Source organism: Camelus dromedarius, chromosome 10 (genome assembly GCF_036321535.1).
Source record: "Camelus dromedarius isolate mCamDro1 chromosome 10, mCamDro1.pat, whole genome shotgun sequence".
Taxonomy (NCBI): domain Eukaryota; kingdom Metazoa; phylum Chordata; class Mammalia; order Artiodactyla; family Camelidae; genus Camelus; species Camelus dromedarius.
The window spans coordinates 73,140,649-73,251,241 of NC_087445.1; the positions used below are offsets into that span (position 1 = coordinate 73,140,649).

General features: G+C 50.6%; 5 protein-coding genes and 1 non-coding gene across 18 annotated transcripts; 2 read left to right on the forward strand and 4 right to left on the reverse strand.

The window, feature by feature from the left end:
* Positions 1 to 9,567: 9,567 nt before the first annotated feature.
* Positions 9,568 to 19,350, reverse strand: PTGES (prostaglandin E synthase). Its single transcript, XM_010984230.3, has 3 exons — positions 19,151 to 19,350; positions 15,774 to 15,856; positions 9,568 to 9,913 (listed from the first exon to the last, which is right to left on the reverse strand). Exons 1-3 carry the CDS (start codon positions 19,277 to 19,279, stop codon positions 9,664 to 9,666), a joined length of 462 nt encoding a protein of 153 aa, XP_010982532.1. The 5' UTR covers positions 19,280 to 19,350; the 3' UTR covers positions 9,568 to 9,663.
* A 10,759-nt stretch (positions 19,351 to 30,109) lies between these two features.
* Positions 30,110 to 58,174, reverse strand: TOR1A (torsin family 1 member A). 4 transcript variants are annotated; one of them, XM_031450672.2, is made up of 5 exons: positions 57,943 to 58,174; positions 57,062 to 57,327; positions 54,879 to 55,054; positions 54,654 to 54,781; positions 30,110 to 30,954 (listed from the first exon to the last, which is right to left on the reverse strand). In XM_031450672.2, exons 1-5 carry the CDS (start codon positions 58,121 to 58,123, stop codon positions 30,908 to 30,910), a joined length of 798 nt encoding a protein of 265 aa, XP_031306532.2. In that variant the 5' UTR covers positions 58,124 to 58,174; the 3' UTR covers positions 30,110 to 30,907. The 4 variants fall into 4 exon arrangements, with proteins under 4 accessions (XP_031306532.2, XP_064346679.1, XP_031306531.1 ...); XM_064490609.1 differs by lacking the exon at positions 30,110 to 30,954 and adding an exon at positions 50,012 to 50,532; XM_031450671.2 differs by lacking the exon at positions 30,110 to 30,954 and adding an exon at positions 50,012 to 50,629 and having other exon boundaries at positions 57,943 to 58,171.
* Positions 42,280 to 48,149, forward strand: LOC105092542 (torsin-1B). 2 transcript variants are annotated; one of them, XM_031450670.2, is made up of 5 exons: positions 42,284 to 42,537; positions 43,186 to 43,451; positions 44,732 to 44,907; positions 45,487 to 45,614; positions 46,243 to 48,149. In XM_031450670.2, the coding sequence occupies exons 1-5, from the start codon at positions 42,339 to 42,341 to the stop codon at positions 46,482 to 46,484; spliced, it is 1,011 nt and encodes a 336-aa protein (XP_031306530.1). In that variant the 5' UTR covers positions 42,284 to 42,338; the 3' UTR covers positions 46,485 to 48,149. The 2 variants fall into 2 exon arrangements, 1 of the variants encoding a protein (XP_031306530.1); XR_004136411.2 differs by lacking the exon at positions 44,732 to 44,907 and having other exon boundaries at positions 42,280 to 42,537; positions 46,243 to 46,380.
* Positions 58,175 to 59,331: 1,157 nt separating the features above from the next.
* Positions 59,332 to 66,849, reverse strand: C10H9orf78 (chromosome 10 C9orf78 homolog). 2 transcript variants are annotated; one of them, XM_010984226.3, is made up of 9 exons: positions 66,699 to 66,849; positions 66,314 to 66,373; positions 64,800 to 64,851; positions 64,591 to 64,661; positions 63,539 to 63,616; positions 62,544 to 62,741; positions 61,685 to 61,821; positions 61,481 to 61,579; positions 59,332 to 60,003 (listed from the first exon to the last, which is right to left on the reverse strand). In XM_010984226.3, exons 1-9 carry the CDS (start codon positions 66,779 to 66,781, stop codon positions 59,912 to 59,914), a joined length of 870 nt encoding a protein of 289 aa, XP_010982528.2. In that variant the 5' UTR covers positions 66,782 to 66,849; the 3' UTR covers positions 59,332 to 59,911. The 2 variants fall into 2 exon arrangements, with proteins under 2 accessions (XP_010982528.2, XP_031306533.1); XM_031450673.2 differs by having other exon boundaries at positions 66,704 to 66,848.
* Positions 66,850 to 67,006: 157 nt separating this feature from the next.
* USP20 (ubiquitin specific peptidase 20) lies at positions 67,007 to 110,015 on the forward strand. 8 transcript variants are annotated; one of them, XM_064490612.1, is made up of 27 exons: positions 67,065 to 67,082; positions 71,910 to 72,012; positions 79,864 to 79,975; positions 82,501 to 82,597; positions 86,830 to 86,883; positions 88,473 to 88,535; positions 88,893 to 89,024; positions 90,072 to 90,168; positions 90,505 to 90,574; positions 91,592 to 91,705; positions 92,626 to 92,704; positions 95,132 to 95,576; positions 95,963 to 96,103; positions 96,427 to 96,542; positions 96,806 to 96,978; positions 97,615 to 97,709; positions 102,075 to 102,108; positions 102,306 to 102,351; positions 103,177 to 103,357; positions 103,434 to 103,560; positions 103,952 to 104,121; positions 104,219 to 104,300; positions 105,440 to 105,548; positions 106,420 to 106,522; positions 107,778 to 107,849; positions 108,312 to 108,488; positions 108,627 to 110,015. In XM_064490612.1, exons 4-26 carry the CDS (start codon positions 82,517 to 82,519, stop codon positions 108,470 to 108,472), a joined length of 2,745 nt encoding a protein of 914 aa, XP_064346682.1. In that variant the 5' UTR covers positions 67,065 to 67,082; positions 71,910 to 72,012; positions 79,864 to 79,975; positions 82,501 to 82,516; the 3' UTR covers positions 108,473 to 108,488; positions 108,627 to 110,015. The 8 variants fall into 8 exon arrangements, 6 of the variants coding, with proteins under 6 accessions (XP_031306534.1, XP_064346682.1, XP_031306535.1 ...); XM_064490614.1 differs by lacking the exons at positions 67,065 to 67,082; positions 71,910 to 72,012 and adding exons at positions 67,089 to 67,205; positions 76,422 to 76,570; XM_031450674.2 differs by lacking the exon at positions 71,910 to 72,012 and having other exon boundaries at positions 67,007 to 67,082.
* LOC116152802 (U6 spliceosomal RNA) lies at positions 101,218 to 101,324 on the reverse strand. The gene has a single exon (XR_004136508.1). It is a non-coding gene; the product is annotated as a U6 spliceosomal RNA (small nuclear RNA).
* Positions 110,016 to 110,593: the final 578 nt, after the last annotated feature.

Here is a 110,593-nt window from a genome sequence, read left to right on the forward strand (position 1 = left end):
GGTCTGCAGAGAACTGTAGGGTGAGGGGAATGGTCTGAAACCAGCCCTCTCCGCCTGGCCCCCTGCCACCCGTCCTGATGGGCACACCCTCCAGGGAAGTTAAGAGATCATTTCTGCTGGAAGTAACCACAACCAGCCCCCAGGGAGTAGGATAGACCCCCCCAGAGGGCACAAAGAGGCTCGGCCCCTCGAGGGGGTGTCCCTCCCAGTAATACAGTGATCACACTGCTGGAATCCACAGATGGACCCCATTTCTCTAGTCTACCCTGCTCACCCAGCATCAAAGCACCCCCAGAGGGCCAGCCCCCACCCACAGGCTACGTCTTTCTATATGATCTTGAACAGGTCAAAACCACGTGACAATCCTCATGCGAGGAACAGTCCCCATTTTTGTTTTAGCAGGTGTGGCAACTATCCCCTGAGTGAGGCGAGGACCCTCCCCCTTCTCCCCCAGATCACCCCCGCCCTGAGATTCTTCCCCATCCTCCATTAGGAATCCCACAGTGGAAGCACAGTTCGTGTGGGACGAGCTTTGCCCCCTTCAGATGTGTCAACAGGCCTGGGAATGCTCACGTTGTGACTTCCTCTTGGCGGTCGGGACTCTGGTGGGCAGGAGAGCATGGAGCACCGATGCTGAAGGGGAGGGGGAACGCAGGCTCCGGCTGGAGGTGGGGGAGGGGGCATTCTGCTGATGTTTGGAGCTGGCTCTGCCTGCCTGACTGTGGAGGCCAGAGAAAAACAGAGGCCTGTGCCCTGGACTATGGGGGGTCAGGGGGAAGTGTGGAGGATGGGGTGCAGCCAGAGCCATGTTTTCTTGCTCAGTTTGGCCTCTGCCTTGAGTAAGTGATTTCTGGGACTCTACTTGCCATTCATTCACTGAACAAATATTTTGAAATACTTGATGTGTGCCAAGGCTCTGCCCTGGGCTCTGAGGAGAGAGCAGAGAATTGACACGGGGTCCCTGGCTGCAGAGGCCACAGCAAGCACAGCAAGCCTCAAACCTAGTCTAAGGCATCCAGGCAGACTTCCTGGAGGAAGTGTCCGAAAAATGAAGACTCCACGAAAGAGGGGAGGGGGAACCAGCATTTCTGGCTAAGGGAACAGCATATGTGAAGGCCCTGGGGTAGGCCAGAAGCTGTCTCTTTGGGCCAGTGGAGACAGTTCCCGGGCTGGACCTCCTGGTGCAGGATAAAGGTGGAGAGAAGCAGGGACCAGCTCACGTGGGGCTTGTGTCGCCAGATCTAGATGTTTGGACATCATCCTGGTAGTGAGGGAACCACGGAGGGGATTTTCTTATTGGGGGGACCTGCCCCTTGGGCTCTGTGTGGAGGCAGAGAGCCCTGCAGAGGCTGGAGCACATGTCCAGGCAAGAGGGGCAGCATCCTGGACCCTATGGGGACAGAGTGGGTGATCTGGGAGATGTCCCTGGCACAGCAGGATTAGGGGTTGATGACTAGATGATGGACTGAGGGAGAAGGGGGAGGCCAGGGGGCCAGGATTTGTCTTAGGCACATGGATGTGCCTGGGAAGAAGAGACCCTGGAAATAAGACTGGCTTGGTAGAGGTGTCGGGAAGATGCTGGCCTGTCCTTCCACCCAGAAGAGCCCTGGGTCCATCCTGCTCTGAGCAGGGTCTTCCCTCACAAGCAGCTTACCCGCCATCCCAGGGATTTGCACCAGTGAAGGGCCGGCCCACAGGGCCCAGAGCGACGATGCCCTTATGGGCAGCCAGGAAGAGCGGCCTCTCTCCCTGAGAAGCACGGACTGGTTGCGAACGAGTGGGCCAGCCCGCCCAGGCCCCCGGCAGCCTCCAGAGCTCAGATGGAGGCACGACGGTCTTTCTATTTTCAATCCAAAGGGAGCGGCCATGAAGCATCACCAGGTTGGGGCTGCCTGCAGCAGAGATGGGGTCACACCGGGCGGGGGGCTCCCACTAGGGCCTGAAAGGCGGGTCTCAAGAACACCAGCTCCAGAAAAAGCCATGAGCTGGGTCCCCACAGAGGCACTGGCCCTGCCATCCGGCCACAGGGATGTCAATGTCACTTCCTCCCGAGCACTCTAGAAAAAACAAACCGGCTTAATCGCTTACACATGCTGCTCTGCGGCGCTGAGGGAGGGGCCACGGTGGCCCTCCTTGTGAAAGAAAATATATTCAAACATTGCTGTCACTATTGTAGCCCTAATTGTAGGGCTGTGTGGGCACCCGTCCCAGGATGTAATTTTCCATGAGGAGAAGGTGCCCAAGGCCCCGCCCCCGGCTAGGAGACCTTGGAAGCCCCGTCTGTCTGCCTTCCTTTGTCCGTTTGGCCAAGCTTGTGGGAGGACATTGCGTGTCCCTGCTTCTGTCTTCTGTCTGAAACAAAGGAAGTTGAGTGAATGAGAGAGAAACTGAAGGAAAGGCAGTCTAACTCTTGCAAAACCCAAAACCGGAGAAATAAAGACCAGAATTTTACCTTGGGCAAGGCACTTCTCCGGGCCACAGTTTCCTCCTCTGTAAAATGCGGGTGATAACAGAAGCCACTTACCAGGGTTGTTGGCACAGAGTTACCGTCCATTAATGTGCACTTTGGTGTTTATGGTGGAAAAGCGCTGAGCAAAGGGGTAGTTTGAAGAAGTCGAAATACTCTCTGTCCTGGGGTGAAATCACACTTTCCCTGTGCAGAGAACACGGCTCTTCCCCTTGTGCCTTCCAAGCCTACATTTCTTGGGCGCCAGCAGGGCACCAAACCAAAATGGCGTCCCAGTTCCTGCACCTCTGCCGCCTGCCCCTGGAGGGCGCTGTGGGGTTACTGCCTCCCACAGAGCTGGGAGTATACTCGCCCTCTCCTGCAGGATCCCCGGCAGGCTCCTGACCCAAAGACAAAGAAACAGGCAAATCCCAAGCCACCAGCAGGGGTCAGAGCATAAGCATCAGCACAAAGCCTCCTGGAAAATGCACCAACAGCCATGAAAAACGTTTGCATGTCTTCACCCGGTAATTCCATCTCTGAGACCCACTTCAAGAAATAATACAAAATGGGGGGAGGGGGGAGGGGTGTGTGCCAAGATGTGTATCATATATTTTCATACATGAAATGTAAAAAATCTGGAAGATGCAAACCAAAATGTCAGTACTTTTCATTTTATAATGACTCACAATCCACTTGTCTCCGTGTTTTCTGTAATGTCATGAGGCTAGTAACCTCATAGGGAAACAAAACAAGCAGGCCAGTGAGATCGTCTTCACTACATAAAGAGCTCTTTGAAGCAAAAAAATGTGTTTCCTTCCCTTTTGTGTCCCCCTTGCTGGCTCCGTCAGAGCTGGACAGTCTTTTGCATACCTACTGGTAAGTGAGTGGCCCCTAGCCAAAGCTCTCTAGTCTACTCTGTTATTCCATCATTAGTCCTTCAAGTCTTGAAGCTTTGTGGCCTTCAAGAACTCCCTTCTGTATTGCAAGTGCTGGGAAGAGAGTGTTGGAGGGCTTCTTAACTCAGTTCACATCTTAGGAAAAATGGGACTGGATTGAGTTTGGGATATGAGGGGTCAGGAGTGGGCACCTTGAAATCAGAAGGTGCACTGGAAAAAGTGGTGTAGATGGCATAATTCTAAGATGGCCTCATGACTCCCACCCCAGGGAGACATACCTTCTGTAATCCCCTCTCTTGGGTAGGGGTAGAACCTCTGACTTTCTTCTAACCAACAGAAGATGGCGAAGATGAAAGGATTTAGCAGGTATGATTAAGGTCACCAATCAGCTGACTTTAATCAAAAGGGAGGTTATCCTGGGTTGGGTCGACCTAACCAGGTGAACTCTTTAAAACAGAGTCTCCATCTTCCCTGAAAGAAGAGATTCAGGGCAAAGAGATGCTCTCTTGTTGACCTTGAGAAACAAACACCTGTGCTGTGACCTGCCTGTGGAGGGGGCGTCTCTAACAGCCGAGGGCCTCACTCTTACAACCACAAGGAACTCAATTCTGCCAACAATCAGAATGAGCTCAGAAGAGGACACTGAGCTCCAGCTGAGACCTCAGCTGGGGTCTTGACTCAGCCTGTGACACCGTGAACAAAGGACCCAGTGAAGCCATGTCTGGACTCCTGACCTACAGAAGCTGTAAGATCATAAATGGGTGTTATTTTCAGCTGCTACATTTGTGGCAATTTGTTACACAGCATAGAAAACTAGTGCAGGTGAAGTCCACCTTGAGCTTGGCCTATCTCTGCCCTTGGCACATCCAAAGAACCCCCAGGCCCATGACAGAGAAGACTTGAAGCCTCTGCTCAAATTACCTGCTGTCTTATCATCTTCTGGGCCATTCTGCACAAGCTGACAGATTAACTGCCCCAAAGCACAGCCTTAATCAAGTTCCTCTCTTGCCTAAATCCTCCTGGGGTTCCCCAGGGCCCGCCCAACAAAATTCCATCACCCAGGCCAAGTGTTTGAGGCCCCAGCATCCAGCCCTGCCCTCCCTGTCTAGCTGTAAACCCCTTGTCCCGTACCCCAGGTTCTTCAGACAACGCTGACAACTCAGTCCCCTCTCCCCACTGTGCTCTGTCCTCTCACTGTCCCCCTGCGGCAACACCCTCCCCACCCAGCCCCCCTCTGCCAGCACCCGCTCTGCCAACGCAGGTTACAATGTAATGTCCGCTTTTGTTAAAAACAAGTTAAATTCTAGACAGTCAGCAGGCGCATCAGCATGTCTAGGGAGATGTATGTCGTTTTGAAAAAGAAAATAATTCGATGTTGTAATTTTATATTTGGAAAAATGGAAAGAAGAACCCTATTAGTTTCATAATTCAGACTTTAAAAAGTGAAGCTCCTCGTAGACTTCCTGGCTGGCACAGATCCCAAGAAGAGCAACCATTGTCTCACGGGTGGCCATGCGGAACTCCAGGGAGTGGAGGTGAAGAAACACAATCTTCCTCGGTCTCTCTCTCTGGGATATGTATACATATTAGAATATAAATATTATATATGTAATATGCATCGATATAAACATATTGTGTATATTACACACAATTTGCATATATATTTAATATGCATAGTAAAAAAATCTGGAAAATCGTAAATCATAGCGTGAACAGTGGTTTTCCCAGGGATGTGGGATTGTGGGTGGTCTCTGCCCTTTATATATACGCTTGTAAATTTCCCTTCTCGGCTACTAAAAATTGACAAGAGTTCTTTTTAGAACCCTATCCAAATTGGAACCATCTTTTTGGAGGACAATATATACCACAAACCTTAAAAACAGGCATGCCTTTTGGCTCAGTAATTTTACTTCTTGTAACATATCTGCAAGCAATGGATGTCCACAGAGATTTATGTACAGAGGTGCCCAGGAAAGCATTGTTTATGCTGATGCAGCCCGGAAAATTAATTATCCAACAATAAGGGCAGATTAAATAAATGATGAGGGTATCCAGAATGATGGAATGTCAGGGAGCTGTTAAAATTCATGATATTGACCATCGAAAAGCCTTGGGAGGACTTGCAGGTGTATTATTAAGGAAAGTCTCAAGTGATAACAAAAGAGCCAGTCCAAGGTCTTGCTGTGAGGCTGTGAGCCCCTGAGCACAGATGCCACCCACATCTGTGACACAGCAACGCTCCCCAGTGTCAAAACACCTCGATCAATGTTTTACACATCATTCCTCCATTTAATAGAAACGGCCTAGAAGGCAGGTGCTCTTCCAAGACCCAGGGACACCGGCATAGCCAGGGACAACACAGACCCAAGTCCCTGACCCTGGGGAGCGCACATTCAGAGGGAGAAGCAGACAACGGAGCAAATGAGGAAGATGGTGCGGGGCCTTGCTGGCTTCTGAGAAGGCAGCCCACTCCGAGCGGGGAGAAGCCGCTGGAGGGCTTGGCGCACAGCAGAAGCCTCTGGCCCTGGGTGGAAGGTGGACAGTGGGGGCCGAGGGTGGACACAGGGATAGGTTGGGAGGCTGTGGCAGCGATCCAGAGCGTGACTGGGACTGCCTCTGCGTGGTGGGAAGTATGAGAGGTTTTTATTTTCTTCTTTGAGCTTTTCTGTAGTTTCTGAAGCTTGGATATTGACTATTACTTGTGAGCACATATAATTAAGTTTTTGAAAATCCCATCCACCTTTCAGGTTCCAACTCAAACGATCTCTCTCCTGGGAAGCTGCCTGGATTCCCAGTAGCCCTGACAGACACCCTCCTCTGTGACTGCCCCAGGCCCAGCCCATCTGGAAGTAGAAGGGGCGGGTCTTTCTGCCCTAGCCAGCCTGGAAGCTCGTTCCTGAGGCCAGTGGCCTCCCTGGGACACACACACAGAGCCCCACGAGTCCTTCAGGCCGTGGGACTCAGGCTCTGCTTTCCCCAAGTTCTGGCCCCACCTCCAGGATTGAAAATCACACCCTTTGTTCCTCTCAGCTTGGTCAATTCCCCCAAGTCCCTCACATACCAGGGAAGCCCTTAGAGACAAGAAATCCATTCAATGAGGGATCCCCAATAATGATGAAACCCCAGGGGTGCTCCGGAGGGGCCCTCCTAGGAGGCTGGGGAGCCAAGATGGATGGGACACACCAGCCAACACCTGTCTCGGGCTTCTTCCTTAGAACATGTGTATACTGGGGTGGGGGTGAAAGGTTCTATAATGTTAAGCCAAATTGGCAACATTTTGAGGAGAGGGCCCCAATTCGCAGCCCAGCACCCTGACCCTGAGGTCTGCGTGACACCCCAGCCAGGCGCTGGCCTTTCCTGCTCACTCAGAGCCCAGGAGAAGATGCTCCCAGACACAAGGCCCCACCATGGGCAGCTCTGGCTTCCTAGGCCTGGGCGGGGGCCCTGAAGCCCTCGCCTGCCCTCAGAGCCGTTGTTCCTGAGCCTCCAGCTGCTGCCCAGCATCTAACCCCCAGCCAGGGTCAGAAGGAGGAGGCAGCCCTAGAGGGGACCCAAGTCTGGGTGGAGGGCAGGAGGAGCGTGTACTGCAGATGACAGGTGGAGGGGGAGAGGGGCGCTAGCTCTCCTGGGCCTGGGTGTTCAGTCACAGGGGCCACTGCTGCTGGCAGCCCGCTCCCAGCCATTCCCCATCCTGAGGGCTGGGTCTGCCCTGGGGCCTAGTTCTCCCCTGGAAAAATCACCCAGCTCCTGCCAGCTCTCCCAGACAGCACCCTGGGCTGGCCCCTTCCTGCCCTTCGCCAGCACCTGCTTCTCCCCTGGGCCCTCCAGCTTCTGGATGGGCAGTTGGGGCACCAGTTGTGCCTCTTGGAGAACAAGGGCGGCTGCCTGGCTGCCGACCCCTCCTTGCTGCTCTCCCCACAGCCTTCTTGGAGACTCTCTTAGGACACAGACTCAGCTGCACCAATCCGGATCCTGCTTGTCCTCACCCTGGCTCTGAACTCCCCAGCAAGGCCCCAAAGCCTCAGTCAGCCCCACTGCTGTTCACCCCTTTACCCTCGCTCCCCTCCACATCCACAGGCCCCCTCCTCCCTGCACACCCCCAACTTCCCTTCCCCTCTCCACTTTCAGCCACAAGACCCCAGGGGGCTGAGATCTGCTTGTCTTTTCACCTCAATTTCCTCAACCTGACTGGTCATGACCCCCCCAAATCAGTCTGACTTATCTCTCATCGAAGGTGAGTTGCCACCTCCCCCAGGAAGCCCCTCCCCAGCAGGGATTCCCTGTGCTCCCACTGCCCTTCCCCCCATTAGGGCACTGAGCACTTGGAGTTGTCACTGTTTGATGTCCTGCTGTCCTCGCTATGCTGCTATGGCTCCACACTGGGGAGGGAGTGACCCACCAGTGCACAAGGGGCTCGCTGTCCGCAGCTCCGAGGGGCTGCCCCATTCATCAGTCCCAGGTTCACATGGTCCCCGTGGTGTCAGATGCCCTCCTCACCCCAGTCTGAGCTGGGCACTTTTCACTCTCAGCCCCCTTTCCCCAGGAAGGAAAACATTAAAATACCAGCACACACAGACTCTGCTCCTTACCACATCCCAGCTCAGGGATGTTGGGCAAGTCACCGCTCCTTTCTGAGCCTTACTTTCCTCATCAAAAAGTAGAATACCTCCTTCCTGGGATGCGTTTAAGGATCAAGTGGGAAAAAATAATAAACTGCACCCAGCCAATGTTTAGTAAACAGCAGGCATCCAATATAGAACAGTGCCCTTCTTGTTCCCAGATATGCTGCTGCAGCCCCAGAACGGAGGCTCATCTCACCACCAGGGGGCAGTGTTACCCACACCCAGCTCCCAGCTAACTTGGCTTTCTAGTGAGGGAGGCGTGTGGTTCCCTGAGTCCCCAGTGGGGCCCTCACTCTGCAGGCCATCAGTCCGCAGGGGCAGAAATTCCGGGTTGCAAGGCAGTGGGAGGGAGCCGTGCCCAGGTGCTAGGGGGGCTTGCCCAGGTCCTGGAGGGAAGGGGCGGTGCTGGGAGGGGGCTTGGGGAAAGTGCGCCAGGAGTGCACAGTGGTTAGAGCAGGTTTGGGAGCCAGACAGGCCGGGTTCAGAGCTGATCCTGCACCTCCTGACCTGACTTGGTGGGGAATGTAACTCAATGGTAGAGCACATGCTGAGCATGCATGAGGTCCTGGGTTCAATCCCCAGTACCTCCACTAAAAAAAAAAAAAAAAAAAAGTTGACCATCTTACTTGCCCATGGCAGGAGGTAGGAGTTTCTGCAGTGATTTAACTCCCCAGCCAGGATGTGTTTGTCTCTTTGCCAGAGACTGTGTCCCATCAGTTTGGCCCCACCTACAAACTCTCTCAGGCGAGCTGGAGTCGTGCCAGCTTGGACAGTGGTGGATGCCAGGAACCAGCAGCCAAGGGCCTTCATGAAGCAGTGAGCCCAGCTGGCCAGATTTCCCACTAATGATTAAAGCCACAGAACATCTTAGCATAAGAGTCTAAGAGAGACACACGATTCCCCGCAGGGGTTCACATTTGTGACTGGCCCTTCAGAACTCATGGGCCTTGACTGACAGTCAGTCCTTCAGAGCAAGTGAAGCCTCAGGAAGAGAAGGCCAACCTTACTGTGGGCCTCTCCCACCAGCACCCGGGCCAAGGGGAGAAGGACCCAGCATAGGAATGAGGCCAGAGCACGGGGAGGTGTCAACCTACCCCCACCTCACCACACCCCCACCAGGAGAGAAGCTACGGAGTCACACGCTGCCGCTCCGGGCCCTGCTCTAGGGGGATCTGGCAGTGGCTCCCAGGCCCGGCCATCACTCGGACTCACGGGGAGAGCTCCTTAAAGACGCCCAGGCTCCCCCTAGACCAGCTGCACCAGAATCTCCAGGGTGGCTCTGAGACATCCTTGTTTATTACTGCCCTGGATTCGGACGGTCATTAGGTTCAGAAACCTGAACCGAGTGTCCGCTCACATTTCCCATTCTGAGGGACGAGAAGGGGTGGTGGTTTTGATGCTGTTATTTAAGTGGAAGGATTTTCGATCAGTCTTGACAACCGATCTCTGAACAGTTCCAACTGGCCACTTTGCCAAGGAATCCAAGGGGCACACGTGCACACACACCCCCCCAAACACACACAGGCCCACTGGGCCCAGGATCTCACGCTCAGCAGGTTGCCAGGTAACCAGGCTCTGAGGCCTATCACCACCTTGAAAGGGCGCCCAGTGCCCCAGGAACAGTCTTGTGGCCAGTGGTCTGGTGGCCGAGGTGGCTTGTGGCCGGTGGTCTGGCGGCCGAGGTGTCAATGGCTGGTCACAGGTGGCGGGCTGCTTCCCAGACGATCTGCAGGGCCATGGAGGCACAGGGGAGCTGAGCCAGGGTGTAGGCCAGGGAGCGGGTAGGTGCACGCAGCTTGCCCAGGTAGGCCACGGTGTGCACCATGCGGCCCAGGAAGACCACGAGGAAGTGCATCCGGGCGACGAAAGGGTCGGGCCCCAGGAAGGAGTAGACGAGGCCGAGGAACAGGAAGGGGTAGATGGTCTCCATGTCGTTCCGGTGGGCTCTGGGAAGGCAAGGGGTGTGGTCAGCCAGGCAGCAGCTTGGAGAGTGTCCAGGAAGCTGGGGCCCTCTGCCCCAAAGGGCCCCGCATCCCTGGGGATCATCTCAGGGTGCCAGCGTCATGTCCATCCTCAGGACAAAGAGATACCCAGAGGCAGAAGGGACAGTGACTCCAAGCTGGCACCTGTGAACAGCTGAGGAAGTGAAGCCTTGTTAATGGACTAGGAGCTGTGAAAGGCTTGTGGTTGGATTTTCTCACCAGCCCCGGGGCTCGCCAGGACCCGGCCCCTGCCACAGTCTCCCATCTTCCCCGCTGGCCTTGGATGTCAGGTGGGAAAAGTGGGGCTCAGCGGGGTTGAGTCAAGGCTGGGGTGGGGCCTCAGTCCACCTCCGGCCCGTGCTCTTTACCACCAAGAGCTTCTCCGAGGCAGCCCTCCTTCCGAATGCAGGTTCCTGGGCCCTCCCCAGTGGGACAGGCTAGAGCTTACGAGCATGTGTCTGAAGTCCCCGCCTGTTTTATTCTGCCCCTAAATATAAGTAAACCCCTACTCGTTTCAGAGATAATTATAACAAGAACATCTTCCACTCACGGGAGCCAGCCAATCGCTGAACTCAAGTGAAACTGTCTCATCCGTGCTAGCCTGCTTCTTCCTTTGTTTAAAATTATCGTGTGTGGGTATGTGTGGTGGTGGAGGGGTGGCTGGGTATAACCCCGCCATCAAAAAATGACCAAGAAAGAAAACTCATCACTTCGTCTAAGAGCCGGTTCACATTTTCCATGACTCCTGCTAAATGGGCAGCTTCCCCTGGGGAGGGTGGGGACGACGAGTCCCATAAATTAGAGGCTAAGCAAGTGACTGAAGCCATAGAGGGCATGCTGGAGGCGCAAATAAACTGGAACACAGTGCCCGGGCCATGACCTCCCCCAAGGATAGGCCGCACGTGTGAGACGTGGGGATGCTGCTGGAACTGAAGCCCATTCTCTGAGCCTTCCAGCTGGAGTGCATTTCACCAATGCTGTGCCAACAGGCCAGGCCCAGCCCAGCAGCCCCTGTGTGGGGACATGCCGCAGAGTCCTCCTCTTCCCTCCCAGGGCCATGGTATGTGGATGCTGAGGAATTGGTCTGGGCAGGGGGGTGGCCTGGAGCACTCAGCAACTCAGTGCTGAGGGTAGGGTGTCTGCCGAGTGACCTACACCGAGTGCAGGTGTAGTCAGAGAAGGAGACATCAGTGCTGAAGCCTGAATGAGGAGGGGCCATCTGCACAGGGGAAGAACTTTCCTGGGAGAGGGATTGACATGTGCAAAGGTCCTGAGGTGGGAATGAGCGTAGTGTGTTCAAGGCTCAGAAAAGTGACCCATGCAGCTGGAGTGTGGTATGCAAGAGGGACAGAGGCAGGACAAGAGGGGGAGAGGAGCCTTGTGAAGCAGGATAAGGGGTCTGGAATTCAAACTGTGTACAAAATCTCCCATAAACCCAGCAGGGCCTGGATCTTTCTTAGGTCAAACTCAGGACACATCAGTTGGTGTCTCCATCCCCATACTCTGGAGCCAACGTGTGACTTCCTTTTCCTTTTCTCCCAAATCTCGACCTTGGGACTCAGCCCCATTGAAAGCAAGCCTGAGGCAGGGCAGGGCAGGTCTCACCAGCTGAGAGAAATACTGCTGGATGCTGACGTCAGAAAGGCATGCCCTGGCCGGGTCCTGATCCCAGGGATGAAGAGGGGGAAACCGAAGACCAGGGCCACTCCAGTTTCCCGATGGAGCAAGGTTCCTAGCTGGGAGTTACATGGGAAGAAATGGCAACTGGTCCTCTAAAGTCGCACCACCCTATGGAGATGCAGCTGTGTATGCCAACATCCTCCCATGTGCTATTAGACACCTTAGAAAACCTATTTTATGTTAAGTCAATATGTCCCAGAATGTGGTCTGCCCACCACAGGTGACTCATGAGATGGTGTCACCTGGGAGTAATCTCGTCATGTTATACATTTCTCAGAAAGTTTCAGGAAGAGCATAACTAGCATACGAAACCCATTCATTCAGACATTTTTCCTTAAAGTGTGTATTTACACTTTAAGAATGAGTCAGGTTTTAGAAAGCTGTTAGGAGGATCGCTGGCTAAACCCCAAAGCACAGGTGATGGAAAGAAGTCAGGGGACACAGGGCGGAGAGGAGGGGTAAGGATGGGAGATGACCCAGAGGTGGGGAGGGGCAGCCCCACCTCCTGGCTCCAGACACCGGGACTAGAGGATTCAGAGGTCACCACTGAGGGAGGAGAGGTGTCTGGGAGCCGACAAAGCCCAGAAGCTCTGACTCTCAGCCCCGGGCTGCCCAATGCCCTCTACCCCTCCCCTCCCCTCCCCGGGTACATCTCAAACCACAGCCTGGCTCCCACGAAGCCACAAGTGGTGACAAGGACAGAGAGACATGGGGAAATCAGGGATGATGCAAGAAAACTCATTCCCCACTCTCCACCCCAGGATCTGAATCGAGAGGCATGGAGGGAGTCACGTACCAGAGATGCTTGGGCAAAACATGTCATTCCAATAATAACCCTCTTTTAAGGTGAAAGTCACTCAAAGCAAATTCTCACTAGACTGGACTTGCATGACCTCCCGTAGCATCAGGCCTGCCCCTCCCCCTCAACAGACATTGCAACACCGCAGCCTTTTACCACATCAGGTGAGACAGCCACGTGGAGAGAGAGTCCCACAGTCCCCCGCCCCCCCCCCCCGACAACCCTGGGGCCTCCAGGGCAGGGACAGCCGCCAGCAGCCACACCAGCTCCCTCCTCTTCCCTCGGCCGTGCTCTCCATCCGTACAGGTGATTTCCTAGAATTCAGGTTTGCTACAACACAAAGGCTGCTGAGTTTTAAAGGCAGGTAGAAAACAGAGCTAAATTATGTTCATGCAGGGGAGCAGTGCCCGAGTCTGACGGCCTGGGCCGGGTGGCAGCTTCGCCGTCAGAGCTTTGTGGCGTTGGGAACCCCACCTGCTCCTCTGTAGGTACGAGCGCCGTCCTCGGAAGGCTGTGGAGCAGGGTGAGTTGGTCCCTCGAAGTGCTTAGAACACTGCCTGTCACCGAGTAGGTGCCCAATTTGCCTGCCATCTTCTTTGTCATTGTTACCACCATCAGCAGCCCTGTCCTGGACACGACTGTTAAAACTTACTTTCACCTCTTGGTTTTTCCAGTCTCCCAACCACCTTCAGACCCCCAGGCCAAATTAATAAAAACCATTTTATGGTGCCGGGTAAACTGTCAGGCTAGGGGCCTGCAGATCCACTGTGGTGATCCTTAGACCCAGGGCCTCGGGCACGTCTCTCTCCCTCGCTGGGTCTCTGTTCATTACCCACAAAATGAATGTGCTGCCTGGCGTCTAAGGGACTTGCTAGGGCTGAGATCTGGAGACCCAATCTCCTGACAAACCTCGTCCCTCAGATTGTCTGCACACTGCAAAGAGTCAGAAATATCCCAAAGCTTCAGTCAAGTCTTCCTTCCCCAGGACCACTCAGAGACCCCCCGCACCACAGCTGCATTCACACAAACTCAGAATTTGGCCAAAACACCCATTGCTGGGAGGCTCAGACAGGCATCAGAAAGCAGGCATCTGGATTTCATCATTTTCCTTGATACCTGGTTCCTGACTCCTCCCAGAGCAGGGCTCACATTTTCGATCCCAGCAGATGCTAATCTGCAAGGCAGAGTTATGCACAAGAACCAAGACCTACATGCCTTCCTGTTTGTGCAGAAGGCAGCCCTGGTTGCACTAAAAACTCCGGTCTAATATTTAACTCACTCTGCTTCCAGGGCATTTCCCATCAGGTTCCAGCCAGTTCTCCGGTAGCGGATGGCAGGATGTGTGACTCTATGCATTCTATACCCACGAGGTTCCATGATGTTAGGTGAAGTCAGAAGGAGGAGCCCCAGGGGCCCAGGCACCCCACGTCTGGCATGGTAAGTCCCAGTAAATACCAGTAGGTGGAAGGTCCCCAGTCAATACTCACTGAACAGATATAAAACATTACTAGATAAGAGGTACTCAAGAAGTGCTGAATTGAATTTCAGCCACTTGAGCATCAGCACTGTAGATGCTGGGCGATTTTGCTCCTCATCATGTCCGTCTCCACCGCCCAGGAGAGTCAAACCAACCAGGTGGCATGAGGGTCACCAGGATGGATTTGTGTATGGGTGAAGCTTTTGTTCACTAAAGTACAATTAGTGCTGAGCACAGTATCCTGCACATAGTAAGTGCTCATTAAATGTTGGATGGCTGGCTGGGTCGTCCTCATATGAAGGACCATATACTGTAGTTATATTAAAAAGAGTGAAATAGCAAGGAATCTTACTTTCTACTTACCTGTTTCTGTAACTTCTAAAAAACTACAAGGATGTATGTTATTTTCAATAGCCAAGAAAAACATACAGGAGAAACCCCACAGACTTGCTTATAATAAAAGAACTTCTCTATTATTTTTCACTACACTGTCCCACCCATTTCTGCCTGTGACTCATGGGAACATGATAAAAACTATGTGAGGGTTTGTCTCCATCTCACCCCTGTCCAGAAACCCATCCCTACCGCGCCCCATCCCCTGAGAGCGCCTCCTCCAGCCCATTGGTGTGAAACAGCAGAGAGGAAGCCGCCAAAATCCCCACCTTTGAGTGGCTACGTGAAATTAACATTTAGTCTCTGATGGAATTTTACGCAGCCCTTTTGGAAGAATCACTTTTTGAGTAGTTATTTACTGACACAGAAAGTGCTCATGAAACAGTGTTAACTGAAAAAAAAAAAATCAGAACCCCAAACTGGGTATACAATGCACACCTAGGGTTATGAAAAATATTTAGACATAGAAGACGAATAAGAGATGGAAATGTTAACTGAGATTAGTGTTGTGACTGGTTTTCCCCTTTCTCCTCTATGTATCTTCAGCATTACCCAGATTGTAGGCAATGAGTGGCTCTGATTTTTATAATAAGAAAAATTGTTTTTGATTGACTGGGGGAGGCTAAGCATGTGAAAAGAGGTTCCACTTCACTCAGAACAAAAGAAATGCAAAGTGAAGCTGAAATGTGATGTCAATTTTCACCCATCGTGTTGGCAGGGATCCGTCCAAAAGTGGCTACACTGAGTTGGCAGGTCATAGAGACACACCTCCCGCACCAGTTGTGGGAGTAGATCTGGAGACCACTGGACAGTATTTCTTACCATTTGATGGCATCCTGCAGTTTTGCTCACACATACACACAAAGTGAAATGAAAGAGGTTTTGATGAGTTCTGTTCATAACAGAAAAAGACCAAGAGCCTAAATGCCATCGGAGGGGAAGTGACTGGATAAGCTATCTTCGATCATCCATTCAAGAGACTAATGGCATAAATACTGTAGCATGGATGTAATTAATGAGGCCCCTCTATGGGCTGATACGAAACAATTTCTGTTGTTATGTAAAAAAAGGACAGTATAAATCAATGGATGAAGTGTAATTCTTTGGGGATAGGAAGGAAAAAGCACAGCGCGAGTGTCGTAAATGCAGAAAGTCTGCCTCTGGGAAGAGGCGCAAGACGCCAGTAACAGCGTTTACCCCTGGAGAGGGGATCTGGGCAGGACCTGGAGGTCAGAGGTGGCAGAGAGATTGAATTTTCACTGAATACCCTTTTCTACCTTTATAATCCTGAGCCATGAGCATGTATTATTTTTCCACGATTAACTAGAAATCAAACCAATGAATAAATTAAAACAGCCTAAAAGGATCAAGAAAGCAGAAGACCTTAGCCCCCTGGGTATCCTCCCAGTCCCTGGTGTTTGGAAGAGGGTCTGAAAGGTCGGGCCGCATCCAGGTAGAGGGAAAATGGTACTTGCCTGAGGCAGCGTTCCACATCCGGGTCGCTCCGGCAATACTGGAGGCCTCCGTGTCTCTGAGCATCCTCGGGGTTGGCAAAAGCCTGGAATACATCAGCTGAGAATTACTGTTTGTGAGACGGGTGGTCCGGTCAGCTAGGCCTGCGGCGGTGCAGCCGCACATGCGTCTGTTCACCAGCATCCATGAACTCCTGCTGTGTGCTGGGCGCTGGGGACTCACCGTGAGCAGGACTGCTATGACTTAACGTCTGTGCCCCCGCAAACTTTCGATGTTGAGACCTAATCCCCAGTGTGATGGTGTTAGATGAGCCTGTAGGAGGCGATTAAGTCATAAGGGTGGAGCTCTCCTGAATGAGATTACTACTCTTTTGAGACCTCAGAGAGCTCTCTCTCCCCTTCTGCTATGTGAGGAAACAGCAAGACCGCCATCTATGAACCAGGAAGTGGGCCCTCACCAGACACGGACTGTGCCAGTGCCTTGATCTTGGACTTCCTGAGAAATAAATTTCTGTTCTTTATAAGCCACCCAGTCCCTGGTATTTTGTTACACAGCAGCCTGGAGAGACCAAGAAAAAGGCCCTCCTATGCCTGCTCTTGTGAAGCTCAGTGCAATGAGCCTATGACCCAGAGAAGACCAGATGGCGAGCGTTAAGAAAGAGAAGACAGGGTTAGCTTTGAAAAGATTCATAGGAGACCTGACCAAGTCTGGAATCAGAGAAGGCTTCAGTGACATTAAAGCTGAGGCTTGAAGGATGCATCAGCCTTAATCAGAAGGAGGGAGAGTTGTAGCATTCAAGGCATAAGGAACAGCATGTGCAAAGGCCTCGGGGTCAGAAGATGAGCACGGATGAGGAATGAAAAACCCACATACCCACATGGCTGGAGCATAGACAGCAAGGGACTGAGTTCCAGGATGAAGGTGCAGGGGTCAGCTGGGGCCCTGGAGGTACCCTATGAATCTAGATTTTGAATTAAGAGCAATGAGAGGGCCTCAACAGGCCCCGGTAGGAAACCCAGCTCCACACAGACTAACTGCAGGTTTCTGAACTTCCCTGAGTCTCAGCTTCCTCATCTGTGAACTCCGGATCAAATGGAGCTCATCTGCCACGTGAAGAGGGTGGGAGAGGACTGGAGACACCCCAGCACATCGCCTGGAGCCAGGCGGGTGCTGGAGGAACTGTCAGTCTACAGCAGGGACTTGAGATCATACTTAGGTCATCGAAGGCCCTGCTTTACACATGACAGTCACACCCACTGCTCAGGCTCCTCTGTTCCCCGCTGGCATCCAGCCCCACCAACCACACAGCAAACCTGAATGTCTACAGCACGGTTTCTAAATTGCTCATTCAGTGGCAAATCCTGCTGCCTCTGATTTACAAGCCCTTGTGACATCTGTCCCCAAGCACTGGTTTGTCCTGCCTGGTGGGTCTGCCCCTGCCTCACCCCAGAGGTGAATGCCACCCGGGTGTGATGGCTCTCACAATCAGGATCCCTCACAGCCAGAACTCCTCTTTGCTGGCCCTTAAGTCACCAATTCTGATGGCTCTGTACAGAGTCCCTGTGCCTGGGACACCCTTCAAAAGGTCTAGGCACTCAGCGGCAGTGGTCTTGGGTGTCCGCAGTCCATGGGATTGCTCACCTCTGAGAACAACTTGAATACAAGTCACCCTGGTGAGAACCAGCTGTAGTGCGGGCGGGAAAAGGCCGAGCATCACAGGCTGGAGCACGGCCGGGCCGGCCGCTTGGTGGGGCAAGGGGCGGGTCCCGGGATGCACTCCCGCCAACAGATCTGGGGCCATGCATGTTTCTTCCAGCTGTTATTAAGTTCTGAGGACTGACGTTGGTGGGACATTGGCTTCTGCGCCAGGAGCTAAGGTCTCCAGGCACTGCGGTGACTATCCCCAGTTTACAAATGAGGAAATCAAGCTCTCAGACTTGTCCAAGATCCCAAGGCTGCTGGGTGGAGGAGCCAGAGATGGCACCTCCCCTTCTCAGTGGAGCTCCCCAGTTCCTCCCAGGCTGACTGGCTGAATGCAGGGAGCAGAAATGAGAGGGAAATTCAGACAGTGGGGAGGACCTGCGACAGCCCGAGGGGGGCTTTCCTTCTGCCACTCCCTACTGACCAGGCAGGAAGGCACCCCAACGGGTTTGTCTCCTTCTCTAATCCACATTAAAAAGAAAGTTCTGGGCCCTGCACGGCCCTGGTGAGAACCCCGTCCCCCCATGGCAGGGCGTGAGCTCTGGAGCTGGGCACCTGGATTCAAACCCAGCTGTGTGGCCTTCACAAGTGACATCTCCTCTCTGAGCCCAGGTTCCTCACCTGGAAAACAAGCTGAATACGGTCCGCACTCCCTGCCCCCACCCCAAGGCCGTGGTGGGGATTAACCGCTCAGCTGCACGGAAGGAGTCAAAGGGTGGATGCGGCAGTCCCGCTGCGTGCCTGTATCCCGCATCCCAGCATGGGCCCAGGCAGGGCGAAGTCAGGATGCTCAAGGAGCCTCTGCTTGGGGAGTTATTTCATCTGGGGAGCTGCCCTGCCTGCTCCCCAGTGTCCACCCCCAACACTTCTGCCCCCAGATGCTGGGAGAAGCAGAGAGTGATGTCAGCCTCACCTTGTCTTTGAACTGGACAAAGGGTACAGTCGGAAACAACTCCTCTGCGATACCTGGAGGCTAATCTGCGGTACCTCCGGGCCTCTCAGTGCCTAACAGGACAGCCTGCGAGCTTGGCCAGCGATGTCTCTGCTAACAGTCACGCTGGAACCGGTTCTCCCGCCCACCCGCTCCCCCTGGCTTAGATCTGGGCCTCTTTGTTGTTGTTTTGGCTCCAGAACTCGGATTGGCGGATTGGTGGGGGAAATTCCTCAACCGAGATCTCCGGTGGAGTCTGGCTGGGACCCGGCTTCTGGAGGCTGCCATGTAAGCAAACTCGCAGGCAGGTTGGGAATTTCCACTTCAAGAATTCCCGGCTCCTGTTTCACCGGTTCCCACTCCACCCAAATATCAGATCCCCTGTCCGGGAAGCCGCCAGGTCAGATGGAGGCTGAAGGCTGCCTCACGCCACCCTCTGGGACCTGCTGCTCCTTGAGACGCTGACAGAGCTCAGTGGATCTTGTGGAATCTCCCGGTACCAAGAACTTACCTGGTGCCACAGCAAGTAAGTAAATGCTCTTAAAACAGAGGACAAGGAGGTACGCGTCTCACTGAAACTGAGGACCACATTGGAGCCATCCCAAAGGACAGGATAGGCACTTAGTCCCCAGCATACTCACTCACAGGCTGGCCCTGAAAACTTCTTGGCCAAGTGTCCCATCCCCAACCTTACTGGCAGGACAAGTGAGCGCACGCAGGGCTGGGGTCCCCGAGGGCGGCACGTACCTTCTTCCGAAGCCTCACTTGGCCGGTGATGATGGCCACCACATACATCTTGATGACCAGCAGAGTGCTGCAGAGCAGGAAGGCCGGGAGCACCTGGCCGCTCCCCATCTCCAGGCTGGGGGGAGGCATCTTAGCAGTGGCAGCAGCCGCAGCTCCGGGAAAACAGAGGCAGCGAGCTCGGGCGCGTGGCTGTCTCTGAAAGGAGGGAGGGGCGGGGAGAGCCGTGAAGGAGGCATGTCTGCACTCAGCTCCCGCCCACTCCCAGCAGCAGCAGTAGCTTCTGCCCTCAGATGCTGGGAGAAGCAGAGAACCTCAGATGCTTAGGTGTCCCCATCCGCCCTGGCCGCGCACCACATTTCTCCAGCAAATCCATAAACACTTTCTAATCTGTTTCCTCAGTCTGTGAAGTGGGGGGGGGGGTGGCAGTGCCTGCCTTCTGGGGGTGCAAAAAAGCCGGGCACTTGGCAGGACCTCCATGGATGGCAGATTCATTGATCTGTGCCCCCCTCCCTGAGGGTGAGGTGCTGGTGTGAGAACCAAGCCGTCTGCCCCCACATGCAGCCTGGACACTTGAACCAAGGCACTACCTACGTTAATGTGACTTTGCTGAATAGTGCTTCCTCCTACCGCCACCCCCCGCAAAATGATGTCCACATCCTAGTCCCCCGAGCCTGTGAATATGTTACTGCACACAGCAAAGGGACTTTGCAGACAGGACCAAGTAAGGATCTTAAAGTGGAGAGTTTATCCTGTTGGTGCGTGTGGAGCCAAAAGACAGAATCAAGTCAAAGATCAGAAGGAAGGATTTATTACTTGCAGCAAGCAGGGGGAGGGGGAGCGTATAGCTCAGTGGTAGAGCATGTGCTTAGCATGCATGAGGTTATGGGTTCGATCCCCGATACTTCTGTCAAAAAAAAAAAATAAAAGACAACTAACTACCTCCCCCACCAAAAAACAGGACTAGTTTTTTTTAAAAAGTAAGGAGAACACCAAGGATCTTTCCCAAAGCCGTGTCTCTGGAACAGCAGAACTGGGGAGGTTTTAGACTAAGGGTACCTGCATGTCCCTGGAGGGGCCTGAGCAGAGGAGAATTCAGCATAGAATTGGGGCAAAGGTCAACAGAGTCCAAGCTTCAGTTGATTGAAGTCACACGGGTCAGAAAATTTCAGCATCATCATCCCTTAGGTTCCAGTGGATCTGGTGGTCAGGCCCCCGGGGTTTAAATTCTATAAAACAGCTCAGTTCGGGAAAGTGCTTCAGGCTCATCTCATGTTTGCCACTGAAACAGAACTGGGAGTCTCTCCGACTGATTATCTTTGCTATTTTCACTTCTATTGCCTGATAACAGTTTGTTCTTTTGTTCCCTTAAGACACTAATTCAAAGACTGTTCAAGGACTAGTGACCAGGGTTAGATCACAAAATGGCTTAGGCCCCAGATGGCTTCTCTTATGCCAAAAAGCTGTATCTGGTTCTTTTCCTCCAGGGATGACCTATCTTATCTGCTTACAGTCTGACCTGTGCCCCAGCGCAGTAGAGACCAAGGGAGGGCCTGGCCAGAGAGCAGAGACACAGGCTATGAGCTCTGGAGCCAGACTCAGCTGGCATCCCGGCCCGGAGCCAGCCCTCAGTGGCAGCTGTGTGGCTTTGGGCAAACAGTTTCCCTCTCTGAACCTATTTCTTCACCAGGAGGGAGACTTGGAAACCCTTGATCTTGCTGTTAGGGGCAGTGGGGTGGGGAGAGGGGTGAGGATAGGGGTGGGGAGGTGAGGAGATAGCTTCCTGTCTATTTGTGTGTGCCAAGCCTTCCTTTATCTGGACAAAAAAAATCTGTTTGTAAACTAACACTTGTGTTTCTGAAGCATGAGGCTGCCAGACTGGGTTGTCCTAACCCCATGAGATAAATGGCAGGTCACAATGAGGGACAGACTTAAGAAAGCATTGGATGTCCCAAAACATGTTGTATCTCTGACAGTAGGTCCAGAGGAACTGTGCTAGCTTGCTCCTTGCTGGTGCTTCTGTCCGAGAACAGAGGATGCCCGCCTCTCTCGCCCCCAGCTCAGGGGAACCACTAGACGTGGCTGTCTTCTTGGTCAAAAAGCTCAGTTGGGGGGCTGGGGTCTCTGCACGTCCCCCAGAATCATGGACCAGAGACAGGCCAAGAGGTGACCCTTGTATCCATCCCTCCCTGGACTAGCGGACGTGCTCTGCCCTGTGTGGTCTTCTAAAACACCTCACCAGCAGAGGCTGGGAAAGCCAGTGTGGGAGAAGAGTGGATAATTACCTACTGTTACCTGCAGCCAAAAATAAGAGGGATTTTGTAGGGAAGCCCTTCTGGCCAGTGTGTGTGTCTTCATGGTCGGAAGCTTTTCCTCATCGTCTGCTGAAATGAACCAGCTAAGCCAGGGCCAGGCAAGGACAACAAACCCTTCTCTGATCTTTGGCCAAGAATTTCCCTAAAGCCTCCCTCAGTCAGTGAAAGTTTGCCGTTGTTGCTTTTGGAGGTGGTGGTGGTGATGGTGGCGTTACTTTTCACTGAGCTCCGGTTACGTTCTTTGCTTGTAAGACAGGATCGGTGCCCCTGGGGATTGGGCAGGGGCTGGTGGTGCTCATGGTGGGCCCGGCTCTGGGTCCTCCAGAAAGTACAGTGGTGCCTGCACAAAAATGAGGGCAAGAGAAGGCCCTGAGTCCACCCCGAGAGGAGGCCTCCGGGGCGTTGGAAATGTTTTGTATCTTAACCTGGGTGGTAGTTACACGAGTGGATGTGTACATAAAAATTCACTGAGCTGTATAGTCAAAATGTGTTACTTTGGAGTATCAAATAGAACCCATAAAAGTTCTCCCTTCCCAACTCTACAACCCTGAGCAGAGAGCAGCTGCTTGGTCTGAGCCGTCTTCCAGCTCACCCGCCCTGGCATTTCCTGAGGATCAGAGCCCCAGCTCTTCACGCTGTTTAATTGTCTGTGACTTCAGAGGAGACTTAGAAGAGGAAATGGCCCCACCTCGGCAGCTGGTTCCTGACCTCGGTGAATATCGCTGGGGCTTTCTCCAGCCAGGGATGGGGAAATGCAATGATTAAAAAGGAAAGAGAGACTGTCACTGAAGTGACCTTTTAAGTCAGGTTTGTGTTGTATTCATCACCGTGGCATCAACCCTCGTCAGAGAAGCAGTGTTTGTGAAATGTGGTCTGCGGTTTACGGGGGAGGCAAACGTAGATGAGTGAGTTTTCTGACGGCTCTGCAGCCCCTCCTGGGGCAGAGGCCCACCAGGTAGGACCCCTGGATTCCCCTTGGGATAAGCAATTCAATGAAGGAATGTTTTTGTCTGCCAGCTCACCTCTCCCTCCTACCTTCCCCTGGGAATTCATACCCATCCTTTATTTTCCTTGTACCCCTGTTGCCTGTAATTTTGTTGGGGCAGCCAATCAGACTACTCCATCTTCTTAGTATGGGGAAGCCATGTGACCCAGACCAGCCAATCACAGTGTTCCTGGTATCTGGGCACTGTAATTGGTCCAAGCAAAGCCAATCAGAGACCTTCCCTGGCAGTTTATATTCTGACACTGATAGAGTGGTCTGTCTCTGGCTCCAGGACTGGGCCCTGGGATGGTGTTGGCCTGAAGCTGTGTGCAGCCATTCCCCTTCCCCACATGAAGGAGGCTGTATTATGGAGGAGACAATGAGGCCCCAATCTCTGGCTCACCCAGGCCTAGAAGTCTAGGCGTTTCCTTCTTTCTATCAGTCAAGTCACATCCTTCCTCTGCTCCAAACTCTGCAGTGGCTCCCGTCTCACTCAGCAAAAGCCAAAATTTGGACAAGGCCGGTGGCCCTATCCCATCTGGTCCCCATCTGGTTCTCTCTGTACTCCTCTTTTATTCCTTCCTCCCCTCAGCCCAGCCATACTGCCCTCCTTGCTGGTCCTCAGACATACCAGACACTGTCCTTTGTTTGCTCTGGCTCATGCCTTCGCCTTTAATTCTCTTCCCCTAGGCATCCACTGGATTGACATCTTCAAATCTTTGCTCAAATCCCACATTCCCAAGGTAGCTCACCCTGATCACCTTAATCAGTTCTGCAGCCTGTCCCCACCGCAGCGCTCCTGATGCCACTTCTCCGCTGCAACTTCCTCATTTATTTCCATGGCACTTATCAATCCCTCAATGATACAACATATAATTTATTTAGCATCCTGTCTACTACTTGGCTTCCTAAGGCGGTGGGGGGAGGGTCTGTTCTGTTCACTGATGAGCCACAGACATTGGTCCCATGTCTGACCTATAGACACAACTAAAATCTGTTGAATTGAATAGAATTGATCTGAATTACGCTCATTTGATTTGAATTTCTTTTGTTATAACCAAGAGTCTAGACCCAGATAAGTAAAAGTCTCCAGAGTTTGGTTCTGAGTCCCAGCTCCAGCCTGCCTACTTCTTTGAATCCACTCTGTGTCTCCAGGTGTGACTGGCGGCCAGGCAGGCTGGAACCGGAACAAGATAACTAGGGCATGGCCCCCAGGGCACTTCCTTTTGGTAACTATTCAGTTATGACTGGAAAGAAGGCGTGACTTTAAATTTAGTTAGTTTGCATGTTGACAGCACAAACACTCATCCAGCAGTGTAGACCCGGAAGCTGACGTTTATGGACAAGGATAAATGCTTAAGACGGAAGCTGCCCGTCAGTGAACCAGGCTGATTTGGGGCTGCAGGCCAAGCTGTCTGCCTGGGCTCCCAAGCCCAGCCTGACCCCTGATACCCATTCCTGAGACAGCCAAGACTGCCTTCAGGGATGCTGCCATCCCACTTAGGGACAGCAGTCAGATGGGATGATGGCCATGGGATCACTGGCATCACCCTCACACCGACCCTGGGCCAATCACAGACACCATGGTATCTACCCTCCCAGGAGGTATGACTATTAGACCCATTTTCGAGATGCGGGGCTTGGGGCCCGGGACAGTAGTTGTACTCGCCCTGGGTCCCACAGCTGGGCTTTGGTCAATGTGAACATTCTTGACACAGAGGCAGTGGTGTGCTAGCTGTGGGGCTGTGGGCTCAGACCCACGGGAACTGGCTTTGGTAGACACTCAAGAGGCAACAATTTAATGTGTAATTTAAGGTCCCTCCCACTTTCTCAATGCTTCCCAAAGTCAGGAAATTCCCTGGGAGCTCTTCCTTTCTTGGGAATGAGGACTAGCAGGATGGCTCAGCTGTAAAGTCCAGTGGTAAGAAAAGACTGGAGAATCTCACAAGGGAATATTACTCAGCCATAAAAAGGAATGACATACTGATACACGCTACTATGCAGGTGGACCTGGAGAACATCAAGCTAAGAGAAAGGAGGCAGACACTAAAGGCCGTATATTGTTTGACTCTATTTATATGAAATGTCCAGAGTAGGCAAATCCACAGAGACAGAAATCAGATTGGTGGCAGCCAAGGCTGGGGAGGAGGGGGATGAGGGTGGCTACTTGAAGCATACAGGGTTTCCTTTGGGGAAGATGAAAAAGTGTTAGAGAAGGATGGTGATGATGGTTGGACAACAATGTGAATGTCCTTGATGCCGCTGAATTGCACACTTTAAAATGATTGGTTTTATGTTAAAAAAGAAAAAAGAAAAGCCAGGGCCACCGTCTTGTTCACGGCTATATTTACACCCCTAGCGTGATGTCTGCATAGAGCAGTGTGGGGTTAATATTTGTTGGAAGATGGACCGCCTGAATGTGTGCATGAGATGCCGAGGCTGGCTGTGGCGTCCGTCCTTGGCTCCTGTCTCCAGTGAGAGAAACACACTTGTGGTTATTCCAAGCTCTGACCGAGTGTGGCCGTGATGGGGCCCACCTGTTGCTCCTCGGACTCCAGGCTCAGATCCTGTTACTGATGCACAGAGCTGCGGTCAGGCAGGAGCATGTCCTGGATGCAGCTTGGGGACATGACACAGCTGAAAGGAGAAGCGGATGGGGGAGGAGGGAGAGGAGAAATGTTTGTCTCAGCACAAACCACTGCCAAGGGAAGCTGCAATCACCCTGAGTTTGACTCTAGGCAGATGCTCTGGGATCAGTGAGGGTCAGGACCTTCCCAAGCGGTCTGTACATTGAGCCAGTACCTGAAACCTCGCTCTCACATGCACGCTGCCCACTGATGCTGTTCGCCCTGTTTTCCTGGGTCTGGCTCTCAAACACATCAGGAACCCATTCCCTAGGAGGCCTGGAGGGGAGCTTTTGCATTCCTGGGATGGTGTTCAGCCCGAGATGGCTCAGGGGACAGCTGGCTGAAGTTTTCAAATGCTGGAATGATGGGAACCCCTCCCACTTTTTCAGCAGCTTCCAGGACGTAAAACTTCCTCTGCTCTCCCCCCTTTCCCCCGGGGCCTTTGTCACGAAGACAGTACTTTATGATCATCCAAATATGCCAGATGCTAAAACTGTCCAGGGTGCAAAGTGGGTATTTCTTCCTCTAGCTCTGATGCAAGGGTCTGCAGCTCCCTGAAGGTCCTTGCCAGCTTGAACCCTGCCAGGCCGGGGGACTCACTACTTTCCAATCAAAATAATAATAAAATAACAACCACCACCACCGCCACCACAACAGCACAGCATGCCTTGGGAACCTCCTCAGGGCCAGGCTCCTCCTCCCATGCTATACATATAAACTCGCCTTGTTTTATCTTTAGCATCTCACCTTGTGTTATCAGACCCATTTTCAAGATGGAAAAATTGACTCGGGACTAGGAATAACCTTCTCTAAGGTCGTGGATCTGGGCAGAGGTGGAGCTGCCTGAAGACAATCTCGTGCTCTTGACCCCCAGGCAGAGCTGAGGTTTGAATTGAAGCCAGACATTCCCTTCTTGCATAACTCTCATGGTTCAAAATTCCTGTCTTATGCCGAGCTGGATCTGCCCTCCGGGGCCACGGAGAATACAGCTGCTCCCCTTTCCTCCCCCTTACCCTTCAGGAATTGGAGGTCCACCCCAAATCTCCTCTTTCAGGCAAAATAAAAGCTACTCCATCAGCTAGTCCTTGGAGCCCATGTTTTCCAGACCCCACGACCCAGACCACGAAGGTCCCTCTTAGAGGCGTCATCACCCTGGGTGCCGCTGAGCCAGCTCAGACCAGGGGAGAAAACCACCCTCACGCTACAAGCACGCGGGGCGGGGGGTGGGGGGGACCGTGACTCCAACACAATTTGTGGGGCCCAGTGCAAAATGAAAATTCAAAGCCCCTTGTTCAGCAGTTAAGAATTTCATGACAATGACAATAGAGCATTAAACAGAGCACGGGGGGACCCTGTGTGAATGCAGGGAACTGGCCCTGATTCCGAGCTCAGGGTGACTCCCCATGCGCTGAGGAAAGAAGGAATGTCCTTATCAAAGCCAGAGAAAGGATAATCTCAGACCTTGAGCGGGCCTTTCAGGATGCCAAAAACTTATTATAAATAATTACTTTAGCAACAAGTGAGCCACCACAGGGTCTCTGCAGATGTAATTAAGGATCTTGAAGTGAGATCATCTCCGATTTAAGGTGGACTCTGAATATGTGAGCAGCAAGAACTGATCAAAGAATATTGACAAACAGCCCCCTCTACGAATCCACTCTGGGTCCTGGCCAACCCTGGGGTCCTCACCTGTGTTCCCGTGTCCCACCCCCGAGGTTCCCCTTGTACCACAGCATCCTCACGTAAGCTGGTCTGTCCTGGAATCCTCAGTGTGGCTCTGCCCTGGGACAACAAAACTACCTGCCACCAACCAGAGCTAGTTAACCCTGGTCTGCCCCTGGGGACGTGCCCCACCAAGTGTGGGTCCTTGGCTTCACGCAGGAAAGATTTCAAGAGCGAGCCACAGTTGAGTAAAGGTAGATTTATTTAGAGAGATACATAGTGTAGGCTGTCTCAGAAGGCAAGAGAAAGGCGTGAGGGGCTTGGGTGCTCAGGTTAAAGTAAAAGTGGACACACACTCCATTGACAGAGTGCGGGCCGTCTCCGAGGAGCCGCCACTACGCACGGTGTTGCCAGTTTTTACGGGCTCGGTAGCTTCAGATGCCAGTAAGTGGGAGGACCATTCCCACTACTCTGGGGAAGGAGCCGGGATTCCCAGGAATCAGGCACCAGCCACTCTTTGACCTTCTGCGCTTTGCCTTGGAACTGTCATGGTGCCTGTGGGCATGCTATTTATCATGCTTATATATTACAATGAGTGTATAAAAAAGCTCAAGTTCTACTAGAAGTCAAACCTCCTGCCATCTTGAGCCTGAAGGCCTACTGGGAATTGAATCCTCCACCATTTCAGTGTTAATTGCTGTGTCATTCCTTGAATGGCTGTGCCCTGCCCCTTTCCCTCCTATCTCGGGTCCACTGGAAGCCAAGGCCCCAGGGGAAGACATTTCAGATTCTGTTTGTCCCCTCGGTGCCATAGGTATGATGACATTTTTGATGCAAGCCTCTCACTGCTTCCCTGCTCCCCAGTGGACCCTAAATCCTCCACGAGGAAGGCCTCCCCACTCTCACCTCATCCCCAAAAGCCAGGTCCTCCCTGGCACAGAAAAACACAGTACTGACCCAGACCAGCCTCTCGCAGCCAGCAGCTCCTTCTCACTGCGTGTTTCCTATTGGGTCAATCTCTGGGCAAGATTCTGGCCACATGGACCCATCAAAGGCCACTAGGGCCATGCGTGTGTCACTACTGAGCACGTTGGAGGCAGCAGCTGAGAGAAGAGACCGACCAGCACCCTGGGGAGGGGGTAAGACCCTGGGGATGAGCAGACAGTTTGGCTCCAAGACAAGCGTAACACCTGTCAGAGAGAATAGGTTTTTCCCTCCTGGACGGGGCAGCTTAGAGACGCATTTCGGCTTGGTCTGAGAACACAAGCTGGGCAGTAAACTGAGTGATAAAATAATAATTATTATGTAACAAGAGTAACAATAATACTAGCTAACGTTAGCTGCCAGGCACTGTGCCCAGTCTTCCTCATCCCCATTTTAGAGATGAGGAAGTTGAGGTTCAGAGGAGTGAAGTGACTCAATCAATTTATGTGCTAAACCACCATGAGACATATATATATACATATATATCTGGTGTATGTGAAAAAGACTCTTCAGAGAGCCCGAGGAAGAGGACTTGGCTGAGAAGGAGCTAATGCCCAGATGGAGCTGATCTCCCATGGGCCTGGCTGGACGCTCTGACCTTTCCCAAGATCTCCAGTTTCTGATCCAGACTGTCCATCTCAGAACTGCAGTCGAGCGGTCAAGTAGCACGTGTGCTATAATCAACTGCTCAGCCCAGAGCACTGGGCTAGGGGGTGGGGGTGGTGTTCCAGAAGCGCTCTGAGCTTACAGCCAGGGAAAGACAAGATATGTCCCTTGTCATCCTCTCCCCCACCCCTCTCCCTTTCCCTGCACAAGTTGCAGCCAGGGACCCAGGCAGCCCAGTTTAACCATCCCAGAGGCCCTGACCCTCCTGTCTCATCGTAAGTAACCCTCTCCTGCCCAGCACAGTTTTGGCCACAGTTTTGGCACTAAGGAAAAAGTGCCTCTTCCTCCTGGCTGGATGCCAAATCTGCACCTGGTGGTCAGTCAGCCTCCAGCTCCGGACCAACTGAGCCATGTACCTGGAGCAGGTGAAGATGCAGGCCTGTGGCCAAAATGCATGGCTGTCCCTCCTGGGAACAGGGGCATGTGAGGCCCCAGGACAGTCATTTCTGAAGGTCGCAGAGTTAAAAATGAGAGACCAGAGCGCCCGGCAGAAGTGCCTGCCTTGCTCCCTCATTTGTTCATTGATTGGTCCATTCAGTCCCTGAACCAGAGCGCTTAAGGGTGCCAGGCACTCAGGATGCTGGGGACTCCGGGGTCACGTCAGAGGCGCTCTGACATTGGGAGTGGTTTGGTGCCCTCTTTGATGCAGACTCTTGACCCTATGACCTCTCTCCGACCTAGGTCCTCTGAGCCAGCCTTGGCCCTCCCTCCTGCCTCCTGTCCTGTCCCCAGGCGCCCTGCCTGAGTTCATCAGGCGATGACTCCAGCGACGTCACACCGGAGGCCTTGGCCGGCCTGCAGTCCAAGGGGCTTCAGACTCCCGGTTTCTCACCCCGCTTCTCAAGCATGACTCAGGCAGGGGACAGGAGCTGGGCCGTGGTGAGGCTCTCCATTTTTACACAATTGTTTTCTTCACTCAAACCACAGGCCTCCCAGGGGGACCCCCCTCTCCTGCCTCTCAACCCTCTGACAGTCGGGATTCAGACACTGGGCAAATGAAGAGCCTTCCCTCTGCTAGGGGTCAAGACCAGTCACTGGGAAAGTGCCACAGAGGAGGGAAGGCTCCACCCCAGAGCCACCCCCTGCCCTGCATTACAGGGACCCCCTCCTCCCTCCCTTCCCCCACCCCGCCCCTTCTCCTTTTCCTCTTCTCCAGCCAAGAAAGTGAGCTCAAATTCAACTGGACAGTAATGGGACATGTGACTTTTCCAAAGGGGAGCTGTATTTCTGAAAAACAAAACCTGGTAATAGATTGATTGTTCATTCATTCACTCATTCATTCATTCATTCACTCCATTCATTCATTCACTCCATTCATTCATTCATTCACTCATTCATTCATTCATTCATAGAGCAGTTAGAGCAGTTAAGAGCATGGGGTTTGGGCGTCAACCTATAGGTGTGTCCAGCTCCACCAGTGACTTCCCTGGTGCGCCCCTGTTCACTTGTCTGGACGGGGGCGAGGACTCAGGAGACGGTGCAGGCAGGGTGCCCGGGGCAAGGTGATGAGGTGTTGTGGTGCTGAGCACGGAGGGAGCTGGCACTTCCCTGAGGGCACTGAGGAGCCTTTGGTGAATCTCAGGCAGGGTGGGCATAGATACAAAGAAGTATGGTTTTCAGTCAGCAAAAGCTAATGTGATCTTAGGTTACAGTGACAGAGGCTCACTTTCAAGATGTGAACACAAGATGATACATGGTAACTTTTTTTTAAAGTCCCAGAACAACAGCTATTGTATCAATCCTTTTTTTTTTTTTTTGTACAAACAAAAGCAAGTATCTGCACCTAGGGACAGCGGTATATTTGTATAAGCAGAGAAAAACGTCTGGAAGGAAGTACAGCCAGCCAGGAACTGGGTGAAGGACCAGAAGGGTAAGGGGTAGACCATCTATTTCATGTACACTCTTCGGTATTGATGGAAATTTTAGTCGCGGGCCCATATTTCTCACCATTCAGCCTTGCTTTAACTCCCAGTTTAGAGGAAATACAGGGAATGGAGGAACAAGTTGATTGACAAGAGGCAGCAATAGACAAATCTAGAACACCTGGCCAGTCTCTCCAAAGGGTCACGTCACAAAAGGGGGTGCACCAGCTTAGCGCCTCAAGGACACAGTCAGACCGTGGTACGCGGCCCTGGGTTGAATACGAATGCGCACAAACCAGCTGGGAAGGACAACTTGGAGTTAATTGGGGAAATCTTCATAAAATTGTTTTTTAGATGAGATGAGAATTTTCTGAGAGGGAGAAATGGAAATCACTGATTAAGGCAGGTCATCAAACAGAATATTTTGTTCCTCAAATGAAGTCACGTTAAGATCATTAAATCAGCCTCTCCTAAGAACAATAAACATTCTCCTATAAAAACACAGCACCTCCGTCATCCGGTGATGCGGTTGTGTGAGGTCAGTCGGGGAAAAACGAAACTAAGGTGAGCGTGCCCACGCATGTCCGGTAAAAGATCCAGAAGGCTCTGGTATTTGAATGGCGATGACGTCTGGGGTGGTGGGAACGTGATGTTTTTGTTTATTTTTGATTGTAGTTTCTCATTTTTTTATGCACGTGTCCTGTTTCTGTAATTTAAAAAAAATATGTATTTATATATAATTCATATATAAATGTATTATATATAAATATATATTTAAATATACACATTCACTTTACAGGTGATTTTTATTTTATTTAAAAAACTCTTCAGTCCAAAGAAGGGGTGGGAAAGAAGTGATGGGTGACAGTCTAAGGCTCCCCACCCACCTCTGTTAGACCCTTTACTCGGTTGCTCAGGGCTTTTCAAAACCTATGTGAGGCCTGAGGTGGAGGAGAGTTGCCCACCAGGAACATCGGAAACCGCGCAGGCCGAACGGGGCGCCCCGGGGCCGTGCGCCCCGCCTTTGCCGCGTGGGTTGTGCGCGTCGCGCGGGTGTTGCTCTCGGCTCTGGCGTCCCACCTGCGTTCCCCGGGCGACCTCCCCGACTGGGACCACCTGGCGCGGCCGGATGCCGCCCATCGCAACGGTGTTGGTGGGCAGGCATACCCGGAGCCGCGGGCGGCCGGGGGTGCGTTCCCCGCCCCGGGCGCCTCCGGCTGAGCCGGAACCCGGAGCGCGATTTGGAGCAGGTGGGCGCCGGCACAGGTGGGACCGGAGCGGGGCGCGGGGGCAGCAAAGCCGGCCGGAGAGCAGGTGCCTCCGCGTCTGGGCACTGAGCCGTTGGGACGTGGATTCCATCAGACCCTGCCTCCTCCAGGCTCCCGTGGGAGGACTCGGGCAAGGTGCTCCAGGCCCCCGACCTCGCTTTTCTCACCTACCGACCCTGGGCGAGGGCAGCTCAGCCTCCCGACCGGGACCGCGCCTGCCGCGCTCCGCTGCGAAGCGCGGGCGGGAGCCCCCGCCAGGCTGCTCTGAGGTCTCAGCTCTTCCTCAGGAGCCTGGTCTGTTCAATCGCACAGACTAGCAATTTTCATTCATTTTGGTTCAATTCAAAGTTTGGTTTCCCATGACAATTAAATGTATGGCTTAATCCTTGATTAGCTCTTGGATTTTGTTTTATTTTTTTTTTTAAATTGGGGGGTAGGTAATTAGGTTTATTTATTTATTTTTAATAGAGGTACTGGGAACTGAACCTGATCCATGCTAAGCACCTGCTCTACGACTGAGCTATACCCTCCTCCCAGTTCCTGGATTTGAAAACAAACAAACAAACAAACAATTTTAGGGCTAATTGGGAAAATTTGAACGTGGACCATATAACAAATAATATTACTGTGTTGAAGTTAAATTGGGTAAGATGGTGGTTTTCCAGGTGTTGTCCTTAACCTTAGGAGATACATGATGAAGGGTTTAGGGCTGGAGTTTAATGATGTCTGTCTGCAAAATGCTTTCAGTTGGGTTGGTTACGAAAGAGAGACAGAGGAGGCCAGATGGCAAAGCGTTCACACTTGGTGGAGTCAGGTGAGGAGGGTATGTGGGAGTTCGTTGTTCTGTTCTACATTTGTGTAGGTTCAATTCTTTTTTCCAAAATAAAATGCTATCAATTTTCTAAGAAGGACGATCTTGCTTTCTTGTTGTATTAGGAACAGGGTTGAGAACTTTCTCCTTCTTTTCTCTCTTTTTCCTGTGTCGCTTGAAGTTTCTGCACCTGAGGAACCTTCATCTGTCGTGTGTCAGACAGATGTGGGCCAGCCTGGGAGACTTGTCATACTTCTTAATGCTGTTCCCAGGGAGAGCTGCTACCAGCAAACTTTAGAAACCCCGTCCCCATCCTTGCCGGGCTGGTACAGCCTGGACATTGGTTCAGGATCACATCAGTTTGGGCACTGCAGCCACATCCCCACGCAAAGGGCCACACTCTGACCAGAACAATAAATAATTCCACTGAATTTGGGCTGATTTCACCAAACTAACTTCGTTTAGTCTAGAGTCATGCTTCTCAACATATGGGATGATGGTCACAGCGCCCTTTGAGACTTGGAAAATGACAGAACTCCCATAAAACACACATACACATTATGGATATCATGGTAAGGAGCTGACGTCCACTGAGTGGTCCTAGGTTAAAATTTGATGGGCTGGACAGAAATGGGAAACAATCTAAATGTCCATCAACTGACAAATGGAGAGACAAAATATAACACAGCCTTATAATGGAATACTATTCAGCAAGAAAAAGGGACTACCGACAGATACATGCCATGACATGGACCTCAAAAATATTATGTTCAGGAAAAGAAGCCAGACACAAGAGACCACATGATATATGATCTGTTTACATGAAATGTCCAGAAAAGGCAAAGCTATAGACAGAAAAAAGATTAGTGGTTTCCTGGGGGCACAGACAGGAACTAACAGTAAATGTGCATGAGGGATCCTATTGGGATGATGAAATGTTTTAAAACTGATTCATGGTGATAGTTGCATAACTTGGTAAATTTACTAAAAAGCACTCAATTGCACCCATGACAAGTGTGAGCAATATGGTATTCGAATGTGCCTCAAATGTCACTTTTAAGTGTCCCTGGGCTGGAACATATTGACTAACGATTTTGGGGTTTTGGGCACACAGGGCCCCCTCATTCTTACTCACGTGACCTTATCCTGGGCCTCATCTCCTTTGCCCTCCAGTCCTCACCACCTTTTTGTTCCACCTGGACTGGGCTGTACCTCCTCAGGAGAGGGAGAGGCAGTGTCTGCCTTGCTCACCCTGTGTCCCAGGGCCTGCCCAAGGAAGTCCTTTCTAAATATTTGTCTAATGAGTGAGGAAGGGATGGTGTTATCCTTCCCTTGGGGGAAGTGGCAGGGTTTATAGCTGCTCCTTTTACAGGGCCATCAAATATCTCACCACTTTCCTTTCCCCTGACTTTTCCTAGGAGTATCTTTACCCCTCAGGAGGGCATTAAACTCTGTTCACCATGTTGTGGTTTGAAACTTTGTCCTTGTTCCTTGGAATTGCTGCCTTGAGAGCAGTTTGGGCATTAGGGGCTAATGTTTCTACCATTTACCAAAGACTTACCATGGGCCCAGGGCTTCATGTGTATAATCTCATTCAACACTTTCAACAGTTTTGTGGACCAGGTGTTATCATTTCCCCTACTTTGCAGATCAGAAAACTGAGGCCCAGAGAGGTGAAGACAGTCACCCAAGGTCACACAGTTGGTTAGAAGCAGTGTCAAGATGTGAACTCAGAGCCTTCAAAGTCCAGGCACTTGAAACTAAACACATCTCTGGGCCGTTCAATAGAATGATAGCAATCAAATGCCAAGGCGAGAACTGGAATTCCCCTGAACCCCTTGTTGACATCTGTTTTAATGCTTAAGAACGGCATCTTGGGTCATTTTAAGGGCGAAAAAATAGATACTTTATCAATACCAGTGATGGTATTGCTACTTCATCTAGGGGTCCTTTTGTTACCTGGGTGCTGTTTTCTACCTCTACCTGTCTCTCATGTTCTCAAATAAATTCTCTGCCTCTGCTTCTCTCTTGAAAATTTTCTTCCTTGTTTCAAGTTGCTGGGGTGTTCCCCCTTTCTAATCCTGCATGCTGGCTCCATCTAGTGGTGAAATTTGGGAAGTACAGCAGCCTCCCTCGGACTAGCCGCAGGATGAGGCAAGGTGTGTTGGAACCAACGCCTCCTAGCTCTTCTCTCACGGACAAAAATAGCAACACTCTTCAGGTTACCAGAGGCCAGCTTCTCCAGATGTGTTCAAGCTACCTCTCTGGAAGGCATCTTAACTCTTTTATTTAATTATAAACTATCTCATCAAAGGAAACAACATAACATCCCAGATTTAACAGATGTTACATTTTGCTGTATTTCTTTCAGCTCTCTGTATCTTTAATAAAAGTAGAGCTCTAAGCCTCATCCCTTTGGCCTTCCTCCCCCAAAGTTATTCCCATGCCAAAATTGGAGTGTATCAGTTCTTTGTTACATTTTGTTTTTACATGTTATGTATCCATATACAATGTGCATTTTAAATATGTAAATACTGTACTGTACATATCCTTTGGCTACTTTTTCACTAACTCTGGTTCCTGAGATTTATAGACATTGATACACACAATTCTAGTGCATCCAATTTTATCTGCTGTATAATATTCCACAACAGGACTAAACAATGTTTTTTTTTTTTTTAACCCATTCCTCTAGTGATGGAAAATTAGGTTTGATGGCAGGTTTTTTTTTTTTAACATTTTTTTTATTGAGTTATAGTCACTTTACAATGTTGTGTCAAATTCCAATGTAGAGCACAATTTTTCAGTTATACATAAACACACATATATTCATTGTCACATTTTTTTTGCTGTGAGCTACCACAAGATCTTGAATATATTTCCCTGTGCTATACAGTATAATCTTGTTTATCTAGTCTACATTTTGAAATCCCAGTCTGTCCCTTCCTATCCACCTCCCCCTTGGCAACCACAAGTTTATATTCTATGTCTATGAGTCTGTTTCTGCTTTGTATTTATGTTCCTTTTTTTTTTTTTTTTTTTTTTTTTTTTTTTAGATTCCACATATGAGTGGTCTCACACAGTATTTTTCTTTCTCTTTCTGACTTACTTCACTTAGAATGACATTCTCCAGGGACATCCATGTTGCTGCAAATGGCGTTATGTTGTCATTTTTATGGCTGAATAGTATTCCATTGTATAAATATACCACATCTGATTGCAGTTTTCAATATTACCAATAGCATCTCAACAAAGACCCTCAAATGTGTCTCCTTGTGCACATGCATGGGTCCCCCTAGAGCTGGGCTTTGCACCCTCCTTGCCATGAATGGGTTATAGGTGGGCTGATGGGAAGAGCAGGTGGCAGCCAGGGCCATGGGCCCAGTCACCTAATCTGGCAGCCCCTCTACTAACCCCTGTACCCATATCTCCATTTTCTTCATGTGTCATAATATGTTAAAGGCTTGAAAAGTGGAATTTCTGGGTTGCGGGGCATGTACATCTTCAACTTCGTGAAACTGGTCTTGTCTTCGACGTTACCTCTTTAACTGACATTGGGGGGCTCTTGCTCCCCCAAAAGATGTAGGTGACTGCCATTTCCTGGGTATGTAGCTTAGGACTGGAGAGCATCCAACCAGCTGTTCATTTCACAAATATTTATTGACATCTGCTGTGCCATGAGTGATAAAGTCCCTGTCTCTGACCCAGGAAGCTTATGTCTCTTTTGGGGGGGGGGTGGAATTAGGTTTATTTATTTATTTTAATGGAGGCACTGGGGATTGAACCCTGGACCTCCTGCATGCTAGGCATGTGCTCTACCACTGAGCTATACCCTTCTTTCATCATGTGTTTTGTAACTTCTGTGAAACTGGCAGGCTAGCTTGTGAGCTTACAAGCAGGGCAAAATCTGAGACCCATCAGAGTTCTTCATGAGACCACCCCCTTCTCAGCCATGTGCAAAGCCAGTGATGGGTGCAAAGTCCTTGGCCTCTTTTGAAGGGTAGGATGGTTAATTTTGTGTGTCAGCTTGATTGGGTCAGAGAGTGCCCATATATTCACTTCAGTGTTATATCTGGGTGTCTCTGTGATGGTGTTTCTGGATGCAATTACCATTTACATCAGTAAACTGAGTAAAGAAGATGGCCCTTTCCAAGTGGGTGGGCCTCGCCTAATCCGTTGATGGTCTGAATAGCATAAAAGTCTGAGTAGGAAAGAATTCTCTCTCTGCCTTACTTATTTCAAGCTGTGACTTTGGACTTCTCCTGCCCTTGAGCTCAGACTCAGACTGGAGCTATACCATCAGCTCCCCTGAGTTTGGACTTCTCAGCCTTCATAATCATGTGAGTCAATTCCTTATAATAAATCTTCATATATATATCTGTATATATCCATAATTTACATCCTATTGGTCCATTTCTCTGCAGAACCCTGAGAGAACGGTCTGTCTTGTTTATCCTTTCACAGTGTCTGGCATATGGGTGATGCTCAAAGAATCCTGGTTGAGTGAACAAATGAATAAATTTAGGCGTTGGAACCAAGGCTGAGCAGGGTTGTTGAGCAGAGTGAGAATGGCAAGGCAGACATGGAGACTTCGTGTTGGAGGAGAGTGGGAGATAAGATTGCTTACTGTGCATAATCTGAGCATTTACAACGTCCCTACAAGTAGACATCGCAGTTGCCTGCGCTAGTGGAAGGAGGCGAGTTGTGGTACTCTAAAGCCAACACACAAGAGGTGGGTGCATATTAGGTGTCCTTGTGGGGGTGGTCCTTTCCTCATTCCACTGTTACAGTGGGGGCAGTCTTGTTTGTACCAGGGGATGCTGCCCCAACCCCAGGCCACATCTGATTGGATCAAGGGGCATCTGATCCAGGCTGGGCCAGTCAAATCCCTTCCCTGGGAGTTTGGAATTGAGGCTGACAGCCAGCAGGGAGAAAAAGAGAGTGCATGGTCTCTGTGGGTGTCTGGACTCGCACACATAAAGCCAGGTTCTGTGCAGAGAAGAGCGGAGCAGGTCACACAGCAGAGGTGATGAGAGAGAAGGCGGGAGAGAGGCGGGCACTCTGGACCTGACTCAGGTCCTCCCTTGGTCCCCAGGCACTTCTGCACGGGAGAGATCCCCCAGGCCTGATGACTCAGTTCCTTTCACTGCTTAAGCCAGCTCTGGTGTTTTCGTTAGCTTGAAACGCCCAGTCCCTATGGATGTAATGCATTAACTGTTTTCTCCAGCCTTGGATGTGGACCTCCTTGGTGTGTGACCAATCTGGGAGGCAGATTTCTTTCCCCTTTGTCTTTTGCCTATTAAGTGGGTTGGCAGCCCTGAGCCCACACCCATCAGGAGGTCACAGTGTGTGGCTAGTTTGCAGGGGGAGAAAAGCCAGCTTTGGGTTAAACTAGCCCGATCAGTCATACGTGCAGCCAGCCTCTTGGCCATCCATTTGTGATTGCTTTGGGGGCTGGAGGTGGCCCTTGTTTAGGGAACAACAGGGGGAGAACTGAGTGGTGTGTAGAAGCACAAAGAACAGGAAACGCCTTCAGGAGTTTTTCGGCAATAGCAGTGACAACACTAAGGGGTGCTTTCCAACAATATTGCACTTATGAAGAATTCTCCATGGGGCAGCTGGTCAGTCTCAAGCAATGTTGCTAGAACTTGGAGGAAAGAAGTTTTGAGGGATTGTGAAAAGTGAAATGGAAGACTATCTACCCCCCCCCCCCCCACACACACACAGTCCTGGACTCAAACTGCTGAGACTTCCCCCTTGCCCCCCACCAGATGGTCTCCCTGCTGGGTGGCACCAAGTCTTTCGTACGCACCATAAATCCCTAGGGGGACAGGTTCAGTGCCTGACACAGAGGAAGCCTTGGACCGCCCAAAGGTGGATGAGTGCATTTCCGACATGAGTAGAACAGACGAAAGTCATCCAGGAATTCAAGGAGAGAACTTTCCAGAAGTCTTGCCTCCTATACCAGCTGCCCCCTTTCCCACCTCCGAGGTTCCCATCCTGCCCTGCACATCTGTCTTGCTGCACTCACTCATCTGTCTTGCCAGAACCCTCTGCTGTGGTGCCCAGACACTCATCTCAAGTGACCCTCAGGGCAGCCCTGTAAGGCAAGGACTATTGTTACAGCCATTCTGCAAATGAGGAACCTGGGCGTAGAGAGGGCGAGTAACCCTCCCAGGGCCACATGCATGGCCACAGCAGAGGCAGGATCTGAGCTCAGGCAGTTTGTTTCTTGCCTGTTGGAGGAGAGAGGGAGGCAGGTCAGTGGGGAAAGCTCAGGTGGGGCCTTGGAAGGGCCCCAGTGCCCTGGCTCCATCACTTTCTACTCATGTGATAAGTTCCTTGGGCACATTATTTAACCTCTCTGAATGTTCCACCTGTAAAACGGAGATTTCCACTGCCACTTCACAGGATTGCCTTAGAATTAAGTGAGATAATAACTGTAATACACCTGACCCTTAGCAAGCACTTAATAAATAAAATAATATATAATAACATCATTTTAAAACACTTAATAGTCTATAGAAAGCATAAGAATCTGCAGTGATAGAAAGCAAATCTTCTGGGGGTGATGGGTATGTTCACTGGTTGTGGTGATGGTTTTGTGGGTATATAAATATGTCAAAATGTATCAAATTGTACACATTATTTATTTATTTTTGGAGGGGGAGATGATTAGGTTTGTTTGTTTGCTTTTAATGGAGGTACTGGGGATTGAACCCAGGACCTCGTGCATGCTAAGCATGCACTCTACCACTGAGCTATTTCCTCCCCCAAATTACACACTTTAAATGTGTGCATTTGTTGTCTGTCAACTTTACCTCAATAAAGCTGTTTGAAGGCATATGTAGTCATCCATAGCCATTCAGATTTCATAGAAATAAAGTGCATATCACTGTATACACGATACCAAGAAAAGGAGAACATCAAATACCATGTGCCCCTGGAGAGACCCTCTGTATAAAATAGACACCGATAGGCTTTAGATGAGAACGGGGCTTAAGGTCAACAGTTGGGATTTTATATAATCTAGGCGTTTAAACGTTTTCTGTTGTCATTTTTCCGGAAGGTCACAGGGGTAACGAGAATGGGATTTGAACCCAGGAGTCTGAGTCCTCACACCAGCAGCTCACCAGCACCCTCTAGTGCTTCCCTTGGCAGAAGCAGGTCTTCCCAGCCCTGGGCAGGTTCCCATTCTATCAGCGTAGTGACACCTCTCCTTACAGTCAGACTCAAAGCTCCCTGGGAATCAGGTGCGGACCAGGGGGGCGCTGTCTCTGGTCCTGAAAATCTCTGCCAGCCGCGAACCAAAGGGCAGAACTCTCTCCACAGCGGAAGCACCCGTCCTAGACTTTCCTGGTTGCTCTCTCAAGTTATGACGGCCTGAAGAAGCCAAGCTGGTGGTTTTGAATGTTTTTGACTAACAATTTAAACACTGTAAGCAATGCTCCAAGAGAGCAATGATAGAAAGAGTAAAGGGGAATGAGACGTCAGGACCAGGGGACGGGTGGAAGGTGAAGGGATCAGCCTACGAGGGGCAATGATGAAAGATGGCAGCTACCATGGGCTTGGACAATTTATGAAAACAAAATATGTATCTAAAAACCCAGTATCACTCCCCTTTGTAAGATTTACAACAAAAATTAATATAAATGGAGTTGATAGTTCTAAGAAGCAGTCACCCAAGAACCATATCAGTGTTAGCAAAACGGCAGAATTCATGTAGCATCAAGGTTATCCTACGAGAGCTTCAGTGCCTAATGTTGTCTAAAGAAAATACGAAACTCCCTCCACTGCCCAAAGGACAGTATTAGAGCAACTGATAAAAAGATAAACCAAAGACTCTCCACTGTCCTCCCCCCAATCTGATTTCTTAATTTTCCACAGCAGCAAATTTTCTAGATATGCCTTGCAGACCTCAGAGTCTGCAAGTTCTCATTTAAAGTCAATTTCTCTTAAAATACCCTAAACAGCACTTGTTTATCTTAAGATATTCTTAAAGATACTGGAAACATATAAGTTGTTTTATACATTTTTTTAAACTTTCTTAAAAGAGGGGGAATGGGGCACAATGCAGTGTCAGGATCATTATGGAGTTGGGGGGCACATGTGGGGGCTCAGTTACATCCGCTCCTGGGGGGTTGCCCAGAGAGTTCTTGTGAGGGGTTTTGAGGCCCCCTACCCTTGAGGTCATCTTCCCATAAGTTCTAGTGGCCAACTTCAAGATAAGTGACCAAATGACAAATCAGGAAATAGCCACATTTTCAAGGGGACAAAATGTCATACAAGTATGTAGAATAGTGCAAACTGGGGGGACTACCCAGGCACAACACCTTTGCCCATGGCTAGTTGATCCAAGGTCAAGATACCTGACCTAGATTGGGCTAGTAGGATTCTCTCTCCACGAGGGCAGTGCCAGAGCAACAGGGCCCCAGAGCTCCTGCCTACACACCCCACCCCTGGGATCCTCTCAGCCAAGTTGAGGTCACTCAGTATTTTTTACATTTCCACTGGCAACCCGGGATTCTTCTAAGCAGCCCTGGAGAAGCCCAAGCCAGTCACTGTCAGCATCTATTACTTGGAAGCAAAGAACCTCAACTGATAGCATAGTTGGTAACTGAGGGAGGGGGAGACAGGCTGCAGAACCTCAGGGAAATGCAAGGGTTTGGCCTTGATTACTGAGAGCATGTAGAGGACACTGCAGAAGGCACCCCCTTCCCCACCCTCCATCTTCCAGGAGAGGGGAGTGCCAGAGCTCACAGTGATGAAACAGTGAAGCAAATGTCACCCGGACTCCCCACTGAGGGAATGCTCCAGGCCGCTGAGAAGCTGAGACCAAGACCCCCTCCACCACCACCATCAGGGTAGGGCAGTGGGTCCTAACAGAACTGAAAAGGCAAAAGCGGTCAAATGATATGTGCAAATTTCAACATCCTGCCTCAGAGACTTCCAGGCCTTTCTGTGAAGAATTGTCTAGAAAAATCTCTTACTGCAGCCAAAGGGCCAGGACTGCTGGAAAGTAAGTTCAGAGACTGATTCTATGAATGCCAAGCCAGAGCATGGTTTAATTCCATTTTTCCAGGTCTTTGCTATAGAAAAAGTGGGATGCGGACCATTGCATAGAAGATACCAGGGCATCTGGAGGACTTGGCAGAGCAGGAGCTCCAGACCCTCAGAAATGCCCCCACGCTGTGCCTTCCCCACAGAGCCAAGGTCTGTGTTCCCCCAGCCCGAGGCTCATACATCTGCTCTGTTCAGCCTCAGTCCAGCCCTGGTGGATCTGAGTAGAAAAGAGGAGCCCCTTCCAGAAGGAACGGTGGGAATCCACTAATTTACATAATCAGACAACCCAGGGAGATGTGAGAGCGCTAGATTTTGAAGGTTATCTGACCAAGGAGGGTAGGCAGAACTGATGATGGCGGGAGCACAGAGGAGACTGCCTTCAGGGACCAGCTCGGGAGACCAAGTGGCGGGGGGTCAGGTAGCTTTGGGGTCTGATTAATGCAAACCTGTACCAAACACGGACCCTGTCACATTACATAAGAGGGTAGAAGTCGGGCAGGGGACTCACACTTGTAGAAAGCCGATCCCTGGGTGCCACAGACCTTCCAGCGAGTGCGCAGCATGAAGCATGGAAAGGGAATCAATTTCTAGACCCTCAACTTTCACGGAGGCAGGAGGGGAGACTTGAGAAACGCTCATTCTAGCTCCAGGGGAAGTCAAGGGAGGGAGGACGAAGCATCCCCCCTTCAAGTGTGCAGAATCTGAGAAGCTCGTAAGAAAAATCGTGAAAGCTAGGAGTGGGTTTCAACCTAAGCTAGGTGAGTCACTAGGCACATTTCGTGCCCCTCGCAAAAATGGTGGTGCAGAGCCACGCCCCTCACCAACATGGCCGCTCCAAGGGGTGGGTGGGCCTGCGGGGCGGAAGTGACGCACGACCCGGAAATCCGTCCCGCCGCTCGGCCGATCGGGCGCCCCACGCAGCGGCGGCGGCTGTCTTCGGATAGCGCGATGCTGAGGGCGGGGCGGCTTGGGGGCGCCTGTGCGCTGCGGCTGCTGCTGGCGGCTCACACGGTGGCGGCATTCGAGCCCATCAGCGTGGGCATCGCCATCGGGGCCGCGTCGGCCCTCACCGGCTACCTGTCCTACACCGACCTGTACTGCCGCTTCGCCGAGTGCTGCCGCGAGGAGCAGCCGCTCAACGCGTCGGGTACGGCGGGTCCGCCCTGGAGGGGCTCGAGGGGCGCGAGGGACAGGCCCCGGCGGGCGTCCGCGCTCACCCTGAGGGGGCGGTTGGGAGGGAGGACGGAGGGGGCCTCCGCCCGGACTCCTGCCTCGAAAGCCGTGCCTTCAGAGACAGAGTCTCCAGATCATGGCGCTCTGCCCAAGTTACTTTCTAAAAGTTCGGATTCCTTGGCATGACAGTAAGAAGAAACTGAAAGCAGCAGACCTTCTGCGCCATGTCAACCTGTTAAGTAGTCTTCAGATGTGCAGCATCTGCCCAGAAAGCATAAAGCATTTGTCCCTTGCTTTGTGTACAAGGCGGCAGGGGTGACTGGGGAAATAACATATGGCTCAGTCAAGGGAGGGCCAATCCTTGGATGAACGAACACATTTAGCTTCCTTATCAGACACTTGAGCGTTGAGGGGCCATACATCTAGTCCAGTTCCTTGGAAGTGGCATCCTGTGACTGCGTCCCGTGGTTCTACCTCAGTGTTAGCCCTGAGGTTTGGCAGAGACCCTGCTGGACCACTTGCCAGTCTGTGCCTCTCACTTTGGCCAGCTGGGGAGAGTGCCACTTTTCTGGTACATATTTAATGTTTTTTTTTCTCTCTGTTCTCGGGCTGGCTCCTGCAGCCCTGAAGCAGGAATTGGAGGAGAAGCTGTTTGGGCAGCATTTGGCCACAGAGGTGATTCTCAAGGCGCTGACTGGCTTCAAGAACAACAAAAATCCCAAGAAACCACTGACTCTTTCCTTGCACGGCTGGGCTGGCACGGGCAAGAATTTTGTCAGCCAAATTGTGGCTGAAAATCTTCACCGGAAGGGCCTCAAGAGTAACTTTGTCCACCTGTTTGTATCGACCCTGCACTTCCCTCACGAGCAGCAGATAAAACTCTACCAGGCAAGGAATTCTGTTATTCCGTCCACTGGCCTCGGACGGGTCTGAGCAACCTTCTCACTGACTCCGGCCTCTGCTTCTTTTCTTTGTCCTGCAATAAGCCCCAGGCCCCGCCGCTCAGTTCCCCCACCCTGGTAACCCTTGCCCTTTGCAGAGCTCTCCTACAACTCTCCCCCTCATATTCCAAAGTAATACAGTGGGGTAGGCGATGTTAGGTGTTATTCCATTAAAAGATGGAGCCAAGAGCGGCAAGGTGACTTGCTCCTTATGATCTTTGTGACCTTTTGGCAAATCAGAAATTTGAATCCAAATCTCCTGATTCTCAGTTGGCAGGGTAGCCGTGTTGTGCAGTGAATGAATGTGTTCACCATCCCCATCACAGCCCTTGGTTGTGTGAAGCAGGCGCAAACGATTTGCTTGGACATGCCTTCACTTAAGGCTCCCACCTAGGGTGCTGCTTCGGCTTGGCCTCTGCATTTGGCAATGGAGACTAGATGGTTTTTTTTTGGTCCCCAGTAGTTTTTATTCCCCTGGTTCCTCCCATCCTTCCAATTCTTGGCATCGCTATGTTAGGTAGTCTAGTGGAGTTCTCATTTAAGTGCATGTCCTCGTACAAGTGAGTTTTCTTCCTGTTAGGTTGGGACTGAGATGAGGAATAGAAACTTAACAAGGAAGTGAAAGTGGATATTTGCCACATAAACTGTAAGACAGGGAAGACTGCCAAAAAGAGAATGATCTTCTATTTTCCAAAATCTTTCAGAAATCCCTAGAAGTACTGGAACAAATGCTTTTCGTGCAGTGCCATTCGGGGTCATCTCCTTTGTTTGTGGCACCAGTAAAAGGCACTGGACTTGGACGCTGTGCCAGTCTTAATCTAGCTTCTTGTTCCTCAATATATCTTGTAAGATTAACTTGAGATTTCAGCCCACAGGGAGATGAAACTTACAGGTTGCTTAACAGTGAAATGATAAATATTCATGTATCTTGTACCTCTTATACCTTTAAAAAGTCACATTTGGCATATCATTTGAGTTGGGAAAACACTTATTTGCATTTTAGCTCCTATCTCCCTGCCATTTTCCACTTTTTATAGATGAAGTTTTGGAAAAGCTGTTCCCAAGGCAGTGGAGGTTAGGATGCGGTTTCTAAGATTTCTTTGTTAAACCTCAGAGAACCTTATTTTTTTCACCTTTTCTAGCATGAGGAACAGTGTAGCGCTTCTGCTCCCCTCGGCACATCCTTTGAGCCTCCATATCCCATGTCTTCTTTTATGGTTGGTCTAGGACCAGTTACAGAGCTGGATTCGGGGTAATGTGAGCGCATGTGCGAGTTCCCTGTTCATATTTGACGAAATGGATAAATTGCACCCGGGGGTCATTGATGCAATCAAGCCGTTCCTAGATTACTACGAGCAGATTGATGGTGTGTCTTACCGGAAGGCCATCTTCATCTTTCTCAGGTCAGTGGGAGGCGCTTCTCGGGGGGCACACAGCCCTTCATTCTCCCAGTGCTGGAATGAGGTCCTGGTGACCTCAGCATTCTGTTTCCTAGGGACAAAAGTGCCAGCCTGGCAAAAGTGACTGGCTGACTTCTTTTACTTTGGGGTTGCTCGTACCTGCATGGCACACAGCGTGGGCAGGAGGAAATGAATTAAGGAAATAGTTGCTGCTAACAGGCAGTTTTATCACCTGAACATGCTGTCTCTGAGGGTTATAAAGTCGTAGCATCATGGAACAAGTTCTTTTTGAAAAAGCAGATTTTCAGGTCCTGAGGGCAGACGCCATTTTTTCTTCTTTCCCTAGTAGCACTTAGTAAATATTCCTTGGTTAAGAATAAACCTCAGGGGGTCAGGAGTATAGCTCAGTGGTAGAGCGCATGCTCAGTGTGCACGAGATCCTGGGTTCACTCCCCCGTGCCCTCATTATGGGGGAAACCCCCCCAAACAAAGAATAAGCCTTAGAGCAGGCACGTACATTTCCTATTAGACAGAGAAGCCTTAAGATGTGATTTTTAATCTTTGTTTCTTTGGCAAACTCAGCAATGCAGGCGGGGACCTCATAACTAAGACGGCCCTTGACTTCTGGCGGGCAGGGAGAAAGAGGGAAGACATCCAGCTGAAGGACCTGGAGCCGGTGCTGTCTGTCGGAGTCTTCAATAACAAACACAGTGAGTCTCCGCGGCTGAGGAGCCCGTCACCCTGCCGGCAGGGTTCTTCCCTTTCTTTAAGCCTCTCCACTTGCCTCCATGGCTTTGCTCAAGTAGGGACTTTTCCTAAGGGCATTCTATTCTAGAAGTCAGCTAGCAGGCGTAGCCAACTGATCCTTACATCAGGCTTGACAAAAAGAGAATCTTCGCAGACATAGAAAACAAATATATGGTTACGGGGTGGGTGGGGAGGAAGCAGGGAGTTGGAGGGAGGGATAAATTGGGATTTGGGATTTATAGATACAAACTACTCTATATAAAATAGATAAACAACAAGGTCCTACCGTATAGCACAGGGAACTATATACAAAACCTCATAATGGCCTATAATGAAAAAGAATATGAGAAGGAATGTATATATATGTATAACTGAATCACTATGCTGTACACCAGAAATTAACACAACATTGTAAATTGACTATACTTCAATTAAAAAAAAAGAAAAAAGAAAAAAAAACCGGAATCTTGAAGGCTAAAGACACGAATGTATTGTGGGTCGGGATCAGAACGGGCCCTATAAGAGCAGCGAGCTTGTCCGGGTGACAGGGACAGTGATGGGCAGGAAACCCAGCTGCGTCCTGTTCCCTAGGTGGCTTGTGGCACAGCGGACTGATAGACCGAAACCTCATCGACTACTTTATCCCCTTCCTGCCCCTGGAGTACAGACACGTGAAGATGTGTGTCAGGGCAGAGATGAAGGCCCGTGGTTCTGCTGTAGACGAAGACATTGTCACCAGCGTGGCAGACGAAATGACGTTTTTCCCCAAAGACGAGAAAATCTACTCAGACAAGGGCTGCAAGACTGTGCAGTCACGGCTGGATTTTCACTGAGTGCTTATCCAGGCGGATGAGACGCAGCTGGGAGCTCAGCGAGCCGGGGCCTGGCCTTTCCGAGCACTTTGACGACCCCTTCAGGGGTTTGCACATTTGCACCTGTGGACTTTCAGGATAGGGAAGGTTCTAGGTTGATTTTCGAAATGATGCTAATCTGTCAAGTGTACTTGTCATTCTGCAATGTGACAGCAACCCACCTGTTCATGGCAGTTGAAGATGAACTTTTGAAATCCCTCTGCACTTCACGGACCATGACAGAAGTGCCTGTAAACAGCTTTGTGAGTGAGACCTAGGGCCGTTCCTGCCCCAGCGGTACCCACACCTCAGAAGCTGCTGCTCTAACTGGAGTCCAGGGACCTCGCTGCGATCCAGGGCATTGGGTTTTCACCCGCCAGAAACTTTCTTCTACTCTTCCTTTTTCTTTACAGAGAGCGCGTTCATTGCCTTGAAGGGTTTTCCGTTAAAAGCAGTGGCACCTGCAAGCACAGACAGTGTGTGGTGGGAGGCCACGGGCCTGTGGGCTGAGCACTCGGCTGGGTGAGCCGTCTGCATGTGGGGTGGGGGCTCCACACCAGACCCCCGCAGCAGAGCAGGACGGACAGGACCTCTCCGTCTGTCCGTTGCTCTGACTGTGATTACAGCCCTGGACTTGGAATTCCTTCTCCCATCTCTCACTTAGTATTGACCTCAGCCTTCCTTGCACTGCTTCTATTCCTGAACTTAGGTCACTGCTAATATCATCACTAGAGTCGAATCAGAGTGAGACCGATGGCTTGGAATTTGAGTCCTTGGTTCCCACGGGAAAATACCTGTCTGTTACAGTTTACATGCAGGTCAGTCTCTCCCTCAACTCCCCAGAACCATTTGAAGTCTGTACGACATGCTTATTCTCCACGGTGACATGTGCCAACCAAACGGTCAGCTTACAGATGCCGCATCACCAAAGTGGAAGTATTGTACACTAAAAATGCTCGAGTTTTCAAGGAGATGTATTTTTTTATAATGTTTTTACTTCTGAATCTTAGGTAATACAAATATAGGATGTTGATTATTTTAAAACATAGGAAGGACACGAAATGGAATAATTGCCTATTCGTTTTTCATTTATCAGATACTCTTAAAACAGATGGTTTAGGCTGGTCCTGGGTGTCATCCGAGAATGATCCCCTACGTGGCAGCGCCAGGCTAGACTGCCCCGGCCATTGGGGAAAAAAGACTTCGATTCCAGCCAGTGTGAATCGTTCAATCTTGTAGTTGCAATGCAACTGCAGATGTGTAACAAGAACATGCAGCTTTTTTATATATAAAAAATGGCAGAATGAATGTTTCTACGTCACAGCAGTGCCTTACAGAGGATCACACTTAGTCTTTAAAAAAAAAATACCAAGGTGAGGCTGAAAATTTTTAGTACATGTTCTCAAATTTGAGTTAAGTTATATTTCTTTTATAATCTTTTGGGTGTCTGGTCAGGAGGAGATAAGATTTTTTTGTTTACAATGATGCAATAAATTGAACACATGTTGGCTACCTTTGGACTGCTGTTACTGATTTATAACTTGAAAGGGCCACGGTTACCCACAGCCCAGTCTCCCCACCCCACGTAAGATGTAGACAAGCTTGAATTGACTGAATATAAAATAATAAAGCCTAAATTTAATCATGTGAGATGTCACTTGCACATTTTTTTAAGTTTATTTGGTAGGTCTGAAAAGTTCAAGCTTGGAATAAAGGCTTTTCAATAACTCAGGTGTCAGTAGGGTCACCGTTCCCTAGACATGCTGATTGGCAATCTTTACCTTATACAGAATCGATATTTACCTTAAAGGATGTTATCCCCAAACAAATACAGAGTTAAATTGGATTGGATGATGGATTATACTCCATATTTTCATGGATGAAAATATCAGAATGAGCTGGACTTCTAACAAGTATATTCCCCTTAAGTTAATGTTAGAAGGAAACTGACCACTGAAACGAGACGCGCTGCTGACATTCTGAGCTGAGTGAGGCTGAGCTCAGACCAGGAAACCTCAACGCCTGGTCTTCCCGCCCAGAACTGGTAAATAATGAAATCCTTGTGATGTTAACAGATCTCAGCTTAATCACTTAACCTGGGCTGTTTTCTCTGTCAGTGATTTGTTAACACCAGCTCTCTTCCCAGGACTGAGGATGTAGCTCTTTCTAGAAAGTTGAAACCTTCACCATCACCACACCCACTCCCCTCACTTCTCAGCTGAAGGTGCTCCTCCTGAGACTGACTTTCTCGGTCTGGTTCCCAGCCTAATGCCACCTCTGCTTCACCCCACACTGCTTCATCTGTGAAGACTGAACTTTCCCAGGTAAGTCAGGGGACTCTGTGGTCCCTAATTAGGGACTCCCTGGTGCTGGGGCTGCCATCTTCAAATGAATCATAGCCCTAATCTGTGACTCCTGGGGACGTGACAACAGGCCAGCTTCAGGGCAACATCAAGAACTTTCCAACACTTAGAAGCTGTTGTTAGGGGGCCTGGGTGGCTTTAAAGAGCCTCTGTACAGGCTGGGTAGCCACCAGCCCAACTTCTGTGCTGCTAAAAGCTCCCTGCGAGCACTCTGCAGACACACACCCCACGGGAGCCCCGGCTTGTAGGCGCGTGTGAGTGTCACATAGAACGAGGCACCTCTGGGTTCCTACAGTGCTCTGTGCTCCTGCCCGGCATCTCAGCTGGGGCTATGTCTCTAGACGTGAATGAACTCCACGGCTGGGTATAGGAGGCTCTGTGAACCCCCATGATACCCCGTGATGCTGAGCGAGGAGCCAGAGCCCCCGGGACCATCAGAATCCCTGTCTCACACTCCACTCCAGCCTGGGCTGCCCTGTTAGATCTTAAGTCACAGCTTCAGCACATAAAGCCCAGAATGGAGGGTTTTTTTGCCTTTAAAAATGTATTCACAAAATCACACACAATTTTATTGTAAAGACAGTAGCTTTTTGCATTAATAAATAAAAACACTGTTCTCAGCATCCCTGGAGGACAGCTAAGCTCTCCTAGAGGTTTGGGTAAACGTAACAAAAACTAGTTACGTGGGTAAGGTTTTAAGGAAACATGGCAGAACCTGCCACCCGGCCTGTGGCTCTTTCGGGGACAGAAGGTGGAGAAGGGCCTTTGCAAAGCTGACGCCCTGGCTCGTGAGGAGCTGCAAATGCTTCGATTTTGTGGAAATTTTGTTTCTAACAAATTGTTCAGAGTGTTACTGAGACCGTTCCCACAGTTCACAGTGCTACTGAGACGCTTGGGGAGGACATTTAAGTCTCCTGTGACGAGCCTGAGCGTGTCCTCTGACACTGTCGTACTTCTAGCTAACAACTCACTGCCTACTCGGTGGTCACCCTGTGACGGATCTGGCCGCTGCTCCAGCCTCGGTCCCCAGTCAGGCCATCCTACAGAACACAGGCCAGGGACTCGGGCTTGGGCGCTTGTGCAGTCAAGACATCACGGTGTATGTTACCATGACAGGAACTTAAAAAAACACACACAGCCAACAACTTAGAGTCTGAAAAGTTTCTCATAATGTTAAAAACCATTTTAAATAAAGTTCTCACATTTTTCAGTAAAACGTATCCATCCTTCCTTGAAACAGAAACGCATGAAATTCTAACATGATTTTTAAAAAATCACGAGTCCTGGTACGAGTGGGCTGGGAGCTGGCTCCTCCCCCGTCTGCGGGCCCTGGGATCTGTCAGGAGCGCCGGCCGCAGGCTCTGCAGGGGCAAGCGATGCCCAGGAAGACGCCTGTCCTGTCCACCGGGAAGAATTCGTTTTACTCCTCTTCCCGGAACAGTGTGGGGAGGCAGGGGGAGATCTGAGTGCGGAGTTCGGTCTCCTCCATTGGGAAGTGGTGGCTCCGGCGCCATCAGTCATCGTAGTAATAATCTAACTTGGTGAACACAGTTTTGCAGCCTTTGTCAGAGAAAACTCTCTCCTCTTTGGGGAAAAAGGTCATCTCCTCGGCCACTCTGCTTACAATGTCCTCATCGACTTCATAGCCTCGGGCCCGCATTTCGACTCTGATGCACATTTTTAGGTGTTTGTATTCCAGGGGGAGGAAGGGAACAAAATAATCAATGAGATTTCGGTCAATTAAGCTGCTGTGCCAGAAGCCACCTGGGAAAAAGAAAAAGGTGCTGTTCATCCACAGTCAATCGGCCCGCCCGTCCGGCCACACAGAGCCGCTGGGTGTCCACCCTGCACCTGCCCTCACGGGCTCACAGTCTTAACGAGCAGGCGGGTTGGCAGGGAGCTCGCCCAGGACAGCTGGGTGTGACGCGCCTAAGCGGGCAGAGGGCAGGGCGCCAGCACAGAGGGCAAGGGAGGCCCCTCACCGTGTGACCTACGGATCTGAAGCGGGAAGGAGGCTCCCCTCCCTGGAAAAGCGGGCAGGCAGGGGAGGAGAGACACCGGATTCACAGGCTGGCAGTTTCACAGCAAGTGAAAGGCGAGAAGAGTTCTCATGGAGTATTTTGGAAATTTCTGACTGGCTGGCATTCCAGGGGCTAGATTAGCAACAGGGTAGAAACCCACTGCCAGCACGTCCAAACCTACAGCGCGTTTTGGGAACAAAAATCTAGAGCCCTCAGAGTAGTAACTTGTGAAGACAAGGCTCTGTTATGGCCACAGGGCTCCGACTTTCCCAGGATGAAGCCAGTCCCTGCAGCCAGGCACGTGCCCCCCAAGGTGCCCCCGCCTCGGCCCACTCCCTCCTGAGACAACGCAGCCCTGGCTGCACACACCCCACATTTCTTCCCGAGAACTGTCTCCTTTCCGCTTTGCTGCTTAACTCCTGTGCCATAGTCCCCACCTGACACTCATTCCAGGACGAGTTTTCTTCCCACCTCACCAAGCAATTCTCTGACACCAGCTGGGTGTCCTACAGTTCCATTAAATTCTGACACACTCTCCCTGGAGACCGCCTCAGAGCCCACAGGGTGAGGGCTCAGCCCCACAAGACTGTCCCTGACTTCAGCCACCAACTGAAAGTCCAGGTTGTCACCTGTGCCGAGGTTCCAACCACCTCCTCCTTGGGTTCGACTGATTTGCCCAAGCTGCTCACAGAACTCAGAGAAGCATTTTATTTACTAGATCACCAGTTTATTATAAAAGGATGTAACTCAGGAACAAGCAGATGGAAGAGATGCATTGGGCAAGATGTGTGGGAAGGGACTTCCATGTTCTCAGTGTGACACTCTGAATTTCTACGTGCTCACCAACCCAGAAGCTCTCCAAAGCCCGTCCTTTAGGGTTTTTATGGAAAATCTTTATGTGGGCATGATTGATCAAATCATTGGCTACTGGCGACTGATTCAACCTTTAGCCCCTCTCCCCTCCCGGGAAGTCTGAAAGGATTGGAGACTGAAAGTTCCAACCCTCCAATCAAGGGTTGGTTCTCCTGGAAACCACCCCCTTAGGTGCTTTTTCCAAAAATCACCTCATGACACAAGCTCAAGTGTGGCTGAAAGGGGTTTGTTACAAACATCAAGACACCTTTATAAGGCTCCTAGCCCTTGGAAACTCCACGGATTTTTGGAGCTCTGTGCCAGAAATGGGGATGAAGACCAAATACATATTTCTTATTGTAAATCATAAGATCACATCTGGGATTTGATCCTTTCTTCCCCAGCAGTGCTTTACTGGTGCTCAGTAAACACCTGTCTGCCGGGGACAGAGTGCAGCCTGTGGCTGCGGGGAAAACCTAAACCAGCCGCTGAGCAGTAACAAGCGGGACCTCGTTTCCTGAAGGCCTGCGCTGTGCCCGACAGGCTCGGGCCCAGGCCTGGGGACAGAGCAAAGAGCCAGGCAGACTCGGACCTGCCTCAGGGGGTCCACGACTGAGAAGCCGCTCAATAAACCAGTCAGTAGACAATTCCAAGTAGTGCTGGACTGTGAACACGGAGACGGGGAGAACGGGCAAGGATAGCAGAAGGCAGAGACCAATTAGCCAGGCTGGTCAGGACGACAAGGACCCTGCCACACAGAGGCCCTGAAGAGTGCTCTGGCAGAACAAGTGGCTTTGTAAACCACCGACTGACCACACCCCAATTTGTATCCTCAGCTTGAATGCCCTGGAGCTGCACTGGAACATCAGCTGTGGGCTTAGAGGCCTTGCTGGACACACCCCTCTTCATTTCCCACCCTTTCCCACAAAACTGCTCCCCCTGCAGGCCGTCCCCTAAATGGCAGGGCCACCTTGCCAATTGCTCTGGTCAGATCCTTGATTCCTCGCTCTCATTCCTGCACATCATCCTTTAGGAAATCTTACTGTTTCTACCTTCAAAATACATCCTAATCCAACCATGTCCCTCCACCCCGACTGCTGCCATGGTGGGCCAAGCCACCACCACCTCTCCCTGGGTTGTGGCAGCAGCTCCTTGCTGGGCCCCCTACCTTCAGTCTATTCTCCACCCAGCAGCCAGGCGGTCCTGTTACAACTAGGTCCCATCTCATCACTGTTGGCTCAAAACTCTCCAGGGGCTCCCTCCTCCACTTGGAGCCAAACCCAAGGCCTCCCTGCGGTTCCCCAGGCCTTCCACAATCTGCATCCAACCCCAAGCGCCACCTCTTATCTGACCTGCTTTTCTCCTGTGTTCATCCTGAACCAGCCTGTGACCCCAGGCACACTCCCACCTCAGGGCTCTTGCATGTGCTTTTCTGTCCAATGGAACGCTTTTCCCTCCCATGTCCACATGGCTCCCTCACTCCTCAGATCAGCTCAGCTGTCACCCACATTGAGCCTTCCCTGACCACTCTATTTAAAACTGCTGCCATCCATCCCACACCTCCCAACCCTTTTTTATTGGTTTACTTTTTCCTTATTGGGGGGAAAGAAGAAGCTATGTCTCTACCTTGACATAAACACGCATCCCATCATCTGACATATTCCTGTATTCATCACTAGGATGTAAACTCCGCCAGAGCATGGATTTCTGTTTTTGTTCACTGCTGTGTCCTCAGTTCTTGGACCAGAGCCTGACACCCAGTAGGTGCTCAATAAACATGTTCACTGAAATAAATGGATGGATGGGTGGACGGGTGGATGGAAGAGTTCAGCCATCTGCCCAAGGCCGGAGCCAGTCAGCAGCTGAGCCAGGTCTGCCTGGTTCCGGGGCTTGTCCTCTGGAGCCTCTCACGTGGGTTTTAGGCAAGCGGCCCCACCTGCTGCGGTATTTAGGGGCTGAGGTTTCTCCTGCATGCGTTCATACTTTTTGACGTGCCAAGAAATCTGTTCAACATATCATAAACTATTTTCTCTTTCACAGTAATATTCCAGTTGCACAAAATGACATAAAATAGCCCATGACTGTTCATGTAACTCTGAGGTAGTATGAATTTCTTGGCAGGTCTGTTTCAGAGGAGACCTTCTGTTTTATAACCTCAAGAACGAACCTGAGCAAAGACTTGAATGGTAGCAGTCACCAACATGGCTCATGGAGTTTACTCAGTGAGTTGGTCTCCAGCATGATAGTGTCTTTCCACATCCAAGAGTTCAAGGTCAAGGGTGAATATGTCAGGTCACTGAAAAAGCGATGAGCTTGGTAGTTAAAAAGCTCAGGCTCTAGAATCAGAGAAACCTAACAGGCTGTGTGGCCTTAGGCAAGGTGCTAGCTCTTGCTGAGCCTCAGTTTCCTCATCTATAAAATGAGGACAATAATAGTTTCTACTCCACGTGGTTATTGTGAAACTTAAAGAAAACATGCGAGTAGAGCATGTCCCGCAGTGCCCAGTACAGAATAAGGGCCCGACCACTGTTTGGCTGTTATTCTCGGGCACAGACCCTGAGTTCTAGAGCAACGCACAGAAAGAGAACGACCGTTATAACAGGGCCGTCTCCTCCATCAGAGGCACCCCAGTGGCCTTCCCTGCTCCACCACCTGCGTTTACAAGGAAAATGATTTGGCTGAAGAAAACAGGAAACTAATGTTCAAGATCTCAGGGATCAACCATGTCCTTTAAAACAGCATCTCTCAAACTTTGGTGTGCATTAAAGTCACCTGGAGATTGTTAACACAGATTCCCTCGGGAAGTCGGACTAAGGAGGCCTAGGGAAGGGACAGAGAATCTGCATTTCTAACCAGCTCCCAGGTGATGGTAAGGCCCACGTAGAGGAGGGGCTGGGAACGGACGCCCCACTTACTGTTCTTGTTGTTGAAGGCTGACACTGACAAAGCAGGCTCCATGTCTCGGAGCTTGATTTCTTCCCGCTGCTTTCCATTTCTCCAGAAATCTAAAGCCACATCTGTGATCCGTTCTGCACCAGCATTGCTACAAAATAACGCCAGTGAATGAGGACTGGCTTTTTTTCCCAAAGCCCACAGGCTGGGGTTCCAAGCTCTCCCACCACATCTCAACCCAACTTTACCTAAGAAATATGAAGATGGCTTTCTGATAGGAGACCCCATCCAAGTTGTCGTAATAGTCCAGGTAAGGCTTGATGGCATCTATGAGGCCAGCGTGCATCTTATCCATTTCGTCAAATATGAAGATGGATCTTGCACAGGCACTCACGTTGCCGCGAATCCACGACTGTAACTGATCCTGAGTGAGAAGGGGGAAAAGCCAGTACAGAATTCTCAGAACAACCAGCGTGAACACTATTAACGCTGCAACTGCTTCTGCAAAGGCTGCGTTTACTGGGTGCTTACTGTGCGCTCCCCACTGTGCTAATAACTTTACACAAGCTCTTTTGTTCCTCACCACAACCTCATGTAGTAGGCATTATTGTACCCATTTTACAGATGGGGAAACGAGGCAGAGAGCATGATCAACTGGCCCAAGATCACAAAATGAGTATGTGACCAAGCTAAGATCTGAACCCCACTCTGCCTGATTCCAAAGCCCTACACTCTGATTATAATTCTTGTCCATTGACCTGTCACCTCAATGTTGTGTCACTGAGTTGCTGGTCCTCTGTCATCAAAATGGCAATGTTAATACACATCCTGGGTACACTGGCCTTCTTGGGAAGAAGGCAGAGACCAAGTAATCTCTTCTCTCATCAGTCCTTAGAACAGCCTGGAGAAGGTACTCTAACTTTCCCATGGGGGAAGCGAGGCAAACTCTGCAGCACACACACGCACCGCCTAGTGTGGTGAGGTAACACTCCTGAGTTTCTGGAATGTCTGGAGGTTGCGGAAATAAATTTGCTTAACAGAAACATTCTCTAAAAACATATTTAGGTACTTTTTATATTAAGTAATCAAGGTAAGAGGAAGGAAAGACCCTTTTAATCAGACATCTGAGCTATGGTTCTATATAATGCCTTCCTGCATTTCCCCCCATGGTAAGGAGGAAGTGTTAGCTATTTGTTTCTAAGGAAAATTCTGGAAGTTACAATGTAGGTCTTGGCTTCTTATGATTTGGGTTTTTACCTGTCTACTCGGACCACAGTTACAATGTTCCGTGTGTACACATTTAACCTAATTCTGTTCTGCAGGTATGGAATAACCTCTATTTACAGAGCAAGAACCTTAGGGGAGCTGAAGTAACTTGCCCAAGGCTGCAAAGCAAATCAATGTTTAAACAAGGATTCACTCAGGTCTGGTAGGCTCCAGGAGCTAAGGTCTCCCCACTCTGCTACTCAGACTTACAGACAATAAGAGGACAGGTCTCGAGCACTGACTCACTACAGGCAAGGCACTGTCCTCAGCACTGTTCACACGTTTTACTGTGATCTTCCAAATCCCAAAGGAGTTACTCTTGTGTTCCCTATGTTACAGGCGAGGAAATGGAGCTGCAGAGAGGTTAAGCAACTTGCTCAAGTCACACAGCTATTAAACGGTGAAGACTGAATGCTAACTAGGATGACCAACTCATCCCTACTTGCCTGGGACTTTCCCAGTTGTAGCATTCAAAGTCCTACATCCCAGGAACTCCTGGACAGTTGGTGACACTGATGCTCACCCGAACAGAAGGGGAAAATGTGTCCACACAGGTGAGGATTTAAAAAAGGCAATCGTTAGCATATATTTGAAGGCTCACGTGCCAGGTACCATGTTACATCCTTGGCAGACAGAGCTCAATAGAGTCTCACAACTACCATTTTACAGATGAAGAAACTGAGTCTCAGAGAGGTCAGGCAACTTTCCCAAGATGACACAGCTGGTAGGTGGGAGTCTTAGGGCTCAAATCCAGTGTCTGCCGCCAAAGCCCAGGCTGTTAATCAGGGAGTTACACTGTAAAAGCAGTTTGCAACACTCAGTTAAACAAACTTAGGCCTCCCTAGGAATGTTTCCTCTTATAAAACGTGTTAGATTTGATGATGTTTAAATGGGATTTGATTACATCATCTCTAAAATCCTATGACCCCCATTTACTGAGTATCACACGGAGCCTGTTTTCAAACACCACAAAGCTTTGACAGTGTAACTGCTCCATGTATCTCAAACACGCTGTAACTATCCCACACTTTTCAAAGGGGAGCTGACACCCCTAGTCATTTTCAGGGCTCATTCATTTCAACATGGAATTTCCAAATCCCACTCCACCACAGAGAAACCCCAAACCCAGCATCATCCAGGAAGGATTCCAAAATTCTGCCCTTGCCTTATACAGGGTGATGTTGGAGATGTGTGGAAAGTGCAGCGTGGCCACAAACAGGTGGACATAGTCACTGTTCAGACCACCCTCGTAAATATTCTCTGCGATGATCTTGCTGACAAAATTTTTGCCGGTGCCCGTCCACCCGTGTAGGGAGAGGGTGAGAGGTTTCTTGGGCTTCGGGTTGCTTATGAAGCCAGACACAGCATTTAAGATGACTTTCTTTGCAAGATGCTGTCCAAAGAGCTTGCTGTCCAGATCCTTCTGTAGCGCTGGGAAAAACAAATCCAGTCAGGCAGGGAGTAGGGGCACACACCTGGCAAAACGTAGCCCAGGTTACAGGCTCATGTGAAAGCCAGCAAAGCCAGCTAAGCTCTTCGAGCGCCTTGTGAGACGCGGACGTAGGTGAGCGCTTGGCCCAGGTGTACGGTGGGTGCAGGAGCCCTCCCTCTGCTAGCCCTGCCCATTCTCCGGCCCTTCTTCCTGAAGAGGCCCTTCCTGGGCTCCGCGGCTTCCGCCACCAGCGTGCGCCCCTCACCCCACGCCGGGCAGGAAAAAGGCAGCAGTGTGGCCCCCACCGCTCCGCGCCGTTAGAGTCCCCACCATCCTTCCCGTCTCCGGCGAGGAAGGGGTAAAACTCTGGAGGAAGTTTCCGACCGTCCACACGCCCAGTGTGTGATGAAGGTGCCCAAATGGCAGCCGGCCTCCGCAGGTCTCCGACCAAAGTCCGGTCTGCCTGTGGTGGTGGCCCAGGAGCCAGGCCCCATCCCGCACCCCGGGCCGCTCCGGTTCCGGGTCCTGGTCCCGCAGGCCTCAGCGCTGCCCAGGCTCCCGGGCCTCCCGGCCCCCGGCCTCTGACCCCCGCCCCGGCCCCCGCCCCATCCTACCTTCCCGGCTGAGGCTCCGCTTCTGGCTGCAGCACTCGGCGAAGAGGCAGTAGAGGCGCGGGTAGGAGATGTAGCCGGTGAGGACGCCGGCCAGGGCCAGGCCCAGGCTGATGGGCTCCACCGCCCGCACCGCCAACGGCGCCAGCAGCAGCAGGCCCAGCGCGGCCCGGCCCAGCTTCATGCCCGGACCCGCGCCGCCCTGCGCGTTCTCGCGCCTACCGCCGACCGGCGCTACCGCCCGACCGCGCTTCCGGTTCCTCCCGCCGGCTGCCGCCATCTTTGTGACGGGCGGGCTTCCTCCGACGCCGGCGGCCGCCATCTTTGTGAGGGGCAGAGCGCTTTCCTGTTTTGGGCTACGGGGCCCCAGTTTTCTCCTTTTAATAAAATTTTGAGGGGAAGTTTTGGATTTATAGAAAAATTGAGAGGACAGTACAGAAAGGCTCCATATTACCACACCCCAGCTCGCACCTAGTTTCCCCTTTTATTACCATCTTACATTAGTATGTTACATTTGATAAAATTAATCTATTTTGATATAACGAAAGTTTCTTCCTATTTTCTTAGTTTTTACCTAATGTTCTATTTCTGATCCAAGATCCCATTCAAGATGCTGCATATCTTCTTAGGCTACTCTTGGTTATGACTTTCTCAAACTTTCCTAGGTTCTGATGACCTTGACAGTTTAGGGGGAATACTGGTCAAATCTTTTGTAGGATCCCAAACTACTGGAATCTGCCTGATGCTTTTCTCATGATTAGACTGGGGTCTTGACCTTTGGGGTGGAATATATGTTACAGAGGTGAAGTGCTATTTTTATAATATTAACATGATTTATGACTGTCGATGTTGACCTTCATCACCTGGATAAGGTAGTGATCCTCAGGTTTCTCCCAGATGAAGTTACTTACACTCATTCATTCATAATTTTGAGGACTGCCTACTGACTAGACCCTGGGGATTCAAGAAAAAAAAAAAAGGCGCCTTCACTGACCTTGCATTCTAGTGGAGGGGGAAAAAAACTCTTTGTTTTACAGATGAGAAAACTGAGGCTCCGAGGCAAAGGGATTTGTCCAAGGATTTAACAGTAGGCTCTGAGCAGGCTCAGATCTCTCTCCAAAGCCAAACTTCTCTAACCACACAGCACCTGCTTTAAATCAGGCCAGGAGTCAACTGGCCTGTTCTTTCCTCATCACAACCTGTGTAACTACCTCAGGAAAAACAACAGCACAAATGCACCATACTTGACAGCCCAAGGGTTGGAGCCTGTCTGTGTGCTTAAACTAAATGAGAAAACCCCTCTCAGCAAATGAATTTTGCTTTTGAGCTGCCCAGCCTCCAGGCTCTGAACACATGGCCCAGTGTTGGAAGGAGACGCAATGCAGACAATAATGCTGGGTCCATTTCATATTTAATACATAAGTGCTTAAAGTGATAGAAATTCTTTTTTCTTTCTTAATGAAAAGTAACAGGTAACTTTGTAAAAAGTCAGAAAATACCAGTGTCCCTTTGATCTCATCCTAGATTCTTCTGCTGTCAGCTGGATCCACTATAAACACTGACGGAGGCATTTCTGAACCCCATTCCAGATATCTGAAAGTAGAAGACATGATTGCACATATAACACTAAAAGCACAATCTAAAGGGTGTTAGCTCACCCTGAACACACAGCTGTTTCCTCCTGACCCAGGGCAAATATTAGGAGAAAGTCAACATATTTACAAACAAGATTTAATAATGCTCACAAGAATAGAGTTTGCCCCCAAATAGGAAAACTACACATTGTTTTGTTTCAGGTTACAAATTCAGTGCCTGTAAAATCCAGCAGGTAAGCAGCAGGGCTGAGTCTGTTCTGGGAACTGTCTGCTATTCAGTGAGGAGGCTTCTGTCCAGGAGGCCTTTAATCGCAGAGATAAAGGGAGTGGACGACACTATTTACATCCCATCCTGCACTTCTCCCCCTCTGCCTCCCTCAGTAGCGCCGGTTCATCTTCTTGAACTTCTCATAATGATAGTCATCCGTGGCCTTCTCATTAGCAGGACGCTTGCGGTTGGGAGGGGACCCTGAGAAGGGAAAGAGGAAAGGCTGTTTGTCGTGTGGGAAGCCACCGACAGGCTTAGCTCCACATAAGCAAGGATGACCCAGCCTGTCTAATTCCATGCAGGATCCCCAAGGCCTACTCTAGGGAACAGGGACATAGGAGGGCCTCGGTACGTACTTGTTATCGCCTGAGTAACAATTCAACATGGTGGAGCCGAACTGTGCTGACTTCAGCATTAGACCAGGTGGACAGTAGCAGCTACACTTCATTGAAAGTTTGACTGCGTACCAGGCATGGCACTAAATCTTTTAAGACATGGCTTCCTTTAACCCTCCCAGCAATCCTAGCAGGGCATGTTACCATCTCTGCTCAGAGAGGTTAGGTGACTTGCTCAAGGTCACTCATAAAGTGAAGGTTGGCTGAGAGCTGAACCCAAGTCTGGTGACTCCAGAGTCCTTGCTACTAGGTATTAATAATAGGAAACTCTTTGCAGCCAAGAGGTTATAGAAAAGAATTTCCAGAGAAGGGAAGAAGAGTAACAGGCTGGATTTTCAGAAGCCTCAGCAAATTTAGCATTTCTTTAGAATATTCCAGTGTTGATGAAAAAGACGACACCACTCTGTGCTGGCGAGCATGTGGGAAAGGGACACTGCTAGATGCTGCTGCTGGGGCAAGCTAGCAGCACACTTCTGAAGGGTCATTTGGTGAGTTCTGATCATCAAAGCACTGTCTAAATAGGGAAAAATGGGAAACAACTTAAGTGTCCAACCAGAGGGAAATGGTTAAATGACAGTAAATCTGTGTACACAGCAGAACATGATACAGCCATTGAAAAGGAAAATGTATTTACTGTTCTGGAGAGACATGCAGAGCACTCTGAAAACCTATGAGATCCTATTAAGTATGTGTACAATATATGTTTCCTATATATATGAATACTGGAAAAAAAAAAAGGTTGGGATGGTAATAGTTGGCCCTTGGTAACCGCATCCATGGATTCAACCAGCCCCAGACTGTGTAGTACTGTGTTTATAATCCGCGGTTGGTTGGAAGCCATGGATACGGAGAGCCGACTATGGGACCTGAGCATTCGCAGATTTCTCTGCAGCGGGTCCTGGAACCAGTTCCCCTCGGATACTGAGGGATGATGATACACAAAAACCTTAACAGTGCCGTCTTTGGGCTGTGAAATTATGAGTAACTTTTAATTCATTTTTGCTTACTGAAGTTTTCTGATTTTTTGAGTCTCTGTCATATTTGGTAGCCCAGCAAATCCTTAGAGCAACCGCCAGTGGTAAGTTGTATTACTATCCCCATTTTATAGGAGAGGAAACTGAGCTTGGAAAGGGGAAGGCACACAACCATGGTCCAGAGGATGGATTAGACCCCAGATACCCTGGCCCCAAAGCCCAGCACTGCCCCTGCTGAGTCCCACCCCACTGCCATGGGCCCTAGACAGTGACCACTCCAGGCAGCCCCAAGGCCTCCGCTGGACTCACGCTCAGGCTCCGGCTTCTCCGTGTCACCCACTCTCAAGGGTCGGGCTTTGGGCTCTTCTTTGTTTCTCCGTATGGGAGCATTGAGCTCCTCATGATAAACTGGATCAAAAGAGACCAGGGGACATGTCACACAGAATATGGGAACCCAGGGGCCTCAACGCAATGGCATGGGACGGGGCTGCTACCCAGAGACGCGATGCTTACATCGGTTGTGCTGCACGTAGTTCACAGCCATGTTGGTGGGCACGAAGGAGGTCTCACTGTCTTTCTTCTTGTTCTGCTGCTCTGCCAGCAGACGGGCCTTGGCGTCCTCCGTGGAAATGATATTTTTTATTTTAGCGCTATAGGGAGAAAGGAGCCACACCACAGTTAGATGGCTGCACCTCTGGGCCTCCCTGGGAACTGACTGGAGGGGCTGGTGGCCTCCCACTGTATAAGGATGTCATCTTTCTTGGGGCACAGCTCTCTACAGTTTACCACTCTCTTGCAGTTACATTCTCGTAGAGCTCTCACAGCAATCAGAGCTGCAGGAATTACTCTCTTCTGATGGAGAGGAAGTTTAGCCAGAGGAGTCAAGTGAACTGCCTAAGGCTCAAAGCTAGTAAAGCCAGAAAGGAGGCGAGAACAGAGAACTCTCCCAGCTTTCTACCACACCCAGAGATGATGCTGACCACCGTGTTTCCTCCATGAAAATCCCCTTTTAGAGCAGATGTTTTGTAGTGAAAATGAAAGGAGGATGACGGGGTGGGTAAGCCTTTATCACTGCTCCTGCTATAATAAAACACAATACAAGGGCCTGATTAGAAGAGCCGAGGAGCTGTGAACAAAGGCTAAATAAAAACAAATGCTTTTGCTTTCAGCAGTCAGGGTCCCTTGTCTCTTTACCTACTCTGGCCAGCCCTTCAGAGAAACTCCTGGCCACAACTATCTCAGCCTGCCAGAGAGAACATGGCTTATATTTGTGGGTTTCCAAGGAGATAGTTAAGATTTCACTGGAAAGCTAAGAAGCTTGTCCTTCTGGCATGAGGCAGGAGAGAGGTGAGACTACAGGTGTGAAACGTACTCGATGCCCAGGTCCACTTCGGGGATGCCGCTCAGCATCTGGTTGGAAAGCATCTCCTCAGTCTTCTTGGCTGAGGAAACCCGGATGTTTTCTGGCAGCTCGTAAAGGCAGTCCTCGGCATTCTTTGGCTTGACTTTCTGTTCCTCGTGTTCCACGATCCCTTTCCTCTTCTTCAGCTCCGTCTCAATGTACTTCATCCTAAAATGAGAAACCCACAGGGGCAGCAAAGCTCACAACAAGTGTCTTTTAAATTAGTGGTCTCTAACACCGGCCCATGGAGCAGTGACAGTTCATGATGAGAGTGTCACTGTTCCATGGAGTGGTGAGAAAAATAAAAATAACTCGAATTTTTTAAATCAAGATAAAAGTTTTCAACTTAAAGCACCAACCTATATTATGAGATTATGTCCCACCACATCATATGTGAGTTTCTTTGAAGATAAAAAGATAATAGTAGACGGCGGTTGTTAGTTTATCAACCTTGCTGGCAAAATAAAAAAATGGGCAAGTCCAATGTTTGTCCCTGTGATCTGCGGGGGTTGGGTGGGTATTACAAGGAATCTAAAATCCCAAGACCCTTGCTTTTAAAGAATTTTTAAAAGTTCTTTTTAAAGTTTTAAAAGTAAAAAGCACCTCTACAAAAAGCGTCCACCTACATCACTCTAAGCTAACTTTTGTAATGCCAGTTACAGCAACATGGATGGACCTGGAGATCGTCACTCTAAGTGAAGTAAGCCAGAAAGAGAAAGAAAATACCATATGAGATCACTTATATGTGGAATCAAAAAAAAAAAAAAAAAAAAAAAAAGACACAAATGAACTTATTTACAAAACAGAAAGTTTTTCAAAGTTCTCAAGCCTGGGAGGCCATGCAGAAGAGGTCAACTTTGCTGTCTTTTGATAATTCTAGAAATTCATCTGTGATTAAACATCTTGGACTCACTCTGGCTGGAGCCCACCCTCAACCACTTACTGCTAAACAGACTGACACCTACATGTCGGCGTCCTCATCCCTTCGGTTGGTTTCTGCAGAAAACGACGTCCCCAAATGGAGGTCTTCCTCCTCACTGATCCTAAAAAAAAAGCAAAGCCTTAAAGTCACAGCTAAAAGAGACTGAGTTTGATGTTATATCAATAAAACAAGGATGCCACAAAATGTACAACATCTTGTTTATGGCTGGAAAAAAATATGATACGTAAAAAGAAGAAACTCTAGAAATATATGCAAGCAAACTGTTGACCTCTGGAGATACCCTGGGGGAATGAGTACATCCATTTATTTTGTCCATATTATTTTTGTAATTGTGTTTCTATGTTTTTTTTTAAAAAAGAAAAACAGCTTCCACATGAGTTTGAAAGACAGTAAACAATGCACCTTTACGAAAGGTGTCTTCCCATGTCAGTCTAAGCTAACTTTTGTAATACCAGTTGCAGCAACATGGATGGACCTGGAGATCATCATTCTAAAGTGAAGTAAGGCAGAAAGAGAAAGAAAAATCCCATATGCTATTACTTATATGACATGGAGTCCAAAAACAAAAAGACGCAAATGAACATACTTACAAAACAGAAACAGACTCACAGACATAGAATATAAACTTATGGTTACCAGGGGGACTAAGGGGTGGGAAGGGATAAACTGGGAGTTACAGATTTGCAGATAATAACTACTACATACAAAATAGATAAACAACAAGGTTGTATTGCAGAGCACAGGGAACTATATTCAATATCTTGTAGTAACCTATAGTGAAAAAGAATATGAAAAGGAATACATGTATGTACACGTATGACTGAAACATTAAGCTGTACACCAGAAACTGACACAACCGTGTAAACTGACTATATTTCAATAAAAGTTTTTAAAAATAAGCTAACTTTTGAAGTTTTTGTTTTCTTTTGTTTCTCAACAACATGCCCTTTTTAAAGCACAAGAGGTATTTCAAGATGTCACACTAAAGCTGCTTTGGGCCCCAGCTCCCTGGGGGGACACAGACCCAAGGAGGGGCTGCAGGTGAATTTGCATCTCAGCCTCTTTTGCACTTACTTATCTTTGCCCCTTTCCTTTAGTTTCTTCATATCCACCATACCACCTGTCTTCATCTGAAAGGGATCATCCTGCAGAAAGCAAACGCAGCTGAGAGGAAGCATCTACATAACTGGCAGTGGAACTTTTTTTATTTTTTAAGAAAACACAATTGCCCACTGAAGAGCAGCCACATCTTCCCACTCTCCAGGGAGGACCCCACAACTCACCACTAGAGTGGTCTCTTCTTGTACCTTCTCTCCCACCAGTAGGGCGACAGCACTGACAAAAACCAAAAAGTTGGGGAGAGAGAGAGAAATGGCACAATTCAGAGATGAGGAGAAATATTTAGGGAGTCTGTAGGTTGGTTGCAACATTAGTGCAAGGGTGAGATCTGAGGGGTGGACATCAACGTCAGCTGGAAAGCCTATAAGAATAACAGGGTCTAACAAACACTCTAGATGCTGGAGGTGGAGGTAGTGGTGACTTAAGTAGTACACTTTTCTACAAAGTTTCTGGCAGTATCTTGGCTTAAAAATCTCATTTCTAAGATTTTGCCTTCAAGGAAAATGAAGCTAAAAACAAATGTTGGAAAATACTATTGCAGCTTTGTTTGATCGTGAAATTTTACAAAATAACCTACAGGTTCCAAAATAGGGAATAAGTTAAATTATGATGGAATATTACACAGCTACTAAAAGGTTTTCAGAAAAATAACCCACAATGTGGATGAATGTCCACAATGTCATGAGTTGAAAATACAGTAGTCCCCCCTTATCTTGTGCTTTCACTTTCCATGGTGTCAGTTACCTGCAGTCCAAAAATATTACATGGAAAATTCCAGAAATAAACAATTCATAAGTTTTAACTAATTAATTATTTTGTGTGTGTATGTGCGTGTGTGTGTGTTTTGGGGGGAGGGTTGGGAGAGGTAAACAGGTTTATTTATCTCTTTTAATGGAGGTACTGGGGATTGAACCCATGACCTTGAGCATGCTAAGTATGCGCTCTGCCACTGAGCTATACCCTCCCCTAACAATTCATAAGTTTTAAATTACCAGCTGTTCTGAGTAGCGAGATGAACCTCTACCATCCTTCCCAGTCCCACAGTGGAGGTGAATCACCCCTTCATCCTGAGTATCCACACTGTATACATTACCCACTCATCAGCATGGGGAAAAAATAGTCTATATAAAGTTCAGTATTATCCAGGCTTCAGGCATGCACTGGGGGTCTTGGAATACAGTCCCCGCGGATAAGGTGAGACTACTGAAGCATAGAATAAAAGTAAAGCTGCTCAGAGTCTTTACAAAAGAGAGAGAACAGGCAGGAAAGAACGTTAAATGTTAATACTGGCTACCTCTGTGTGGGAAGATTACAGGTATTGCTTATTTTCTTGATTGTACTTTTCTAAATTTTCCCAAACTCTTAACAATAAGTATGCATTTCACAAGTAATCGGGTGCAGGAGAAACACGAATTAGTGATCTGTTTCTGTACCTCTGGAGCATACTTCAACACCACGAGGCTCAGGGCACGTCCTGGTTAAAAATTTGCCAAAAACTCATGGACAGCTCTCCAGGCAGTGGAAAGTGTAAAGTGTGTGAAGAAAAGGGGCTCTGTTTGAGGAGATATGTGTGACAGCGAATTGGGGCGGGAGGGTGGGTCGGGGGAGGGCAGGGGGAGATGCTGTCTCTGTCATCCCCGCCTCCCCCTCCAGGTCCCCTCCCTCATGCGGTACCCACCTCACTCCATTGGGCCTCTTCCTCAAGTTCTGCACCTCTCGGGTCTCTTCCAGTTTTAATCTAAAAAAAGACAACGCATAGGCTGAGAAACCCTCCGCGAAACTCAGTGTCAAAAGCCAGTTTCAATGGACACCGCAGCCCCACTGCCGAGCAGCCGTCACCCTGGTCCCGAGGGTGACCCTGCGCCTAGATACACCGGGAGTCAGATCCCCTGCGCATCCCAGGGGCACCTCTCCTAACCATGAGACCTTGGAGCGGCGGCCTCATCCCTTGGAGCCTCAATTTCTTCGTCCATAGCAAGTGTCAACGAGGCGCCTGGCCGATGGTGAGTCCCCCTAGCTTGCCTCTCTTTTCCTGCCCCGTCGAAGCCCCGCCCCAAACGCACCGAACCTCTTCTGAGTCCTGCTCATCTTCTTCCGACTCCGAGTCGGCCCGGCGCCGTCGGAAAGTCTTCCCGGTAACCGGCATAGTCTCACCAACGCCGCGGTCCAGCCGCCCCGCAGCTACGCCTATATCTTGCCTACTTCCGGCGCGCAGCAGTGAGGTCAGAGTGTCGGCCCGGCCCGGCCCCGCCCCGCCCCAAGCCCCGGCCCCGCCCAGGCCAGCACCGCCCATCTGACCACGCCCCCATCTGCAGCGTTGACCTCTCTCGATTGGGCGGCCGAAGGGGAGGAGGCGGGGCGTGGCCGGCCGGGCCGCAAGACCCTGCGGCCGTGCAGCGGAAGGCGCGCTTGACTGACAGGCGGCGGTGGCGCGGTTGAGACGGCAGGTGAGTTCCGAGCCGCCGCCGGTTGCTTCAGGGGGCCCAGTCTCTCCGAGCAGGCGCGATCTCAGCCCAGCCTCGGGCAGGCGGGGGCCTGGCCCTGCCTGGTACGCAGAACGCCGCGGCCAGGTGAGCGGAGCCCGGGATCCCCACGGCCGCCGCCGCCCTGTCCTCTTCGGCCTGCGCCCAGGGGATCCTCTCGGGCCCAGCACCCCACTTCGAGCCCTCAGGGGCTTGTTGCTTCTCCGGAACAGGGGCCACCATCTCTTATTTCTGCCGGGGCCTGACCCAGCGTTGAAAGCATGCATGTGGCGTCTCGGAGCGCTTTTATTTCCCCGGGGTCTGGGCCCTGACGTGCACTTTTTTCTTGAGGGGCTAAAGATGACCACTTCTTAGCGGTGATGAATTAAAGTCCCAGACCCGCCTGCCCCGCTGATAATGGCTTCCAGCCACTTCTTCCTGAGGAGAGTCGTGTCTGGTGTTTTGAACCCATTCGGGAGGGTTTGGGGGCAGACGGTGCTTGGTGGCCACTTCCCTGGACCTTCGGGGGCCTTGTTTTCGTCCTTTGTCACAAGGACTGTCGCTCTGGCCTCCGCCCTTTCGACCGGAGGATGCTGTGAAGATGAAGTTTGTTTGAAGAAGAGGCATCAACAAACGCTTAGGAAATAACTAAATGCGTAAATAATGACTTAGGAGACTTTTAGAAAGCCTTTATATAGTTTTCTTTGCAAGAACTACCCTTATTAAGTACTTACTGTGTTGCAGGCCCTGGACTTAGCGTTATGTCATTGAACTCATCCAACAGTCCTCTGAAGTAGATTCAGTTATTGTTTTTCGTTTTGCAAACGAGGACACCAAGGCTCAGAGGGGCAGTTTGTGCCTCAGTTACTGAGCTGGGAGGTGGCAGGACCCAGTCACAGGCCTGCCTCTGCTGCACCTTGTGCACAGTACCTGGCACAGTGTGAGTTCAGTAAATGTTTACTGCAGCTGCTGTTGGTACAGCTCCCTGGCCAGGGGGAGGGGCTGATGGAGACTGTTTTGGGTTCCCTCTTCTGAAAGACCGTTCTGAAGCAGGGCAGCCTTTCTGGAATGCCTGACTTTTCTCTGGAACAGTCTCTGAGTCTCTGTTGTTCTTTTCCCTGGACTAAGACAAATAGCAGACTCGGGACTTCTTGGAGCAACCTTTTGGCTTCGATGAAAAGCCTTATTTTAAAAGGCTCAAAGTCTTGATCTCTGCAGTCTGGTTCAGCCAAACCCACACGCACATGGGAATCACCGGGCACCGTGTCCCTTTTGGTTGAAGGAGAGGCTCCTTGGGAATCACTGCAGGAACCCAGGGAGTGGATGTCTACAGCTCTCATGTTCTCAGAGTTGGCTCCAATTTTGCCCACCCAGCAGCCCTTACACCAGGGGGTGTTGGACAGCACTAAGGAGAGGGCCACAAGGCCAAGGATGTTTCTGGATCCTCTTTCTCATCTGACATCCCGGAGAGGATCATCTGGTCCAGATGAGCTGTCCCCTCTGGGCAAGGCCAGAGTGGCCCCTGATAACCTCCAGGGCTGTGGCAGATCTGATTGACACTTGTTTAGCAAAAATAATGCTTAAAAGTGGTAGCTGTGCATCTGGAGGTGTGCGGCTGGGCTGCGGGGCTGCAGATCCCCTAAGCCCAGCCTTGCTGGGCCTTTTTGAGGGGGAGGGGGTAAAACTGCTCAGAGGGAGCCTCCAGGAAACTTGGGCTCTCTTCAGTTCAGAGATATGTCGTGTTTAAGTTTTGTTCGGGAGTTTGGTTCTTTAAGAAACATCCAGATTTGGCTTTAGTTTGGGTTAGTGTGCTGTGCCAGGTGAAATGTGGGCTCATCTCAGGTCCGGTGCGCATTAATGTCTAGGTAGATTTGGGATCCAGTAAAGTGATTGCAGTTCACAGCTTGCCATCATAAGTATTCAATAAATGTCGGTTGGACTGGTTTACTTATTCAGCAGATATTTACTGAGCTTTCAGTATATGATGCAGGCACTGTTCAAGTTGCTTGAAATATGTCAGGGAGCAAAAGAGACTAAAGACCCCTGATCTAGTGGACTTTGTGTTCTAATAACATGATAAATATGTGAAGTATGTTAGGAGGTGATGCTATGGAAATAGAAAAAAATAGAGCAAGGCAAGGGAGTCTGGAGTGGGAGGGAGGATTGAGTTGCAATTTTATATTGGTGTGTTCTGGTTTGTGATTTGGTCGGTAACATGATAAACAAAGCAGTGGACTGGATTATAGGTTCTGGGTTCGAGTCCCAGTTCCACCAGCTTGCCGTGTGAGTGCGGGCAGGAGCCTTCTTTTCTCTGAGCCAATTTCCCCATCAGAGTCCCTGTTCTGCCATTTACTGGCTGTGTGACCTTGACGTGAACCTCTCTGATCCTCTCCTGCTTTGTGGTTTTAGGGGTCTTAGTCTGAGTTCCTGCTTATACTTGCACACTCCAGGGTTTATGGCTTCTCAGTGACCTGGCCAGTCACTGCCTCCAGCCTGTTAACCCCCAGGGACTTTTAGCCAGGGGCAGTCACAAACCCATCCTCCCTCCAATTAACTGACTTTTGTGGACCCTGCAACAAAATGCAGTAGCAGGTTTGGGGCTGTGAAGAGATGTTATCCTAACCTTAAGGAATTTAGGTTGAGCAGAAAAGTGCCCTGTGCAGGGGCAGGGTATAGCTCAGTAGTAGAGCGTATGCTTAGCATTCACAAGGTCATGGGTTTGATCCCCAGTACCTCCATTAAATATAAAAAGTAATGAATAAACCTAATTACCTCTCCCCCGCTGAAAAAAAAACCAAAAACAACAATTTTTTTAAAAAGTGCTTTGTGAAGAATGACTCAGTAGAGGCTTTTATGAGGGAGGGAGACCAGGGGATGCTACCTGTCAGGGTGGGGGTGTTGGGGTTTGAGAAGGTAAAGGTTGTCCCCACTCCAGGCTGGCTGGGGCTGGCTGGGAGGTGGTAGGGCCGACAGTTCAGAGCACTGACTTCAGGGCAGGCAGTCCTGGGTTTGAATCCTGGCTCATCTGCTCAGTAGCTGTGTGACCTCCAGATAGTTTCTTCACCTCTCTGAGCCTCAGTCTTTCCTCCTTTAGTGATGGAGATGGAGATGGATTTAGCTCTCAACGTTGCCTGTCCTCCAGGGTGGTTATGAGGATTTAGTGAGGTCAGGTAGTATGCATTACAGTCCCCAGGTCCATTTGGACAGGGGCGAGCAAGACTTGTCGAGAAAGGAGGGCTGAGGGTCCTGCTTTGAGAGTTAGAAGGATGGTGGACTCTTAGCAAATTAAGAGTGCTTAAAGGGAAAGATGGATTTGGGATTTAGGGAAAATGGAGTTGCTTGAAAGTGGAATGGAGGGAAGGCAGGAGGGAGGGAAAGTGCACATGTTCTGAGAGGCAGAGGGGAGCGGGGAGGGGCGTGGGCACAGGTGTGTGGGTGTGGGATGGCCAGTGTGGGAGGATCAGGGCAGGTGGCTGTCCTTGTGTTGGTGGGGGGCTTGGCAGCATCACCTTTCCCATCCTGAGGAACCAGGCTCCTAGCTGGGAGGCAGATATAGCCAGAACCCCCAGGAAAATGATGAGTAATGGGTACCTGAGGCCTGGTCTCAGCAGCGGTACCGGGCCCAGATGTGCTGCCTCACTGCCTGTGCCGCTGCGTGGGGTCGGGGTGGGGTCCACTTTCCCCATCACTCGATGTGGGCCCCAGGGAGGGGAGAGTGCCTGCCCTTCCGCAGGGCGAAGCATCTTGGAAGTCGCATCCGGGGCCTGCAGCAGGTGGGCCCTTTGCCAGACCTACTAGCCTGCCTCCTTTCCTCCTGCTTTCTCATCCCCGAGAGAGGAGGTGGGTCTGGTGGGTCAGGAGGGAGAGGTGCCCTGGGGTCTCTGTAGTGGAGGCACAACCCCTCTGGCTGGCGGACACCTCACTGACTCCCAACAGCACAGTCGAGCCGCTGCTCTCAAGAGAGCCTGTTCTCGATGCAGTTCTCTCAGCAGCACAGGCTTCTTGCCCTTTCAGTCTTTAGGAAATGCCTTCTGTGTGCACACCATTTATGTGCACCGAGGGAAGGGTGGGAAGGGCTGTGAAGGTGGACCCAACCTGGCTCACTTCCCAGTGCATCACCCCTTGCTGTGTGTTCTTGGGCCAGTGGCTTCTCACCTCGGAGCATCGTTCTTCCTCTGTGAGATGAGGAGCCGCTGTCCTTAGTGATGCGAGGGGCATCGTGCCTGGCTCAGAGTAGGCGCTCCTGGGTCCTGGGGCGCTATTGTTGAGTTAAGGTTACCTTTTCCAAAAGACTTCTCCCTGCTCCCACCTTAAGTGAGATAAAGGGGATCTTTTAAAAGTTTCTATCTTGAAAAAAATTAAACAGAAAAGTAACAAAATAATAAAATGAAATCCCATTTATACCCTTCACCTATGTTCACCAATTATTAATATTTTTGCCCTGCTTACTCTTTCTGTATCCCCCTTGGGCATGTGACTTATGTCCCTCCGAATTTCAGTTTCCTGACCTATAAGACATGGCCAAGAACACAATTTATGGTACTAAGCATTTTTTGAACATTTTCCCTGTGCAGATAAACTTTAAGCCACCCTGAAAGTCCACGTGATCAGAAGTCATTATTGCTAAATCCTTCCTGTGCGTTGTCCCGCTTCACCCCCTCAGGCACCCTGGTTGCTGTCTGTGTCCTCATTTCCTGGATGAGGAAACTGAGGATTGGGTGATTTATCTAAAGACCCACAGCTTGCAAGTGAGAAGAGCAAGGAGCCGAACCCAGGGCCAGCCGTCTCTGATTCTATCTTCTGTAATTATAGTCCACTCCAGAGGCGATGTATGTGGAGCAACTGACATGTGGCGAGATCGCAGTGGAAGGAGGCTACCATTAGTAATGATAACGTGCCCAGTGGCTGCACACAGGTACCCGGGTGATGAAACAAGAGCCCTGTGCCCCATGAGGGCAGGACCCTTGCCTGGCTTGTTTCCCATCACCCTGAGGAGGTGCTTGGTCAATGTTGGTTGGGTACCAAGGTAAAACAAATTGAAAACTTCTGGACAGCTGGGATCAGTGAAGTATGATCCTTGCAGACTCACACACTTCTGATGTTTCAGGTCCTGCGTGGAATATTAGGCTCTCAAAGTTTTTAGTACTACCACCGACTTTTCCCTGAATATAAACTGATTTTTTTAACCATTAAAAAAAATGTTAGCAAAACTTAAACTTTCTATGTTGCTTATACACTGTTGGGTGGCAGATAAGTTTATAATCTTTCTGGAGGGAAGTTTGTCAATGTTTATCTAGTGTCTTTAAAACGTGTTTTGTGGGGGAAGGTATAGCTCAGTGGTAGAGTGTGCTTAGCATGCATGAGGTTCTGGGTTCAATCCCCAGTACCTCTTAATAATAATAATAATAATAATAATAATAATAATAATAATAATAAATAAACCTAATTAAGCCCCCAAAAAACTTTAAAAATAAAAAAATAAAATATATGTGTTGACCCAGTAATTTGTCTTGTGGTTAAAGATGTAGTTGAAGGCCTAAATTCCACAATATTTCTCACTGCCTTGTGTCAAATAACAAAACACACACACACAAATATCGTTAAGTGTCCAACTATAGGAAAGTGGTTAAGTAAGGTATTGTAGAGCTTACATTGAATGCGGTATGATATTATTCAGTCACTAGAAACGAAGTTGTTGAGAAGAAATTTAGTGACTTGGGAAACGTGTATAATATAAACCAAAAAATCTGTGTACAAACTGTATCTGTTGTATTCTGGTTTAGTTTTAAAATTTGTATATTCATTCATGCATATGAACAAGACTTACCAAAACAGTAACCATATTTTTTTTTTCTGAATTGGAGGATTACAGGAGAGTTTTACTTCATTTTATGTTTGTCCGTGTTTTCCAGCTTCTAAAGAGGTCTGTATTAATTTTTAATAAAACCAAACAGAAATGCCTTCTTCTATTTGCAGGGCAGGTAGGAGAAGATGAAAAGTTTTAAGCCAGCATGGAAGTTAATGAGGCAAAAACAGAGGTGCTAAGAGCAAATCTTCTGAACAAGTCACAGGGTGAAGAGTTATGCTTTCAAGCCGTCCAGGCAGCTGCAGAGGCCCTTCCAGTTAAAGCTTCCAGGACCACTGAGGTGCTGCAGCCCCTCTCTGACATGGACCTCAAGTGTCCTGTTCACACTCTGATGTCGTGTTCCCCCAGAGTGCCCTCAGGGACCTGGGGAAAAGCGAGAACAGACCTGGCAGGGAAACCTCACCTGCTCCTCTAAACTGTGCTTAAAAGTAACCCAGTAGGTTGTATGTTACGAAAGCAACACAGATTCCTTGTAGAAAATGCAGACAAGCAAAAAAGGAGGAAATAAAAATCACTTGACTCCATCCTCTCAGAGCTGATGATAGCATCCTTTTTCTAGGTGCAAAACAAAATTGTTTTACCAAAATGGAATTTTATTGTAATAGTGTTTTATAGCTTTTGGACTCTTGATCCATTCAGCAAATATTTACGGAGACATTTCTGTGTTCCAGGGGCCATTTTAGGTTTTTGGGATACAGCTGTGAACAAAACAGATCCCTGCCCTCGGGGACTCATATTCTTGAGAGAAGACAGGCATTAGACCAAAAAAATAAAAAGGAAAAAAGGAAAAATGACCAAAGTGATTACAGAGGATGCCAGATACGGGCCAGGATGGACAGAGGACCTTCTTGGAAGAGAGAATAGTGGGATAGGATGGGGCTGCGTTCAGCAGGGTGGTCAGGGGACAGAAAGCTAAGACCTGCAGATGGAAGGACAGACACAGTGAGCAGTGTGGCAGGGCACCAGTGGGGACCAGTATCTTTCCTGATCATCAGGTATTTCGCTTCGTTATACCCCTGTCCCAGCTTTTTCAAATCTTTTTAAAGGTGTCATGCTTGTGTATCCTTCTGCAACTTATTTAGAATTTATTGTATTTTATTTTTAAAATTTCAGTAAAATACATGTAACATAAAATCTACCATCTTAAAAAACCCACTGGCCTTATATACATTCACACTGTTATGCAACCATCACCACCATCCATCTCCCCAACTGAAACTGTCCCCACGAAACAGTAACTCCCCACCCCCTCTCCCCCTGACCACCACCATTCTGCTGTCTGTCTCTGTGGATTCGACTGCTCTAGCTACCTCACCTAAGTACAGTCATACAGTATTTGTCCTTTTGTGTCTGGTGTATTTCACTTAGTGTAATGTCCTCAGGGTTCATCTCCGTTGTAGCATGAGCTAGAATTTCCTTCCTTTTTAAGGCTGAATAATATTTCTTTTATAGATAGACCATATTTTGCCTCTTCATCTTTTGGTGGACCCTTGGGTTGCTTCCACCTTTGTTCGTTATTGTGAATGATGCTATTGTGAATATGCACATAGATGTACAATTATCTGTTCAGGTCCTGGCTTTCAGTGCTTTGGGGTGTATACCCAGTGGTGGAATTGCTGAATCATATGGTTATTCTGTTTAATTTTTGAGGAGCCACTATACTGTCTGCCACAGCAGCTGCACCATTTTACATCCCACCAGCACTGCGCAAGTTTCTGGTTTTTCCATATCCTCACGAACACTTTTTCTTCATGGGTTTTTGTTTTGTTTTGTTTGGTTAGTAGCCATCCTAATGGCTGTGAAGTGGTGCGACTTGTTTTTCTTATTCAACATTGAGATCTATTTGTGTTGATAATACAGGCCTCAGTCATTCATTTAAAGTGGAGGTTTCTTTTTCAGAGAGTTTTAAATCAGGTTTATTGAAGTATAATTTATATCTAATAAAATGCACCTTTTTGTCAGATATTACCTCTCTGCCTCCCCGTTTTGGCCCCAAACAACTATTGAGCTGTGTCTGTCACTGTAAGTTAGTTGTGATTTAAAGTGCTTTTGATCAACTTTATTGAGGTGTAATTTACATACAATAATATTCATGTGCTTTAAAGATATAGTTCTTGAGATCTGACAGGTGTAGAGACCTTGTTAAATCCCACCCCCCCATCAAGAGCTAGAACTTCCAAAGACCACAGAAAGTTCCCTCTCGCCTCTTTGCAGTGAAACTCTACCTGCGGCCCCAGGAAACCACTGATCCAATTTCTATCACTGCAGTTTAGTTTTGTCTGTTTTGAAATTTCATAAAAATAGAATCATATAGTATGCACTTTTTTGTTTCTGACTTCTTTTGCTCTGTTTAACGTTTCTAGAATGTGTTCATGTAGCTGCATCAGTTCTCTCTACTGCCGTGTATTAATCCATGATGTGGATATACCAGTAGTTTGCCTCAGTCCCCTGTTTGTTGGACATGCAGGGTCTTTCCAGTTTTGGGTGTTATGTGCTGAGCTATCGTGAATGCTTGTGTGCAAGTCTTTGTGTAGATGTATGCTTTCATTTACCTGGGAAAATATCACAGAGAGGAATTGCAGGATCATATGAGAAGTGTATGCTTGACTTTGAAGGAAACCGCCAAACTGTTTTCCAAAGATTTTTATGCTGTTTTACACTCCTGTCAGAATAGATGAGAATTCCTTCACATCTTTGACAACACCTGGCATTACAGGTTTTATTAGTGTTCAATATTCTTTGAGTATGTAAGATGTTATCTCATGGTTTTGACTTGGGTTTCTCTGATGGCAAATGATGTTGAGTGTATTTTCATGTGCTCATGGGTCGTTCTTAGTTGGTGAAGTTCTGTTCAGTCACTTGTCTGTTTAACAAAATTGGACCATTTATCCTTTTTGGGGCTGTGAGAGTTCATTATGTATTTTGGATATTTGTCAGACACATGCTTTGTGAACATTTTCTCCCAGTCTGTAGCTTGCCTTTTCATTTTCTTCCGTAGCTTGCCTTTTCATTTTCTTAACGGCATCTTTGGAAAAGAAGTTTTAATTTTGAAAAATGCAGCTTATCAGTGTTTCCTTCGCCTTTTGTGTCCTAGGACCTTTGCTGACTTCAGAATCGCAAAGATTCTCTCCTGTGGTCTCCTCTAGAAGTTTTAGTGTCTTAGTTTTTTGGTTTGTTTATTTTAAGTCTGTGATCCGGAGAACTGGCAGGCTGTGCTGGGCCTGGTCACGGAGGGGATGTGGGTCAGTGGGAGGGTCAGTGCAAGGGCCCCCGCCGCAGTTGGAGAGGAGGGTCAGCAGCAGAATCGTGGTCACTCAACAGGTGAACCTTGAGGGCTATATGGGGTTTGCAAATCTTCCAAATCAAGTATACAAAAATCAGTGAAGAGAGGGCTTGAATTCATACTCACGGTTCTGCATTAACCAACTCATTACTCCTCACGGATTTGTTTTCTCCAGAATACCCAGGTCCTTCCGTAGAATAAAAAAGACTGCACAGGTGGAACAATCCAAAGTTTTAACCAGAGAAGATGATGTTCAGTTGCTGCTCACAATAGCCGATGCCCCGGAATTTGGAGACGTGCTGCAGCCTGTCATTGGCTCCATTGGTATAAAATCTGAGGACTACCTAAGTGCAGAATCTCAAGTGAACAGACGTCAGATGCTGGATAACGAGATGCAGTGTTGTTGGGAAGAGGGTATAGCTGAGTGGTAGAGCGCGTGCTTAGCACGCATGAGGTCCTGGGTTCAATCCCCAGTACCTCCATTTAAAAATAAATAAATAAATCTAATTACCCTCCCCCCCCCAAAAAAGATGAGGTATTTTTTATACTCCATTGCTCTTCAGGACATGGGCTTAAACCATTGGATATTTAGTTTATGAAGTATGTGCATGAAGTGAGTATTACCCCACTTACTGTCAAAGCAGACGTGCTCACACCGGAGGAGTACCAACAGTTTAGAAAAGAGAGAATGAAAGAAATCCAAGAATATAAAATTAAAAGACATGTATTTCCAGAAGCAGATGACAATGAAGAAGAAAAGCTTGTTAAAAACATGAACGACTGTTTACTTCTTGCTGTCATCGAGGTTAATGGCAAAAGGGTCAGAAGAAGGCCAGGACTGTTTTGTTGGGCCCTTGAGCTAAGAACTAAAAATAAATTTTTTTTTTTAGTGGATTGTAAAACAAAACAAAACCAAAGAAGAGTATGTGCTAAAGATGGATGTTGGGTATTGCTGAACTTAAACGTAGCGAACATTTGGATTTTACAGTTCTAGGAGACATGTTGATTAGAACACACATGCAGGACTTGATGTTCCAGGTAACATGCCCTATGAGGACTACAGAAGCTGAAAACTGGCAGCTGTGACTTACAATGGAGTTGACAACAAAAGCAGAGGGCAGCTTCCTAAGAGCCCTCAGGCGTAAAAGGAAGAAGAAAGAAAGGAGTGTGTAGCTAAGATGAAGAAGGTGGGGGTGGAGCACGTGTTTGAGATGAAGGCCAAAGAATAAGTTCAAAAGCTGAAGGACTCTGAAGCTGATCTCCAACAATGCCATGAGCAAATGAAAAAGAATTCGAAAGCACTACACAAAAAATTAGAGGAAAACAGTCCTCAGTCTGAAGATGAGAAAGCAAACTGGGAAGCTCAACAACGTGCTTTGGAATAAGCAAACGCTTCTTCAAGACCCTTGGAAAATAATGAGAAGAAAGGGAACATCTTTTAAAACCTCTGTTGACCACCAGTTACATAAAGCCTCTGATCCATTTCTAATTAATTTTTGTGTATGATATGTGGTAGGGGGTTAAAGTTCATTTTTTCCCCATATAGATATAGGGGTCCAGTACCATTTGTTGAAAAGACCATCTTTTGCCCATTGAATTATATCAGTACCTTTGTTGGAAATCAGTTGACCACATGTGTGTGGGTCTAATTCTAGACCCTCTGTTTTGTTCCCATGAGCCATTGCCACACTGAATTGATTACTGTAGCTTTATAGAAAATCTTAAGTCAAGTGGTATAAGTGTACCAACTTTGTTCTTTTTAAAAATTATTTTGACTACTCTAGATCTTTTGCTTTTCCCTATAAATTTTAGAATCAGCTTGGCAGCTTCTACGAAAAACCCTGCTTGGATTTTGCTTGGGAGTACACTGAATCTGTAGATCAATTTGAGAAGAATGGACATTTCACAATATTAAATGTGCTAGTCCATGAACATGGTATAGCTCTGCATTTATTTAGGTCTCATATAATTTCATGGATAGGAAGAATCAATATTCATCATCATTTTCAGTAGCTTCATAGTACAACAGTATGTGGTTGTGTCATTAGTCATCCAATTGCCTGTCATTCCCTGAGATTCTGTCCAGTTTCCACCTATTACAGGCAGTGCTACAGTGGATATCTCTGTCATTCTGTCTTCGCACACACACTTGATTACTTACATAGAGAAAATCTGGAGCCAAGTTAACCCTCTTGACTATTCTTTGCTATTTGCCTTATTTAAACTGGTGGTGATTTACGTGCAGTGGGATGGGGAATGCCAGTGATCAGGCCTGCATTCGGTGAGGCCCAGTGCACAGTGACTTAGAACAGGGGTCAGCTAACTGGCAGCAGGCCAGGATTGTTTTGTTGGGCCCTCGAGCTAAGAGGTTAGAAAAAAATAAATTTTTTTTGATGGATTGTAAAACAAAACAAGAACAAAGAAGAGTATGTGCTAAAGATTGATGTGGCCCACAAAGCTTAAAATGTTTATTGCCTGGACCTTTATAGAAGAAGTTTACTGACCCCTGATGTAGAGCAATGCTCTGCACTGGACAGACCTGATCAGGTCCCCACCCACTACTTACTAAGCCCAGGATTGACGTTGGCCAAGTTCCTAGCTCCTTTTGCTCCAGTTCTCTTTCTTCATCTGTGCAACAGGGGCTGGGAGAGTACAAAGAGGTGTGGCAGCCACAGGGCTGTTTTCTTTCTGTCCGAAGTTGCAGGAACTCAAGTAGCCTGACTGCATGTGTGAATCGTGAGCAGGCCTCTCACTGTCCGTCATCCTTGTCTGGGGCACTGTTCGTGGTCCTGGGCATCAGGCTTATGACCTGGCCCCGCCAGCTACCTGGAGAGATGGGGTACATACCAAAGACACTGAAAAAGCCCACAGACTGCAGCTTGAAATAGTGTGGGACTGGCGCCAACCCAGTGCACTTGGCCTCAGTGGAAACGAAGAAAACCACAAATCGGGCTTCAAGTGAGAAAGCTTGGAATTTATAACCTTGAACCCCGTCATTGTCATGTGACCATTTTAAATGTTGGCTTCTAACTGCCTCTTTGAACTGCCCACATCTGGGAGACTGGCCCACCAAGGAAAGGGGGGCAGTGGCGACATGTGGATGAACCCGGTTGTACCCATAGCCAAGGGTTGCTGAAGACTTGGGGGTGTTGGGTTCTGAGCAGTACGAGGTTCTTGGGAGGCTCAGAGGATGATCTGAGAGTCCCAGTGGTATGTGTGGAAGGAGCTGTCCAGAAGGTTAACAGGCTGTGGCCAGAGGGAGCAGTAGTTGGCAAGGCCCTGTGACCCTCTCCTGCAGACCCCTGAAGGTCTCCTGTCCCAGGGATCACAAAGGTAATGCCCCGCAGTGACTAGTGAAGGGTCCAGCACCCCCAGGAGGGGCTGGCCCTGTTTGCCAGTTCTTCCCAAGCCTTCTTTAGCTGTCCCAGCAGTGGTGTGTTTTCATTGTCCCTGTGGATGGATTGGGGAGTGTGTCCAGCCTGTGGGTGCCCCCAAATGTCCCAAAATTCACTTTTCCCTCTGAGGAGGAATTCAGGGCTGTTTTTAGCCTCTGGTCAGTGCTAAGAGTGATTTTAAGATAACGGAACTACATGAAGTGTGCTGGTTTATCCCCCCAGGTTCCCTGCTGGAGGCCTGCCCTCACCCCAGCGCTCCGCAACCCACCACTGTGGACTGTTTCCAGAGAATGCAGATGTTGGCTGCTTCCTGGGGCTATCACTTTACACAGAGGTAGGCCCACAGCCTCCCGACTCAGGTGTAGCCCTTAAGCGTAGACTGGGGAAGAAATAATGGAATTGTGCTTATTGATTAAAAAAATTTTTTTTCCTTTTCATTGTGTTTTTTTTGGGGGGTGGGGGTGGGGGAAGGTAATTAGATTTATTTACTTAATGGAGGTGCTGGGGATTGAACCCAGGACCTTGTGCATGCTAGGCATGCACTCTACCACTGAGCTACACCCTCCTCCCTGGGTTTTTTTGTTTTTTTTTTTTCTTTTTCCAAGTCTTCTAGAAAAACATACATTCATGAAATGATGTGATATCTGGGATTTACTGCAAAAAAGAGAAAGTGGGATGTTGAGATGAAGCAAGATTGGCCATGAATTAATTGCGACGCCAGGTGATGGGTACCAGGGGTGTGTGATACACTTCTGTCTGCCTTTACGTATGTTTACATTTTCCCAAAGTTCCAAAGAGAGGGACTGTCAGCAGGGCTTTGAGAGTCTGACCTGCTTGGGTTTTGACTTTAGCTCTGGCCCTCCTGTCTGGGAGACTTGAGACCAAAAGGAGCCTTGTTTCCTCATCTGTAAAATGGGGCAAAACATGGCTGCCCTAAGGATTGCTGGGCAGGTTTTTAATGAAAGAACGCACCTAGTCCAGGACCTGGAGCCCAAGCAGCTCCAGCACTCCTGTTCTGGCTGGGAGTCCGGGCCAGCTGACCCCTGGCCGACCCTTTGGGGCGGGGAGGGGGCTTACAGGAGGGGCCTGAGGGTCCCCCTCCTCCCAGTGGATGCACAGCCTCTGCCTCTGATGAAAGCATTGGTGGCTCCACCTACATCTTTGATTGGCTGGGACCTTTCTTGATACCAGGGTGGAGCTGGAATCAGCAGCCAGGTTCCTGGTTATGAGTTCTGCTACAATATTGGGTGGCCGAAGCATTTATTTAGTTATTTGTTTTTAAACTTTTTTTTTTGAAATAATTATGGATTCACAGTAAGTTGCCAAAAATGTGCTGGGAGGTCCCATATAGCCTTCACCCAGCGTCTCCCCCGCTCCCCCCACCACGGTCACCCATCCCTGGTGTATCTGGACTATAGCATCACAATCAGTCAAGTGACTGGTACAACCTACAGAGCTTGTTCAGATTTCACCAGTTTTACAGGCACCCGTTTCTGTGTGTGAAGTATGTATGTGTGTGTATTCAGTTCTGGGCAGTCTTAACACACGTATAGAGCCACGTAACCAACACCATACTCAAAATACAGAGCTGCCCATCACCACCAAGGAGTTCCCTCAAGGGAAGCCATTTGTTTTTCAAAACAGAAACAGCTTTTTTTCCCTTCTGATTTTAAAAAAAGAGAAATTTTACGCAGAAGGGTGTCAGGAAGGATGTTTGCCACAACGTCATCAGCAACTTATTTTACTTTACATTTTGTACGTTTTAAAATCTGAGTTTTTTTGGTTTTTGTTTTTTTTTTTTTTTGTTTTTTTTTTTTAGTTTTCTTAATTGAAGCATTGTTGATTTACGATGTTAGTTTCAGGTGTACAGCAAAGCAATTCAGTTGTGTGTATAAGTACATATATGTATTTTTTTCAGATTCTTTTCCATTATGTTATTACAAGAAATTGAATATAGTTCCCTGTGCCATACAGCAGGTCCTTGTTGTTTATCTATTTTGTATATAGTAGTGTGTATCTATTAATCCCAAACTCCTAATTTATCCCTCCCCTGCCCTTTCCCCTTTGGTGACCATATTTTGTTTTCTGAATTTTGTTTTTATAATGAGCATGAATCATTAAAAAAAAAAAAACCAACAAAGCTATTTTGAAATCTATCACCCAGATACACCACTGCTGATGCTCCAGCGAACATCTTTCAGACCTCTTTCTAGGCTGGTTCGCCTTTTCTCCTCTCTGACTTTCTCCCCCTCAGAAGACATTTTCTGGAGGGACTGCTGCTCCGACAGCCCCCTCTGGCGCGGCGGTGTTTAAGGGCTCTTCTGTAGGGGGGCCTTCCCATAGGAAGTGACATTAGTGGCCTTAGGGGCACTTGGCCTCTCCGAGGCTCTTGGTTGCTCAGGGAAGACCAAGACCAGCATCTGCTTCTTGCCTTTCTGCTTGGTCTTGGGACCCAGCCTCTCCACCCTGCCCCCTCTGCTGCCCCTTTTGGTAGGGAGGTCTCCCGGTCATGGGTCTGGCCTCTTTCAATGAAAGCACCACAGTTTTAGATTCTCCTGAAAGTAGGCAGGACCCTTGCGTCTTCCCTACGGACAGTTCTAATCATCGCCCAGCACATGCTCTCCCTGAGTCGGCCCCGTGCCAGGCATTTGACACGTATTATCTCCGTGAGTCCTCTGAGCAGCCCATCCTGGTACGTGTTATCTCCATCCCCAAGTCTCAGGCAAGGAGGGGAAAGCTCAGAGAAGTTAAGTGGCTCCCCTGGGTTACCAGCTGGTATGTGACAGAGCTGGGGCCCGAGACCACTGAACCCCTAGTCTCCCTTGCCATTAACTTAGGATTCCTTGTGTTTTCTTGTAGGTGAGCCCAGGCCAGCATGGGGGACTCCAGGGAAATTTGCCCTCATCTTGACTCAATAGGGGAGGTGACCAAAGAGGACTTGCTGCTCAAATCCAAGGTAAAGGATCAGACCTGGCGGGGCTGAGGCCCACAACCAGGGCCACCACATTCCTGGGGTGCAAACATTTCTGAAGCAGCAGAAGAACTGGCTCCGAGTGTCTGCTTAGCCTTTTGTGTAAATGGAGAAGCTGGCGTCTGTTTGGGAGGCCTTCTGGGGGCTGTGTCCTAGCAGCCATTAATTACCATTTAGACCCATCCATCTGGGGGCACTAATGCCCTGTCCATTAGCGGTTGGAGCGGGTGCCCAGAGCCTCTCCGAGGCAGGGAATGAGTCATGCTCTGAAAGTCCAGGGGAATTTTGCACATGTGATCTGAGAAGGGCTCAGGGAGGCTCAGAGAGAGAAGGGGGACCTCTTGGAATAGGGAGGGTGTGTTGTCGTCTCTGTTAAATTAAAATTTTAAAGATAGGTAACAGTTTCACATGGCTTAAGAATGAAACAGTGTAAGAAGGGAAATGTCAAGTTCCCCTCTGACCCTGTGCAGCCTTTCCATCCCACCCTCCGATAACCAGGGTCATTAGATGAGTTTCTTTTCTATCTTTTCAGAGTTTCTTTATGGGGGTACTTATTTTTCATTTTCCCCTTTATTATGTAAAAGGTAGCACACTATAGCCACTTTCGTACTGTGGGCCTTATTCACATGGCAGGGTATCTCGGAGCTCTTTGGCATCGACACACAGCTCTCATCGTTAGTCTTGAAGTTGCATCGCTTTCGTTGTGTGGACTCTGTAACTGATCCTCTGTGGGCTCTTTGTGACCTTCTGCCAATAGAGTGTCATTGTGTTAGGGGGCAGAACCACGTGTAGGGGCCATTCCCAAAAGTGGGGTTTGAATTAGATTCCTAAGCACATTTCCAGCTCTCCTTTCCAGACATCTGATGCTGGTCGGTCAGCCTCCCTGCGCCAGCAGGTTCTGGGGGCCTTTGGGCCTGAGCTGGTTTTGTCTGGGCCTGCGTGAGGGTGTGGTTCTTCAAAGTACCCGTGGCTTCTTTTGAAGCAGTTTCGCATGTTACCAAACCAGGTTCATTTGCCCAACACACAGCAAGCCAAACGCTGAGACGCCAAGGTTTGCAGCAAAGAAAGGGTTTGTTCCCAAGGCAGCCAAGCGAGGAGACAGGAGAACAAGTCTCAGATCCACCTCCCTGAAGGCAAGGGGCTTGAGATGTTTATGAGGTGAGGAAGCAGGGTGGTCTTTGGCGTGGAGAAAGGTGAGGTCATCACTGTTCTGTGCAGGTGTATCGGGAGGTACATGCTGCTTTGTGGAATGCGTGTTCAAAAATGGAGGCGCCTAGCATGATCTGGGAGTGGAGTTTTTGACCTTCTGACGTCAAAAGGTCATCCATCGGACACTTGCATGGGCCCAGTTTTAGGGTTGGTGGTCCCAACCAGTCTTAGCCAGCCTGAATTGGACAAGAGCTGACTCCAAGTATCTGAAAGACAGCTTGAGCCCCTGTTACTATAGTAACCATATGTCAGAGGGGTTACCTGTAGGGGTTGTTAAGGAATCTTGGGATGTATTATATAGGCTGCATGAAGCTCGGAGGGTGTGCAATTTGGAAAAGACAATAATTAAGGCCAGCTTGCTCAGGGAAGCCAGGCTTCAAGCAGACGGAGTTTATAACAAGCTGCTCCCCTAGCTAATGTTCTGTAAGACAAGCTCAGGAATTTCTGTTAGTCACCAATTTCTAGTAACCCCGTGGGGCATGGTTTCAGTGTGGTCGGGAGGAGCGAGGCTCTGGTGCATTTGCACTGTCTAATGCTGGGTGTCTCTCCGAGTCTGCGCAAAGGAACAAGTGAGACAAACGGAGAGGGCGTCTCAGGGGATCTGAGAGCAGGCAGGAAGGAGATCAAGGAGGTGGGGAAGAGGGATGCAGAATGGGGAAGATTGGGCTGGGACGTGGCAGCCTTTTGGAAGTGTTTGTGCTTCTGGAGCAGAAGGACCAAGAGCATCTGGTGATGTCTCAGGCCTGCATGTCAGAGAGCATGTCTTTAGCACTGGAAATCTATAAAATGAAACCAACCTTGTTTTAAAATACCCACAAGGGGCATGGGTTGAACAGGTAGCTCACAGTGGAGGAGAAACTCTTGAGAAAATGTGCTTAACTTCACTGGTGGTCAAGGACATTGCCTAAGCAAGGTGGTGATTCCACTTTCAGATGGCGGAACACAGGCTGCTCTTATTCAGGGCGGACTGAGGGCAGGAAGTGGACCACACATTGCAGTGGGGTTAGGCCTTACTGTAATTTTAGGGGTGCAATTCCATCTCTGGGGGTTTATCTGGTAGAAATGTAAGTACCAGTTATAAAGATACAAATACAGCAATATTTATTGAGCATTGTTGATAAAAGGAAAATACTGGTGGCAGTCTGAATATTTATCAAGAAGGGAGTGAGTGAATAAATTGCATCCCCATAGCATTGGACACTGTGCACTTATTGCAAAGAATGAGATGCAGTCTCTGTGTACAGACTTAGAAAGATGACCTTAAATAGTGACAAAAGCCTGTTACAGAGAAATACGTACAGTATGATTTTATTTTTACTAGAAATTACACACCCCCATCTATGCATATATGTTTATATAAGAGGAAAGTGTAAAGAGATATACTTTGAATTATTACAGTATCTATGTATTATCTATAATATACTACACATTATATATGGCATATGTGTATCATTTAAATTGTTAAAACCGACATACAAAACTTTTATCATTCAAATGACTGAAATGAAAAAAGAAAAACAAACTTGGGAAGGTGGGAGTGAACTGTGAGATCAGAAAATCACAAAAGAGTTTACAAATTCAGAACGGTCAGGAGCTGCTGCTTTGGGTCCACTAAGCAGGCTGACCTCCTGCCACCCTTAGCATCCTCAGCAAGAAACCCTGAATCGTAGATTGCAAGTCTCAGCCCCATTGTACGGGATGAGCTGCTTCACCTCAGTCCTGCCAAGAGTTCCAGGTTCAGGCTCTTTACAGATTCATCCAGAATCTGGGCTTAGTGGGAAGGAGGCGTTCCTGTGGAGACCTGGGGGTCGACGTGGCCACCCTTGGGAGGAAACTGGGCTTTGCTGGTGGGAAGTTTGATGACTCAGGCTCCTCAGCTTCCCCTTCTGACCCTGCTCTGTAGCAGGGCATGACCTCTCTGAGCCTCAGTTTCTCTTCTGTAAAAAGGGGATTTTGATGGGACCTGCTGCACAGACTGTGGGTGGGATTACATGAACCAGGTAAAGAACTTAGCTGGGTCCTTGGCCCCTTGTGATCCCTCATCAGGGGTCAGCTTTCACCCTGATTAAACACTCTGTAACTGCTACAGAGACCAGCACTGAGAATTCATCTCACAACTGGCAGAGGCACATTGTAGAATCTCAGCTGGGAATTGCTGTTCTAGGCATGCACAGACAAAATTACTTAGGACACAATTTAAATATAACAAAGAAATCCTGAAATACAGTGGCTTAAATGAGATCAAAGTTTACTTTTCTCTCATTGAGCAGTCTAGATGTAGGTAGCACTGATATGGTAGCTCTGCCATTCTCAACACACGGCTTTTGTCTTCAGACCAAAGTGATTGCTTCAGCTCCTGCCATCACCTCTGCATTCCAGGCAATGGAAAGAGTAGAAAGAGCAAGGGTAGTGCAAAACTCAGAAGTGGCACATGTCACTTTTTGCTGTCACCCTATTAACTAGAACTGAGCCCCATGATCCCATTGGGGGCTGGAAAACATAGCCTGCAGCTGGCTGCTCAGCCAAAATTCATGTATTCTTTTACTAAAGGAAGGAGGAAAGATACTGGTAAATAAGAAGCAGGTTCTGTTATCCAGACCGCCAGAAACCTGGCTGTTTCCTGTGGTCAACAAATATATTCGTCTCCTAATTTGTACCAGAGTCTGTGAATCACAGGGGTAGACACAAACCATCTCTATTCCAGGGAGCCCATAGTCTAGGTGGGGAGAAAGGCATAAATAAATAAGTGCAACGAAGAAAGAGAAAGAGGTGTGATGAGAGATCATATTAAGGGGGCTGTTTATTTAAGCTTTCAATGATTATATTGAAAATGTTTTTACAGGTACATAATAAAACAAAATTCAAACAATAAAGTTTAAGTGCCCGTATGGGCTGGCCAGGGCCTTCTGAGGCAAAGTGTCTCAGCTGAGACCCTCAGGGTGCGTCTGCAGCATGCACCCCATGGCTGCTCACTCTTCCCTCTTTCCTTCTCGCCTCGCCTCACACAGGGCACCTGTCAATCATGTGGCGTTGCTGGACCGAACCTGTGGGCCTGCCTCCAGGTAAAGTATCCTTGCAGCTGTTGGGGGCGTGAGGCCCCATCTAGACTCTGGGCTGGGAACATCCGTCCCCCTGGGCACTGCCGGAAACCTTGGGCGGGGACACAGGACATGAATGTCTTGGGTGTGGTTCCCAAACCTAAGCCAAGAGGGCTCCAGAGTCCGCCAGTCCCTGGGCCGGCTACCCTGGCAGCCATTAAAAATGACAAGAGGGAAAAGTAGGTTGGACAGGACTCTGAACTGAACCATCCCATAGGCATTAAAGGCAAAGTTCTATCCTCACACGTGTGTGTGCGATTTGACATAGGTGTCTTGGCTCCAAGCCCTGGCACTTCTTAGTAGCAGTCTGTCCCTGGGCCAGCCTGGGCCTTTGTTTCCCCGTCTTTAAAGTAGAAGCCATGACACTGATGATTGTCCCCGCCTTGTGGGTACCTCACCTTAGGATAGTAATTGACAAGATGATGCCTGCACTGGGCTTAACCGGGTGTGGGGGCTGCAGGCAGTGTCCAGTTAAATATGGTTGTGTTTTGATTATTATTGCTTACTGAAAAAAGTAGCAGTAGTTGTAGCAAAGTCTGCCAGTTTTCTCTGGATGGTAGAATTATGGGTAATTCTTTTATCTCTAACTTGGTAGCATTTTCCAACTCTTCTGCAACTATGTATTGCATTTTGTAATCATACTAAAAATGGCTGTTTAAAGTTTCTTTTAAAACAAATACAAGTAGAAACAAAAAAGACAGCCGAAGGTGGCAAAAACATCACAGTTCAAGCCTGTCTTTGCAGAAGACATAGGAACCCCCACGGGACTTTGGCCATATCCTTTTAGGCCTGTCACTCGGTATAAAATACCTTGTAAGACACTGTCTGGGCCTCAGGGGACAGCAGAAGTGTGAGATGTGGTCTTCCCTCCTGGGATCCCACAGAGCTTCTGGAGAGACAGATACATCCTTTGTGACTCAGCCCAAAGGTCATTTCCTTGAAAGGCCCTCACCATCCTGTGCAGTGCTGACCGCGGGTGGAAATGACACCAAAGCACTGCAAGGCGGAGGCCTGCAGTGGAGAGGCACTTGAGCTGGGCCTTGGAGAGTGGTAGATCTGGGATAGGAGAGTGCAAGGCCAAAGGCAGGTCCCCAGGGACACCGTGAGGCATGGGGGTCAGCACCGGGCCGCAGCCACCTTTGCCCATTCGGTATCCCCATTAGAAAATGTCTATGAGATCCGAGCTCCCTAAGGAAAAGTGTGCATCCCATTAGGAAGTGGGGTTTTGGTGAAAAAGGGATGGGTGGTGAGGGAGAGGATCTGGCACCAAGCAACCAGGACTCAGCTTTGCCCAGATCTGGCTGCGACCCTGCCTGGGCTTCTTGCAGGAGAGCAGCAGCCCAGGACGCAGTGTCTGTCTCGCTCAGAGGCAGGGGCAGATTCCTGGTGGCCATCCCTGCCCATTGCAATCCTTGAGTGTGAGTCTGTGTTCCTGCAGGGTGGCAAGACCTCAATCCCTGTGGGTCCTGTTGCCGGAAGATGGGCACACTGACTTACCATGCTGGCACTGTCCTCTTGGCCAGCCCCAGTCCACTCTCCTTCCCTCCCCCCAGGTCGCCTGCCCCTACGTTGGCTGCGGAGAATCCTACGCTGACCACAGCACCATTCACGCGCAGGTGAGCCTGCTGGCCAGGAGCGTGGGCTCTGTGTACAGACAGCCCAGAGTTCAAACCCCAAGGCTAGCCACCCCCTAGCTCCATCCACCCGCTCTGGACCTCAGTGTCTATGCATGTAAAATGGGAATAATCATAGCAGAGAAGTAAGATGATGCGGCTGCGAGCACGTGGCGCATGTCTGTGTTTGATAAATGGCAGCCCTGGGCACTCCCGGCTCAAGGCGAGCAGATTGTGCGCTTCCAGGCCTCTATCCTGATGGGGCCTTTTACTGAGGCCTGAGAGTCAGGGCAGCCCTGATGCAGGCCTGGGCACCTGTTAGGCCAGTGGATCCTTCTTATTTAGGATCTTGCCCTCTAGGTGAAAAAGCACAACCTGACAGTGAACCTGACCACGTTCCGGGTGTGGTGTTACGCCTGTGAGAAGGAGGTGTTCCTGGAGCAACGGCTGGCGGCCCATCCCCCTGGCCCCCCACCTAAGTTCTCGGAGCAGGTAAGGGGGTGCAGCAGGGTCAGTTGGTGGTGACATGTGTCGAGGACCAGGGCAGTCAGTTCCTGCTCAGCATTCTTCAGGTGACTTTGAGGAGCTCGTGTCAGCTGATGCTTGCTGAGCCCCAGCCCTGCACCAGGACCCCTGTGAGGGGCTGCGGACGCGGAGGTGACTGGGAGCGGAGCCGCCCTCAGGGAGCTCGCAGGCCTTGAGTGAGCCCGAGGCCACAGGGCAGGTGCACATCCTTCCTGGCCTATGGAGAGCCGCTGGTGACCATCACTGCAGCCCTTTCCATGGTAAACACCTGGAAACCCACCAGGGCAACATGCCGCCCTTAGAGGAGGCAGGCCAGTGAGCCCCACACGAAGCGCCTGGCCTCAGGGAGCGGTCAGTGAATCAGCCATCAGAGCTCCAGGGAGGCCGGGCGTGTCTGTGTGTGTGCGGTGCTGTCTCTCCTCCACGTTGACAGTGACCTTCACATGGTGGGCACTCAATAAGTGTTTATGGAATATGTGTGCAGACATGACAGAGGTTTATGATTTTGTACAAAAACTACAAAATAATATATACAATATCCTGTTTTGCAGGTGGGTGTGTAGTAACAGTTAAAAAGCTGCATAGATTGTCCAATACGAGGAATACAGCCAATAATTTGTCATAACTGTAAATGAAAAGTAGCCTTTCAAAACTGCATAAAAAATTAAAATTTAAGAAAAAGCGAGGGGAAAAAAGCTACATAGATAAGATAGACTATCAAAGTGATTGGCTGGGGGAATTTGGATTGCCAGCTGTTTTTTCTTTGTTTCTATTTTTTCCCAGATTTGTTATAAATAAATTAATTTATTATTGTTCATTATTGTAAGTAAAATACAAGTTAGAGTTCCCAGGGCATGGCCGCCAACGCCATCTCTTTTCACGGTGTCCTCTGCTCGGATGGGATGACTCAGTGCAGGCTCGGGGGCCCCCCCAACCCGGGGGCACATGAGCCTCGACCCCCACCCCTCTCCCTCCTCACCGCCCTGGTTTCCTCACTCTGGTTCTTGAGCACAGGACTCTCCACCGCCCTCCCACCCTCTGAAAGCCGTCCCTATCGCTGTGGCTGATGAAGGAGAGTCCGAGTCAGAGGACGATGACCTCAAACCTCGAGGTAACAGCGCTACACACTGTTCTGCGCGGGCAGGAAGGGTCCCAATGGCCTGAGGGCTTCCCTGGAGTGCCAGCCACCTGGCTGAGGCCTGGCAGTCCTCGTCCCCATCTCAGCGGTGTGCCCCTGGACGGCCGTCCCACTGCACGCGGACGGTGGGCTGGGCCGGGCGGCAGGCAAAGGGGCCTATTGGTTGGTTTCCCTGAGGTGAGTGGAGCTGCTTTGAGCCAGAACCAAGTTAGCTGAGTCGGCAGGTTTCTGGGGTAGAGCGAGTTGTGAGCTGTGAGTTTCTCGCCGGGACGGGACGCTCACCTTCCCCTCCTCCGTCTGGTTTCCCAGGCCTCACGGGCATGAAGAACCTGGGCAACTCATGCTACATGAACGCGGCCCTGCAGGCCCTGTCCAACTGGTAGGTGTCCCCCCATCTGGGGGGCAGGGGCCGGGAGCCATCCCCGGGAGCCGTCCCTGGGAGCCCTGGAAACAGCGGACGTGGCCCCTGGGATATGTGGATACTCATCAAGACTGCTGAAAGCACACATGCCCTTCAACCCAGCAACCCCTCCTATGGGGATTTATCCTAAGGGGGGACCCGAGATGTTGAGAAAGCTCTCTGTGCAGGGATGTCCATCACTCTGTTGTTTATCAGAAACAACCTAAAGGTCCATAAAAAACACAAATTTATTGTAGGCCAGCCTTACAGTGAGTACAAGAAAAAAACGGTGCAGGACAGTATTTATTGAAATGGGAAGGGATTCAGAATATGATAAGTAGGAAAAAGGAGATGGTAAAGCTCCATGTGGTGCAATCCTACTTTAGGGGGAAATATTAATTTCCATCTAGGGTGGGCTATTAGCTCCCTGGGGCTGGGCCATGGCACTCAGTCTACTACCTGGTTGGGGTTGTGTGTGTGTGTGTGTATGTGTGTGTGTGTGTGTGAAGGAGGGAAGGATGGGGGGAAAGTCTAGGAGGATATGCCTCCAAATCTTCCGAGTGGCTATCCTCACGTGGTGGGATTGAGGTCAATAATTATCTGTATTTTCTAATTTTTTTTTACAATGAATGTATATTTCTTAGGTAACCGGATAACAATAACAAAGAAAAGGGGAGTAGAGGAGATGCCTTCAGGTTGGGGAGGGTTTCCACAGACGGGAGGAGCAGGCGATGGTTCCTCTCTCATTTATACCCTGTTTCCCAACACCGTCTCATTCAGAGGTGTGAGGGTTAGGACTTCAACGTATGAATTTTGAAGGATACAGTTCAGCCCTTAACAGGTGGGGTCCTTCAGGTCATCCGTGGGCATTTCTGGCTCCAGTCTGCCACGGTCAGTCCCATACAAGAAGCTTTTGCTTCCCTACCTGGCTCTTTCTAAATGATGCCGTATTCCCCTCCTTTGCTCTTCTGACCTGGCTGCCTGCCCCGCCCCCAGCCCTCCACTGACCCAGTTCTTCTTGGAGTGTGGAGGCCTGGTGCGCACAGACAAGAAGCCTGCCCTGTGCAAAAGTTACCAGAAGCTGGTGTCTGAGGTCTGGCACAGGAAGCGGTGAGTGACCGAGTCCCTGACCCCGGGCAGCGGTGTGGGGACGAGTTTTCTTTCCATGCCTTGATAAGAGACCTTCCTATGCCTTCAGTCTCTCACAGCCCTTTACCCTGTGTGATGCTTACGACAGCTCGTGGAGGTGTGGGTCCCAGCTAACCCCGTTTCACAAATCGGGGAACTGACGTTCGGGAGATTTAAGTGTCTTGCTCAAGATAACACGTCTTGTGAAGGTGGAGCTAGAACTTGAACCTGGTGTTGATTGGAGCTGGCAGCCACTTCGCAGTGTGTGTGCCGAGGCCCGAGACACACGGTGACCACTTCTAGGCCTCAGCCACAGCTGTGCACGTAGAGGAGGACTTCGGAAGTGGTGGCTGGGCCCTGACCGGTCAGGGGCTCCAGCTCAGTGTAAAAGGGTTAAACCAGAAGCTTGGGTTAGAGCTATTTCTCCAGGAAAAGTTAAAATTGGGAATAATTTAAAATGAGTACATGGACATATACTAAATATAAAAGCAGATTATTAAACAGTATGATGCAATATAATCCCAATTTTAAGAAGCCAAAGTTGAAGTGTTTATCTGCCTATAATTTTGTGTATGCGTCTGTCTTTTCATAGAAAAATCTGGAAACCTTAATGGCAGTTATCTCTGGGTGGTACTGTTAGTGGTGATCTTTCTCTTGTTTTTCTGAAGTTTTCTGGTTTTCAATAATGAACACGTATTACCTTTGAAATTAGAAAACCACAGTAAACTTTTTTAGAATGAAAATAGTTTGAAAGTAGGCTTGTCGTGGGCTGGTGGGACTGACACCATTCCAATCAGGAGCTCTGGGCTGGCCAGACTGGTGGGGTGGCTGCCTGCCAGCCCTCGTGGGCTTGAGTCACTCAGAGCAGGCCACCTATACTAACACGTCTGGTCTTCCTACAGCCCAAGCTACGTGGTTCCCACCAGCCTGTCCCATGGGATCAAGTTGGTCAACCCGATGTTTCGAGGCTATGCTCAGCAGGTAGGCCATCCATGCTGCCCAGGGGACACCCAGGGCTGGAACCTGCCAGGCCTGGCTTTGAGGCCAAGACCAGTGTGGAAAACGGCAGCAGCAGCTCAGCGTTGCAGGGTGGGGCTCCTGGACCAGACTTGCTGCCTGAGCCCTTTCTGTGTGTGAGGCCATCGGAGCCTCCCAGCAACCCGCTGGTGCTCTCCCCAGTCGGCAGATGGGGAGACTGAGGCTCAGCAGCCAAATCCTTGCCCAGTTACTATGGACCAGTTACACAGCTGGTACACAGCAGAGGGAAAATCTGACCTTAGGAGTCTTGACTCCAGGTCTGTGTGCCTCAGCACTCACTCAGAACAGCCCATGATTTCTCATTGCTCAAACCCCAGGCAGAATTTCACATTTATTAAATTAAACGTTTTGATGTCAAGTTTTTGTAACTCTAGAAACCCCTTTGAAGCCGGTGATGTCTTTCTATGGCATAAAATCACGGGACCAAGATGAAGCAGAATGCAGCCACACACCTCCCCCGGCCCAAGCTGGCTGTCTGAGGGGCCCAGGTCCCTGCCCCAGCCTGCCCTGTGGCCTGGGGTGTCACTGCTGGGCTTCGGCTGGGGCCGCACCTGTTTGCATGGCCAATGCTGCTGCCTGAATGCCTTCGGCTCCCCCTTCAGCCCCCACCACCTTGCCCTCATCCTCCCCAGGATGAGAGCTGCTGGGCGATTCTCTGCTCACACCCTCAGTTGGATGAACACCAGGCTCTTGCCTGAGAGACCCAGCGTGGCCTGAGCACCGCCCTTTTGGGGGAGTGGTAAGATCCACAGTGACCAGAATCCCTGGGGCACCGTTTATTAAGTGATCACCTCCTGCCACATAAGTACAGCCCTGTTTATCCTCACAGAGCTCTCAGGAAGTGGGCCCTGTCAGCACCCCCATGTTATAGGTGAGGGGCTGAGGCTCAGAGAGGTTCTACAGCCCGCTCAGGCCACACAGGGTATGGCAGCAGGGATGGGATTCAGGCCTCGCCACAGTGCGGCCCTCACTGTACAAGGCACCCTGCTGGCCCTCAGGTCTCAGAGAGGACACCATGGAGCAGGGCCACTCGGCTGTGGCCTGACATCCACCCAGACTCCAGAAGCATCCCTTTCTCTGGTTCTTGGACATAAAGGACATTTCTGAGTCTGGAGCCTACAAGCATCTCTTAATGGCCAGAAGATGCTGTCTTGCTTCCACATGGCTTGAGATTTTAGCAATGAATACAGGGTACTTTTGTTAAAAGGAAGAACTGGAAAGAAAAGTAGATGATGTACTGAGGGCCTGTTTCTTAAAAGAGCCTTTCAGTGCCCATGAAACAGGACACATGTCTCCTCCCCGCCTCCCTAATGCTAGATGAGCTGGTGGTCAATTTCTCTGATCTTTGTATTTGACATTTTGCCTAAGGAAATCCACCCAGAGCCCTGCCCTCCCTCTGCTAGAACTGAGAAAACGAGGCCCGTCTCTCCGTATCGGTGACCTGAGCCTTTGGTGCTTGGCTGGGTCTGGCCACTGCATGATTCCCACCCCATGTGGGCAGGAGTTGGGCCAGGGGGCTGCTTCTCAGTCCAGGTCGGGGACTGTGAGGGACAGGACTGGACTTGAACTCAGTGGCCCCTCACGGCACCGAGTTCCCCCAGCTGTCAGAGGCCGGCCACCATCATCTTCTGAGCTTTTGAAGCACCTCCTGTGTTCCCTGCTCCTGACTGGGCCATGCACAGTCTGGGCCAAAGGCCTCACTGGTTTCCTGCTGGGTTGCGACCTAGTCACAGAGTAGTCAGAGTTAACAGCGAGATTTGCGAGCCAGCCAGCCTGAAGTGGCAGCTTAGTCTGACTCATGCCCAGGCCCTTGGAAAGCCTGCTGTCCTGCCACAGGTCGCAACGGTGAGGGAAGGTGTGGGCACGGGGGCTGGCGGAAGGCCTGGGTAAGCAGAGGGAACCAGAGGCAGAGTCAAGGTTGCGGGTGGCCTGGCCTGCCTGTGGCATTGCTCCCTGTAGAACTCAACTGAGCACCCCCGTGTGCACATGCCTTCAGTGTCACCTGTCAGTGGGCTCCCGCCTACCTCACTGTCCCCTCCTCTAGAAGGCAGGGTGACTTCAGTGGCTGAATGTGATACATGTGCTCTCTCCCTGCTAATTGGAAGCAGGGCAACAGGCGATGACGAGCAGGAGCTGGGGAGTCAGGTGGACTGGGTCTGGATCTCTGCTCTGCCACCTCACAGCTGCGAGGCCTGGGAGGGGTCAGCCTCTCGGAGCCTGTGTCCTCCGCGGTAGAAGCGGGTTAGGGCAGAACTGCTGTGGCGGCCCCCGGGAGGGGTGCCCGTGAGGGCCCCTGGCATCCCCCAGCAGAAGCAGCGGGGTGCTTGTGGCTGGTCGCCCGCCCCTGCCAACAGCAGCCCCTGGTTCCAGGACACCCAGGAGTTCCTGCGCTGCCTCATGGACCAGCTGCACGAGGAGCTCAAGGAGCCGGTCGTGGCGGCCGTGGCGCTGACTGAGGCTCGGGACTCGGACTCGAGCGACACAGATGAGAAGCGGGAGGGTGACCGGAGCCCGTCAGAGGACGAGTTCCTGTCCTGCGACTCCAGCAGCGACCGCGGTGACGGGGAGGCGCAGGGCCGCGGCGGGGGCGGCTCGCAGGCCGAGGCGGAGCTGCTGATGTCAGAGGAGGCAGGCCGCGCCATCTCCGAGAAGGAGCGGATGAAGGACCGCAAGTTCTCCTGGGGCCAGCAGCGCACGAACTCGGAGCAGGTGGACGAGGACGCCGACGTGGACACCGCCATGGCCGCCCTGGACCAGCTGACCCCGGAGACGCAGCCCCCATCACCGCGGTCCGCCAGCCCCTGCCGAACGCCAGGTACCAGCCAGCTGCGCGGGCCGCCACGGCCCCGCTTGTCCAGCAGCAGCTGCTGTGGGCAAAGCACAACTGGGCAGTAGACTGCTCAGTTCCCCACCTGGGGGACTCTCCCACTAGATGCAATTTCCGGGTGAGAAATCGGGTAAATAACGTGTCCAGACTCACTTGGCCAGTAAGGAGCGAGATTCAGAGCTGGCCCTGAGCTCCAAACCCTCCGCTGGGAACGTGACGTGTGTGGACAGCACCCTCTTCCTGGTGCTGGGGGGCTGGGGTGGGCACAGGACAGAGGAGCCGTGGAGGGTGCAGGCCTCGGTCCCGCGAGGAGGCGCTGGCAGGTCTTCCAACCCGGCCTGGAGCGGGCTAGCACTGTCCCCCTCTGCCCCCAGAGCCGGACAACGAGGCCCACATGCGCAGCGCCTCTCGTCCCTGCAGCCCCGTCCACCACCACGAGGGCCACGCCAAGCTGCCCAGCAGCCCTCCACGCGCGAGCCCCGTGAGGATGGGGCCGTCCTACGTGCTCAAGAAAGGTTCGGAGGGATGGGCGCAGAGGGAAGGTCAGCAGGGCTGCCCCTTGCGGGCTCTGGGGCTCGCGGAGCTCGGGGCAGGGGGTGGAAATCGCGCCCCTCGCTGCCGTCTGCGCGCTTGTTGCCCGGGACTGCGGCGCGCACTCCTCGCGCAGGGTCTCTGGACCTTCCTCACACGGCTGGGACACAGTGACTGAGGCACCAGGAGGTGAAGTGATAGCCAGTCACTCAGATTGACCCCGCTGCCGGCCGAGCGAGCCCCAGCACCCGCCCCTTGCCCCAGACAGGCCGGTGGGGCGGGGCCTAGTCCCGTGCTGTGCCCCCAGCCCAGGTACCGAGCACCAGCAGCCGCAGGCGGAAGGAGCAGCGCTACCGCAGCGTCATCTCAGACATCTTCGACGGCTCCATCCTCAGCCTCGTGCAGTGTCTCACCTGTGACCGGGTGGGTGCTCTGGGGGTGGGGAGGAATGCCCCGGGGCTCGTCACTCAGCTTGGGGCTGAGGCGCTGGTTCTCTGCCTGGTGCCCCCGGCCTTTCTCTGGTGGTGGGCCCGGGTCGTGGGGCTCCTGCATCCAGGGCTTGGGGAGCAGACTCTCTGCCCCACACCTGCTGTCTGGTGACTGGGGTTTGGGGTGCAGACTGGTTTGGGCTAGGTGGAACTCCGGGAGATGGAGACCCAGGCCAACCTTCAACCGCTCCCCACCAGGTGTCCACCACAGTGGAGACGTTCCAGGACCTTTCGCTGCCCATTCCTGGCAAGGAGGACCTGGCCAAGCTCCACTCGGCCATCTACCAGAACGTGCCGGCCAAGCCAGGCACCTGTGGGGACACCTACGCCGCCCAGGGCTGGCTTGCCTTTATCGTGGAGTATATCCGACGGTACGCCCACCATCCCGCCTGCTGGAGACGGAAGACCACCCTGGCCTGGCCTTCCTAGGACTCAGCCCGACAAGCGATAGACTTTAACAACGAAATACAAGCGTTTGCAGAGATGAAGGCATAGTTTGGAAGAGAGCTTGTGGCTGAAGGGTGCTCGGAAGTTAGCTCAAGGGGTGGGATGGCCTGGTTTGGGTAGGCCTGTGGATTGGAAGGCAGGTGATGATGGGGAGTGTGACCAAGTGGCAGGTAGAAAGGAGGGCAGCGGCTAGAGGGTGGGCCTGGCCCTGCGGGGAGAGGCATGGGAGGCTTTCCGGAGTCTCCACTGTGTGCCACAATGCCTGCCCTACCTGCCTGGTGTCGGGAACCCGTACTCTGCCCAGAGCACAGACCAGTACAACTGGGACCCCTTTGCAGATGAGGAAGATGAGGCCCAGGGGGAGGCAATGTCACTTTCCAAGGACACAGAGCTGCTGGCTGTTGGTCCCAGGTTTCTGGCTCCAGACTTTGGCCCATTCCATCCCCCAGGCCGAGCTGCCTCTCTGGGCCCAAACAGACCTCAGCCCAAAGGCCCTCAAGTCTCACTCTTACCCAGGCCCTAGCAGCATGCACCCCCCCACCCCTCTTCTTTCTCTGTAGGTTCGTGGTATCCTGTACCCCCAGCTGGTTTTGGGGGCCAGTCGTCACCCTGGAAGACTGCCTCGCTGCCTTCTTTGCTGCTGATGAGCTGAAGGGTGAGTGGCCTGGGCTGGCTGTGGCGGGGCTGCTGGCTCAGCATATAGTTCAGTGTTTCTGGGGCACACTGTCAGTATCCTGCCCCTCCTGCCTGCCAGGCTGGGCCTGAGACCCGCATGCTCTCACAGCCCCACCACCTTGTAACTCTTAGGGCTTCACCTGTTTTTCTTTAATTTTGCATTTCCTTGATTATTAATGAGCTTGAACCTGTGTGTGTCCGTGTGTCTGTGTGTCTGTGTGTGTGTGTATTGACTGTATTTCCTATTTTGAAATTTCCCATTCCTGTCCTTTTTCTATTTTTCTGTTGAGTGTTTGGCATCTCATTACTTTTGGGGAAACTCTTCTTGTTTAATTTTTAATTGTGGTAAAATATCCACAATGTAAAATGAACCCTCTTAACCATCTTCACTGTTCAGTAGTATTAACTATATTCATATTGCTGTGCGGCCAGTCTCCAGAGCATTTTCGTCTTGCAGAACTGAAACTCTCTTTACCTTAAATAGTAACTCCCTATTCCCCCTTCCACCCAGCCCCGGGCCACCACCGTTCTACTTTCTGTCTCTGAATTTGACTATGCTAGATACCTCATCTAAGTTGAATCATACAGTCTTTGTCCTTTTGTGACTGGTTTATTGTACCTCTTAGCATAATGTCCTCAACGTTCATCCATATTACAGCATATGTCAGAATCCCTTCCTTTTTAAAGGCTGAATAGTATTCTGTTGTACGGAGGGACCACATTTTGTTTATTCATCATCTGTCAGTGGACACTTGGGTTGCTTCCACCTTTTGACCCTTGTGAGTAATGCTGTGATGAGTGTGAACATGCAGATATCTCTTAGAGGTAGGGATTTCGTCTCCCTTGGGTGTATACCAAGAAGTGGGGTTGCTGGGCTATATGACAATTCTGTTCTTAACTTTTTGAGGAAACCTCCACACCATTTTCCATAACTATACCAAATTACATTTACAGTTACATTCCCACTAATCTCTACATCCTTGACGACACTTTTATTCTCCTGAGGGGGAGGGTACAGCTCAGTGGTAGAGCATGTGCTTAGCACGCACAAGGTCATGGGTTCAATCCCCAGTACCTACATTAAATAAACAAACAAACAAACAAATAAATAAAGCTAATTACCACCCCCCACCAAAACAAAATAACAACAACAAAAAACAAAATTAAAAAAAAAACCCACTTGTATTCTCTTGTCTTTTTAAAAAATCTCTTTTTGATACTAGCTATTCTAACAGGTGTGAGGCGATACCTCACTCTGCTTTTGATCTGCATTTCCCTGGTGATTAGTGATGTTGAGCATCTTTTCATGGACCTGTTGGCCATCTGTGTGTCTTCTTTGGAAAAATATCTATTTAGGTCCTCTGCCTATTTTTAAATTGGATGACTTGTGTTTTGCTATTGACTTGTATGAATTCTTTACATTTTTTGGATGCTAACCTCTCACCTGATACATGGTTTCTATTTTCTCCCATCCTGTAGGTTGTCTCTTCATTTTGTTGATTGTTTCTTTTGCTATGCAGAAGCTTTTTAGTTTGATGCATTTCTGTTTATTTTTGCTTTTGTTGCTTGTTGTCTTGGTGTCATATCCAAAAATCATCGCTGAGACCAATGTCAAAGAGCCTTTCCCCTATGTTTTCTTCTAGGAGTGTTACGGTGTCAGGTCTTACATTTAAGTCTTCAATTAATTTCATGCTGATTTTTGTGAGTGGCATAAAATAGGGGTACCGTTTCATTTTTTTTTCATGTGAGTATCCAGTTTTCCCAACCCGGTTGATAGAAAAGACCATCATGTCCCCACTGAGTATTCTTGGCTCCCTTATCACATATCAGTTGACTATATACACGTGGGTTTATCTCTGGCCTCTCAATTCTGTTCATTGGTCTGTGTGTCTGTGTTTATACTGTTTTGATTACTGAAGTTTTGTAGCAGAGTTTGAAATCAGGAAATATGATGCCTCCAGCTTGTTCTTCTTGCTCAAGATCGCTTTGGCCATTTGGGGTTTTTTGTAGTTCTGTATGAATTTTAGGATTTTTTTCCTACATCTATGAAAATGTTACTGGATTGCATTGAATCTATAGATGGCTTTGGATATTTTATGTATGGACATTTTAACAATATTTATTCTTCTGATCCATGATCACAGGCTGTCTTCCCATTTACTTGTGACACTGGGTGGGAACAATTCAGTCTTCCTCCTGTGTGTCTTTCTTTTACTGTCACACAACTACCCCACAGTGCTTTCGACACCAGATGTGTGGGGGTTTTCCCACACCAAGAAATTATGTGATACCAGCCACTATCTTACGATTTAACTCAATTCAGACCCTATCTACCTGGAGAGAATGTCAGATCCCATCAGTTAAGGACTCAGTGTTCCAAGACTTCTCCCTCCCCAACTTTAGCTAAGCTTCTGACTGACTGGCTACAGATGGAAGGTTCCAACAACTCCCTCCTTGGGTTCAATTAGAGCAGCTAGGGTGACTCAGAGAAACGTTTTACTTACTAGCTTACTGGTGTGTTATAAAAGGGTATAACTCAGGAACAGCCAGATGGAAGAGGTGCATGGGGCAAGGTATGTGGGAAGGGGCATGGAGCTTCCGTGCTCTCTGAGAGTGACGGTCTCCCTCAATCTCCACATGCTCACCAACCTGGAAGCTCTCCAAACCCCATCCTGTTGGTATTTTTACAGAGGCCTCCTTAACTAGTTAACAATGATCAGTTGTTAATTCCATCTCTAGCCCCTCTCTCCTCTCTGAAGGATGCAAGGTAGGGCTGAAAATTCCAGACTTCCAATTATGGCTTGGTCTTTCTGGTGGCCAGCCCTGATCTAGAAGCCCACCCAGAGTCGTCTCATTAGAACAAAAGACCCTGCCATCATCTGGGAAATGGCAGGGGATTCAGGAGCTCTGTATTAGAAGCCAGGGTCAAAGACTAAATATTAGAACAAAAGATATTCCTAGTGTCCTTATCACTTAGGGAATAGTACGGGAAGTCTTAATCAGAGAAAAGCAAGAAAAATAAATAAAAGGTATCCAAACAGGAAAAGAGGAGGTAAAATTATCTCTATAGATAACATGATCTCTTACATAAAAAAAACCTTGAGACTCCACAAACTGTTAGCACTAATAAACAAATTCAGTAAAGTTACAGGATACAAAATCAATATACAAAAACCAGTTGCATTTCTATACACTAAAAATAAAACATCTAAATGAGAAATAAACAATCCATTTACAACAACACCAAAAGCAATAAAACAGCTAGGAATAAACTTAACCAAGGAAGTGAAAGATTTATACACCGAAAACTGTAAGACACTGATGGAAGAAACTGAAGATGGATGTGAGATAACAGAAAAAAAATTTTGATTTCCTTTTTTAAAAATTTATTTTTATTGAAGTATAGTTGATATACAGTGTTGTGTTCATTTCTGGTATACAGCATGGTGATTCGGTTTTACATGTATTTTTAAAAGGTACTACTTTTCAGAAATATGGAATGCTTCATGAATTTGCATGTCATTCTTGTGCAGGGGCCATGCTAATCTTCTCTGTATTGTTCCAGTTTTAGTATATATGCTGCCAAAGCAAGCACTGGTTTCCTTTTGGTTTCTTCTTTGATCCCTCTGTTGGTCAGGAATGTGTGGTTTAATTTCCACATATTTGCAAATTTTTTAGTTTTCCTCCTGTTACTGGTTTCTAGTTTCATACCATCATGGTTGGAAGAGACACTAGATATGATTTCAGTCTTGTTAAATTTGTTAAGGCTTGCTTTGTGGCCCAATGTGTGATCTGTTCTGTAGAATGTCAGTGTGCACTTGTGAAGAACACGTGTTCTGTGCTAATAGATGGAGTGGTCTGTTTGTGTCTGTTAGGTCCATTTGGGCTATGGTATTTTTCAGATCTGCTGTTCCCTTATTAATTTTTTGTCTGGATGATCTGTCTAATATCAGAAGTGGAGTATTGAGGTCCCCTACTATTGTTTGCTTTAAGTATGCCGGTGCTCCAATGTCGGGTGCATGTATGTTCACAACAGTTACATCCTCTTGATGAATTGACCACTTTATCGCTATATAGTGACCCCCTTTGTCTCTTATAACTGATTTTGGCTGCAAGTGTACTATACCTGATGTAAATACAGCCACTCCTGCTCTCTTTTGGTTACCACTGCATGGAGTAGCTTTTCCCATCCCTTTGCTTTCAGCCTCTGTGTGTTCTTGAAGCTAAAGTGAGTCTCTTGTAGGCAGCATGTTGCGGTTTTATTTCCAAAGCATAAGTCACTACGTGCACTTTCCCCCCACTTCCCGTCCCTGCTCACCTTTGTCTCTTTATTTGCCTGCCCTAGGTGACAACATGTACAGCTGTGAACGGTGTAAAAAGTAAGTGCGTGCATTCTGGGAGCTTCTCCCAGACTTCCGTTTTCCATCTGTGGTCCATCTGTGCTCCACATACTCCCCCCAGGCTCCCCGAGAGAGCTTGATCCTGACCTCAGAGCGACCGGGGTGGGAGGGGTGCTCCTCTGTCTCTTGGCCCCCTCCCTGGGACACTCACATCTCTCGCTGCTCTCTCCTCCCAGGCTGCGGAATGGAGTGAAGTACTGTAAGGTCCTGCGGTTGCCCGAGGTGAGTGGGACAGCTGTCTGTCGCCTCTGCCCGCAGGGCCTTCTCCACACCTGCGCGGTGGCGTGCAGGGCCGAGGCCAGTCCCCTCCCAGACTCAGGAGGCCCGTGGAGACTGCTGCTCTGTCTGGGAGATGCCCTGGGAGGGTCTGGCAGGCGGGGAAGCTCATTGTTCAGCCTGTAACTTGGCGCCCAGCTCTTTCCTCCCTCAGCACGTTTCCTGAAGGCAGGAGGCAGGTGTGGGGGTGCTGAGGGCACCGTGTGGAGTGAGGCAGCTGCGGGGCTGTCGGGAAGGCAGGCCTTTCTGAGGAAGTAGCGTCTGAGTGAGCCCAGAGGACGCAGGCTGGTGTCGGCCTGGTGGAGGGAGAGTGGGAAGGGAACAGGTGTGCAAAACACCAAAGCAGGAATGGGCTTGGCTGAGGCTTGTGGCCGGAACAAGAGGAGCGTGGCCCAAGACGTGGGGCCAGACAGTGCTGAGCAGCTGTGCGGAGCCTTTGTGGAGACACCTCTGCTACAGGCCGATCCCACTAGGGCAGCTCAGTCACATCCCCCTTCATCCGGGGAAGGAGCCGACCTGACCCGGCCCCCATGCACACAGTCCTTTGATGCGTTCAAATGGAGTCAAGTGCCGGGCCATCGGCTGGCCTGGGCCTCTGGAAGGCTCTAGCTGCTAGTTTCTTGTCTTCACCTGGATGACAGGACCCAAGTGGGACAAACGGTGGGCCAGTGGGTGTCCTGGAGCCCCACCTTGAGAACCCCATCAGGTTACCAGGGTCACAGGGCCCTCGCCAGCCCTGGAGTGACTGACCCCTCCTCTCTCTCCACCCAGATCCTGTGCATTCACCTGAAGCGCTTTCGACACGAGGTGATGTACTCATTCAAGATCAGCAGCCACGTCTCCTTCCCCCTCGAGGGACTTGACCTGCGCCCCTTCCTCGCCAAGGAGTGCACGTCCCAGATCACCACCTACGACCTCCTCTCGGTCATCTGCCACCATGGCACGGCAGGCAGTGAGTCCCGCCACCCTGCCACATCCCTGTCCCCATCCCTAGGGTATCTGTCACCTGCCTGCCTCTCCTGCCGCAGGTGGCCACTACATCGCCTACTGCCAGAACGTGATCAACGGGCAGTGGTATGAGTTTGATGACCAGTATGTCACCGAGGTCCACGAGACAGTGGTGCAGAATGCCGAGGCCTACGTGCTCTTCTACAGGTGTGGCCCCGGGCAGCACGTTGGGGCCGGCGGAGGACAGTGCCTGGGTCCCTGCCTGGCCACCTGCAGGCCTGGATGCCCTGCATCTGCTCCCCAGGGCTTCTCGGGTGCATGTGGGGGTGGTGGAGCCTAAAAGGACTTTAGGCTAGGGAGGGATAAGGATTTGGGCTTTTAAGAAAGAGCCCTCTGGCTGCTGTGGGGAAAGCAGGAAACCCAGGTTGTGGGTTTTCTCCAGTGGTCCCGGTGGAAGGTGATGGCGGCTGGAACTCAGGCAGGGGTGGTGGGACTGCTGGGGTGCGGATGGAGGATGCCGAGGGGTTTGGGGTTGGGACCTTCCTGCCCAGGGCGTGGCCCAGGCCCAGCCCCTCCTAATCCTACCCTGCTGCCCCAGAAAGAGCAGCGAGGAGGCCATGCGGGAGCGGCAGCAGGTGGTATCCCTCGCGGCCATGCGGGAGCCCAGCCTGCTGCGGTTCTACGTGTCCCGGGAATGGCTCAACAAGTTCAACACCTTCGCCGAGCCGGGGCCCATCACCAACCACACCTTCCTCTGCGCCCATGGAGGTGAGGCCGCCTTCCCTGTGGTGGGGTGCGGGTTGGGCAGGGCGTGGGGTGGGCAGGCCGAGCCTCCAGCTCTCCCTCCCCGTGCCTTCCTCCGCAGGCATCCCGCCCAACAAATACCACTACATTGATGACCTGGTGGTGATCCTGCCCCAGAACGTGTGGGAGCACCTCTACAACAGGTGAGGGGAGGCTGGGCTGGCCTGGTCCAGGCCGGGCACTCAGCTGGGCAGGAGAGGAGGCCCGGAGGGGGAATGTCACCTTGACCCCATGCCGTCCCCACTCAGGCAGCAGGTCAGCACCAAAGCAGTTGCGGGGCCCCCACTGAATGGAGGCTGCAGGTCGTTCTGCAGGTAGGAGTGGGGTCCCCACAGGATCTGCGGCTCCAACCCCGCCACCAGCCCAGGACAGGCTGTGCCTGAGCCGCAAGTGGGTGGGGCCAGGCCAGCCCAACGGGCCAGGGCAGCCGGGGCTCCTGGCCTCTCTCCTTCCCAACCGCCTGAAAAAGACACTGAAAAAAACACACGCCTTTGTGGGCATCCAGCCGGACCCTCCCAGTCACGTGGGATGGAAACCTGGCTCAGGCAACAGCAAGCATATGGGCCCCTCTCACAGCCAGTCGGGGTGCTGGCTGCTCCCTGCCCGGCTCGGGTGGTCGTGGGCTTGTGCTGCCTGGCGCCTTCAGGTTCAAGTTTGTCAGGACCACTAGCATGTGGTTCTCTTGTTGAGGAGAGAGACCCCACCCAGGCCCGGGTCACTCTGCACCCAGCAGGCAGGATGGGCTGCAGCGGGGAGGGTGGTCAGGCGGTGGGGAAGGAGAGAGGCTGGGAATCCCGGCTGCCCTGGCTCGTTGGGCTGGCCTGGCCCCACCCACTTGCAGCTTCGGCATAGCCCGCCCTGGGGCTGGTGGCGGGGTCCTGTGGGGACCCCACTCCTACCTGCAGAAGGACCTGCAGCCTCCGTTCGATGTTGTCCTCAGAGTCAGGCCAGGTGGGCTTTGGCCACCACAGCTCCTGCCCAGTAGCCAAGAGAGGCAGCAAGAGTGTCGCTGTGTCCTTTGGCCAGTGAGCAGATGCTGTGACGCGCCGGCCCCAGTGCCGGCGCTCTGCCCGGTGCTGCTGGCTCTCAGACGTGCAGGGAGCCTGGCGTCTTCTGGACAAGTAAACAGGCCGAGTGTAGAGCTCTGAGGGAGCCCAGCGGGTGGGCCAGGGCTGCATCCGGAAGCCTCGCTCTCTGGCAAATCCCACCGCCTCCCGCCCCGGGACTCCCCAACTCAGGGCTCGTCTTTCTCTCTCTCTCTCCCCCCCGACCCTGGGTGCAGGTTTGGGGGTGGCCCTGCCGTGAACCATCTGTACGTGTGCTCCATCTGTCAGGTGGAGATCGAGGCGCTGGCCAAGCGCAGGCGGATTGAGATCGACACCTTCATTAAGGTACACGCGGGGCGCGGCGGGCGGGTGCAGGGGGGAGCGGGGCCTGGGGATGGAAGAGCTGTGTGCAGCCAGGCCAGAGTAGCCAGAGGCCTGGCCAGACATTTAAGATTTTCACTGGCAGAAGGGGTTGGGCTTAGTAAGTTCAGGTCCCTCTGCTTGGTGGGCGATTAAGCAGCCACTTAAGGAATAGGCACTGCCTTTGGGGCTGGGTGAGTCTTCATTGCAGGGGGCCTGTCCTGTGTGTCGTGGGATGTGTAGCTGCATCCCTGACCTCTGCCCACTCGATGCCAGTGACACAGGCAAATGTCCCCTGGGGGGCAGAGCCCCTCTTTGGGGAACCAGTGGGCGCCACAAACTGACAGGGAAAGATGCATAAAGTGAAAAAAGCAAGTTGCAAGACAGGCCGCAGCGTGATCCCATACAGGAAAGGGCCTTCTGCTGTGGATGCAGGTGTTTGTAAAGACTGCGGTCCCTGGTGCCGCTCAGAACAGGCAGACTCAGGGACCCTGCATCATTCAGCAGGAGAGGATTGGGTGACAGGCATTAAACACCCTGCTCTGTGGCCATTAAACAGTGATCTGTCACAGTAGTTAATGCGTGAGCCAGTGGACACTTTCTGCTGGGCGGAAACAGAATCTACTGTCTTATGTCCTTTGGGTTTTTAAAAAGTTACTGACAAGAGGTTCACCAAAATGTTCCTGGTAGTTATCTGAATGGTGGGATTGTGGAAGATGTTCATTTTCTTTGAACTGTTTGGGAGTCCTGAATTTTCTGAGTTTTCTAAGAGTCTGGGGTGGAGATCAGTGGGGTGTTGGATATTCACGCTGACCCTTCCCTCTGCTCCCGCTTGGCCCGGCCCCGCCCCACCCAGCTGAACAAGGCATTCCAGGCGGAGGAGTCACCCAGCGTCATCTACTGCATCAGCATGCAGTGGTTCCGGGAGTGGGAGGCCTTCGTCAAGGGGAAGGACAATGGTGAGTCACTCGGGGGCCCTGGCAGGTGCCTGACATTCCCCCAACCAGGAGGGACTCGGGCTGCCCATCTGCTGGGCGTGTCCCAGGAGGTGGATGCCGGGCCATGGCTCCTGACTCTCAGGGCGCCCAGGGTCTGCGCCTGCCCAGCAGGTTTTGATGCCACCCCTGAGCGGCCTCTCAGCAGGAGCAGAGAACAGGGGTACTAATCTTCTATCCCTGTCCTGGGATCACTGTCCCCACCCTGACCAGGACTTCTCGCTGCAACAGGACAAGCCATCTCGCTCTGCCTGTCCCCTCCCTTCCCCTCTCCCTGCAGATGCCCAGGGGCACCTGCTCTCCCTCCTGCCAGGCCCTTTCCTTTGGGGATTCTATTGCCCTGAATAATAGATTTTAGTTGATAGATGGCTTCAGAAAGGACTTGGACACCATGTTCTCCAACCCTCGACTTACAGGGGTGGAAACAGGCGCCGTCACAGGGCCACTCCCAGAGTCCCCCACACCCCGGCCAGGAACAGCAGAGTCCGAGCCCTGGCCTGGACTCTCACCAACCCCGGGCCCCACACTTGACTTCAGACCAGGGTTTGGGCCGGGCAGGGTTGGCAGGGGCAGGGTTGGCAGGGCCAGGAGGTTCTGGGCACTGGGCATGCGCCTTTTGGAGCATAAGCACTGGCCAGAACTCGGGAAGGAGGAGGGGCCTCACGGCCATCCACACCGTGCACCTCCCTGTGGCTGCGGGTGGTTGACTAAGAACCCGGCTCTGGAGCCACAGCCCCGCCCTGGCCCTGGCCCTGCCTCCTGCCAGCCCTGACCTGGGCGCTTACTTCACCTGCCTCATCTCACACAGTTGCTGAAGGTGACATGAGCTGGTGGGGCGCATGGGAAGAGTGCTTGGCCAGTGACCGCTGCCATCAGATTAGGGCAGCATCCACCTGGCACTGGATGTCCCACAGGCTAGGTCTGAAAGTGGCGTGTGAGCCCTTGAAATTCCCTCTGCTGGGTGCAGGGCTCCGCGAGCCCCTTCTGGCTCTCAAACTTGTGTAGAGGTGCATCTGGTGCCCCAAGCACCCCACCTGTGAGAATTTCACTGTGACCCCGGGGGTCCAGGACGGCCTCTCGGGGATTACGGGTGTCAGAGTCGCACCTTGAGATGACTCTTATCTGTTGAGGGGAGAGCCGTGGCCAAGGCTGGGCCTGGGGTCTCCTCCCGCTGCTGCAGAGGCCCAGCAGCCCTGAGACTGACCCATGTCTGTTCCAGAGCCCCCCGGGCCCATTGACAACAGCAGGATCGCACAGGTCAAAGGAAGCGGCCACATCCAGCTGAAGCCGGGTGAGTCACGCCAGCTGCAGTCCTGGCCTCCCAAGCCAGCCAGGCTCCCCTCTGCCCCTGCTGGCTTCTAGGTCCTTCCAGGAGCCCCCGTGCCCCCTGAGTCAGGCTGCGACGTCCATCCAAGTCCAGGCCCAGGGCTCGAGCAGATGGGCCAAGGTGCTTGGCCTCTGTGTGGGTCCTCTGGCCCCTCTTCCCCTACCAGGCCCTCTCCCTGCTCTTCTGCCTCACCTGCCTGCCCTTTCGTGTGACCCTCACCCCCTGGGAAACAAGAGGCTATAGCCCTCTGGGGTCCTCAGAGGATGAAAGTTCCACTGGAAAATCCCAAAATCCCAAGATTAGAGCTTTGTCTGCTGTCCCTCCCCATTGGGGCCTGACCCTCCCGGAGGCCCCATGGCCAAGATGGTGGCTTCGGTGAGGGGCAAGGGCAAGCCCAGCCTGATGGGCAGCCTCTGGGGCCCGCAGGCGCTGACTACGGGCAGATTTCAGAGGAGACCTGGGTGTACCTGAACAGCCTGTACGGCGGCGGCCCCGAGATCGCCATCCGACAGAGTGTGGCCCAGCCCCAGGACTCAGAGAGCTTACACGGGGAGCAGAAGATCGAAGCCGAGACCCGGGCCGTGTGACTCAGTGGGCCAGTCTGTAAGTCCCCCTCCCTCTGCAGAGACCCTCTGTGCCCCTTGAGAGCTGGAAGGGTGCGGCCCTGAACCCTGCCCCGAGGCTGCCGGGAAGGACCTTGGCATGGGCCCCACGGGGCTCATGACCCGGGTGTCCCCACAGGCCCCACCTTTGCCCTCCTCCCTGCGGAGGGGGTGTCTGTACCCAGAAAAGAGGCCGGCCGCTTTGGAAACCCAGATGTGTAAAGAGGCAGAAAAGTTCTTTTGGGTCACAGTGAGTAACGCTGCCGCTGGGAAATAGATCTGCTTCAGGCTCGTTTAAACGACCAAGGCTCTGCGACATTAACTCGGGTCTCCGTCCCAGCAGTGCTCTCACGTCACTGCGTCGTTGTGTCCCCCAAACATGCCCGCTCGCCAGCTCAGGCCTCCCTGTTGTCCCTGGAGCTCTCAGTCAGGGGCCATGGCCTTGGGACAGACGGTCCGGAAGGGGCTGCCGCTTCCCAGGCTGGGCGCCTGGTCCAGCACCCACTGCGTGTGGATGGTCAGCGCTGGCGGGCAGGGCGCCGGGCACTTGGCAGGGAGGGTACAGCCGCTTGTCACTGGAGCCCATTCCTCACGAGGCCCTGCTTCACCTGTGCACCTCCTGGTTGGCACAGGAGTCTCCTGAGTCCTGGGCTGCTCTCAGCATTTTTCCTGCAGACTAATAACCCGGACTTATTGGCGATGGGGACCGCAGGGCGGGGTTGGCTTTCTGTTGATGGTGACTGTTTCTGGGTCCCCTCGCACCCTGTGCTGCTGAGCTGGCCCTGTGGATTGGCTGTAACTTCCCCTGCCAGGGACCCAGAGAATGAAGCAGAAACACCTCGCGTCGCTGTCACTTGCTGCTAAGACAGCTCCCCTGGGGGCTGACGCTGGAGCAGACATACCCACTTTCTCCTCATCACCGCTGAGCTGTGTGGGTTCCCTGGCCCAGGAGGGGCAGCACTGGGGCTGCTCTCACGCGTGGGTCCCGGAAGTGTGTCTTCTGGATGCTGAGCGAGGCCTCTGCTGGGGCACTGGGACCACGGAGCACAGTGAGGTGGCACTGAAGCCCCCTGGAGGACACAGCGGGGGTCAGGAGATGCTCACCTTGTCAGGGACATAGGGAGTGGGGTGTGGGGAAGGAGTCCCAGAACCAAATTCCCCCAACACCGTGGCCTTCAGTCTCCGGAGAAGCAGTGTCGGCGGCAGTCCCCGCGGCAGTTCTGGCAGAGCCCCTGGAGCGCTCACCACGCGCCCTCACTTCTGTGATCTTGTTTCACGCGGATCTGGTTCCTTCCCCACCAAGGCGGCACCCGATCAAAGAGCAAGCCACTGTGGGAGTCTGGACACTTGCCGCCGTCCTTTGGAAGTTGCTGCCGCAGCCAGCGGCGACCCCAGCGCTGGGCCCGCGGCCACATGTTGCGCTGTCTGGGACGTGGAGACTCTGCAGTGCGGGCTGTGATCTCGCCCCGCACCTGCGCGGTCTGGTGTGTGTTCAGAGTGTCGTAATAAACACATATGCGCCCCCACAGCCCAGGCTGCTGTCTCTGCATCCGTTGCAGTTCATTCCATTCCTGGAGGGGGAGTGAAGCCCACTGCCGTGCGGGAGGGCTGCGGAGCCGGGGTGACTAACATTACAGCTGACAGGGCACTGCGCGGGCTCTGCTTGGCTCCCCGAAAGGGGGGGCACGTCTGGAGGGGCAGAAGAGGACCCCGAGCTGCTCTAAACACCCCTCCGCGTGTCTTTCCTTTCCCGGAACCAGCACTGGCCCCAGAGAAGGGGGGCCAGGTGTGGCTGGGATGCGGCCAGCACGGCCCACAGGCTGGCCCCCTACTGGCATCACACCACGGACTCGGTGCCTCTGGGCCGCGCAGGGGAGCCACCGAGCAGGGGTTCCCCTCCCTGGACCCCGCAAGGGCTGCCCTGCCTGGGGGGCACCCTCTCCTCCCCTGACAGCTGACATAGGCGTCGCCGTGGTGGCATCCCGGTTGCCGGTGACCAGGCGTTTAATGACACTAGTGTTTTATGGTCCCTGTGGTTTTGGTTGGTTTTATTTATACTATTTGGGTTTGGAGGGGAGAGAAGAACTTGAAGCTTTTATGTGTGAC

Coding starts and splice junctions, on each gene's coding strand:
- C10H9orf78 (XM_010984226.3), bottom strand. CDS start 66,781: ATGCCGGTTACCGGGAAGACTTTCCGACGGCGCCGGGCCGACTCGGAG. Junction 64,662..64,799: donor AAGAAGAGACCACTCTAGTG/GTGAGTTGTGGG, acceptor TGCTTTCTGCAG/GATGATCCCTTTCAGATGAA. Junction 60,004..61,480: donor GGAGAAGCCGGAGCCTGAGC/GTGAGTCCAGCG, acceptor TTCCCTTCTCAG/GGTCCCCTCCCAACCGCAAG.
- USP20 (XM_031450674.2), top strand. CDS start 82,517: ATGGGGGACTCCAGGGAAATTTGCCCTCATCTTGACTCAATAGGGGAG. Junction 90,575..91,591: donor CTGCAGGCCCTGTCCAACTG/GTAGGTGTCCCC, acceptor CCCCGCCCCCAG/CCCTCCACTGACCCAGTTCT. Junction 91,706..92,625: donor GAGGTCTGGCACAGGAAGCG/GTGAGTGACCGA, acceptor GTCTTCCTACAG/CCCAAGCTACGTGGTTCCCA.
- PTGES (XM_010984230.3), bottom strand. CDS start 19,279: ATGCCTCCCCCCAGCCTGGAGATGGGGAGCGGCCAGGTGCTCCCGGCC. Junction 15,857..19,150: donor AAGTGAGGCTTCGGAAGAAG/GTACGTGCCGCC, acceptor GATGTATTCCAG/GCTTTTGCCAACCCCGAGGA. Junction 9,914..15,773: donor GATGTGGAACGCTGCCTCAG/GCAAGTACCATT, acceptor TTGCCTTCCCAG/AGCCCACCGGAACGACATGG.
- LOC105092542 (XM_031450670.2), top strand. CDS start 42,339: ATGCTGAGGGCGGGGCGGCTTGGGGGCGCCTGTGCGCTGCGGCTGCTG. Junction 43,452..44,731: donor AGCAGATAAAACTCTACCAG/GCAAGGAATTCT, acceptor TGGTTGGTCTAG/GACCAGTTACAGAGCTGGAT. Junction 44,908..45,486: donor GCCATCTTCATCTTTCTCAG/GTCAGTGGGAGG, acceptor TGGCAAACTCAG/CAATGCAGGCGGGGACCTCA.
- TOR1A (XM_031450671.2), bottom strand. CDS start 58,123: ATGAAGCTGGGCCGGGCCGCGCTGGGCCTGCTGCTGCTGGCGCCGTTG. Junction 55,055..57,061: donor CCAACATCACCCTGTATAAG/GCAAGGGCAGAA, acceptor CTTCTCACTCAG/GATCAGTTACAGTCGTGGAT. Junction 54,782..54,878: donor GCCATCTTCATATTTCTTAG/GTAAAGTTGGGT, acceptor GTTATTTTGTAG/CAATGCTGGTGCAGAACGGA.